This window comes from Hippichthys cyanospilos, chromosome 1 (genome assembly GCF_059441005.1).
Source record: "Hippichthys cyanospilos isolate Australia breed blue-spotted pipefish chromosome 1, RoL_Hcya_1.0, whole genome shotgun sequence".
NCBI lineage: Eukaryota > Metazoa > Chordata > Actinopteri > Syngnathiformes > Syngnathidae > Hippichthys > Hippichthys cyanospilos.
In genome coordinates this window covers 32990474-33112369 of record NC_142369.1, presented here as the reverse complement: position 1 = coordinate 33112369, position 121896 = coordinate 32990474, and the positions used below count along the sequence as shown (strand labels likewise).

The window sequence follows — 121896 nt, the reverse complement described above, 5'->3', positions numbered from 1 at the left end:
GGGAAAAAAACCCTAAACCCCAAACTTATCATTATACGTGCCAGAACTTAGAATAAGTAATAATAATTTCAAGTTATTTGTCCACGAAGTTTTATGAAGTTCACCAAGGGCAGGCAAGCTGTAACAAGGTTGTACACTACATTACAAATGGCAATTTAATATAAGTGTCACGTCTGGGTATGGGGAGTTGGGAAAAGGAAGGAAGGGGACCCAAAAAATGCAGGAAAACTGAGAAATATGTGGCTTCAAATAAGGAAGTTTTAACAGGGAAATGAGGCACGACCAAAACTGGACAAAATATCACCACACAGGTGGACCAAATCAAACTCACCAGAACGCAGACAATAAATGCAGACGGCAGTGGAAAAGAAACATGAACAAAACCCCGTAAACTCACAACAACTAAACCCTACCAAACATGACAATTGAATATAAATGTCACAAAATGGCAAAAACATATTAGCTCACCCAAAACGGCTGTCCCCAAGATATTTCAGTACAAAATCCATTCTTCTCGTTTTCCTCAGAAAGACTTTCATGACTTGCTTGTAGAGTTTGCCTTTGTGTTTCTTTTCCAAAAATAAATGCTTTTGTATTGACAAGGGCGCCAATGCTGAAAGTCACGGCGGTCCAGCTTCTGTTTTGCTCTTCTTCACCCGTTGTGGGTTTAAAAAAAGTACAATTACGTGAATCTGGCTGTGATGTATGTTAACGGTAACGTTGGCTGGTTGAGCAACATGTTTTTTTTCTTTTTTTTGCTTTATTTTAAATAACCTTAACTAATTCCACCATTAAACATAGTGGATCAATATAGCACTGCCTTCCTGCAGTGAGCGTCCACTTATATCATGTTCTACGTGAGGATTCTAGATGGCAATCCATGTATTTGTCAATCAGCAATATTTGGGGTATGCAACCTCATGCTGAAAAAATCAAATAATAATTTAATCTTTTAGGGTACATTTCTTAAAAATGTTTGAGATGTTCCACTGGCTACCTGATGTCTGTGTTGGCGCGTGCTGAAGACCGGTTGCACCCAATGGGAGAACAGGTGGGCGGAGCATAGCGGCATGGTAGTGTAGTACGGCTGCCAGGATTAGACGCATCTCCTGCTCGCTCTGTTGCCGTCCCGGCGGCTCTGTTTAATGGATTATATACTTTCCCTTCAAGTAAGACATCAGTTGGCGGTGTTCCCGACACATTTCTGCCAGAGTTACGACATAGACTTACAGGTAGAGTTTGCCCCGCTTTTTCTTCTATTTTGCCCTCTTTAAGCTTTAGTAGACGCGCATAGCTGTGAATGGGATTGACGGGTGATCATACCGCAGGGGAAACGCAAACATGACTCGTGCTGCATGCTTTTTTTTCTCTCACAGCGAGATACTTGGGAGCGTGTTGCGGAAGATTTAAGGGCAATTGTGCAGTGGCTGCATGCACGCTGCCGTAGTAACAGCACATGTTTGACAAAGTAAGAGGGCAACCTGATGGAGGTTGCCCTCAATCAGGACACAAACAGAACTGCATCCCCTCCTCTTACGTTCTTTTATTGCGCCCAGTATTTATTGTGCTCTCTAAGTTCTGGAATATTTCATTATTTATTTTTGATTTTCCAAGGCATTAAAATGCAAACAGCGGAGGAAAAAAAATATGAATCCCCTCATTCATTTGAAAGACAACACGACTGTCTCAAGGTGACATTTAAAAGGTTGATGACTGGGTGCAGTTCCCCTAGATCAAGATGCACCTCGCTCACCTTTGTTGGATAGCGTGCTGTGCATGGTTGCAGATAATATCTTTCAGCCGGTTACGTTACATTTATTTTTATGTGTATAATTTTAAGGAGCAAAATGCAGGGGAGATATTTGTGATATTGTTTCATTTGTATTTTTATTACTTTGTTGTTGTTGTTTTTTTGTTTTTTTTTACATTATCAGGCATCTACAGTTGATTATGCTGACCAGAAAAAAAGGTTGTGTTTTCAAAGAGATTATATCTTTGAGACCTTGAATTTCACTTTGCTGGTGATGTATAAACAAGCGTGTTGATCTATTTTGGTGGAAGATACACATTCTAAAAAATGAATTGATTGGTTTGACAAGTGATTAGTGCATGGTGCAACTCCACATCGCATTGTAATATATTGGCTTCCCTGTGACCTTAAATAGGGAAAGACGAGTAAAACACCAACAGCACCTTGAATTTTCGCCTCATGTAAAATACCTTTTACAGACCACAAGAGGGCTCTACCTTGGTTCAGTTGAGTTTTACTTGGTGGACTGCCCATGCAACTTCTGAAAGAAAGTAGTAAGAGTCATTTTTTTATTTTATTAATTTATTATTTTATTTTATTATATTTATTATTTTATTAATAATATCTCTCAACTCCATGACTAATCATTCTGTTAATTCCTACGCTTTGTTCACCCCCCTCCCCCCCAAAAGAAAATAAATAAAGAAAGACACACATCGTTATTTTTATTTCTTCTTATTCTTTCATTGTTCAACTGAGATGGATCACAGGATTTTTTAAAACAGCATAAATGATAAAAGGCTGTGATCAGAGCGGACAATGTGCATCACTTGTTTTGATAACAAATAAATGATGCAGATACAGATACAAAAATATTGTAAAGGACATGAATGTTTCACAGCACTTTTTTTCAACCAGTCAACCATAAATAGTTTGGGAATATACGGCACATTCGCTGTTAAGTGTAATTTGATGGTTTGGTGCCATCTTCACAAGTGGAAATATAATGAGCCGCATCAAACAAGTGGATGGTTTGTCCCAAAAGCATGCATGACAGGCTTGCTCAATTTATTGAACAAAAGGTGAACATAAATGTGAAACAAACAACTCACTTTGACATGAGTAACACATCATCTAATTGTAATGACAAATATTAAATGAAGATGGATGGAAGCTGTCACACTGTCTGGGTTTTTCCTGTTGTGGGTTTATTTCATGGCGTTTTAAGTTATTTCGCCCTTGGGTTCATGTTGTGTTTTTTCTTGTGCCTGTCTATTTTCAGTGTGATTAGTTCCACCTGTTGCCCTTGTGTTCGATCCCTGTTTTTCAGCCAATCAGCTTCCCCCACCTCTTGTTTCGTCCAGCTGTTTCAAATTTGCCTAATTATTGCCTTGTCTATTTAAGTCCTAGTTTAGTTGTAGTTAGCTGTCGGGTCATTACCTTATGACTAATGTCTATGTCGTTGTTTTGGCTGCGGTTGTTGTCAAGTGTTCTGGTCCCGAGGTTTCCATGCTTCCTTGTCACCGTTTCCCCATAAGTTTTGTTTTGTCATCGAGTTTTGTGGTTACTTTTGGATCCCTTGCTTTTCGCATCCTGTCCAGTCCAGTAAATAAATATTTTTTGTGTGCACATCTCATCCCGGCTTCCCTGCTTTTGGATCCACCTTTCCTGCTCACCTCTCCCACGTGCTGCACCAGCGTGACAGAAGCCACAGGTAGAAGGCACTGTACAAGCTAGACACAAAGTAGAGGAACAAAACAGTAAAGTAGAGGAACAAAACAGTAAAATACAGTAGAATTTGCATTTTTTCCCCCAAACTTCAGTGTTGATGTAAACGAACAAACATACTTGCAATTTGTACAGTGATACACTGACATAAAACATCAAATTCCATCATGACACATGACGTCTAAAAAGTTTTTTTTATTGTCTGCTTTATTATTTGCTCTATTTTGTGGAATTTAAGTCTGCAAAACAGCAACTTTACACCACATTCCAATGTACACAAATCAATGAATTGTTACTAACTTATATGAAATTCTATCGTCAAACATTTTTTCAGACATATCGCTCAGTCCTTCCCAAGCACACAATGTTGAAATGGTGTTTGCTTGATCTTTACATGGACCCATTTATTGAATATTTTCATTGTTGCGTTCACATTTTATGAAAGGTGACATGTTACCAGTAGTGGGCAGTCTGTCGGTCCCAATGGACAGCCCAGTTTTGAAAAAAAAAAAAAAAAAAAAAACAACACGGCTGTCTTGCTGATGAATGATGACATACCTAAGAAAACGTACCCCAAGCATTGATGGAAAGGGGATTTTTTTTTTTTTTTTTTTTTTGTCCATCGTCAGTGTTGGAGATGTCACTTCAAAACTGTAATGCATTACTTATTACTGTCATTTGAAATTAATTTGTTGTATCATAATTGCTGTATAGGAAATGAAAGGCATTACACTACTATTGCATTGCTTTTATATTATGGTCATCAACCTCACTGGAAACATGCAGTTGCCATTCTGAATAGAGCTCATTACACATCCAGTAAATGGTAGGCTTAAGCCTAAAACCAGTACAAATAATTTCATCTGTATTGTATCGAAAACCTTTAAAGCAGGGGTGGCCAAGTCCTGTCCTCTAGAGCCACAATCCAGCCTTTTTTCGATGTTTCCCTACAACCAATACACCTGATTCAAATAATGAGCTCATCGACCTGCTTCACTGAATTCTGATAACGATCCTGATTTGAGGCAGATGTGTCGGTTGCTAGTTGCGACAGAGATCTCGCTGACAAGGTTTCGAAATGCTGGTGAATCCACTGTGGAAAGCGGGAGCCTATATTCTACATACAATACACTCCGCCAGGAGTCTCCGAGGTGGAAGTGGCATCCCAAAGTGAGAGAACTTTGTTTTACAACCACTCGCAATCTTCTGCGTGTTTCATTTTGGCTAACGTCTAAAGGAAACTAGAAAAACTTCTAGTGTGAAACTTGTTCCTAGCGTGCTCGTTTCTGTTGAAAGATCGCACATACCACAACATAGTGAAACAACTGATTTAATCCAGACAGAGAGTGGAAAAGTATACAAGATATCTGGCACCTCTGTTACAACCACGTGTAGCTGCAACAGTGACAAATTTTCATCTTTTGCATCCAGTTATTATGCACTCTTGGGGATGGGGGTTCGATGAGGAATGCCCGTGTGTGTGTTTGTGCATGCGTGTGGGTCTGTTTACGTGGGGATGGTGTCTTCAAAAGTCTGTGTTCTACTGACCATTCTTTGGAAGAGGGAGGAAGTCTGGGCACCATAAATCCTGACTGATATCTTCTCTTGATGGCCACGACTGGCCTTTTGTTCATGATGGAATGTTGTGTCGGGGGATGCCATTTGTTCCTTTTGAAAGTGACGACTCGTCTCGATTTCTCCTGGACCAAGACTATATCTGCTTCATACTGATATTACGTCGTCTCAATCTTTGTTAAAATAACACAGCTCCATAAACACACTATTGTATTGATACATCGTATTTATAAAGACACATTTTCCATTACATCACGTTCCTCAAGCACATGTCCAAATGTGTGGACAACTCTTCAGGTGTCACTTGCAAAGTCTACCGAACTACTATATTCATCTTGTTTTTATGAACTTCATCTTGTTTTTATGAACTTCAAGTAATGGGCGCATGTTCATCGAGTGTGCGTATTGTCCATTTTCCACCTTTGGTCTGCTGCTTATTCTGCACTCATCCCTGCTGTAGTGGGTACTAATAACAGAAAGTAAACAGTTTGTCCTGGACTTTTTTCCGTCGATCTCGCAGTATTTTTGGCGAATTGGGTGGGGGAGACCACTTTCAGGCTACGTGTTACAGGAAAAAGTAAAGCATTACAGTAATTAAATTACTTTTGTCAAATACAGTGCATTACAGTAATTACATTACTTTTGTAATGCATTAGTCCCAACACTGATAATTTCTGGGTCCTTATTTTCAGTAATAAAGAATGTCACTGTGTATCTGTATCGATCATTATAAAATACTTATTTCGAGACATCAGCCATATTTCCCAGCCTTAAATGTATGAATACAAGACAATGAAATGAGTGCTCCATTAAAGTCATTATGTAAGTGAAAAGTCTCTAATGACATAGTTTGTTGTATCAATTCAATGCTGTGTTTTCCCTAAATAAGATTTCCAGCTTGTGCCCACAATGGCCATCATTAACCCCGCTAGGTTGACTTGTCATATTTCTAGTGTTGCACACTTTCAAAAATGACCCGAATAGACTCCATTGGCTCAAGACCAAGATAATTATTGTGCTATAGTGAAGACTGCTTGCAGAGTGTAAGTGTTTCATGTTTTCGCTCAGCAGATTTGTAGACAGTACATGGGTCACGCAGCATGGGAACAAGCCACAGGCCACAAGTAGAATAATAAAGAGCAAGTGAGTGATGAGTACACAATGCTCATTGAATGCCATTTTCATTAATGTGCTGTACAAAATTGCACTGCACACAAAGAAAAAAAAGCATACCAAGGGTCTTGAAAAAGTCCTGAACATCAAAATCAAAACAGCTGTCTATATTATGCTCAACTACAGTGAGTTCTTTCGATTTGCAGGGTATAATGAAAATATTGATTATACGTTTATAATTGACATCCAGTGAATTGCATTTGGGAAATGAATGAAAGATGAATACATGAAGTAAAAAATAAATGCCACCCCCCCAAGAAAAAAGAAACAAAAAAACCCCAAAAAACAAACTGATTAACCTCAAACTTATTCCATGCAAAATAGGAAGTGGTTCCTCAAAAAAAAAAAAAAAAGCCCGTCAAAAAAAAGGAAAAATACAGTGGGCCCTCGTGTTACGAGATTAATCCGATCAGCGGTTGGGCTCGTAAGACAAATTCATCGTATGGCGGGCAATCCAACCCTAAGGTAAATAGCTGATGCATTTGAGAACCCCAGGTAAAAACATCAAAATTGGGACCAAAATAGCATAGTAAGTGCTACATATACATACCATACATGTATACAATCAGAAAACATCATGAATAAAAGATATAGAAAAAGATATAGAAAGGATTTATTCACCTTTGAGTGCTGCTTATGTCCATATTCCCTAATAAGGTTATTTCCATCATCATTTCCATATAAATCATCTTCTTTACTTCTCTCTTTAACATCACTAGCAATCTTGGGACCCATGGCTAACCCTCTAAACTTTTAATTAAGCAGTAAAATGCACTATAAATAGGGTTTTGTAACCATTCACAATCGAACAAAGCTTTACCGTTCCGCCATTTTGAAACGAGTGAGGCCGACCAATAGCAGACCAGCATCTACGTGAGGAGACGCTGACCAAAAGCAAACCAGCATTGTAGTCATGCGTTGAATGAAAGCAGGATGACTGCAATAGTAATTAAGTGCAATTACATTAAAACACCAGCAGATGGAGGCAAAACAACAAATACAGCCAAGCCCCTAGGGTCATGACAGTTGTTTTTGTCGCAAAGCCGGGAAAATATGGTAAAGAGGGGACGAAAAAACTCAGTAATCCACGTTGCAACATGAAAATAACGTAAGCCAGAGACGCTGTAACACGGGGGTCCACTGTATTACAAAATTAAAACAATCTATATGAAAGTGAATGCACAGGTTCATTGTGTGCATCACTGTCTCCAGTTTTGTAGGCAGCACATTAACCAGTGGCGCCTAAACGTGGTGGATCCGGATTTTTGTATCTTGGCAAACTGATTTTTCGCTAAGCTTTCTGGCTTTGAACAGATGTCCTAGCTTGATGATTCACCTGGCCAAGTGATTATTTGGTGGCAGAATTTCACACATGTTCTGAAAGGAAAAAATCCAAATAGTTGCGTACTGAATACCGCTGGTTCTATTGCGGTATCTCGGAAGGGGGAGTGGTAGTGGTGGTTGGTGATGTCATGCTTGTCCCCGGACACATTGCATTAGCTAGCGTATGACACTGCACACTTGAGATGCTAAATTGCCAAAGTGGGATGCAAACAAAAGAACAAAATAAAAACATAATGACTGATTACTTTATTTACAACGTAGCAGTTAGCATGGTGCGCTTTCATGTTTGATGTGATGTCATGACTTCTTCGTGAGTTTTTAAACATCTTCTGTTGTGTATATCATTACGTAGGTGCCACCCAGTGTCCAAAATGAGACACTACAGTACCATTTTATTCTATTCAATTGGTTGCATTTTAGCACTTCTTGCAAAGTTGACCAACCACAGATGGTGATTGGGGCATTTTCCTTCCTCTGGATATGCAGTGTTTTATTGTATTTATTTATTTATTTATTTGTTTATTTATTCATGAAAGTTCGTAACAAATTTCCATGTATCTCATTCAGTTTAAGAGGAGATGCTATATTGGGATACATACGGGACTCTAAAGGAAGTTATTTTACTTTATCTTCACTTTATGAATGTACTTTTTAGCAATATATTAACAGTTGAACACTGATTCGCAGGGAATTGAGACCAGGCTGGCGCACATGGCAAAAATCGTCATATAATTGAATCTAACTTAGAAATAATCCTAAAATGGACAGGCAGCCAGTGGAGTGAAGCTAAAATCGGTGATTATGCGATATTTACTTGCTCATATTTACTAGGATTTAGAAAGCTACAGAAGCACTATGATGCAACATTCCAAATAAAGTTACATTTTAAGCTGAACAGCTGAATATTTAATACTGACGCAAGACACAACATTATCAAAGCACTTTTAATACCGTCAATATTGTGACATCGCTATCATTTTCTTCATTAACATCATCTGACAGACCAGACATAATTGGTGGCGGGCCAATTATCTCAATCATCACCACAACAGAACCACAACATTGTGAAGCCAATGAATTGAACTGAGAGTCAAAGAGACACCTCATACAAAAGGCTGGTCAAGCCTCCGTTTGTCTTGTTGAAGGAATTGCAAGTGATTGTTCATTGCTTCAACATCTGCTGGGCACTTGCTGCTACGACCTCTGCACCCTTCTACAGCCCCCGGCAACTCTTTGTTGTGTCGCATGCCTTGACTCATTTGCCTCAAGCTGATGAGCGTTCCAAGCTAAACATTGTTGACTAAGTGTGACATTCTAGCTGGCTTTCTGCTAATTTGATTGTCAACTTGAAGAGTGCTGCCCTGTTCCCTTGATTGGTCCACTGTCCTCCAGCAAAGTAAGGCCAGCTTCTGTAATGAGCTTTGCTAAATGTTCTGTGTTGAAGCTAGGTGACTTTAATGATGTCGGCAACTGCTGCTCTGATTAGATATTGATGATTAAATTCTCTTAAGATATCCCTGCTGGGTTTACAATTGCCTTGACTTCCAATATCCAATTACAATGGGTGAAAATTTATATTTCGCTTTGCATCTCATTTCCAAGAAATGCAACCCTTGTAGCTATGCATCAGGCAGCACAATCCATTAGCCTAAAGAACTGATCACCAAGGGCAGAGGCATTCTATTTACAGTCGATGTAGTTTTTACCTTTGCAGACCTGTACTTCATATTCTGCAGATCATTTTCCAGATTAAAGGACTCACCAGGCCTTTTATCATATTTGTGACTACTATGGTACAGAATAGAAGTGTTTGGATGTCAGAAGCTTCAAGGTTTCAAATACATCCATTTTGCACACATGGCTGGAATTTAATTATAATAGTGGGAACTCATTTAATATGTGTAATCATAAGGCCTCACTGAAGTCTTTATTCAATCAGTATAAGCATTAACTGGTGCTGGGGGCCATAGTCATGTGTAAACGTTGTGCAATATTTACCACTGAGCGAACTAATGCATGAAAACCCTAAATGTTACTGAAATGGTTTGCTCAGAAGGAGCAGCTAAGAGGTACAAAGGACCCCCGCTATACAAAAGGAATCTGTTCTGGGGTTGTTATCGTAAAGCAAAATTGTCATATGGCGGGGAATAGAAACCTATGGTATTTAGCTAATGCATATAAAATCCCAGGTAAAAACATAAAAATTGTATATACAGTACATATTAAAAAATGGAAACAAAATAGTATAGTAAGTGCTACTTATATATAATATAAGTGTATACAATTAAATAACATCGTAAATAAAATATATATAAAGGATTTATTTACCTTGGAGTGATGTGACTTGATCTTATGGCAGCCTAGCCTAGCCCTCTTCGTATTTCTTGATTATCTCTAGCTTCGTTTCCATCCTGATCATGTTCTTACTTCTCCCTTTAACATCATTGATGGGACCAAAAAAGAAGCGCAATTACCTAAAAACGCCTGAAGATGGAGGCAAAACAACATAATCACAGCCAACCCCTAAGGTCATGACAGTTGATAATGTTGTAAAGCGGGAAAAATGCCATAAAGAGGGGACGAAAAAACGCCGCAATCCACGCCGTAAAGTGAAAAAAACTTAAGGCAGGGACGTTGTAAACCGTGGGTCCAATGTATTCCAGTGAATTCAAAATTCATTTAGAAAAAAAGGGTGCTCAGCCTGGTGTCATGGAGTTTTTTTCTTGTATTCTTTCGGGGTTTTCTTGTAAATACTTTGGTTCATTTTTGCATTTGGTGAAATAAAACCACATTACACTGCGATCTTTTTAACTGTGCCATCATTTTTCAATTTTTTTTAAACAAACTCATGACACTGAGACCATGCTTCTCAAAATGGAGGAGTTCAAGTGTCTTGGGGTTTTATTCATGAGTGAGCGCAGAATGCCACGGGATATCAACAGGTGGATCATTGCACCATTTGCCGTGATGTGGACTGCGGAGTGGTGGAGGGTGTGTCTAATAAGGATTTGCTTTACTGGAGAGTGGGGATGGAAAGATTTTTGCTAATATGATCTACTGATTGAAAAAATAAGTGTTTTTCTTTTCATTATTTCCAACTTTTGAATTTTGAATTTATTTCACCTGCATCACTTAGCAAAAAAAAAGAATCTTTATTGTTTAATAAAAGGATTTTTTGTTTCATTATTTCCAATTCCAAAAATCATTTTAAAAATCAAATTGAATTTATTTCACCCTCATCACTTAGCAAGAAACAATCTTCATTGTTTTCCTTCAGATAAGGTAGCCTTTATAAGTCCAACAGTCAGTAGAATTGCAATTTAACCATAGGCCATTTAAAACTGACACATAAGGAATGCCTCCAAGCCTCTTTGCTTAAATAAACTATTCTGACGAAAGTCAAGAGGAAATGGCACAAAATGTATACAGTATTTACCTGAGCCAGAAAAGGCCTCTGACTTGGAATATCTCAATGAAAATGGCAAGAATGATTTATCAGATGAACAAAATGCTACGTTGAATTGGAGGGATGGGGCAGGTGGGAGATGGAGGCTGTTGATTGTATCAGATGCAAAAGACTGCTATTGAGTGCTTTTGTTGCCATCAACACCAATTTACAGTGGATAAAATCCAACAAAATGGACTAAAATTTTTGATGGCTGATTTGCCCACACAAACATCACTGGCTTGATCAAAAAGTACATGCATGTTGTTTCCGATCAGCTGTCTAACCGGTAACTTTTTCGACAGCTCAGAAGACTGTTCTTTCTTGTTGAAATATAACCCAGACATTGCCCTGCTATTTTGTAGTTTAAAGCTGGATAGTCTGCACTTATCATGGTTCCAGCCAGACTTGTGTCAAGTTAAATAGATTGCTGATCGCCTGAGCTCTTTTTTAACACGTTACCTAGTTATCTTATCATGGGGACTTTTCTCGTCTCCCCTTCTCAGTTTTGCTTTTCACAATGTATTAATTAGGTACATTGTCATTGTCAGGAGGAAGAACTTCTGGGAAGAAGTTCAAAATTAAAACTAATCAAGGCCGTTTTTGTCTTATACTACTTATACTACTATTTAAACTACTACTACTACTTATACTACTATTTAAAATGCCGTTTATGTTGAAGCATTGACTGGTCTTTTCAGAGCGTTTGCTTGATGTTTGGGTGCTTCATCATAATTGCATTTCTGTCGCAAAAAGCTTAAAAAAATATCTAAACACAACAAAATAACAGATCTCCTCCCATCCCTATTAGATACCGCCCAGTCTTAGATACCGCATGTCTTTCCCGCGTGGGTCATTTTACGGTTTTCACGGAGTGTCTGATAACCCAAACGATGCAGCTACAATTCTGTGATACGTTGACATCCTGTAATAATAGGTTTAGGCACTTAAAAGTAGTACTTATCTTTGTTTTTTCTCTATTTTGGGGGGCACCCATACACTTTGCATTGCACGTTCTATGCATTCATAGACTGGAATCCTGTGCAAGCTGGTGCTGCCTGCTACAGCTAATAGCATCCAGACGTGCCTATCAATGGCCCTTCGTCACAGCTAAGCCTCCAAGAGCAGATATGGCTGCAACTATGGTTTCTCCGACAGAAAGTTTCAGAAACTCTTATAAGCTTGCTCTAATAAAGCCTGTGCAAACAAAATACAATTTGATGCCATTTTTCCCGCTATACCATCGCTATTTTTCCTTAGAAGCTCCAGAGGTAAACCTCATTTATTTGCACATTTTCACAGGGTCACAGGGTATGATGGTGGGAAATCATCAATCATTTACAGCAATGGATTCTGTAGAATAATGTTCACAATATTCGAAAAGCTGCTCAGCATCTGTCACCAACTTAAATCTAGGAGCTGATGAATGATTAACAGTCAATTTACACTATAAAATTGAACCAAAGTCTCAGATGGTCAGTCATTAAATGTAATTCAAGTAATCAATATGTTTTGGCCATTCATTTTATACACATTTACTTGTCACAACGCATTTATAATTCCAGTAATTAACAGTTGGTTCTATTCAACAGATGAAGTCTACAGAAGTGGACCAAGGGCTATTCACAGATAGCTACTGCAAAGTGTGCAGTGCTCAGCTCATCTCAGAGTCTCAGAGGGTCGCTCATTATGAGGTGAGGAAAACTGCAATAAAACACACATTACACCACCATATTTTTCAGACGGTTATTGCAATGCATTACATGCATTGGCACAGTAAAAAGAAAAAATTAACATATATCACAGCATTTTAGTGAGGGTCCAAAGTGGTTCGTGCAAAGAGAGCTGATTGACCAATGTGTGTGTATATATATATATATATATATATATATATATATATATATATATATATATATATATATATATATATATGTGTGTGTGTGTGTGTATATATATATATATATATATGTGTGTGTGTATATATATATATATGTGTGTGTATATATATATATATGTGTGTGTGTGTATATATTTATATATGTGTGTGTATATATATATATATATATATATATATATATATATATATATATATATATATATACGTGTGTGTGTATATAATATATATATATATATATATATATATATATATATATATATATATATATATATATATATATATATACGATCGATTTCTTCTTTGGTCGGTTGACGGAATGACAATTTAGTAGCGGCTAAACTGTTCGCTAATGTTTATGTTTAAGGCTGTGCAAACGCCGCTAGCACTTTCCTGCTTTCCGCATCATCACTTGAGTGCTACTTATTCAAATGAATCAATAGGGTTGTGTTCTTGCCTTGTTTTTGACAACATGTCTTCAACAACAGCTTCATTTTTCCATGTCCCTCTTACGATATCGTCACACAAGCGATGGGAAGGAACTCTTTTCAAATGATGATGCCAAGTCATCATGGCTGACCATTAGCTACGCATTTATCTATACGTTCAGTTATGACCATTTTTACCATCACATTGTGGTTTCTGCTTCATCCTCCGTTTACTGGTGTATTCTTTTTGGTTAATCTTGCAAACAAAGTTAGTGGGGGGGTGGCATGGCTCAGTGGCAGAGTGGTCGTTTCCCAGTTGAGAAGCTGTGGGTTCAATCCCCCGACCATCAAGGCCATGCCAAAGTGTCCTTGAGCAAGGCACTAAACCCCCAGTTGCTCCTGATGCTGTGTCATCAGTAAGTAAAATGACTAGTTAGTGTAAAGCGCTTTGAGTACCTAAGGTAGAAAAGCGCTATATAAGAGAGAGTCCAGTTACCATTTAGAGGGAAAAGCTGGACTCTGATTGGCTATCACACACATTTCGGCCATGTTTCATGGAGTAAACATTATTAACTGCTTGTAGCCCTACCAATACTTCCCTTTTCCTCCTGTGCCATATACTTCAACGGGCAACAGCAAAGAGTAGCAGCAGGGAGCCTCCTCTCATAGTGACTCATACGTGAGTCCTCCTCGGCTGCAGCAGCCAATCACGTTACAGCTGCTGTTGTCCCTTTCCTGCTTTGCCGACTTCGGTATCAATACAAGTTTGCTACTGCGGCAAACGTGGTTAACATGTTATCGTTCTAGTGATCAGTCTAGCAAGCTGTCAGGTTCACCTGTTGTGAGAAATTCGTGAGAAACTATACACAAAGAAGGAGAAAAGGCAGTCTGTTTCAGCTCGTGCATGAGGAGAATGGAGAAGGACTTTACGAGTACGCTGGTCTACTTCTGCCTGCACTCAAAGGAGTTATTTTTTTCTGTTTTAGTATTTACATTAAAGATTAACACCATGTATGTGGTTCTAGAGTTACACTGCAATTCAAACACAACACAGTAATATAAACATAACATGAAAACAAAGCCAGCTAAGGTGTTTAGCTCTAGGATACCTTCATGTTTAATACAGGGGACACAAGTGCAGGTTGCAATCATGTCCACTAGATGGCATTATCAAAATTTACGTGACTCTCCAATAGTGGATGTTCTCATTTATAACTGCCTGCCATAAAACTATAATTTGTACTGTAATGATGCAGCAATACAGCATACTAACACCCAAGTCAATTGATCTATATTTCAACAGTGGGCAAAAGGGAGCGTGACGGGATGATGAATGTCTGATGAACATCTGGCATAAAGTCTATCCCAACAATTACAAGGATGGATGAAAATATGCCGACATTTTTAATTCACCGTTTCTTTTAGGCTTCCCGTCATTTGTCAATCTGTCGGCAAAACGGGCGTCCGTCAGCAATTAACTGACAGACCGTCCGTTAGTGCTGACAAAGTGCCCACCTCTGACGACTTTTGACGATTTTTTTTTTCAAGTCCACTGTTATTCCTTAATTCTAAAAAACTTGCACCTCCATTTTAACCTGATTGTAGTCAAGTGAATTGTTTTCCTTGACTGAGCGTTATCTGTTGTGCCTATGCTTGCTTTATAGTATTTATGCACTTCTTAAGGTTATCTCCACCTCCAGGAGATTCATAAGCACATTAATCACATCCAATCTGCAATGATGCCAAGTGTAATGTCTAAGTGGTTTCCTTCTTCTTGCGCTAGCCTTGTCAAGTTTCTGCGCAGCTGCTGCCGCTCACTCAGCTGTCAGCTTGACTCCAAAGAGTGAGTGGAAAGGCTGTGGGCTATTATACTGTCAGAGGACTTCAAATGGCTTATGTGACACACAGATGCTGTTATAACGCGCGGGCATGTACAAGAAAAAAAAAATCTAGTAAGTTAAACAATCATTACTATGGATGTCAACATGTAAGTTGTATTAGCAAGTAGCATTCTTACTGTAGAATTGATCATTGAGGTGGGCAAACAAAGTAATTCTTTCAGGCTGTGAACTTCCTGCTGTCTGTTTGCTGCATTCTGAGTCAACTTGGTTAAAGCATTTATTTTTTTATTTTTAAAACTTTGCTTCCTGCAGGGTTATGTGCTCATTGCTTTTTAAAGTAAGGTAGGCAAAAATGTCCATTGGTAACAGCTTTGTGCTTTTGGACTTTGCAGGAGACAGGAAGTGGCTGGCTGTGCCATAATTGCGAATAAAATATTAATTCTGTTATTGTGTGGTGAATGCTGAACACAAGACCTGGCCTTTTGCTTCCCAGAACAGAAGCATTTTTTTTTTTTTATTCAATTGTAATGCAGTTTGGGTCTAATGCATCATGACATGTTTAGGTCATGGTGGTGATGAGCTAAAATGGGGGGGGGGGGGGGGGGGGGGGGGCTTTAAATTTGTGTTTCTGATGTTTGCATTCAATTATGTTTATAGTGTAAAACTGCTACTAGGGCACAATTGGGGCATTTGAATTTGAACGATTCTTTTTCCAATGCTGGTTCTTCAATTCCAGTTCCCAAAGATTCAGATTCTTAAAAAAATAAAAATAAAACAAATTTTTACTTTTAAATCCTTTTATGTGAACTTAAACAGTTTTCAGTATTCAGATTTCATCATACCCGCCTTAATTTTATTAATAACGAACCTTTGGCGTAGTCTCCACTAGGGATTTCCTGATAAACTACATTCATATTTTTAATGGTTGTTTCAAATGTTAATCGTCCTTAATAATTGATTGTATACTGGTCTCCTCTTTGAATTCATTGAAATAGTGTTAAACATCATTAACATTGGCAGCCATCGAGATGAAGTAAGGCTTTAATGATATGTTAGCCGGTAGCATGAAAACAATATGGGTGCATTCACAAATACGCTGAGAGAGCACTGGTTGGGAAAATCAGTACATTTCAACTGTACTGTTTGGAAATGTGGTGTGCACCAAAAATGGAGCACACACTCATCTCTCCAACAGAGAACCCAGAGCGTCGGGCAATACAGTTGGAAACAATTCAAGCATTCAGTCAGCGACTGACAAGCTAATCTGCATTTTATGTGACCACTGTGTTCGACCTTTACAATTATTGATTTGTGTCGGAGGGGATTAGTGAAGCACAGGAGCTCACTCTAGTCGTTGGTCTTAGTTTATATCACATTCTAAGCACACACGGAGGAATATCTGCTGCAAAGTTCAGCTTGAATTAAGCAATTATATTGACTGGAATTGCACATTTGTATTCATTTAACCCTTGTACACATGATTTGATTTAACTACCAGCATCACCTTTTTGGCCACAATGACGAAAGGAGCTTTGAAGTGTGTCATGGCATTGTCATTTATTATATATTTTTTATTCTTTCAATCACTCAAAATATTCAGTGGCATTAGATCTATCCATACATGCATATGTAGGTTTTTACTTTTTTATCCCCCCACCCACACGGTCATCATAAGTACAAAAATGACAACAATGAAAACAATGAAAGGGGCTGTATCAAAAAAAAAGAATAAAGAAAAACAATGGATGAATGAAGCTATTAACTATTAAAAACTATGCACAAACAGCTGTGAGTCTTGTATTTTTACAGATTTTAAGCCGTTTAAGACAAGAAGAATATAAACGTCCAGTGCAGCTCCAAAAACCAAATCAAACCTTTGCGAACAAATTGCATTCCCTGCATAACTATTTGCCAGGGTTAGCGCCTCTGGTAGCCCAGCCAGCTAGCCAACCACAACAATAGCAAAGACGTGCTCACTTCTCTCGTAGTTGAGCAGAAAAATGTCCGCTCATCGTTCGTTGATTGGACGTGGCAGACAAAACAGACAAAAATTAAAATGGAATTGACTTCAATTACAGTTATTATAATCATATTTTATAATTATTTTAATTATGTCAGGTTATGTTAGGCAAGCAGAGAAGGCCTTGCTGGCCCTGACGGTCCACCACTGGCATTACCACAATGAAGCTAGATGTGAATGCTAACACAAACACTTGTAAAGTATTCCACATTCTGTCACAGAAACGATCCGCAAGCTATTTTCCTTAAGCGTGGCAATTTGTCACTTCTACTTGTATGTTGTAGTGGTGCTGCTCATCTGGGTATTGCTTGTAAAATCAAGATTTGTATATTGTAATGGTTGCTGTTTTCTAGTCTTCGAAGGAGAACTAAGAGAGTCTGTTTGTTGTTATCGAGATCAAGCATGAGTGATATGACTGACAGCAGTTGAGGAGAATATGCGTGCGTATTTGTTTTTCTTTCTTTCAAGAAAAAAAGCAGTCGGACAGACCCAGGACTCAGTAAATCCCTTAACAAACACATGAGCATGCCAGCGATATGGACAGCAGACTAACGGATTTGGACATTTTTTCAACGCGTCACAAAATAATCTTGCTGGCCGTATTAGTCCTCCTTGCCGGGCGGATCCTGCCTGCTGGCCATATGTTTGACACCCCTGGACTAGACTAGACTGAGAGAGGGAATGTCTTCAAAGTTTTGTTTACTAAGTGATTGAAAAGCTGTATCTAAAATATCCACACTGACTACGTATCTATTTGTAAGTAACTTTATAAGTGGCAATATTTTCAAAGCAACACACAAGGGCTTTCTTTTAGAAATGGTGTTTTCTCAAAAAAAGATATCAGTTATGCGAAACTCAACTTGGTCAAATAAGTATTATATCTCTGTGTCTCTGAGATGATCCAAATCTATTTATTCCAGTTTGATGTCAAAAAAGTAAAGTACAGTATATAAATAAAGCCTCCTTTCTTTTGCACTAGCCACATCTTTTCAATACACTAATTTTTGAGAGAACTCACCATGTGATTCAAAGAACAATAGCATTTAAATTTTTGAGAGATGCGGATGGGATATAAACATGTGAACTGTCAAAAAATAAATTCATTGCACCGAAAAGTCCTCAGGCTTTTCGGGGTGACATGAAGATAGGCTCACAGGAACATTGAAGGGACATTAATTTCTCAGTGTTTTCTTTGAAGTAGTCAGCAGTCTCTTGAAAAGAAAGATACTGTATAGAGTGGTATCTGTCAGTTCACATTGACTTTCCAGTTTTAACTTTTTCAGTTTTACGCAGGCAGAACAAGAACATGTCATGTAAATAGCCTTTTTTTGGACTACTTTAGAGAGTGTTAAAAGATGAATAAACTAAGCAAGTAATTGCCCACCTCTGCCTAAGAAAACACCTAAAAGTGCCCTTGCCTAAATCCTAACCCCAACCAATTGTAAGTGTATAGCCTAAGGCTTTAACCCATCTTCAGTTGTGACTCATCCACTCATCCATACCAACATTCGGAAATTATTTTTTTATTTCTAAAATATTGTAAGGTTAGTCACTTATCTTAATGTACCACTGTAATTCGTCACCTGACCCAGATTTATCTTGAGGGCATGTTTCAGAGTGTTTGGTTGAATGGGATCAGTAACGCAAGGCACAGTCTGGCCGATCAAAGTGATCTGAGTGTAAATGAGGACCAAAGAACAGCCAAAAGAGATTAGAGGCTGGTTTCAGTGAAAAATATTTACAATGTATGTCTACATGCACTTGATTCGACATATGCAAATTAATTCCATTGCATTCCCTCAATAGCTTATCCTCACGTGGGCCTTTTCCAGCTGTTGCACGGCACAAAAGCCAAATACCGTATTCCTCCATGTCCAAGTCGACCATTTTGCTTCAATTATGGTGAATTCTACAAAAACCCGAGCACAAGTCAACCCCTGACTTGAGTGGTTACACATATCATAGCTGTTGAATCAAAACACATGGTGCGTGTTATTAAAATGGAAAAATTACGGTGCTTTGACACATTTCTTCACAGTATATAAAGTAACATACAGTTGCGGTTATAGTGGCATAAGGTGGGGCGTACACGTGACAAGTGAGAGGCATTGTATGCGCGCGTGGACAGACGTAAATGTTGAAACTAATGTTGCAACAATAAAACATTAGAAGTTTAAATGCTTTTTTTTTTTTTGGACAGCTGAATATGATTTTGTCGAAAAACCATTACAAGACATCATCATAAACTGACACGTGAAATACACCTCCCCTTTCAATCCTGGACGTCCTTTCCTTCCTGCTCGTCATTTGCGCAAACATCCTCTTTACTCTTCTACAGGTACTCATCGTCCGTTTTTTTTTTAAAATGGAGGTCTCCAGAAATGCTTTGCTGAAGCCTTCTTTATCCACGCGAGCCATGCCACTGCTCTCGCATTATTGTCGTCAAGCCGTCTTTTTCTTTTTATAATTGGTCAAAGTCTGCCAAAAAATGTATTCATCCATACTTGACTTGTTGAAAACAAATAGGCAATAAAGCGGAGCTTGACGAAAGTGCATTTGAAAGTGCAAACGCTCTAAAACAGATGTGTATACATTAATTAGATGTATATATAATGAATTTAAGCCTTAAAAATGGCATGATATTTCTTATTTTAAATTGGAATTAATGTTATTCAAACACAGATAAGTGGAGAAAACTGGTCTGGTTTTGAGTTCTGCAGTTATAAATCGATCCCCAATAAGGGGATTGAAAATGAGGGGAAAAAAAACCTCAACTAGTACATAAAGAAATATGTGCAATTTCCCCCCAACATTTTATAGTATTTCCCAACATTTAATATGTTAAATATTTACCGATGTTATCTATCCCCCAATACCTCAATTTTTTCATTGAAAATGTTAAATGGTTAGCAGTTTTAAAGAATTTTGTTTTTAAATGCTCCAATGCATTTCAATTGGTGTCATTTATACACTGGTTTTTGCTATTCACTGGTATGGTCCCTATTCCCCTCAAATAGTGGGGGTGCACTGTATGAAGATAATGATTTGGTGGCAATGAGTATCAGATTTGTTCAGGGTTGGAACTCATGGAGTAGAGGCAAGAGCGTCTAACAGCATGAGAGAACTGGGACGAATGGATTCAATATCTCCTACTGTCACTGATACAAAAATGGTAGGTAGGGATGATGGATAAGTTAATTTCAAGTGCATCTCAGAAGGAATCACTTCAATTAGTCTTCTAGCACTTCTCATATATATAAATAGTTCTACAATAAATCATTGTATAGGGACTTAGTTACACATGGGATCTATGCTCTACCGTCTTATATTTTTATGGGATGTTGAGGTTTAGATTTGTTACACCAGTGGTGTCCACACTATGGCTCAGCACCACTTGGGGCCCTCCATCCATTTTTAAGCGGCACACTGTTTATCGGGGATGGCCAAGTTCGGTTCTCGAGAGCCACAATACAGCCTGTTTTCATCGTGTCCCTTCAACTAACACACCTGATTCAAATGATTAGTTCATCAGTATGCTTTCAAAATCCTGATAACGACGCTGATTTGAGTCAGGTGCGTTGGTTGAAGAGATACTTTCAAAACAGGCTGGGTTGTGGCTCTTGAGGACCGAACTTGGCCACCCCGCTGTATATTCTAAAAGCAAAGTTTGCTACTAACTAGTTTATTTTATTTTTATGAATATGAATATATGGAACAAAACTACTAAGAATGTTTCATTTTATAGTGCAATTCTGACCGAAGATAATTAGGTATGCAGTATATCTACATATGAAAGCAAAAATGATATAAGATATAGCATTACTACATAGTTCAGTATTTTTTTAAAAGGCCATTAATGTCACAATAACAACTTGTGAAATGTTAGTAATTTTTAAAGTGCGAATGACAATTGACAGAAACACTAAATTAATGGGTATGTAATATACATTTGTCATACCAGCAATGCCGTGAAGGCCTATTCAGAAAGCAGATAATTGAAGGCATTTCGCGTCACATTATCCCTGCCTGTATAATTCTTCAGGTTAGCCTCTATTTTCATTTTAATTGACAGTTTAATTAATCAAGTGAACTTTTGGTAAGAAGACATGTAAAAACAAGACATGTTTGGGGAATTTTGTAGGAATTTGCATAGTCTTGATGGAAGAGGAAGGGGCCAGCTTCAAACTTTTTGTACAAAGTTGGGAGCATGGAAATTTCCAAAATCTGCATATCAGGAGGTTTTTAGCCTGCCAAGAGAGGATGGACAATTTCATGCTCCTGTTTTTTTTAAGTACTGTTTGGAGATAGATAAGCCCAAGTTTCCCTCTACTCATGTTTTAGTTTCTCTGATTTCTCACACAATCTGCTTTCCGAAAATACCGCCCTGTCGAAAAGCATTGTCCTAGGACATGAAACCAAAGTTGACATTGCCTGCATCTCTAACAATAATATTGTTTTTTTGTTTTTAGTAATTAAAAGCCATCCATCCATCAATTTTCTATTGCCTATCCCAACTGGTTTCAGGCAGTTGGTTGAGGACACCGTGAACTGGTTGCCTGCCAATTGCAGGGCACAGGAATGACCAACCATTCACACACACACAATCACGTCCAATTTACTTGTCATGCATGTTTTTTGGAGTGAGGGAGGAAGCCAGAGTGCCCGAAGAGAACCCACACAGGCTCAGGGAGAACATGCAAACCCCACACAGGAAGCCCAGAGCGAGGTGGATTTGAACTCGTGTCCCTGAACTGTGAGGCGGACGCGCTAACCACTCTTACACCGAGCGCCTACCTAAAATTAGATTAAGTTGTTTTACTAAACATATTGCAGCATTAATTTATCCAAACTAATTGTGCCCCAACTCTTATTTGTGGAAGTGGAAATGGAAAATCAGTGTCATACATACTGTAGATGGAACAGTATTTAACTCCAAAAATGACATTTCAGTGGCACCAGCATCTCATTATAAGAGATGAGGATCTGTAAAAGCGTGATCCTATATCACACAACAGAGAGCTTTTATTTCAGCATATTTGGTTCAGATTTTATATCACTAAGTGCAACAGACTGTCAAATTGATCTCTGCAATCTTCCCCTTGTGTATTATGTCTTTGGGAAAAGAATTTGCAATCAAAACTTTAAGATCTCTCGACTGTGCTTTCTCCTTCACGGTCAAATAATATCACAGTGCTGAGTCAGTAAGTAAAAACTGCTTTCTAACTTTCATTTTACTTCTTGCTCTGTCTTCTGTGTCACATCTAGTGACAGCTAGTTTGTCCTGTTGTTATTTCCCCCAGCATGGCTCCAAGATCAGATCCTGCGCAATCAATTCAAAGCTTGTCAGAAGACATCTGCTACATTCTTATTGAACTGCATTTTAATCATCAATTCAACATTCTTTCAGGCGTCCAGTGGGAGCTAGTAGAGTTAATGGCATTGCCCCTTTTTTAATGAGGCTGCTTCAAATCAAAGAAACATGCACACGAGACAAAAATCTAAAGTATGTTTAATTGACAGGTCAAACGGTTAGTGCTAAATAAATATAACTTTCACTAATAAAGGCAATAAGTGTCAACACAATTCAATTTGTGTTCACTAATGAAAGATGGACTAAACCCAGTGGCGGGGCTCAGTGAGTGCGGCAACCTTCATGACAATATACTGTACCGCAATTTGTGGTAGTGCATATCACTGCTCTAACAGGGTGCTGATGTCTAGAAGCTTAAATTAGGCAAATAAGCAGCTTGGGGTCAGATGGTGAAGAGGATCAAATAAACCAACTGCTAAATAATGCTACTAAATAATGGCCTACTAAATATAAATGACTCAAACACAATGCGCTCCAGTACTGCTTGACCTCCGATATGATGGATTTAAAAACAGCTTCATGCGTCAGACATAAATAGAGACACGCATCAATAGGTACTTGATAGTGAAACAGCATCAAAACTGCCAATTTTAACTCAAAATCCAGTCCTCGAGGGTTGCGATCCTGTACGATTTTGATGCTTCTCTCTTAAACACCTGATTCAAATGATTGGGGTCATTTTTAGGAGCTTGGTGATGAGTTAATAATTTAAATCAGATGTGTTTAAGAGAGAAGAATTGAAAACATGCAGGACTGCCCGACTTGAGTTTGAGACCTATGTTCTTAAGTGTCATAGAATGGGTGCCGAATGTTTTCACAATGGGAACTTGTAGGTCTTTCTGCATCCTTGATGAAAGTTTTTAGCAAGTCAGTTTTGTGAAACATGCTACTGATTTATAAACGAGTATTTCATTCAAATGATTTTTATAGGTATACCATGATATGTATTTTGGCAGTAATGCCCAGGCCAATACCCTGATGTGTAAAACCACCGCAAATGGTTTGACACTTATGAGTGCCATTTTGTTTGACACTTATGAATGCCATTTTATTTAAGTACGCTTAAAGAGACTATAAAGCTTAGCGAGACAAAGCAAACAGCTGTTACTGTCACAAACAAAATATTGTCACAAAGCTACATAAGGTGATCCAACGATACTGATCTCTGATCTTTCCACAAAACATTGTTTTGTCGGAAAAATGTGCTACATATTTTAAATGACAGACCATCTACTTACTCATTGTTTACTTTTACCACCAATGAAACTTGAAAGTTAAGAAGCAGGTGGCAAGAAAACCCCATCTCAACACATCCAGTATTTGTGAGGTCTCTGATGTAATGCAGCTGGAAATGGCATAAAGAAATGAAAGGGTTTTGGTGAACATGACATCCATTGTATTTAAAACGTATGTAGCACGGGTCATACACTTTACAGTACTCTGTGTAAATCATTTAAAATGATTTGGTTTGAATTGGTTTATTCATAACACATTTCTTCATTTCAGAGTCGAAAACATGCCAATAAAGTGCGACTGTATTACATGTTACATCCTGTGGATGGAGGATGCCCTGCCAAGAAGCTCAGGACAGACAATGTAAGTTATTCATGACATATACATCACATCTCTCGTCTGAAGTCACTAAACATGTGTCTCATGTCAGATCTCATCTGCCAGATTCACATTAAGACTTTTATTTTTAATGGATTTTTACGATCCTCCTTTAGTGTCTGACAAGTTACAAGGTTGGGGGCCGCCATTTTTGTCCCATAAATCATGTGGTGGGGATTAGGCTGTGTTTGGACACCGGAGGATGTCAACCTGTCATCCTTCTGCTTTAATTGTCCAATGTGCATGCAGTGTCAGGGAGGCGTAGCAGTCATGATAAAAACATGGTTGATATAGTACGTCGATTTGGCAGCATTCAGATGTGCAGCCACAGTGCATTTAAAATACTAAATACTATCTATAAGTGACAGAAAAATGAAATTTTACATTTTGATCCAGTTTATTCAGGTGATGTGATTGAAGTTAATACATAGGGGAGCATTATATTGGCCTGTGTCTGCACTGTATTTGTACATAAACTAATGCTCACATGCTTTGTCGTTGATAGCACTTCATCTGCTAAAACCATAGGTGTCAAACTGCAGTCCCGGAGGTCTGCAATCCTGCATGTTTTCAATTCTTCTCTCTCAAGCACAACTGATTCAAATGCTTACCTCATCAGCAAGGTGTGTTTGAGGCAGAAAAATCAGGCCCTCGAGGATTGGAGTTAGAGACCTGTCTTCGACATTTACTTTCCAGGCAGGTGGCGTCGGAGCCATGTCAGTCATGCGGAAATGAATCCATGTAAACAGGGAAAACAACAGTTTGCTATCTTACTGTATGTTATGCTGTGCAAAATGAATGTTGAACTCTGTTTAGATGGTGATAGAGATGGCCGTTGCATGAATTGCGGGCACACTCTGTCTAGCAAGCTCCCCATCACTCGTGTCTCATAAAGCCATGATGGACAGGTAGACAGAAGTAAGCGCTGGTCTGAAAATGTAGTATTTTATTTGTCCTGTAACTGTTTTGTTTTACCACAATTGTATATATCATTTGTTAGGTTTGAAATTGTTACGTTTAAGTTTATATATTTGATGGCACTTTCTTTTGATCCATCTCGTGTTGTAAAAAAAAAAAGTGATACTAATGCACCACTAGTAATAAAGGTGAAAATATACAATAGGATTTAAAGGTGTTTTTAGGACTACTTTGAGGAGGGAACTGTTTGATTGACACATCAGTCTGACAATGTCATTCAAGAGAGGACGGAACCATTTTACTATTATTTTTTGGCTCGGCTTTTGTCTGTTCCGTGTCCAGCTTTAACTCCTATGCTCCCTTTAATGTTCTGTATATGTGGTTCCTTAGACTCAGCTGTTGTATTTTGCTACTTGAGTTACATTGTGTGCCCCTGAATTGAATTGATTCAACATTGATTTATTTAAGTACATTTACTGTTGCCTAAAAGAGTCACTGGTCAGAGAACATCAGTGGCCTTCATAGTGTGGGTGCGAAGAGAGGGTTAATACAAAATACAAGAATCCATTTAAACAAAATCTTTATTGAACCATAAACTTATATCCACAGCTTGAGAACACAGACTTTTATTTTTTTCCAACGTCCGATTGCAACACTTTGTCACAGCCCAGTAGTCCAAAGCATAGTCACCTTAACAATGATTTGTGTTCCTTCACTATATTCCTTCATTATAGTTGCTGATGCTGTCAGATTTATCAATAAAAGAGAATGGATACAGAGAACGGAATCAAACTCAAAAACATTTTTTGCAAAAGAGGGAGTTTCATTACAAAGAAGGCAGTTTCAGAGGTGCAGTGACACTTAGCATAACAAAATCAGGCGGTCTGGAGGGGCGAAATAGAAAACAAAGCATTTTCCCTTTAGTCGTCTGTGTCCATGGCATCATCTCCCCCCCCCCCCCCCCCGCCCCCCCCCCCACACACACACACACAAACCTACACTTTGTATAAAACCCTTATCTATTTTAACACTAATTTGAAACCTGAAGGTGAGTTTGAAAACCCAATTCCTTTTAAAACCCTAATTTGAAACCCTAACATGAGTTTGAAACCCTATTTTAAAACACTAACCTGAGTTTAAACCCTACTTTGAATCACTAACGTCATTTCAAAACCCTAACTTGAAACCCTAACCCAAGTTTGAAACCCTACTTTGACACCTAAACGTTGTACAAAACCCTTTTTGAAGCCCTAACTCCATTTTAAAACCCTAATTTGAAACCCGAACCTGAAGTTGAAACCCTATTTTGAAACCCTAACTCCATTTAAAAACCCTAATTGTAATCCTAATTCGAGTTTGAAACTTGAGTTTGAAAATCTAATTTCAAACCCTAACCTGAGTTTGAAACCCTTTTTTGAAACCCCAACTCTATTTTAGAACCCTAAATTGAAACCCTAAACTGAGTTTGAAACCCTAATTTGAATCTTCAACTTTGTATAAAACCCGATTTTGAAACTCTAACTCCATTTTAAAACCTTAACCTGAGTTTGAAACCCAATTTGAAACCCTAACATGAGTTTGAAACCCTATTTTAAAACACTAACCTGAGTTTAAACCCTACTTTGAATCACTAACGTCATTTCAAAACCCTAACTTGAAACCCTAACCCAAGTTTGAAACCCTACTTTGACACCTAAACGTTGTACAAAACCCTTTTTGAAGCCCTAACTCTATTTTAAAACCCTAATTTGAAACCCGAACCTGAAGTTGAAACCCTATTTTGAAACCCTAACTCCATTTAAAAACCCTAATTGTAATCCTAATTCGAGTTTGAAACTTGAGTTTGAAAATCTAATTTCAAACCCTAACCTGAGTTTGAAACCCTTTTTTGAAACCCCAACTCTATTTTAGAACCCTAAATTGAAACCCTAAACTGAGTTTGAAACCCTAATTTGAATCTTCAACTTTGTATAAAACCCGATTTTGAAACTCTAACTCCATTTTAAAACCTTAACCTGAGTTTGAAACCCAATTTGAAACCCTAACTCCATTTTAAAACCCTGATTTGAGATCCTAACCCGAGTTTGAAAGCTTATTTTGAAACCTAAACTTTCTATAAAACCCTATTTTGAAACCCTAACTCCCTTTTGAAACCATAATTTGAAACACTAACCTGAGTTTGAAACCCCTCTTTGAAAACTGAACTCCATTTTAAAACACTAATTTTATACCCTAACCTCAGTTTCAAACCCTAGTTTGAAACCCTAACCCGAGTTTTAAACCCTACTTTGAAACCTCGATTTTGGATAGTGTGAAATCTCATGGCCTTCTGATTTCATGAAATCTTTTTGTACAAACTCTTGTCCAACCTTACCTGTCAACTTTTCTGCAGAAAACTGCTTTACAACTTGAAAGGTTCTTGGTGCCAATGTAGTCCCAGATATTGTTATGAAAATATACCAGTAGCCGGATAAGAAATTTACATTATTTTACCCACTAAAAGTGTTTAAAATGAATGATTGTGAATTATCATCTCAGACAGTTATTCAGCCACTACAGGAAATCTTCAGAGCATCAGCAGTATTCAAATGCAATCAACTTTGGCCATTAGGTATTTGGAGTTGGATGGATGATTTGTCGGCTAATAAGGGAGCGTCAGAATGCTTTGCTCTGAGCTATGGTTGCATTTGTTTTTTTTTGTTTTCTTTGAGACTTTAATGCCCAACTAATGGTCTGTGTCATGTCTTTTATTATGTATTTGGCTCAACTGTCAGCATGATCCAAACTGTGTCGTTACTTCTTAGCACAAACATTAACACTCTCGGTCACTGTTGGGATTTTAAACTCAACACAGCTGTTTGATTAATGTAACTGATGCTTAGACCAGCAGCAGTTAAATCAGAACAGGATATGCATCAAAGCTTATTCATTATTAAAAAAAAAAAAAAAAAAAAAAAAAGTAACTGTTATGGATGTGCGGGAACAATAGAATAGAATAGAATGCCTTTATTGTCATTGTTTAGCAGTCATACAGCAAAACTGTCATTTTAAATTGAAATGAACATCAACTGGTTGAGCATGAGTCTCTTATTAATATTCATGATAATCCATCGATCCATAATGCATTTTCATAATTGCATCCAATTCAAGTAACTGACATTTAAAAAAATGTACTTTAATGAAAGTAAGTTTTGGAATGCCACACAACTATTTGCCAAGCGATCACCTATGATAACAGATGCCAAACCCTGCACACTGCATGAGAGTCGTCAGTATTATTTGCACATGCATCATTAGCTTTAAAGCAAGGGAAACCAGTTGTTTCTATGCCCTCTGGGTCAAACACATTTTCCACGTATTTACATGCAATTTGTTGTTGTAAATCATGTGTTACACTAAACGGAATATGAAATCAAAATACAAGAACCCCTTTTGAATTCATGTAAAAGTGTTTTATAAAAAAAAAAAAAAAAATACCAGTCACTAAATTAAATCACATAAGCACTGACTGCAGAGTTGTCTTTGGTAAATATAGAAAACAGGACTTCACTTACATAGCGCGTTTTGACTTTAAAAGATCCTCAAATTCTTTTGGGTTCCTCCTTCACATTCCGATGGCGCGGTATCTGGGCGTAGTACTTTGCAAAAATCTCATCTCATTCTCGTGGACGCGTTCTCATGAGACATCTTCTCTCGTGGGATTTGTGTCTTGTCCCTTCACTAGTACATACCCTTAGAGTAAGTATGAACAAAGCTGTATGTATATGTCGCTACAACAGTATGAGGGAAACATAAATAGTTTTAAAGCATCAGGAAAATTATATGAGACTTTTTTTCTTATTTACTTTTTACTGTTTAAAAGTTGTTGGACATGGTCATGTCGTGCTGTTCACATAAATTCCTGGAGTTCCGAGCTGCCTTGCATCATCAAAGCACGGGCCACGAATGAGCCCACTTTGGCTGGCTCAGTCCAGGTCCGCAGCTAGGCACTGGATATAGCCAGAGCCCTCCTCCAATGCACTTATACCTTTCAAGAGACGGAGCTGTGTTGTAGCCGTCAGCTATGTTTTATGAGTTCAGTGGGTAACCCAGTGGTTTTAAACCTTGTTGGAGGCACCAAACCCCACCAGTTTCATATGCTCATTCACCGAACCTATTTAGTAGAAGAAAAAAAAAATGATTTTTTTTTTTTTTTTTTTTTACTGGTGCACAAAATGAATTGTGCATTAATATCACCTAGTTCAAATAACAAAACCAACACAGTGCATGGTAGGAAATCTCAGAACAGGACGCTTTCAAATACTGTGCCCACTAACTGCAGACTAGACTGAGGGGTGGAACTCTGCGGCGGAGGCTCCACCGAACCCCTGAGACAGACTCACCAAACCCCTAGGGTTCGATCGAACCCAGGTTAAGAACCACTGGGTTAACCATAAAGTGTGCAGGTACCCAACTAATGAGCACTAAATCTAGACAATGACACCAAAATCAAATGTGCTCAATTTAGCTTGCCTTTGCTTTTCAAAGGCTATTGCGTGCATACAACAGCACCTCAAGATGTCAAATCTAAATCATGTCACCTATGTTATGCATAAAGCAGCAGAAAAAAAAAATGCATCTTAATGGCCTTTGAGTAACATTCTTAGATAACAGACAAAATTTAAGAAAAAGATTATCTTTAACACTGCTTTGTCATTCTTCATCTATGTTTGGTCTCCCGTCTGGCTGTGGTCCTTGCAAAAAGGGCAAATTTCTTGATGGGACGGGACCTCCCTTGTAAAATACACAGATGTGATGTGACCACGCTGTGCTTATAAGGTGGCACTGTCTAAAAATACACACAGCAGCATCGCCTCAAGAGAATGAGACAGTGCGCACATTCTGGCATGGCCCAGCATCTGGACCTTTTTGACTTGATGACATGTGACAGCTGTGCACGCTGCTGGTCATTCTCTTTGCTGTGATAACCTGCTTTCATTCGGGTGGGGTGGGAATGTCGGTCAACTTGTGTGTTTACAAGATTTTATTGGTTGGGCATAGCTGAATTGGTCTCAGTAGAAAAATATGCCTTGTGGTGCAGGAACAAAAATAGTTGCAAAACAAAAGTAACATTGGGGAAAATATGCCATTTTATACCAAAAGCCAAATGAAGTTTCTAAATACAAAACCACAGATGAACTGTGCAAACACACAAAAACAAACATTCCAAAAAATATGCTAATTAAGTTTGCAATCTTTTTTTTCTCAAGCTTCATCGTGAGTGTGAATGATTGTTTGTCTAGATGTGTCTCGCTATTGACTGGCGCTCAGTCAAGTGTGAGAGACACTGACAGATAAACTGCATCACTGATGCTATTTCTCTCTCAAACACATCTGATTCAAATGAGTATAAGCTTTTTCAAGTTCCTAAAGTGCTTGCTGTTCCTTTGAATCGGATGTGTTGGAGAGAGAAACTCCAAAAACATGCAGGAGACAGGCCCTCGATTGATTGATTGTGACACCATTGACAAGCAAAAAACAGTACCCAGGTGTGGTGTAGGGCTGAGTGATTTTTAGGAAAAATGTAATTGTGTTTTTTTTTGACGAAAAATGACATACCCTCATAACAGGTAAAAATCCATTTTTACTAGTTTATATGAAATCTTTGCTTTCATTGCTCGCTTTGGTAATTGTTTATACTTCATCAAGCGGTAATATCCACTGTAAATTTGTCATTTGACTGCTGTAATTATTTACCTGTGAGTTTATTCATTTGCCAGCCTCTGTTAAATCAAGCCCTCAGTGCAGTGTTGCCACTTGATCCTGGTGGGGAGACAGAGCAGTCATCGCAGAGATGACACAGGTGTCCGACACGGCCTTGATGAGATAAGAAGTGACTGGAATCTTATGCTTCATTGCCCTAACATTCCCTCGAGCAATTTCTAACAGATTGCGCACTTGGCATACCCACATATTCAAAAGGTGCTCCTATTTCATTTCTACATTGCAATAGATGATACATATTTTAGCTGATTAATAATAACATGAAGGGCCTATGTCCAGCAATATTATTTACCAAACATTTTTGCCACAAGCTCTACTATTCCCGCAGCTGACTTCCCGCGATTTGGGGGGGAGCATTGCTTTTTTTTTTTTTTTTTTTCCATGCAGGGAAGCGTAAAATGACCCTGGCGACATAGACACATTTGCTGGGCAGTAACTATGGGACGGGATTTTTTTCTTTGAGGTTGTTGGCCCATAAGTGCAATGAAACCTGCTGAGAATCCGCTGCCTGTCAAGCCACTGTATTTTCCTCAAACAGCCAACCAGCCCCCCGGCAATGCTTCAAAATAAAATGTGAGATATCAAGTAATGTATGAAGCAAACGTCCGTTGAAACACTTTTATTTTGAAGTTCCTCCCAGAAGCAAGGTCGTCACAGTAAACTACAGTTTTACCTCCGTGATGTAGCATTTGTTATGGTTATATACCATATTGTACCTCTTTTCTGTGGTATCCCAAAGTCATCTTTTATCAATTTTAAATGATTGGGTCCACCTCAACTTCTGTGCTCAGAAAAGATGCATATTGTAGCGCAATAAATGCATAGCTGATGTCATAGTGTCTGCAAGCATACGCTGCTGCATATCTCCATTTGTATGCAAAGAATTCCGTTAGATGCTAACTTATCTCCTAAGCAGCAAGCAGAAATTTACAAAAATCAAAAGGGGATGAGGATGCTGCAGCAAAGATTCTACCATTTTAGACACACTCTGCATGCTACTTGTTACAGTTCTGCAGTCCGCAGGTTTGGTCACCGCTTTTTACCTGTATTCTGATTTTTTTTTTTGGGGGGGGGGGGGGGGGGGGATTTTAGTGTAAAATTGTTAATGAGTCAAATACAGCATATTTCTTTTTCACAAATCCCACTTGTACATATTTCAATCATAAGCGATGTCCAATCTAAAAACATTCTGGACGCATTTACTGAAGAGAAAAGTAACCAATGGAAAACTCATTTGGCTGTAAACATGTTTTCATACTGTTCAATACAAGAGGTGAAGCAGGCAATTTTCACAGCTTTACATTTTGCTGAGTCGGTGTAAATGATCAGAATATTCCACAATTCCCTCTACTAGCTTATCCAGTGGAAGCATGGCAGTCACTACTATTTGTAAATCATAGATATTGCATAGGATATGGACATATGTAGGCTACTGTGTTAAGTGGATTGTCAGAAAATTGCCCAGATTAGATAATTTTGTTTGTTGGTTCAAGTATGTAGCAGAACCCCTTGCTATTATCACATTTTTATACTTGTCAGTTATTAAATGAGAAAATGGTATTGGTGTTTCATCATGTTTTTATGGTGGCATCAGTTTAAATCCAAAACATTGTTTTCTTGTGTGTTTGTGTGTGCATGAACGCACTCTCATGTGATTGTTTATCTGCATGCATGTGAGAGTGAGCACTGTAGTGGTCATTTTCAGCTTTACTCTGCCCTCCCCTGCATGCACGGAAATAGAGTACTTTGTCTGCACAGACTGTCTTTTTATCCTTTCTTTGCAGGGATACCCTTGTCCTTTGCTGTCCTATTTCTTGTGAAAGTGCCGCAGGGGAAATGCTCATGAGTAGTCGGTGTATCCTGGCTCCTGAATAAGGTTTCTTATATTCCATGCAAAAAGTCAGACTATAAACACATTTACAGGTTTCAGAACGCCCTGACCTCGCTATGCCCTGGCCTCGGTTGGCCTGGTTTGGCCTTTGTTACTTCTCCATTACAGCAGCCACCAATCAATTGGGGCAGATTCAGCTGAGGTGCAAACGTCTCCACTGTACATTGGAAATTTATTGTGCTCGATTTTGCCACAAGCTTTAACAAGCGATAAGTCTCGCCCACCAAGCACTAAGCCCAAAGAAATAGTATGTTTCGTTTGTCGTTTTAATCAGTCATTGTAATCATCACCACCTGTGTAACCTGTCACGGTTGGTAAAAGTTGGTCACTTCACCCTGTTAAATCTTCCAAGTTTCTGAGAAATGTTTAGACTGCCATTCACTAGGGAGCATGGAAATATAAACCCAGTCTAAATAGGTAGAGCAAGCGTACATACATCCATGAATCCACTAGCTGAGTGCTAGAGCATTAAATTGCAGCACCTACTATTAAGCGTGAAAGTGTCTTTAATGTATTGCACTGAGCAACACTTTCTCCTCATTGGAGTTCAATGTTTGTGTTGTGCTTCAGTTATTCATTAATCAAAATGCAAACTGTGAACACTCTGACACAACAAATTCAATGTGCAGGCCTAAAGTGAAAAACAATTCTGAAAATTAAGTGCCGTATATTCAAGGACATAAGACACATTTATAAGTCGCATTTTTTTTCTAAAATCGACGTTATGTGTGTTATGTATTATGTGTGCAATGAGTAAAAAGGAGTAAATGTTACTGAGTAACTTCGACGAGGTATCTGCTTGACTGACTGAAAGCATTTCCTGCTGACATGCTGCTTATATAAAGAAAAAGAGGACGTGACAGAGGACAACAAGTGAAAATTAAAAGAGGAATTGTGGGCATGAACGAGGATGCTAAAGGCACGTCTCCAGTAGGTATATAGTGCTGACGTGTATTGTGCAAAACATCAACTCGGCTAAAGAACAAAATCCAAGCACAGTTTAAACTGCAAACTATCGGCTACATGGATCAACGTGGGAATCAAACAGCTGTGAGAGAATAAATCCATGGTTTGCAAATTGAAAAAGCAGGAAAATTAGCTTTGCCAAGTCAAGAAGGCTTAGCTGGGTTTTCGTGGAAACAAGACAAGGTTTTATCCTTAAAGCCGGTAGAAATGTTTCTTCAGTCATCATTTGACTGAGGGCAAAAACGCTTGCCGAACAAATAAAATGCGAAGATTTTCAACGAGTTCTTTCTTGGGGCTTTCGTCTTATGAAACGGCACCATTTATCCATCTGGGCAAGGACTTGAGTGGAGCAGCAACCTCCGGTCGATTACAAAGAAATACTCGTCATTGTCCATTCCCACTGCAGCAAAAAGATTGCTGGCAATAACATCCTGCCCATGTACAAGGCGCCACTCACTTTCCACATCCCATTGCCATGCTAATGAACAAAATCTGCCACCTATGGTGATTTAAATAAAAGGAAGACCTAAAGAAAAGTTTCCAGCTGGAGTCATCATTATGGCTAATCTAAACAGTTGGATGAATGAGGACAAAATGAAAGTGGCTCAGTGAACTGTACCTGACAGTTTTTTTCAGGCTTCGCCACCCCTGTTGGTTTGTTTCTCTATGCACACATCTCACAGCCGCTGTGAAAAAACACGGACAGCACCTTTTTTTGTCTGATATCAATACAAGGATCGGTCAATACGAAAAAGTTGTTAATAGGTTGATGTACTTTGCTTGATAATGACATGTAAAACCCCCACGTTCCCTATATAACTATTTTGGTCTCCTCAAACGATGTTTCAAACATGGTAAATGTGGACACTGCAGGGGTTTGTGAGAACATTTAACTTCTTTGCCCACAAAAATTAATTGTGGCACAACCAATTTTTGTGTGTCAAATAAATAATAAAATGTTCTCAAGGGCTCCCTGAAATGTGCTGAAGTACAGGTTATTGCTGTGTGATGCATTGAGTGAGTGTCTCTAAAGATGTTTGAAATTCCCTGCTGTGTGCATAGTCATTGAACGCAACACACATCTCCTTCCAAAAGCAAGAACAGTACTTATTTTCCCTTTTTTTTTGTACACCACCCTTCCTTAATACACTAAAAAACATAAAACCCAAAAGTGTGTTCTTCATGTCTTTAACCCCTGGGGGAAATTTTGACCCAACTCTGGCTTTTTGATGTTTTTGATGTGTGATATGAACTGAAAATCATAAAAAAAATAAAAAAAAAAAACACTAGGATGCTAAACTATTGCACAGACTGTCAAAACATGATGACTAAAAAATCTCCAAACACCCAGGGGTTAAATGAAAACAATTAAGGAGCATCGCTGGCTTTGCGTTCACACAATGTATGCGCAGTCTAAGGCTACAAATATGTTCAGGTAGATAAACACATCGGTGCAGCACTAGACATCAGGCAGGCATCTCACTTGCTTTTGTTTGTTGTGCAACTACAAGGGTGTTGTTTCAAGGGGAGGCGGAGGGGCTCCGAGGGGAGGTAAAAATGTTTGATGTTACTTGCCATGATAGGATCAGGCTGGTTCTAAATAGCAATACAAAATCGCTCCCATTATTTTGGCCTTGCTCAGGGTCGATATGGAATTGACCCTTAGCATGGACAAAAAAACGTAATTCATATTCTACAAACACAAGAATAATCATAACACCATGGTACCACTATATAATGTTTCATATTCAGAAACTGTATACATATGAGGATGATAGTGCAAAACATTATGTATTTAGCAGCTTTCCTGCACTGTGCAGGATTTGTAAGGTGCACGTGTACAAAGGGACTGGTGATGAGGCCGATTAGTGCGTGAGGGATTTGTTCCAAATCCGGATGGCCTGTGGGTAGAAGCTGTTTACCAGCCTGGCAGTCATAGCCCTCAGGCTCCTGTAGCGTCTGCCTAATGGCAGCAGGTCAAACACGTTGTGTTGTGGGTAAGTACTTTGGAATGTACATCTGTAGAAGTTGTACACTCGTAGGAGTTGTTGAGAATCTTTGCGGGCATGCCAAATTTCTTCAGTCTCCTCAGAAAGTAGAGTCTCTGTTGGGACTTCTTGGTGATCTGTCGAGTGTTGTGGGACCAGGTGAGATCGTCGCTGATGTAAGTGCCGAGGAATTAGAAGACTTTCACCCTCTCTGCCTATGTCCCATTGATGAATCGTGGTGGTTTGTGCGGCTTTATCTACCGCCTTGGGTCAATGATCAGTTCTTTGGTCTTGTCTGTGTTGAGGTGGAGATTGTTGCTGTGACACCAGGCCACAAGGTCTGTCACCTCTTTCCCATACACTGTCGCGACCCCACCAGTGATCAGCCTGATGACTGTTTAGTAATCTGCATACTTAATTATGCTGGTGTTGTTTTGGGAGTGCTTACAGTTCTGATGCTGCATGTGCGGTTATGGAATCTTGACTATTTGGGGGTCTGCCTGTGAAAAAGTTCAGCACTGAGTTGCAGAGGCGGGGTGCCAGACCAAGTGTAAGGAGTTTATCTGTCAATTTGTCATGGATGACTGTGTTGAATGCTGAGCTGTAATCGATGAAGAACATTCTTACACTTCCTAGAAGTGACATGTGCACTATGTATTGCAAAGAAAATATGAATTAGTCATATGTACTAATGGATAAATGTTGAGTTAAAAAAAAAATCGCTATCACTCAAACTGCTCGCGGAATATTGTTCTACTGAAGAACGAGCCGGGAGTCCCACTGTTCCACCTCATCTACGGTTGAGGTCCCCACCACAGGGATTGTGGCTTTGGGAGGCCACCGGAAGGCTTTGGATGCCAGTGACAGAGATAAAAATTAAAAAAAAAAAAACATTTAAAAAAAAAATGCACCAACAGTTAAACGTGTTAAATGTGTATTCTGGGTGGGTAGCTGTATCTCGCTGGCTTAGACCCAAAAATAGATTTTTATACTGGGAAAGCTTCTGTGCATTTGATGTGTTATAAAGTATTTTGCAAGTCACTGCATCATGCAACAACAATTCATATTTTATAATCACTTTGAGAGGCTGACACAGTTTGGTTGATACCGCCCCCATCCTGTCCGGCGCCTCTTGGAATGGAAACACAAAGAATGTGGTGTGGTGCACGGCCAAGTAGCGTGGGGTGGTAGAGGCTGTTTGGAGCTAATGGAAAAGGTGGCAAGGGACAGTATATTCTTTTAAAAATCTAGACATGTTGTTCATCACAGTGTTTATAGATAATAGTCGCAAGTTTTCCTTAATCCCATCTTCTTTCTTTCTGTTAACATAATTAGTTTAATCATACCTCATTAATGAAGTGTCACCCCCTGCTGATTTTATTGGGTGACTAAACACTTGAAAACACTTGCTGTCTGTCGGAATCAGTTTATTGACTGGCTGATTAGAACTAGACCTCACCCTTGCTGCTACTACTTCTAATAATATATGAGTAGCAAATGTCATTTAGAATGAATAGATACTGTTTTGTAAACGGAGATGAAGTATGCACATCAAAACATTCCGTTATTATTGTAATTATTAACTTTTTAAAATATACAAATATGAATGCATATATTCCACCAGGTATAAGTATATTCCCTAAGCATAAGTATTTTGCTTTATGAACCATTCTTTTAACAACATTGTTCATGTTTTCTTAATAGTGTTCAGTGTTGGGCAAGTTACTTCAAAACTGTAATGCTTTTTTTTAATGTTATTTCAAAGTCATTTGTTACATTACAACATTACTATATTTGAAATGTAATGCATAACACTACTGTTGCATTACTTTTATTTTACTCTCACCAACATTACTTGAAATATGGATTTGCCATTCTAAAAGTTGCTAATGACGTCATTTACTCATCCATTGGAAAGTTGGCATAAGCCTAAAAACAGTACAAATCATTTAATCTGTATTGTATTTATTATTTATTACTTAGCTTCGCTACGTAGTGATGCATTGTTTATGCTTTAGGGAGAAACAGTTTGTGCATTCCACAATTTCAATGTAAATAGGCTAGGTTGGGGACAGACGTTTCAAAAATAGATGGTTTGGGTGGGGCTAATGTTAGCAGCTAGCATACTTCATTGTCACTGTGTTTAACATACTGTTTAACATGAGTTATTGTATGCTTTATCTTGATACGCGTTGAACAGAACTATCTATACACTTTTATTAACAGTAATTGTATAGTTAAAATTAGCATTAACTTAGCTTGTCGTTATTGCTAGTTGCGATAGGGATCTTGCTGAGGAGGTTTCAAAATGCTGGCTAATCCACTATGGAAAGTGGCAGCATATCCTCCTCGCACGACATACTCCACCACAAGCCTCCTCACCTCTTGAGGTCATAGAGCCATCTCTGAGATAAAGAACGGTCATTTTGTATGCTTTGTTTTATTTATTTACTATTGTCAAATTACTTGTGCTATTTGGGATCGAACAAAGTGCACTTATTATATTGTTATTGTCTTTATTGCCGATGAACTAAAAAAAAATGGGCATATGCCCATCTTGTGTACGTATTTTCCATACTTAACCTGTCGTCTGCTGCTGAGATACTCTAAAAAGCGCTTTACCCCAGACTTTACTCTCATTTATACTGACTAGAATATTACTTTTTTTTTTTGTGAGTAATGTGTTACTGTTACATTACTTTTTGCTGTAATTTTATTACTTTTGCAATGCGTTACTCCCAACACTGATAGTCTTTTCAGCATAAAGTAAGTTCTAATGGCTTGTGTTCTTACAATTCTCAATATATAGAGTACAAAGTAAATGGTTGAATGTAATTTCTCTAGCCTCATCTCACATAGTTAATCTTCAATTTTTTACATGGGTATGGGAATTAGATCATGTTTGTGTTGTGGCTCATTTCTCCCCGAATTTTTTTAAACACGAGAATGTATCTTTTACTGCATCAGAAATGATCTGTTTCTTCTGCGTTTGCGTTGAATAATAGCTGCACGATTATAATGACTTGGTGCTACTTGCACAGATGGAGGACTAGTGAGACGTCCACTGTTATCCTGGTGAACTCGACTTTCACAACATAACACTGCTTGTCAGCTCCATTTGCATCCCAGCAGGAACTGAATGATTATGGCAAGAAATTGGATAATGCTTGGTGCCTACGATAAAAACTTGAATGAAGGACAACTTTCAAGTAATACAGATGAAACATCTTACAATCAGTTTTCACTGTCCCTGAAGACATTAAAACAATTAAACCAACCCATTGTAACACATTTTATCTCTATTACAAAAAGTCAAAATTAACCTACATAATTTTTGTCAAATGCATGGTGTGTCAAAATCTGTGAATGACTTTGGGGAAAAAAAGAGGCCTAAACAATATTAGAGTTTGTTTCAAAGAAAGAAGTTACTTTGTGATAATTGCACATTTTGAATCTGATCGAATGGTTATGATGAGGAGTCCTTTAATGGTCATTCCATAGACCTTTTTATACAGTCTGTATATAGTATGTTATCCTACATTGTGTTGAGTGAGATGTTTGGACAGGATACAGATGACAAGCACACTAACAGTTATTTCTTGGCATATCAAGATTTTTTTTTTTTTTAATCTAACAGTTGGGTGGACAACAGACATTTGTAAAACATTCCCATTGTAAAAGGTCAAGTGTCTCAGGTGTTGTTTGAATCTTACTGATTATTACTCATTGATGTATGTGTTTAAACTTAAATTGCGTTGTCAGTCATGTATTTTGTTTCTTTTGACATTGATCCAGAGAAGGCTTGCTGTCTCAAAAATTACACTTGAATTTCCTATCCAATTATATTTATATATTTATATTACATATGTTTTTAATCGGATATTGCTGTATGTGTGTGTGTTTGTTGTTTTTTTTTTAGGGCAGTGATGAAGGTGACGTGGACAAGAATAAATGTTGCACGTTGTGTAACATGTCCTTCACATCAGCTGTAGTTGCACAGTCACACTACCAGGGTAAAATCCATGCAAAGAGGCTAAAACTGCTACTTGGGGATCAACCGGCCAACACAAACAAAGGTATTGTGGTTTTATGTCAATTATTGTGTATAATATATATATATATATATATATATATATATATATATATATATATATATATATATATATATATATATATATATATATATAAACAATTGAGAACATAGTAAAATGAGCGTCAGTGTAGTGGCATTGCTCATGTTTATGAATAGTTTACTGTCAGATGCTCCATTACACATGGAGTACTTGAAGAGCATTTATTTATTTTTGATAATACAATAACAATATTTTGATGTGCTTTCACTTGTAGCCTACCAAAAAAATACATCTTCAAATTGAATTTTCTAAATCAACGCACACTGAACCATGGATTTGATTAACTGTTCTTTTTATGTCGAGGCATAGTGGGGAGAGATGTGGGATATGGAGGAGTGTGGACCCAAAATGTAGGGAAGTTGGTAGGCAAGTTGCTCTCAAAAAAATTAACTTTTAATAAGCCTAGGATAGACTAAATAAAGAACAACAAACCTAACCAAATTAACAAATCAAAAACCAGGAATCATATATTTCAAAAAACTGTCAGGAAAACAACAAAAATAGGTGACGGAGACAGAAACAACAGGCTGCAGAAACAATATTTCAACAGCAACAACATTGATAATGACAAAAACAAGAAGTGAAAAGAAACAGGGAACTAAATACATTAAAAACTAATTAGGCAACAAGGAGCACCTGGATAAGAAACAATTGGAACAGGGAGCTGATTGGCCAACAGAAGAGAAGCAGGTTAACTCAGGCAGGTGGACGCAATCACACTGATGAGACATGAGAGGAACAAAACCTTGAACCTAAACACGAGAACAAAACCCCATAAAAACCCAGAACAAAAAATCCAACACCAACAAAAACACCACCAGAACATAACAGTCATAACCCGAAGGTTGTGCAAACACATGAAGTCACTTGGTTTTGTCCCTATTTTGCCCCTTCTCGACAATAATGACATATTTGTTATGTCTCATAATATTGCCATATAAGGTCACCCTATGTGTGAGTTGTGTTAAGAGTGGAATTGTCTCTATAATTTGGTTCAAAAAGTTCAACATTTACAACGCTAAATCCTCATGTGGGTAAGGAAAGTCCGGATATACTGAGTTATTTGAAACTGCAAACTGCCACAGGATGGAATAAAACCAACCAATGAAACCAGATAAATTCCTTTCCTGAACAATTTATCAGATTTTTATATATTTAATAATCCGTCAGAAACATTACGCCATTATTACAATTAAAATAATTAATATAATTGGCTTCCAAAAATGTCATTCACAACTTTTTTTTTAACTGTCAATTGTCATTCATATTAAACATATGCACATTGCGCACACATACATGCACACACATTAATTTAATTAAAGGCCACATTTTAATGTTATTGGCCATTCTCCTAAAGGCATTTTCAAGAACCAAAATAAAAAGAAACAATTAAAAAACATCACTAAACATAGCTGTACTTGAATAAACTGAAAGCAATTGTACTTCATCAAGGGTTATTTGTTATTAACAACACAGCGCGCTGTCTCAGCGTTTGTGTTCATCTATCTATGTCCAGAACCACTTATGCTGGGGTCGGTATATCAGGGTTGTGAGCGTGCAATTAAGTTGTCTCTTGTTGTCTGCACATTATTGAACATTATAAAATTCAATTTGTTCCGCTACCCATTATTCTCGCTGCTGATAGTGCTCTCTTATGACGAGCAGCAATTGCAGTTAGCACTGAGAATGCTAAACAAGCTGGCAGGTTGCTGTGATGAATAAAATGCACCAGTTCCAGACATAGGGATTTCCTTCTGTTTTGTGTATCATGAATTTGGCATTGGAGAGAGATTGGCATTAGAGAGATCATATGAGAGAGACCGCTAAAGTACATACATCAGATGATAATGATGGTTGCTGTTATGAATAAAATGCAGCAGTCCCAGACATAGGGATTCCCTTCCGTTTTGTGTGTCATGAATTTGGCATTAGAGAGGTTGTATTAGAGAGATCGCTAAAGTACATACTATCAGATGATAGTGATGTCATGGCTTGACATCACACTGGTTGGCCTGCGAGCCAGAACCGCCCAAGAGATGGTTGTGAAAACCGATTCCATTATAACTAGGCAACACTAAAAAAGTGTAATGGAAAATATATGCTGTAACGCTTCCAACTAGAGAAGTATGGAAAGAGTTAATCCCGAGCTATAAACATAACAAGGGACACCCATCCTGACAGTTGCTCTTCTTTAGCCCACGATACCTGTTCAAATTTTTTGTCAAAAAAAATTACACTTTTGCATCAGTATGATAAGTAAAATACAAATCCACCAACACAGGTGACAATAATGTTATTTTGCTTCTTGTTCTGAAATAAGTTGATTGATTGAAATAAGTTAATGTTTTTGTTAAAAAAAAATGCAATAATTCCGGATTCCGTAGGCCTTCCTGGGCCAAAATCAACCACGGAATGTGCGTCCTGAAGGTTTTCCGTACTGTAATTTGAATAGTGTCGTCTGTGGCTGATTAGACCAAGACAGGACAGTCAATCTCTACCTTACATAGAGCAGATGGCTGTTTGCAACAAGGTCTGTGTTAGTATTCTTTATGCTTGGTTCTCTATACCATTGCTTGGTTTATGATCTTTTCCTTGGCATCCTTGAGCCGGATGTAGAGAGGGCAACACCAGTTGGCACAATCAGTTGCGATGTTCTCCCAGTTTTTGGTGTCAAATGTCCAGAGTCATCATGTCATCCTTACAGACCTCTTTGTGTTCTAGTTGCGGGCGGCCCAGCACGCTTCAGGACCTCTTTGTTAGGCACATTATATCCAGCAGATTGTGAAGATGTAACAAAGTCACTGCAGGGGAAAACTGTTCAGCCTTCGTTCTTCTCTGGCATATGCTGTCCACGTTAAATCCCGTACAGGAGCGTGAGGATGACACATGCATTCTACACTGCAGTCTTGATTGTGTTGATTAGTTTGGGATTCTTCCAAACACGGGTGGCCGGTCAGCTCAGCATGGTTGCAGCCTTATCGACTCGTTTGTTTATTTCAGTGTCTAAGGACAGATTTTGGTTGCTAGTTGAGCCAAGGTATGTGAATTCATAATTCACTTCCAGCTGGTAGTTCTCAATGTTAATGACAAGTGTTCTGGCCATATCTTGGCCGAGCACATTGGTCTTTCCCACGATGATGATGGTTAGCCCAAACTCCAGGGAGGCTTGGGAGAACCTGTTGGTTGTGTTCAGATGGCGATAGCCACATCCTTTTCAAAGAGCATATCTCTTAAGGTGATTTTGCCGATCTTAGTTTTTGTTCTGAGTCTTGCAGTATTTTATAGGTTGCCATCTGATCTTGTGTGCATGTACACTCCTTCAGTCAATATTCCAAACGCATGTTTCAGTAGGAGGGAGAAAAAGGCGCAAAAAGTGGACGCAGCCTTGTTCACGCCACTTGTGATAGTTGCCTTCATGTTGCTGTGGAAGGATTTGATCATGTATTGCAATTAGATTTGGGATGCAATGATCTCTAGCAGGCGCTCTCCATTTTCATTCACCTTGCCAACTCCAAAGAGACCGAGGCAGGAGGACCAGGAGTTGTGGTCAGCACCTACTTTGCATTGAAATCACCCATGAGATATAGATGTTCATTGCCAGGGATGTTCTTGATAATGGGTTTTAGAACAGCATAGAATTTGTCTTTAGCCTCATGTGTAGAGGTCAAGATAGGAGTATAGGCACTGAGGAGAGTGACTCTGAGTGACCATCAGAGGTATGAAGCGAGAGTCTCAGATGTCTTTCACATCCCTTGTCCAACTTCAGCAATATTTAACTGGCTGTTCCTGAGGACAAAACTCCATGCTCTCCTTTGAACATTATGGTTTTTTTGTTGCCTCTTTAGCAGGACTCCCCTCTCCATGGAAATGGTTGAACCAAGCTGAATGGCGAGTCAGTACACTTTGGGACCCTTGACGTAGTTGTCAGAACGGGATTGCATGCAATCACAAACTGCCTATACAAGTCCACCTCAAGATTTTTCGCTGAGGTTAACTCCTGAAGCCTACTCTCTAAAGGCAAACCTGCATGTTTTCGATTCTGCTCTCTTAAACACACCTGATTCAAATTATTAGGTCATCAGCAAGCTCTGCAGGAGCTTGAAAATGATCGTAATCATTGAATCAGGTGTGTTTAAGAGAGCAGAATAAAAAACGTGCAGATTTACGGCCCCCGAGGACTGGAGTTTGAGACCTATTCTCTAAAGAGATGTTGCCGCAAGGAACCAGAGGGTTTTTTTTCTTTTTCTTTAAGACAGAGTTTTCCTTGGTTGCCATACAATTGCTAGGCACACTGGGACAAACAACCATTCACACACCCAATCACACCTAAGAACAATTTAATATGTCCAATACACCTGCCATGCATGTTTTTGGAAGACAAAATCCCCAGAGAGAACTCACGTGAGCTCATGGAAGAACAGGAAGGCACAAGCCAGCTGGATTCAAACTCAGTCCCCTAACTGTGAGGCGGACGTGCTAACCAGTGCCCCACCGAGCCGGCTGATGGCTAACTTGGTGCTAAAGCTCTAATCACTATTCTATAGATTTAGTCTGTTTCCATTTGTCTGGGATACTGTCAATGCAGTATTTATGAATGCAATCTATGGTGACATCTATAGCAGCATTTTATAGAAAAGCATTTGCAAAAACTCAGATACATCACAGAAAATGCTTTTGTTGGTGATGTTGTCTCCAACAAAACATCATTTTCCCAGAATTTCTCAGGTAAACAAGCTGAAAATAGCCTCATCACTGGCATACTCTTTCCTCCAAAACTAGTGGCAGAGCAGGAATGCCAATTATTTTATATTTGTGCAGTTGCTAAGTGAAAATATGCAACCCAGTCATTAGTAAGATTAGTAGGGAGACAATGATGGGTTTGTCCAAAAGGCAAAAAAGTAAGTTCAATGTGACAGGACGGTGCTGCACAAAAGCTTAAAAAAGAAATAGAATATAGGAAGTGCAGAGTCATAACTGAGTGATGGTGGAATTTGGTAAACTGTGACATAAGATGTTAGCTTTGTTTACATTGAGTCATGAGTGTGGCAGTATAATTTCTTTGTCTAATCTTCTAACAGCATGAACAACATTATTTTTCTAGTAAACTAGCTTATCCCTTGATTATCCACAATACCAAATTAACCGCCATATTACTAATATGCTGCGATCGATTGGCAAGCAGTTCACAATAGACCCCCCTCAGGATTTTGATTTCTACACAAGTCAAGCCAGCAGACCATCAGATTTTTCTTTGTGTTGATGTGTCTTTTTGGGACTCTGTAGTCCTATTCTAACAACAGTGCATAGCCAAAAATGTTTTCCTTCTCATTCACAGCTAAAAATTATGAAACTTGCTGTTAATGCCTCAATTAACCTTAGAGACAATCCAATCTTTCTTTTGGTATTGAAAAGCCTCGAAAGGTTATCGTTTAAGACTGTATTCCTCAGGGACTAAAGGTGCACACCATAGTCCCCATTAAAACTTAATGACATAGATTTCAGAAATCAGTATGAAAGTGAAAGGGCGAAAAATTAATGTCAGTTGAATTGCGTTTTTACAAGCATTAGAATCTACTTGATGATTGCTCACAGCTTGGTGACCTCAAAGATAGGTCCATTGCCCTATTATTCAGGCATTCTGAAAGTGACGATGTTCACTGACCCATACTGAAAAAAAAATGATCAGCATTATTATCATTATTATTATTAAATCAAATCCAGGTAGTGTAAGCTTTGCTTCATAATTGGTTCAGATGTTAGAGTCTGGGCTAGGAATATTGATAATAATTTCGTGTAATTTCGGGTTCCATCAAATTGTATCCATGTGCATTTTGATTCCTTCTCTGCGGAGTGTAATTACCGTATTCTGGCCAGATTCCAAATTTTAAGGCTGGAGGCACAGCGGCTTTCGTGAATGTCACTTCTTTTAACATCTACAACTTAGCTTTAGGATGTGTTTCCCTCACATACATGTAGAGAGGAGTGATTCAGCAAATTGGATTCTGAAATGTTTTTTAAAGCTTTTTTCAACATATTTTCAAAGTGGAATGTATGACTCAACATCTCATCATGGTAAATGGACAGTCAAACAGCTCACATTTTCACAATCAATCAAGGAGCTGACTGCAACTCCAATGTGTTTTATATGTTTATACATTATGATGATAAAATTTATTTTTCTGGGATTCATACTGATTGATTTACTGATCATATTAACACAAATTTTCTTAAAATAAGCAACATTAGAAAAAAATATCACCAATACATATAGTTCAGTACTATTTATATGTTCAAGAGGAATAAGAAGAATTCCAAAACTTAGCGCCTGACACCTTGTTCTTTATAAATGATTAAAAACCATGTCCTGGCAATGGAGGTTATTTATATTGTATACAGTGTTCCCCCACTACTTCTTAATTGTTCTTGCCCTCAGTGCGTTGCTTTTTTTGTCCATTAAAAAACAAAAAAGCTATATTGCGGAGAGACGTGCTGTGAAGGTTTCCTGCATGCCAAACAGTTGAGTTGACTGTAAAGGCATATGCACTCCTCCTACGTAGACCTAGAGTGGAGCACCTAACTGACCAAACATGATAACAGGGAAGCAGAGTTTACACTGGAAATTTATAACAACAGTGCTCTGTTTTGCCCTCACCACATTGCTCCCCACCGTACGTTCTCACTTGTGTGAGGTGAAGATTGCTTCTTGCTTGGACAAAACTGGTGCGACACAAGAAACATGAATGGCTCCCAGCATTCCTGGCAACCAATGAGGGCAGGAGTAGATTAAAACTCCATACCAGGAGTGGATTACAAATTATAATAGTCAAGCAACCAATGGGCCCATTTCATTTTGATTGGATCTTCACCTGGAAATGTATGTTCGAAATTATAAAATAACACTTAAAAAAGCATTATCTAGTGAATTAAGCTCAGTGCTTTTTACTTGTAGTGTATGTGACAGATGACATGTGGTCAAATGGGATTCATTTAATGGAACCATTTCTAAGCATTTCATCTTTCAAATAATGACTCCAGAGGTTGAAAGATATCTGAAGCACTATAATATTTCTTAGTGGACATGTCACTTATTTTGCATTCAAGCTAATGTTATTGAAACAGACATGGGGAAAAAAATTGGTCGGTTTTGAGTTATGCCAGGATAAGTTGACCGCCCCCAATATGGGTGTTGAAAATGAGGGAAACACACTCAACAGAAATATGGTAAGTAGTCGTGCCATGTTGAACGTTGACATGCTGTCACCTTCTGGGTGAAATTTCCGCTTCAGAATGTAGTCATTGCTTTCCCTTTGATATGAAATGCCGATGATGTAAAGGATTGTACAAAATACCTCACAAAGGTTAATCGATTGTCGCAGGTGATTAGTGCAGCCTTACCACAAATACTTCAGTAATATACTTTATACCTTACCCCTGGCCTCCTAACTAAATTAATGAATGAACACACTTATATTATCACATATTAAATAATAATAATACAAAAAATAGATACATAAATTAAAAAAAAAAAAAGTTCGGCCAATTATGTGTATATGATTGCTGGTGTTTTTGCCATGTCCCCAAAACACTTTTCAATTTCTGTGAATAAAGTTTTGAACTCAAAATCTTGTCTGTTTTGAAAAATCATGTCTGTTTTGACATATAGTTGATTTGAGTTAGGCTTCGCTCCCTTGAATGTCTCCTCTCTTTTGAACAGGCTTTCAACAAATAGGGCATCAGGCTTAATAACGCAAGCTTTGATCCCTCTCTGCATGGGTTCAATTAAATAATTTCTGACATCTCACTGTGACCCAGCAGTCAAAGAAGTCAGTCTGTTGCCAAAGTGTGTGATTCAAATCGTACATAATAGCATGCCATTTAAACTGTCAACAGCTCTGACTCACTTAGGGCACAACTGAAAGGGAAAAAAAAAGATGCAGTGCATTGATTTGGGGTCCTCATTCTCAATCACTTGGACTGCAAATACCAGACAACAGTAATAGATTCTGGTCGGCTGCACATTCACTCACACAAAGTTACAGGAATTGAGCTAATAGCAATGTTGGGCACTGTAGACCTCTCATTGCAAAACAGTATGTGTTCAGTTTAACCGTGGTAAGCATACATTAAGACACAAGTGGGCAGCAACCGGAAGAGCAGGCCTTTTATTCCAATTGTCAAGTAGAATTTTGGATTTCCTCCTCTGGCATTAAATGAAAGCGAAGCTTGTTTTTCACCTGACTGCATGAGCAGGGCCATGGACATTATTATTTGCAGCTGATCAGGACTTAAAGCTCTTAAATATCACTTTCTCTTGCATACTGCTGGCTCGCTTAAAAATTAAAAAAATGACAGTATATGCAGTCTGATGTTTTGCTGTTGGTCTATGATTTGGTTACATTTAGTTTGTTTTACTTTGGTCAGCTTTAAATTTCATTCATTCATTGCTGTATTTCTTTATTTATTAGTGAAAATAAAACACCGTTGTGACTTAAAGGCCTAAATACATTAATTCGACATGAGCCGGATTTGGCCTCGTCACATTTACATTGGCACACTGCGCTGAAAAAATGATGAAGACAGACAACAACAGAACTAATTCTAATTAAGTAGGTGAGAAGTAATACAGCAGTTGTCACTATTCCTCATTGTTAGGAAAAGCCAACTGCTACATTTTTTACGCACGATGGACTCTCACGCAAAGTAAACCCTCGCACACTTGAGACAGTGTTATGCAATGCTGACTCAGGCCTTGCCTATATGTAATATGAGTTACTTAAACCCTCCTATTCTCCCCACCTTTGTGTGTAAAAAAAATCCCATCCATATGGCTTTATTTATTGGGGGAAAAACAAAACAAAACACTGTTACATGAACCCGCATAGTGTTATTTTATTCATTTGCAAGCATGCCAAGCTGCTAGGCAGCAATCGTGTCGTCAAATTCTGCCCAATCAGAAAGAACCTCCGTCTTATATTTGTTCTCAGGACACGTAAATTTATTCAGAACCCGCACGTTTTTAGTATTTTTCTGGTCATCCGGGAGGGGGTCAGATTTGCTTTGAGAGGAGCCAGCTGAGGTTGCTCGGACATCTGATTAGGATGCCTCCTGGACGCCACCCTGGTGAGGTTTTCTAGACATGTCTCACAGAGAGAAGGCCCCGGAGCTGACCGATGACATGCTGTTTTTGTTGTTGCTGTTATTATTTCTTATTTTAACAATTTAGCTTTGCTTCAAAATAAGAAAAAAAAATACTGCTAAATACTGCTGTATGCTGCTATAGTGTAAAAAATGTCAAATATACAAACATTTTGTTGCTTCAAGAACTTGGGGTTAAAAAAATGCTAAAATGCTCAACAAAATTAGAAATGTCCTTCAAAAATTAAGACAAGGATTTAAAAAACTGCTCTGCATAAAAAAAAGCCATGCAAACCACCTATTTTCTTCTTGCACACTGACCAAGAATCCTAAGTGTTTATCTACGTAAAAGGTGGCAGCATGGCCAATCAGTTAATTAACTTTTAACAGGGAAAAAAAAGTGACCTAAATTAAAACCAATGGAGTAATTGATAGAGTAATTGATTCTTTTTCTCCAACTTTCTGGGTACAGATGGGGGAAGGCCCTTCCTTACTGCCAGCCTGCCTGCCTCATGACCTAACCCTTTTAACATTCAAAGAGCCATTTTGACCCGCTTTTCACAGATAAGACAAAACTGGGAGACGCAAGCACTTCATTACATCTGAAATGAATATAGTAATTATGGTAATGGAGCGAGGAATTGCTTACAGCAGCTTTTGTTAACCAAAGTTGGACCACATGACCGAACCAATGTCTGAATCCATCAATGTTCACAAACAGGGGCATTAAGATGAGATTCAAGCGCTCCAATTTGTAGTGTTTACTCACCTGTGTTATCTTATTTTGAAATATTTGCTTTTAATCTGGAAGGCCAAACTATTTCCTGTTTATGTTCTCCATTTGTCATTGAACTCTTAACGGTGCTAACAAAGGTTGTTACCTTCTTGTAAGAAAAGAACTAGCAGACTGACACAACGTTTGAATCCATCTTTGCTCACACACACAAGAAACATTAGGATGACATTTATTTTGTGTTAGGAGTTCTTGAAGCGGTCTAGTTTTTTATGTTCAGTTTTATCTTACTCTGAAAATGTGTGCTATTAATCTGGAAGGGCATTTCCTGCTTTTACCTTCCTGAAACGCGTTGCGCTTCGTGTCCCGTGGCACCAAACACATAGACGCATACATGCCGCCCCATCGGGGAAACGTCATTGACTGCAATTCAAATGTGTCATTTGTAATGTTGTCTACGTAGTGGATTTGAACCAAGCATTATTTAGTTTCCCAAACCAAGCAGAAAGCCACAACATAAGGATGAAAGAGCCGCAGGTTGCAGATCCCTGACCCAACCCATTCAATTTTCTGTTGTTTAAACCAAGCAGTGTAAAACTTCACTTAATTCATGACAAAATTAAGTCTACAAGGATTGCAAACAATGAAAACAATTCTGACACCAATTGAATATGCTATTCTTAATTTTCTACAAAGCTAAGTACAAAGCATAATGCAATGTTATGTCTTGTTTTTCCTCAGAGGCATCTCCCAGTCCTGTAAAGAGCTCTCCAGACACATCTCCCATGACCTCCCCACGACACCGTCGCGACTCTGATCGCTACTGCCAATTATGCAATGCTTGGTTCAACAATCCAGGCATGGCACAACAGCATTATGATGGTAAAAAGCACAAGAAGAATGCTGCTCGAGCAGACCTACTGGAGCAGCTGGGCAAGACTTTGGACATGGGGGATATGAAAGGTATGAAAGCCAAGCCAATATTATTGGCTGATATTTTGAAAAGAGCTTTAAACTATTAGTCTTGGTTTACTCGCCTCCAGTGATCAGCTTACTGTATATAGACCTCTCGTCGTTGAATTTCTTCAAACATTTGCGTTACATCCCCGGCATGGGCTTAGATAACAACGACGTACATGCAAACTATTAATACATGCGCATGAAATGTAATAGTGATTCATTGAGGGCCATGGTCTCAGACTAAGAAGTCATAGACTCTGAGTTGCTGATGATTCTCATCACGGCCTTTTTGATTCATTTGCAAATTAATCGCATGGGTGGTTAACTGTTGAAAATAATGCATTACAAAAGGAATGTCATTATTGTAATGCAATACTTTTTGCTGTAACGTGGTGTGTAATGCATTAGACACAAAAAAATAGTAATATGTTACTCTGTACAAATGAGAGTAATGCAAGGCATTATATGCATTTTTAACCTGAAAGTGGTGGTGGAAGTTTTTACTTCCTGTTATTAGTATCTACTACAGTATTATGAGACCTTGTCAACAACAATCACTGTTGCAACTAGCAATAATGACAAGGTAAGGTAGGGCTAATTTTCACTGTAAAATAATTGCTATAAATAATAGCCTATAAATAGTTGTGGTCAATGAGTATCAAGATGAAGCATACAAAAACTCTTGTTAAACAGTTCGTTAAACACAATAACGGTGATGCAGGCTAGCTGCTAACATTAGCCCCACCGAAACCATCTATTTTTGAAACGTCTGTTTCTAACCTGGCTGACTGAACTTGAATTTGAATATTAACATTGAAATTGTGGAATGCAGTAAATGTTTCTGCCTGAAGCATAAACAATGTATCACTGGGCTGTGAAGCTAGAGTTTATAAGTTTCTTCATCTCAAACACAAAAATTAATTATAATCACGATTAAATGACGAATGGCGATGACTCTGAAAAGCAAGTTTTTCCTCAATTGTCTTGAGTGTTTGTTTGTTTGTTTGTTTTTTTTAACGGTTATAGTGACATAGTCTTCACCCAGTTAAATACCGTTATGGTTCCATATCCACATAGCTTTAATGTCTTATTTCAAAGCCATTGGTCATATCTGTAAAATAAGTCACATCACGGCCAACCACAAAATTAACAAAATGGCAAAATATTGATTGATTCATTTTAGATGATCTACTTGGTGGTGATTCGTTTTAGATGATCTACTTGGTGGAAAGTCACATTTTTACAAAAATGAAAAGTGTGCTTGCAAGGAGACTTGTTCGTCCTTGTGTTTGCCTTTTTAATGCAGATGTCAGGGTAAGAAATGAGGCAGATTTATCTCTGAACATAACATCATGCCCAGTTCTAACGAATGAGATCAGTACTTCAGTCCGCCTCAACTGGCTGGTGCTTGGTTTGGTATCAATATGTACCTTTGTGTCCCTACCAAAATATATAAAGTACATACTGTACTGCAGGTCTGTCTGATTAGATTCTTTCTTTGTAAAGATAATGAGAATATATTAAGCATGAAGGCACCAACTGAAAATTAATTGGTGGATATATTAGCTACAGAAATATTATTCACCTCATATGCTTATTTTGTCCCAGTGTTGTCGTCCTATTTAGGGGTCGAAGGTGGCAGACCTCGATGCAGCATGTCTCTCTCATATTTCTTAGTCTCGGGGCTGGAAGTTTTCGCCTTCCTGTTTGGGGTTCAGTCATGTATATTAATGCGTACTTTTCAAACACAGATCAACTGAAGCTTTAGTCACTCTAAAATGGACTAATATGTCACAGGCATTTAATCACTCGTGTGTCAATAACACATATACAATATTTTTCCAACCGGATGTCAGGGACTCTAGAGGTGTTAAAACGCATTCAGATGTGACCATATTAAATGAGAATTGACACCTTAGTACAGATCAGTGGACATGGTCATGTCAAGCCTTATTAATTCTTTGTCTTCATATTTGGGCATAAGCACCTGCAGCTGTTTGGGGTTTAATGAGTTTATTCTTTTCTAATTATTTAAAAATGTATTTGAGGAATGAGTTAGTTCCAATGTATGAATTGCATGATATTGTTCTTTCAATGAGTTAAGACCTTATGGAAGAATGTTTTGTATGTCAAATGTCCTGTATTAATGATGGACAAATATCGATTTTACTTGCTGCACTATTCATGAATGCAATAAAATCATTCCATCAGACCCAAGCCAGCATTATGTATTGAAGAATAAAAATGAAGGCGACACCATTGAAGATGGTAGCCCTCCGCGGCAAACAAAGCGAGGTTTGGGTTGAGGAAGTGGTGGTAAAGTAGGCTGCTGCTGCCAAAGCACTTTTCTCTACAAATTCTGTTCATCTTTGTACTCTTTGCCACTTTTATCTTTTTTTCTGTTTTATCTGATGCGACTCTTACCTCCTATCTGACCCCCAGCATCATCCTCTCAATCTGTTATGAATCCTGATGAAATGTGCATCCTGACTCTGTAGATGTCCATGTGATGAAATATTCACTAGCTCCTATGAAAAAAGTTCCATCACCCTGGAAAGAGATGTATTGTTGTTGAAATGAATGATCATTTCTACAACAATGCGTGAAATGCTGTTGAGGTGAAATGAAAAATGTGAGACGCAAAATGGTTGTAATGGTTCTAGGGTTTTTTTTCTCCTGTGTGGATTGGAACAGAAGTCATCTCTCACCAAAGAGCTGTTTTTCAGAACATAACTAAAGAAGTGACATAAATCTATAAATAGTCAAGATAATGGACCTTTGCTTTGCTCGTGGATTGTCTTCGTAGCACGATTCAAGAAAATGATCCTCCCACACTACAGAATTCCTGACAAATGGGAATGTTTTCACCTCAGTTATGATTTCTAATAAAGGAGCTCTTGATTTTCTTACCCAACTACTCAGAGGAAACTACATGTTAACAAAGAAGAACTTTGCTTTTGCTTCTGTTGTTGGGCTTTTCAAAATTGGGTTATTTATGGCTCACTGATGAATGAAAGCAAAATCCAATAGAAGTATGTACAATATGGAATTCAAAAGCCACTCTAAATGTTTTCCCACATAAACAATGTATGGCTGATTGAGAGAGAAAATAGCAATGAAAGATGTCTAACCCCAGCTGGTGATCCCACTCCCATCCATTACCTTGGCAGAGAGAGGAACGGTACATTACTTCATGGCTGTTGTCTGAAGCATCTTTTTTGTAGGAGTGTCCCAGAGGATGATTACGGCCCGAGTAGCACCACAAAATGTTCCTTTCACAGCTTCAACAGTTCTGAAGAAAGACAGAAAAAGAAAAAAAAACAAAAACAACTCGTTCCTAAGCAAGTAAACAAGTAAACTGTGAACACAATATTACAAAATAACACGTGCTTCATGCAGATTATCCCCTGACAATTTACAATAATGTTAAAATACCTCAATGCAATATTTCTGTTGTACCATAATCATCCCAGAATAAAAAATAGATATTTTCCAATAACTTTAAATATACTTTATTGTATAATTGTGTGATTTTGTTTAATGTATGTAGTACTATTTGCAAATATCAAAAAACTGCTCTGGATGCCAGAAATATGTTGAAAAAAAAAATCTTGGACATTTTTAGTAGTCCAAGTACAAGACAAGCAACACAATTTCTACTGTATATCCTCTCTGACTTTGGGTAAAAGATGCCGTATACACTCTTACTCTTTCAGCACATAGCCAAAACATATATCATCAGTCATTCCCATTCACACCTGTGGTCAAAGTAAAATCTTCAGCTAATCAAGCATGCATGTTCTTGGGATGTAAGAGGAGCTTGGTGCATCCAAGGAAATGCTCCACACAGCAAAGCCCTCCCAACACCAAGTGGTGTCCTGATTCTCCTACATTATCAAAACATGCGTTATAGGTCGAGAGTGCACTCTAAGGTTCTGTAAATTTGAAAATGAGTAGGAATGGTTGTTTGCGTATTTGTGCCCTGCCATTGGCTGGTCACAAGGGAGGCACCCCCACAACCCTTGCAAAGAGAAACAGTTCAGAGAATGGATGTAGTGCCAAACAGATATAATACAATACTAATTCTGCAGATTTGCAAGCCAAGCATGACACTGCCACCAGTTTTTCAATTGATAGCAAAATCAGATTTTTAAACTAGGATAGGAACAGACGTTTCAAAAATAGATGGTTTCGGTGGGGCTATCGCTAGCCTAAATCCTCATTATTGTGTTTAACGTACTATTTAACGTGAGTTTTTGTATGCTCCATCTTGATACACACTCACCAGATTTATTTAGAGACTGTTAGTAGCAATTGTACAGTGAAAATTTGCATTGGTTTACCTTGTCATTATTACTAGTTGTGACAGGGATCTTGCTGACAAGGTTTCAAAATGTTTCCTAACCTCTTGAGGTTGAAGAGGCATCCCTGAGCAAGAGAACAATCATTTTGGCTGCTTTGTTTTATCTCGACTCTCAATCCGCGTTTTTTTTCTGCTAATTTCACATTAGTATGGCTCCGCTCTAAATGGTTTGTCATATTTCTGGTGGCATTTGGCGAAGTGCACAAACTGAAAGTAATGGGCATGTGCCCATCTTGTGTACATATTGAAATGTGCTCTACTATATGAAGATGGGAAAAAGTCAAGACAACCGGAGGTGGAACACTGCTAAGGCCAGAATCCTTGCGGGGTAAGACAATGCGGGAAGTTGCATTTGGCTGGAAGTGATTGATATTCTGCCTGCTGTGTAATCTTATATCTTTCAAGAACAGTTTGAGAAGTAAGCCGTCAAGGGCCGCTGCACAACAGAGCGTCACTGCTTGCTGCATAACTTATGATATAACAGCTGGGCTGTGCCTGTTGAGGTGCACGCAAAACTGAAAACTTAGAATATAAAGGTTGAAAGGAAACACTTAGATCATTTTATGCAGCATACACGAATGTGCTCCATTACCACTTTTATTTGTTGATTAAGAATAAATGGTGTCATTTAAATGTAGTTGCATTTGTTACAGCAACGCAACGACAGGGGTTAACAGGACATTCTGGTATTATCTTTTTTATTCAATGTTTTCTTCACAGCACCATAACTCTCTGGGAAGTCCAGACGTTTAATGAAACTCGATTTTCTCCTCAAAATACTTTGTATTTATACAGCACGACCACTAAGGGGCATTTTACTGGATTGTTCAGTGGAAATAAAAAATCTACACACACATGATGAAATGCCAGGTTTTTGTGATGGTAAAAAAAACTTTTTTTTTTTTTTTTTTAAATGTTTTTACACTTTGTTCCACCATTTTAAGTGGCTCTGACTTGTCTGCAAAGACAAATGTCACATTTTTCCCAATGACATTTCAAAAATGTTTCCGCTACTTTTCATTATGTCTGCGTCACACTGGAATTTTATTGCATGCTCTTTCATTCCAGTCTTTCATACGCAGAACTTAAAGCAAATTGGCTATTGCATTATGATAGATCATATGTGTGTCCTGCTGCAATGTGCAAAATCAACTGACAAGTTTGTGCATTTAACAGTTGTAATGCCGGTTGCACTCTGTTCTCAACCTATTTGCTTACGCAGACATCTACTAAATCCGGCACTCAAAGTTGCCTCCCCAGGGATTGATTTCACATGCACACTAAACCTGAAGTGGAGAAAAAGTCTTAAAAGGATCCTCTGAAATGGATGTACTGTGTTTTTGTACTTCCAGGTCTGAAACGGAGCTATACCTGTGAAGTATGCAGCATGACATTGAATTCGGTGGCACAGTACCATGCACATCTGCAAGGCTCAAAGCACCAAAACAAGTGAGTTGATCACGCTACTGTGGGGTCCAGAAGTAAAGCTCATTTGCAGGTTTTAAGTATTGATGTTGACGTACGTAATCCTAAATGCTACTTTTCATTTTGGCTTGAAAAATGTTTTGGTTGCTTTCATCTATGTCCTTGAAATCCCCTGCTCCTCAGAAGGCCTGTGCGTTTTAGACACAGTGCATTTCACATTGCATGCATAAATTATGTGAATACTGTGGAATGAGGGGATGCTGAGGCTGAAATTTTAGATGGTCTGAATTTGCTGGAGGCACCCTGGTAGAGATCACTCCCATTATGGATTATCTTCTTCCACCCAGAATTGTGAACCAAGTCATTCCCTGCTGGATAACAATCCAGTCAACAATCTATGATATTTATAATTTTGCAAAAGCTCATAATTTTATGAATATGAATAATAAACAGTAATATACTGGATCCTGTCTGTTTATTAATACAATAAATGAAAGCCTGCAGCTTTTAGGCCATTGAGCAAGTAAGGGATCCATACAAATATGCCCTTCTAATGTACAGTACTGGTGTTACTGAGCACTTTATTTGTGTGCTAAGGCAATTGGGGCTGTGTTTACTGGGCTAATTAATTCATTAAATTGTTCCCAGAAATATGTCCAAACTCCGGCCTGAGGGCCAAATGCGGCCAGTGTTCACATCTTTATCAGCCCGCAGCCTCTGGTATAAAATTAGTAATACGCGGCAAGCACACTCTGCATCTCCACACATTACACCACTCTCAAATTTGTAATGGGTGTCAGAGTAACTCCCTAGCTGCATGACCCTTGTGTGGCCCTTTCCAGCCCATTTCGAAAGTGGAGACTGAAATGAAGAAAAAGAAAGTTGAGACAAAGGCCATCATTTGCAAGACAAGTGGCAACTGGCATATATTTTCACTGAAATATGAAAATGAACCTGTCTGCCTGGTTTACAAAGAGACTTAGCTTGTTAACAAGGAATTCACTTTGAAAAAAGTACGACCAGATATGGATGTAACACTTGCCAAATATAACCATCATGGTCTGTCTTTCACAAAAAAAAAAAAAAACACTTGACTCAAACAGAAACATGTCCCTCAACACAGTAAATTTTAAAACATACAAACACCTAAATCACGTTTCTTTTGATCTATAGAATCTGTGATATATCGACAACATTGATGGGAGTGAAATGATTTTTCAATATTAATCACAATTAAGTCCATCCACTGATGTTACAATGCCAATCAAATCACTTGGCCTCCATCCTTCATTCTTGTAGTTGGGATGTCAAGCTTCAAATATTCAGTGAGGTTTTATAATACCTCAAAGGCTTTAATAATAATATCGCTTTTAAAAGTGTAAATATTGCTGAATACTGTTCATTTTCAATTGTGCGATTGTGTTTTTAAAATATTCAAAATGTTTTTAAATCTCATCAAAATGATTCTTAGTATCCTTGCAATATTTTGTTTAAGAAATGCAAAAAAAAAAAAGTTCAGCTGTCATATTATGTTACTGTTTTTTAAATGATGACATATATATTGTTGTATTTAGTACAGACTGTTGTATTAACTCAGGATAAAGCCAGTGTTTGACATTAGCAATTAGGTCCACTGCTTATACTCTTTTGTTTTGTTTTTTTAACTTGTAAAGGTAAAAAAGCCAGCACCATCTCCATAGTTTGTATTATTTGATAGATGTTACATGACTTGCTTCTCCAGGAAATAATGTGTTCTGTGAGGCAGTTCCTTGTTGCACATGTCCAGGAGGATGCTGGCATCAGAAGACGTGACATACCGTTTAACAGCTCCATGCTTTAGTCACGCCTGCCTGCACTGTTTGTTGGAGCCATGGGGTTTCCATGCACATCTGCTGTTACAGTCTCTGTCACACACAAACACACGTACACACGGATGCATGAAAGTACCTTACACTGAACAGGTTCCCACAGGAAATTCATACCTCACGCGAAACCCTGAGGCCACCACTTCCTGCACAACCAGCCTGCTCTATCCTCATGTCATCTCCAACTAGGTGTCTTTTGCTGGCCATTTGCTTAATGTTATCTTATTATATACCAGGCAATTAAAACATCATTATATGTGCCGAAACTTAAAAAAAAATACAAGAAAACTGAGAAATACATGGCTCAAAAAGGAACTTTTGAAAAGGAAATGAGGCAGGACCGAACTGGGAACAAAACTGGACAAAGTATCATTTGGGCGGGCAGGTAACCAAACAAGTGGACGAAATCAAATTATTGAGAACGCAGACAATAGAAGTAGACGTGAGTCGAACAGAAACATGAACAAAACCCGCAACACAAAAAACAAAACCCACAACACAAAAAACAAAACCCAATCAAACATGACAACAATGACATTGTTTTATTTCTTTACCATTAATTGAACATGAATGACATAAAATGATAAAAACATTTTCACTCATCAAAACAGCTGTCCCCCACTTATTTCAATACAAAATTCATTCTTCTTTCTTTCCTCAGAAAGCAATTTATTTTATTTTTCTGCTAAATGTCTGCGGGTTTGAGTTTGCTGTATGCTACGCCTTTAGTGCTGATCAGCCAAAGCAACATGGTTAGCTTGGTTAAGTAACAAGTTTTTTTTTTAGTTGTTTTTAAAAAACAACTTTATTTAACGACTTCCAACATTAAACACGGTTGATCAACATAGCACTGCACTGCCTCCCTGCAGTGTACATCCAATCACGTCATGTTTAACGTGAGGCTTCTAGATGGCCACCTTATGGCCACCTTATGACTCGATTGGTTATTGCAACCATCTATAAACTGTATGGGCCCGTTGACATATGTCTTTGCACATTGCAGGTATGTCTGTGCACAGCCTCAAATGGGTTTGTTTGCTAGCAGATTTCTTACAGCCTGGAGACACAAGTTAGCTAAATTCTAATAGGCTAAAACCTCTAACCTAAAGCTACAACACTAGAAGGAACATAACCAAATGAATATAATATGACACAAAAAGAACAGAATATTATTGTGATTTGCTGGTGCTGAGCCCATCTGTCTTTGGGTAGTAGGCAGGGTATACCCTTAACTGGTTGCCAGTCAGTGTACACACAGACAAACAACCATTCACTTCACAAACAGACCAAAGTACAATTCAGAGTGTCCAATATGCTTACCATGCATATCATTGGGAACGTGGGAGGAAACCGGAGTACCCATAGAAAACCCAAGGCCAGAGCCAGAAGCTAATCCACACTGCATGGGAGGTGGATATTCTAACTAGTCTGCCACCAAGCCACCCTCTGCAAAAAATAGTGAAAGATTTAAGTTGGACATGTGGATTCAAAAGTATAAAGAGGGTCAAATAAATTACCCCTGTAAAGGCAATGGAGTGCAAAGAACAGTGGATGCCCAAGGCGAGCGCATGAGTATGACAGTCCCTCAGGCTGTCTGCGCCTTTTGTGCAGCACACATTCCCCACAGAATACATGTGTCTGGTGTATGGACCGGCCAAAGTCATTTTTCTGCCCATTCAAAAAAAAAAATTAATCAAAGGGAGGCGGGGATACTGGAAGTCTCCACTGAGGTGAATGCCTAAGGGTATGCCACTGCTAAATGACAGATGGACCTAAAATAGTTTTTTCTTGAAATTTCACCTGAAAGCCATATATTCCTAACTCGTGATCCCTCCTCAGTAGTCCATCCTAGTTTTTATAACTGTTTGCCTTGAGCAACTTATCACCACTGTAAAATGTGACACACATACTAATATACTGACACAGGTTTGCAAGCTAATTTATATAGCTAGAAGAACCAAACTGAGAAGCAGCTACTGTATGTTGAAGTGGAAACACATAGGAAGATTAATCATCTTCTTTTGGTTATCTAAATGCAGAAACGGCATTCAGCATATTTCCCATATATTAAGAGTATTGCTACAAACAAAGAAAAAAAGAAAATCCTATAGGAACAGCTAATATATAATTACGGGGGGTGCTCAGATGCACATTAAATGGTGGCAGGTTGACTTTCATTGACCATAAGTTTGTGATTGGCTATTTCTGAACAAGACTACATACTGTTTATTAGTGTTACCCACCTCTGACTTTATCCAGCAAAATTAAATTAGAATATTTATTAATATTCCTGTGAAGGAGGTTAAAATAAATCAACCTTTGAGAAAAGCAGCGTATTTGAGCCCCCCTTTCAATTTGTTGTCGCTTGTAACATGGTCATGCAACTTTAGTCACTGATTCTTGTTGTGACGCAGTACAATGTTTGCATCACTGACCAACAAAAAACAGGTCCACACACCAAGGTGCAGTGTTTCTATAGCGAGTCTGAATTATTCAGAGGTCGTGGAGGCTAAACAATGATTCACGCTACTCGCCATTGCAGCAAACTTTAAATGATCATTTAGATCTCTAACATGCGATGATGTACATTCATTGCTGAAAGAGCCATATGAACTTTAGCTATAGAGTTATATGGCATTTATTTTAATTAACTAACTTAATGTCTGGCATGATGTTATTGCTTGAGATTTGAGACAATGTATTCATAGCTAAAATAATAGAGTAAATTAATTTGTCCCTATAAGTTTTTTTTTTTATATTTGATTTGCTATATTTTATAGTCATGTATTTAAGAGCAAAGCTGTCAGCTATAAAATATGAGGAAGCTATTCACAGAAAGGACAGTCAAGTTTTTACTGAGACTCACTCACACCTAAATTGACACTTTTGTGCAATAATTTATGAGTACAATATTATTAAGTGGAAGGGTAAAAAACCCGTATGACCCTAGCCAGTATAATATATAAGCCATAATAGCCTAGCCATAATATATATATATATATATATATATATATATATATATATATATATATATATATATATATATTTTTTTTTTTAATAAAATGCATTTAAAAAAAAATTATATACTTGAATATGATATGTACAGTTAATGTGTATAGTTTTATATTTGTCAAATGAACGTAAGGTCCAATCTATCTTCAGATTTTTGATAAACACAAATGTTTCTCATCCCAAGTCACAATGGAATCACTTTTACAGTCAAACTAATTTTCATTTTAAAGTTTTATTTAGGAAGTAATGATTGCATTAAAAGAATTAGCCTTTACATTTTCAATTGCCTATTTGCATATTAATACAGATGTCAATCAAAAAAGCAGATTTGTCCCATCAACTTTCACATTTTTAAAATACATTGACAAGTACATATGATGATATGGGGAAATGTGGTCTTCCACTAACAGACTGCAGCCTTCACATTGTCATTGGCAGACCTCGAGTGTATCTGCAACCTTTGTTTCACGTCCTCTCAGGCATGGCAGTCGATGCGAGCTGATTGGGAGCAATCAACCACTCCATCCTGCTGCTGCAAAGAGATACCACCTTCCTAATGTTTGTCTTCCGGTCAGACAAAGCCATTAAACTATCCTCTTTTGTGATACATTGCCCCTTATAACTGCTGTGCAGTTTGATTAGAAAAGAGGTATTCATCAATACTCAATAATAGTCTTGGAGACATCAAGCATATTTTACCGCAATTTGAAGCAGATCGGAGGTTTCTTAAGTGACTGTGATATGTTTTAAAAACGATCGAGTATTATCGAGCATTTTACACTTCATTTTGTCCTGCTGAAATTATCCCATTTAGAGTTTATGCAAGTTGTTGACTGCAGATCCCAGGGATAAACAGTGTTTGTGTGTCGTGCGTAAGTGGATAAAATGTTTATGTCTTCGATTCTTGGCCAGCCTGTCTGTACATGGAGTCTTATATTCCACTTAGAATGAAATTGAATGACCAATACAATGCAAATGTGCCATATAAACACCTCAGAATTAAAAAGCCAAATCCCAATTAATTCAATTATTTACTTTTTGCCAATATGGACAAACATCATGTAAACTGTTCAATCAGAAATTAGGCTGAATCGTATGCTCATGCTCTATCTTGACATGAACATGCAGAGAACCAACCTACTCGCAGATTGATTTTATGATTGTTCTTTTTTTAAATTCGAAACATTAAATCCATGTACTAAGATGGCTGGAATAGGCACCAGCAAGCCAGGGAACCTAGTGAGAAGTGTCTATAGAAAATGGATGGATGAAGGCACGCATTGAAACAATGACAATTGCTGAATAGACAAGTGAACTATCTTGACAAATCACAGAATGTTTGCTCGCTTCATGCGGCTGCAAATCTGATTAATGTAGTGATGCATGTAAAGGACGGATCTGAATAGTTCACATCAAATGTAAACAGTTGACCAGAGATCTTGTTTTGGGATCATTTCCATTGGAATGACAAAAATGTCTGCATGTGGTGGTTATATAATTTAATCAAATTGTGACAACATTATTAAAAATGTCTTAAACAGATACATTTTGGTGAATGGATTGTTAATTTGAGATTAATTTTGTAGTCTGACTTCACACCTGATGAGCGGGGATGCACTGAAGGTGAATAATCTTTTTTTTTTCAATTCTCTCTATTTTTAAAAAGACAAAACATGTCACAACAATTAAAAAATGATTACAAAGGTTTGAAGATACAATATGTACTTGTCGTATTCAAAAATCTCAGTGGACTAAGGAAGGCATGGTGACTAAAAAACAGTGTGTGGATTTTGCTGTGCACTGAAGGAGAAAAGAGCTGAGTCCAAGGCAGAGTCATTTTCTGAGGTAATATTGTTCCAGCGCTCATCTCACGTTTAATCACTATGATTTACAGCATCACACAGCTGGAGCTCTGCAAAGCACAAGGCCGTTTTCACACCTCGGAACCATTAGTTGCTCAAAGAGGGGAGACAAATTTCCATGACATGATCATCTCCTAGGCATTGGCAGTCACTGATTAGCTTGGACAAATGACAAGGGCGACGTCACCACACACATTTCACTATGATGCACCCTTATTTCCCTGATTACCAAGTCTCAAAATAAAAGGCCACTATTGTATGTACTGCGTTTCAGAGCTGTTTGTACAGCCCAGGATATCGTAAATCTCCAGGGTGCTTCTCCCTTTTCATCCATCGCCACATGGTAAGAAAATGCAGGCTATGAAAGTGGCAAATAAAATGTATCAATTAAAAGCAGTTTTGAGTTTGTCTCAGGCTATTTCTAAAAAAAAAAAAAATAGTTAAAAATTGCAACCAATAGAGCATAAACAAAGAGCTTGCTACTCTGTCATTTTCAGCCAGATATCCTATTGCCCTTTATCTGGCAAAGATTTGAAATGTATTGTTGTAGCATTTAGGGGTTAAGGTTAGGCTTAACATTGTAAAGTTTAAAGACAATGAACAGAAACCCTAAAATGGGGACAATCTGACTAATATCAAAGCAACCTGGACACCAATAAGACTTGAACTAAGCCAAAGGCTGATGACTTCCATGCCATGCTTCCTTCATCCTGAAACTAATTCAAATTGCATCCCAATTAAGTATTACTTTTAGACATTCTTGAAGTTTCAATGATTTAGTTTTTTGACACAGCTGTATTTGTATTAGTCAAAAAGCCCTAAATGTCATCAGCACTAACTAACACCGTATAGCGCCTCCCATTTAAGTCCCGGACATGCTTTTCTTCCTCCTTTAGTTCAATTAGTCAAGTATACATATATACAATTAAAAAACATCATAAATAAAGAATAAGAATTTCTTTACTTTTATGTGACAAGCTTGTTAGGCCATATTCCCGGGTCAGGGTAGGCTAGGCTAGCTTAGCCTTCTTGTATTTCTTGATTATATCCAGTTTCGTTTCCGTAAAAATCATCTTCTTACTTCTCGGGTGAACACTAGCAATCTTGGGATCCATGGCTCACCCATTCAAGTTTGAATTAAGCAGTAAAATGCACAATAGTTATTTTGAGCCCTCAGACCCAATCCAGTCGGTAGCATGCCGCCATTTTGACAGAGGCGCAGACCAATAGCAGACCAGCATTTGAGTGATGCGTTGCAGCACAGGCAGTTTGACGGGACTAGAAAATAGGAGCAATTACCTAAAAACGCCTGAAGATAGAGACAAAACAACACAAATACAGCCAACCCCTACGATCACGACAGTTGTTGTAAGGCGGGAAAAATACCGTAAAGAGGGGACGAGAAAACATCGCAGATCACGTCGTAAGATGAAAAAACATAAGGCAGGGATGTGGTACCCTGGGGGTCCACTGTACTTCAAAGTGGAATGATTAGGTTTGATTCGATGCACTCACATCTTATAAATCAATTTTTTTTTTAGTTCAAACCTTTTTGTATTATACCCCTACTATTAGACAAGTGCTGTGATGTTGTACTAAGCTCACTAAAATCAAGGCATTATGATTGCACGAATCAAGGTTAGGGTTTGATGCATTTGTCAACAGGAGACAAGGGGAGAAGTACGCCACATTTGTGGTAGGAGTGGGAAACAACTGTTTTAATAAACACAGAAGGCAGAGATGGAGAGCACTTGAATCTGGCTTCCACTGACAGACTAAGCCAAGCCTGGGCAGAGAGTCCGATCAGGGGCAGGTAGAATCGTAGTCAGGGAGGCACCAGGGCCCTTCTTACCATGGCAGCAAGCATTAGGTAGTGATGGGCTGGCATCATTGGTGAGCTTGGTTGTTTAAACTTTGTACTTCCATCAATTGGATGAGGCAATTACTAAACTCAGATAAAAATACAAAATACAAAATAGTCAAAAATAAAAAATAGTAAACTCCTGCTCAAGCTCCGGCTGGCTGTCATGCAACTTATGCTCATTATATAAAATGATCTTCTCTGACTCTTCAATACTTAATTTTAATTGAAGGGAAAGTGCCAAAATATTTTGCCTTTAAATGTGTTTGATGTAAAATGACAGTTTTGCTGGGAAAACAAATAGCAACAATCAACGCATGTCACAGCAACAAAAGCAATAATAATATTAACAACAATAATAATAAGCAATGTCCATCTAATTTAACGAAGCAACTGCTTGAACTATCTTGGAACCGATGCCGGTACCGCATGTTGTTTTTCCATTGTTCTTTTCTCCCTGCCACCTGATCCTGTCCAAAGTCTCTTGGTTCCACTCATTCTGTTGCTCATCACCCACTTGTCTCAGTGTCTCATTAGCCTTTCTTTTCTCTATGCCACTTGATTAGCGGGTGGACGTATGGGTGAGCAAGTGATTGATTAAAAAAGAATCCAGGATGGTGACTGCAGCCATTCAGAACCTGGAATTGTACCTCCAAATGAAACATTTATCCTTGTAGACCATGTAGATAATATAATGAGTTTAAGACACGGGTAAAATAAATTGAAAGGGCCCGATCATAAAAAGTCAACTTTTCTAAGCTTATAACGGTGTAGGACTGGTGATTTCTCACCTTAAAACCCCCAAAATGTTGTTTTCCTTCATTGATTAATTTCTTTGTTCTCAAAAAAGCCTACCCAAGCAAAAAAAACTTGACTTGAGAAAAACTTGAAGACAGAAGAAATTCGTATCCCGCCCCCAGTACCGCCCGTGCAACCTTATCCACGTATTTTTAGTTTCATTTTGCTAGTGATGTCGAGGAATCTAGATTTTGCACCGAGTCGGCCAAGTAAAATGCAGCATTAGTTTCGACTTACTATACAAAATACTGAAGTGACAAAAATGTGTGTTTGTTTGGGAGTACACAGTCGGACATTCAACAACGGTCACTCGTGGGTGGAACTGCTATGAATACTGGGTTCCCACGGTAACCAATTTGATAGGAGGAATGTGTGTCAAGGAGTGTGCCCGAAAGACACTCTTTTGAATTTTAATGTCTGTAAAACGCCTGTTTTTGATTCCTTCGTTGACTCCACATGGCTCGGTGGTAGAGTGGTCGTCTCCCAGCTGAGAGGCTGTGGGTTCGATCCCTCGACCATCAAGACCATGTCGAAGTTTCCTTGAGCAAGACATGAACCACCAGTTGCTCCTGATGCTGCATCATCAGTATGTAAATGACTAGTTAGTGTAAAGCGCTTTGAGTACTAAAGGTAGAAATGCGCTCGATAAGTGAAAATCCATTTACCATTTACTCCACGACCCTTGAGGGTCAGCAGTCAAGATGGTGGCTAAATGGATGTTTCATGGCCAGGGGCATTGAATAGCATCATAAAGGGGGTGTGGCAGCCACCCGGCGATGAGCATGGCTCGCTTTTAAAGTAAAGATTTTTTACTTCCTGGTTTGAAATGACACTGTCATTATGACAGTACCATGAAATTAAATCAGCATTGTGCCAAATGTAATTTAGATGCTAATATTTAACTGTGGAAAGTGTAAAAATATAATGATGTAAGTCATTTAGAATGAACTTGCATTTAAAGAACTAACAATATGTTTTCTTGGGTTTGAAAGATAAATTATTCAAGCATGAACTACAAGTGAATGCATGTTATGGTTTATTAGATGCCCTTCATGATTAACTGCGTCGCAGTTCTGGACTCAGCTGTTTTATTTTATCTGGTGGAGACTTCTGGCTGTTGTATTTTGTATGGTACAACATTCATTCACACTATTGCTTTGTGAATTAGATGCAATCTGTTGGCTCAATTTTTACCGGTTTGTGGGACGCAAAAGCCACGTAATTCTTTAGCGCCGGGGTGCTCTAGTCCGGTCCTGAGAGCTCATTAGCATGTTTGCAAAATCTTGATAAGGAGCTTGATCATTTGAATCAGGTGTGTTTGTTGAAGGGAAAAATCAAAAACAGGCTAGATTGTGACTCTAGAAGACCGGACTAGAGCATTTCAATCAATCAATCAATCAATCAATCAAATTGTATTTGTATAGCCCTAAATCACCGAAGTGTCAAAGGGCTTCACAAATGAAAAGAGCATCTCTGCTTTAGTAAATCAGACACTTTGTTTTTGTTGTTTGTTTTTCTCGCTTCTATTTTAGTTTTCATCCAGAGGGAATTTTAGCCAATAGTTACTTACAGTAAATATGTTTTGACCATTAATGACCAAAAATAAAAAATATGTACCAGTACTGTACATGAAAAAAAGGCTCACTGCGTTGCTACAAAGAAAGCCGAGCTCATTATTTAAAATGAATAAATGAGTAACTCTGGAAGGAGCATAACCAAATGGACAAAATATCTCACATAACACAAAGACAAAAGACTATGGAAGATAATTATACATATATATTTAGGAAAAACACATTTAAAATAAAAACTGACTTTTATTATAATTATGATAATGACGTCAGGTTATGTTAGGCCAGCAGAGAAGGCCTTGCTGGCTCTAACGGCCCACCATTGGATTCAAGTATAACAAGTCCTGAATGGATGATGACCCTTGACTGAAATGTTTTATAGTCGTGTCCGTATAGATTTGCCAATGATTCCTAGACAGTCTGCATTACAAATTGCTTTATTTTGTGAAATCCTTTATACTTATATCCTGTTGTTTGGCAAACGTTAACTACTTGGTACTACCCATTCCAGCAGGGATGCATTACGTTCTTGAAAAATGCCCAACATTCATGTTCTTTACCACCAACATTCATGTTCTTTATACCCTAAAGGTCGCAAAAGGATGAATTGAAAGATAAGCCTGCTGCAACCCTTTTACGTTGCCATAAATCTCATGCAAATCAGGTTAGGAAACCATGTACTGGATTTCTTGTAAATTAGGACGTTCTCTATTGGATTAAGTGGAACGGATTAGATAACGAAACACGGCAAGGGACATTTGAAGGGCAAACTGAATAGATTTATGATTTTATTCAAGAGAAAAATTATAATTGACATGTACAGTCCACATATTTTCTGGTCATGTCATATTTCCAATTCAGCCTATTGCATAATTTACAAGTGAAGCAAGGTGTTTTTGACGATGTTTCTCTTCTACTTAGAATGTTTTTTTTTTCGTTTTTGACCGAAAAAAAAAACCTCTTCTAACCCTTTTATTCACAATTGCATATTCAACAACACAAATTTACATCATACCCATTCAAATTTCTACATGGTCAACTGATTCAATTCACCTTGGGGAAACTTCTTTCAAAATTTCATTCAGAAAATTTCCTACATGACAAAAAATATTCTTTTTTATTTTATTCTCATATTCTATATTTTCCACCAATTTAATTATTACAAAATGTCACAACCCAATGGCATATTTAACTAAACAGTCACAATCTCCTTCCACATTAACAAGTTTGTTAAATGCTATTCACCTTGTGGACAATAATCAACAAAAATGTAGTGCTTTTGACATCCATCATTGTGCTTTTTCATCCAATTCCTTCATTTATTCCCAATGAAAAATTTGAAATATTTGAAATCCCAAATGTTTGGCTCAGTGAATTTATCATTGTGACAATTCCCAACATTCAACATTAAATGCAAGTTATCCAGTCAGAATGATTCCCTCCACCCGGTAATCATTAGTACCGGTAAATCATGATGGTATATAATACATGAGTGAATGTTTTATCATCGAATATATCAATAATGGGTTTTTTTTCACCCTTTCTCTCTGTTCCTCTGACAGTCTGAAGAATCAAATATGTGTCCAGTGAAAGTGAGACAAACCAACTTCACTGAATTGATGTCAGACAAGCTGTGGCCAGCTTGCCATGCTTTATTTTTGCGCCTCCACTCTGCAACTGTCTTCATTCCATCTTTCTTTCACTGTCAGTTTGGCCTGGCCTGGAAAATGAAGATACTTTTTTTTTCCCTACTGCAGCACTGCATCACCTATCTCACCTGAGAGATGGGGTGGAAGAGGAGTGTGCTACATAATACAGAACAGTGAAAAGATTACCTTTTGAGTTGATGATCACTTGTACTGTTGTAATCACTCCTCAGTTTTAAATGTTTAAACATTGTTTAATGGCAGTGTTTCTACATTAAATGAATTACATTTTCCTGTTTGCATTGCAAAAAATGTTGTGGTACATTTACATTCTGGGTATAAATGTGACAGTTTTTTTAGTGACTAGATGTATATTATTTATTGAGCTGTTAATTTATTCCTTTGTTCATTACTTTATTGTTAGGATAGTAATTGTGATTTTCAAGTTTTTGCAATAAATGGCAATAATAATTTTGAACTTATTGTGTAATTGTGGTTGCATATTAATGCAACGCAAGAAGTTGTAAAATTGTCTAGAAATTAACAAAAACATTTATACATCTGTTTTGTTTAAACTTAAACTACTAAATCAAAAAACAGTGACATACCTCAACAACAACAGCAGAGAGTGTATAACTTGTGTAAATTGTTAAACCTATTTCATTCCCTTGCTCTTAATCAGTTTTTGTAAGTGCATATCCACTGTGGTCATACTAGACACAATTACTATGTCTGAATTGGTTGCGCTCATCCATCCATCCCCCATTATCCAAGCTGCTTATCCTCATAAGAGTCACAGGCATGCTGGAGCTGTCTTCTGGCAGAAGGCGAGGTACACTCCAAACTGGTTGCCTGCCAGCCAATCACATTCACAAGCACACGTAGGGAAAATGTTGTTTCTCATTTACCTACCCTGCATGTTTTTGGAATGTGTGACAAAATCATAGTGTCTGAAGAAAAGCCATGCGGGCACGAGGGGAACATGCAATTTTCACACAGGAAGACCGGAGCCGGAATCAAGACCACAGCCTCCGCATGTGAGGCGTATCTGTTCACCACACCGTGCTGTCCTGGTTGCGTTCATACCAGCATTTTTTTTTTCTGTTAGCTTGAATGAGCACTGCATTCCAAGAGTGCAATGAAGATATACGATGAAGAAATGCATCTAAAACTACCGTAATTTAATCATATTAATAACACACAACATGTGTTTTAAATGGACAGCCATGATCTGTATAACATCTAAAGTCAGGGGTAGACTTATACTCGCGTTTTTGTAAAATTCATGCAAATTAAAGTACGGGGGGGGGGGGGGGGTGTTGACTTATATGTGAGGTCGACTTGTATATGGAGAAATACAGTATTCAGGATGAAGTATCCTTTCCAAAATCATCCAGAATAAGCTCCAGCTCACCCATTAACCACTTCAGGATAAGCAGCATATTCCATGGACTGTTTAATCGCTGTTAGGGAAACCTATTGTATCCTTATTTGAAATTGTATCTGATCATGAATTTGAAATATGTATGAAGTATGTTATTGATGATGATGAGTACACGAACATCGATGTCTGCAGGTTATCCATTACAGCAAATGCACATTGTGTGCAGCACCCACTGCAGCAGGGGGCATCTTAAGTACCCAGTGAGCCGTTTAAGGGAGTTGGTGTCTCACGCAATGGTCTTGGTGGCACTGGCATGTGGCAACCCAACCACTTGGCCACAGGTGCCTCATTGGTTTCGATATTGCACCACTGCACTGACCAATGTCGCCATTAAAAAATGAACAAAGAAGCAGCAACTAAAGAGATTCGGTAACATTTCACACACACTTTTTTTTTTAAGATGATGTTGATTTTTATTGCGTTACAGTATTTTCTGTTTCATTTGAAAGTCACTTTCCATCCCCTATTACAGAGATCGGTGTGACATTTTGCCAGTCCATCATTGCCTAGTGGCCGTTCATCATCATCCATATTATTTCTTGCCAAAGCAAAACTGTAAACGTCACTTCATCATTACTCTAACTGCACTTCAGTCATAATTAAATTACAGTTTGTCACTGCTTTTGTATAAGTGTCAGCCAGGCTGTTATTGTCTTCCCTCCATCATTATGTTGAGATCAAACTACACAACTTTTTTTGTATGTCGTGACAGTGACTCTGCCAGGTTACTAAATGAATAGGTTCTTTGTCTTGGACCGGCTGGGATTGTGGCCCCACTCCTACATGTGCAATGAACAAAGGTTTAAAACCTTACTGATGTACTGTTGTGTGTTTTTTTTAATTCTTTTTTTAAAGAATAAATTATACCTTGCAGGGCCATGCTAAGTGGCCTAGGCTTGCGACCCAGAGTCTCCACTATCTATTGTAAATGAGGTCAAATGAAACTACAAACATTCCTTTTGCAGCATATGACTTGAAAAAAACTGTAAATATCAGTGACATCTGATCCCCATGAAAAAAGTTAGCAAATAACAATACGTATCAACGTATTGACTCCCTCTCTTGTAGTTACCATAATTTACTTTGTAGATAGCATTCGTAACATGTCACATTGATAGGCCAATCAGTGCAGCCAATAAATATATATATATATATATATATATATATATATATATATATATATATATATATATATATATATATACAGTGGTACCTCGGTACTCGACCATAATCCGTTCCGAGGTGGTGGTTGAGCACCGATTTGTTCGAACACCGAAACAATTTTTCCCATAAGAAATAATGGAAACTATTTTAATCCGTTTTTACCATTAAGAAAAATACCTAAAATATTATAAGAACATGTATCTAAACAACAATGAGGACGTAAATGTGCACAAGCGGTACATGATAAAGATATATAAAGCATTATTAAGCATTTTGTATAATTTACTTACGTTTTGGAGAGTGGCTGATGGCATACGGGAATGGATGCGGCGAGGACGGGAGGGAGGGTTAATCCTTGGAAGGGGAATCCCCTTTCATTGCCTTTGCTTACTAATTGCTGTCACTCCCATTGCAACATCAGCTTTCTTTAACACTTCCTTATGCTTCAAGATAGTGGAAATGGTTGACTTTGCCATTTCGTACTTCGATGCGAGGTCGGACACCCGTAGACCACTTTCATATTCTGCTATTATTTCTTTCTTCCGTTCGATAGTGGTCCTCACTGTTTTTCTCTTTGCCTTCCCCTTATCACTATCTCTCTTAGGACCCATCACTAAGGGCTAGCGCAACAGAAAAAAGTTGAAAATTGGGAAGAAATACGTACTCAAACAAACTGCGTAAGCCTTACTCCGTTGGCGGTCTGAGTTGAACTGGCGCTTGAACTGGCCGAAAAGAGCCGAGGAGCGCGTTCGGGTCGGCCGAAAAGAGCCGAGGAGCGCGTTCGGCTCGGCTCGGCTCGGCTCGGCTAGGCTAGGCTCGGCTAGGCTCGGCTAGTCGAGCACCGAAAATCTGATCGACGTCCGATGCATTACCTACTTGATTTTTTTGGTCGAGCACCGATTTGGTCGAGTAAAGAGGCGTTCAAAGACCGAGGTACCACTGTATATATATATATTTTTTTTTTATATATTTTTTTTATATATATTTTTTATATTTTATATTTTTTATTTTTTTTTATATTTTTTTTTTTATTCTAGAACATCACTGTTTTTCAACATAGTTTCATTGCATTTGTAGTCTAACATTTGAATCTAATGGCCCCTATCATCAAGTGCGAGAGTTGCACTACTAGTTTAGGTGTGTCCCAATGAGCATATAATAACCTTTTTCTTTTTTTTAAATTGCTATCTTTTTCAGATGCTAAAGTGGACTCTTGCAAGATAGATTGAAAAGGACCATCAATACAGATCGAATTAGTGATCATTATGGCGACAGACAGTCCATCACTGGCAAATTTGTCTGTACTGATAGAAGTTCTACTGTTGCTCTTTTAAATTTATTCAAATTTATGATTTACAGTATGTATTTATTTAATTATTAAAAGAATATGTCTTTTTTCATGCATTACTTTGTACATGTATATGTGGCTCAACATTGACCTTGAATGGATTTGTCTGGTCAGGACAACTTCACCTTAACGTTGTCCCCATCTCAAGGAGATGTGCTGTCATGTAAGTGACTGAGAGAAATATTTGTTGGATTTTAAAATATCTCAATCCAGAGTCTTGCAAAATATGCTGAATAAAGTGTTTAGTGAATTATATAAAATCTTAAGCACTAAATATAGAAGTCTGAAGTATATATAAATATATATGTATATATATATATATATATATATATATATATATATATATATATATATATATATATATATATATATATATATATATACTTCAGACTTCTCTATTTAGTGCTTATGATTTTATATTATATATATATATATATATATATATATATATATATATATATATATATATATATATATATATATATATATATATATATATATATATATATATATATATATTATAGCAGAGAGACAGAGCTGTGAAAGTTTCCTGCATGCCAAACAGACGAGTTGACTGTAAACGCACATGCACTCCAAGACGTGATTGGCTCCTGGTGCAACATCAACCAATGAGGGGAGGAGTTGATTACAACTCCTGATTGATTGTTTGTCCCACCAGTTTTGTCCAAGCTGTTGTTGTAACTCAAGCAGCAGTCTCTGGGTGAATCTCACACATACACGCACACACACGTGAGAACATGAGGCGGAAGAAGTACAATGAGGACAACAGAGAGACAAAGAGTGCTCTTTTAATAAATTGGAATTTCGAGGTTAAAATCTGCTTCCATTTTATCCTGTTTGATCTACTAAAGACTCCACTCTAGGTCATCGTCCGAGGGCTGTTGCTCCGAGGGCAACCCCGCCCCTCTGTGTTCCCCAACTACGGCCAAGAGATGGAAATTGGAAGGGATTCCTGGGGGATGGTTTCCTGTCCCTAAAAACTGAAAAATGAGGGAAAACTGTAAATATATATTTTGTTGCTGACAAACTTCTGTTTCACAATACATCAGTAACACATGAGTTAAATTAGACAGACCAGACCCAAACCTAGTCGGGACCAATATTTGCTGAATCAAGAAATTACCAACATAGAATTGTTTGACAAAGTGAGGTAGGCTGCAAAATGCCAAGAACATATGCATCATGCCACCATCCAAAGAAATTCCGGAAGAAATGAGAAAAAAAGTGATTAAATCTTTCAATATGGAAAAGGTTCCAATGCGATTTCCAAAGCTATGAGGCTGAAACATCCAAAAAAGTCAGTGCTCTACATTATAAAACCACTAGCCAAAAACAGCATCCACGGGAGGCTTCCAAGGTGAAAATCAGAAGAAAGGGTCAATGCACACAAAGCCTCATCTCACATTTGTCAAAAAGTATCTTGATGATCCTTAAGACTTTTTAAGAAACATTCTGTGTGCTGCTGAATCAAAAATGTAACATTCTGGAAGGTGCACAGTCTATTCCATCTGATCGTTAAAAATAGCACAGCATTTGATAAAAAGAATATGATGCCAACAGTAAAGCCTGGTATTAGGAGTGTGATGGCCTGGAACTGCTTTGTTTCCTCAGGACCAAGGCAACTTGCTGTGATCGGTAGACAAATTAGTTCTTCCGTTTACCAGATGATCCTGGAGAACATGTGGCCATCAGAAAGTCTATCCACCTCAATGATCTAGAAAGAACAAATTCAAGCTTTTGGAGTGGCCAAGTTAGTCCAGATTTTAATTAAATTGAGATGCAGTGGTGTGCTGTGCCTCTAAAGCATAGGTGTCAAACTCAAGGTCTGAGGGCCAATTCCGACCCACAACATCATTTTATGCGGCCTGCCAAATGCTAATTATGACTTCAAGGTTCTGACTAAAACATCAAATTTGCATGGTTTCTTCAACTCTAAAACGTTTGGGGGGGAAACAAGCACCTTTTTTTTAACTAATTCCTTTTGAAACAGTTTTTACTGGCCTCTGATCTCAAAGGTAGGTAAATATGTGACAAATTTAAAATTGATTTGACTTCACAGTCGGAGACTAGTGGTACAATTTGGCCCACAATTCAACTGAGTTTGACACCCCTGTCTTTATGGGACAGTTCAGGTGAGAAACCTCTCCAGTAGGGTAGAGTTGAAACAAGAATGGTCCAAAATTTATCTCCAGCCATGTGACAGACTCGTAACCAATTACTGTGTTGCAAATGTTTAAATGTAGTTATTGCTGCCAAAGGTGGCACAAGTCACATGAAATCATCATTTAGAAACTGAATTTTATACAGTCTATATTGGGGTTGTCTCAGTTTGATATTATTACTGGTTTCATGAAAAGACACATTTGTTGGTGATAAATATGCTAAAATGTGTATGTACAGTATGTATGTATACATACATTTGCACACATTATGGCTGTTTACAAATCAATGTTAATTCAATTAAAATAAAAATGTAGCTTTGACTCATTTGTACAAGTATTTAGTTTTCCCATTTACAAACACACACACGCACACACAACAAAACATGGCCTGAACCCTTGTGTGTGTGTGTGCGTGGGTGTGTGTGTGTGTGCGTGCGTGTGTGTGTCTGTGTGAATGTACGCTTTTATTTTGGGACATACATGTTCTATTAATTTACCTTATGGGCTGTGCTGCAAATCTAGTGATTTATTCTTTTGACGTCTGAATTACAGTGCATCTAGCACACACTGTAGGTATTCCTTTGATATTGAGAAATGTGCTATACAAGATGGTATCATCTTAAATATACTGACTGAGTAAGATAAGACCTAAGAAGAATTGGAGCCTGCTGGCTTGAGAACATCTAAGCGAAGGAAAAGCTGTAGGGGTTGCTGCATTTGTGACTGCCTTTGAAGAAGAATAACAAGTCCTATGAAATGAATGTTTATTTTTCACCCCCCCCCCCCCCCCCCCACACACACACACACACTTCTCAACTCACTTTGGTGATGGTAAGAAATATCAACCACCAATAAATATATAATGAACTCATACCACAAGTCCCATGAGTCTAATGCATAAAAAAAAAAAAAATCTGTGATTCCTCTTTCCCAGTGAAGACTAGATTTGGATAAAAGCTTTTGCAGAACATAGTGTCTATGTAAAGGAATTCACAATTTGTGAGAAAACATGCAGTTTTTTTAATCTTCAAATACCATCAAGAATATTGAGTTCAGGTTTCAAATAACAAAACACATCTTTCTTTCTATGCAATACCAACTCTCAAAACCATTGCAGGACCAAATAAGGCATCTTTTTTCCCAGATTTTCAAAATGAGATATGATTAAGTATTTTGTGGAAAAGTGTGTAAAAAAATTGCAGCCCACTTAAGAAGAAAAATAGAAAGCATCCTATCCAAAATTTTGTCTGACTGCAAAATAACTTTAATAACATGCGAGTGCTCTTCTTTACCTGAGGAAGCACTGGACAGATTTGCCATTCTAATTTCTGACACATGTCTTCTACACCCTATCCCAAGATTAGTTTTTAAAACATTCATGGGCTGTTTTGAGAACCGTTTAAGAGGAGCATTTAAGATGTACTTTCGAACAACACAAAATTGCTCTCTTCATAAAGGCATCTTACCATGCCTTTAAGGCAGCAGTAGGAAGGCCTCCTCTAAAGGAGGTGCAATTTGGATTTTGACAAATCTTGACAGCTAACAACTATTACCAAACATGACATTTTTAAGCATATATTAGCAAACAATAGTGTTATGTTGTCTTTTATACAAAGTGTAACAAATGTAAAATGAGTGATTTTAGTATGAACCATAGCACAGACAGTCCTTAATGTCACTTTATTTTACAATAAAGTAAAAATATGCAGGAAACTGAAGTTCATGGCACAAAAAATTATAGTTTAATAAACTGGCAGGGGCAATGGGAACAAAATACAAAGTCACAACCAAAACAAACTCATAGAGCACAGCAGGGAAGCAGCGACAGGTAGGCATGGGGAACGCAGACAGAGGGCACATGCAACATCAACCAGGGGGACCGTAAGACAACAATCTCAGACAATGACCAGACAAATAGCTGGACAAAAACTGGGGCTTAAATACGTGAAAATATAATACGTAAAAGCAGTCATGTATTTTGGTCAATGGAGTTCGCGCGACAGGGCACAATGGCGCATATGGAGCAACGTGAGATAATTTAATTTTTATGCATTTATTGTGTTTTAAATGTGCTTTCATGGCATTTTTGTGACAGCATTTTTCAGTATTTTTAATGCACTTGCTTTTTTATGCAGCTATTTTAATAGATGTAGGTTTTTTGCATTTGTTTTGTTGTAAGTTTGCTTCTATTTTAATTTTGCTGTCTTCTTAATGTTTTTGCAATTTTTTGTTTCTTTATTTTGTTTCTTTGCATCATTCTTGTGTTTGTAGCATTCTGCCGTTTGCAGTGTGTTTGACCCACCAGCCACCATTAAAAATTGACTCGTTGGTCCGTGCATGAGATTGCTTGCAACCATACAAATAAACTTTTGGATCTTATTTGTGCATGATAGTGTTGCCATCGACCATGTGTGTGATTTCTCCCCACATCTCTTCCCCCATCGCACGCAAACCACAAGAGATAGAAAAAAACTGTAAGCATGAACCATGTGAGGTGTAAATACAAATGTAAAGGTAAAGTACAACTATCTAAATTAAGCTACAGATTCATATAATCAACTATTTAATGTTTCTTGTCGTACACACACATGAAATGTGCTAACTTTTGAGTCAAACAATTGGCCCGCCGTGCGTGTCATAAACCCAATGGTATTTTTACTGAAATTTTTACAGAAATCGTATGCAAGAGCATTTTTTTGTGAAAATGAGACCTAATATCATTAAATATGAGATTTTCAGTTTGGTACAGTACTGGAGGTTTCCACAAAGTCAATGGATTATTTACAGAGGAGATGTTTCATTTTAAGATTAGTCAGTGCTCCAGATCAAGTCTATCAAACAGGGACTAAAGTAATTAGCATATGAACAAAATTAATTTAATGGCATACGCAAAACAAATTACATGCTACTGCTGCTTATCTATGGAGAAATCAGCAGAATGAGTTGCCTCAAATTAGCAATTCATATTAGGTGCCATTGATAATTAGATCAGTTTGATATTGACTTCATTCCAGCATACTGTTAATTCTGCCCTGAAGAACTTTTTTTTTTTTTTCAGTTTTCACTTTTGTATTTGTATGTATATTTCCTGATGCTTCATTTTAGAATGTATAGAATAAGGTTTTTTGTTCTACTGCAGTTTTAAAGTTAAAGAAATGCTTTGATTATAGATTCTGGGTCTTTTAAGTGCTAGTCAAGAGCAACACAAAATTCATACTCCTTAAGTTGAAGTTATGCACAGCGGTGCAATTGTGTAATTTTCCCTCCACATTTTTAAATACGCTTCAGTGAGAAGTCACCATTCTGAGTTACTCTCTTTTTCTCAGTCTCTGTTCCGCAAGCTCTAACCTAATTTGTAACTATATAATAAACACGAAATCAGTTGATCCCTCAACAAATCAAGTTGGTGCTGGTATGCTCTTTGATTTGATTATTTTCCTCAGGCTATTTTATTTAAAGATCAATAAACCTGCATCAGCAATTAAAACATCACTACATGTGATACTGTCAAAGCTTAAAAATAAAAGGGAATTTTGAATTATGTCTACAAACTTTTATTAGGTCCAAGAGCAGACAAGCTTTAACAACATTGTAAGCTGAATTACAAGTCACAGTTTAATATAAGAAGAACAAAACCAACTATTTATTAAAAATAAAAGTAAACAAATCTTTTTCATTTGCTCTTTCGAATAGACCCACACAGTGGCAGTTTTTCATTTTTTTGTATATTTGTCTTTTTTTTTAGTTACCATTAATTGAATGTGAGGGAGATAAAAATGCTAAAACATTAAAAATGAAAAATTATTCAAATGCTTGCACTCACAAAATAAGGCTGTCCCCCAAACAATTATTTCAACACAAAATCCATTCTTCTTTCTTTCCTCTCAAGAAGACTTCAATGACTTAGTTGTACAGTGTCTGTACGTTTCAATTCCAACAAGAAATCCTTTTCTATCGACGGATGGAGGCTGCATCTAGTTGTGTTTCTGGCGTATGTTTTAGTTCGCTTTAAGACCGAGAATGACCACTCAACAGAAACAGTGGACACAGGTATTGTCACAGCCAAACAGTCATGCTTGGTTGATGTGCATACCGCTGCCTCCCATGTTCAGTATCCAATCACAGAGTGCAATCACATATGTCACGTTCATCATGAAGCCCTCCAGCTGGCCTTACAGTTCCCAACTCATGCTCTGAATTGTTTTCACAATTATCTATTAACTATGTGCCCACTCACAGTGCACAGACGCCCACAACTGTTGATCAAGAAGGCCTTGCACAGATTTCATACAGCCTGGCGACACAAGTTAGCTGAATTCTGATTGGATAAAAACTGTAAACTAAAATTATTACATTAGAAGGAGCGTAACCCAATGGATCGAATATGACATGAACAGAACAGAATATGGTGAATAATTATATATAAATATTAAGGAAAAATATAAAATGAAGTTGACCTTTAATTACGATAATGATGTTAGGTTATGTTAGGGTACCATTGAAGGCCGTGCTTGCTCTGATGACCCACCACTGATCTTTAGCAGCCCTACACCGCTTAGTTTCACAAGGAAAAATGTGAAGAACTTTTTTTTTTCTGCATGTTTCATGAATCCATATGGTTTGGTGCAGTGGAAGAAGTTTCACTCACGTATCTGGTGGAGATGCAGACCAGAATGTTGGTGTATCTTAGCTAGTGCATATTTTGTATTCTGAATCCATTGATTTGTGTGGCATATGCAGTATATGCCAATCAAATTTAGCCAGAGGCTTATCTTCACAACATCCCTCAAAACTTTCTTCATACGGTAGCTTCAATTATAGTTGTTTCAAAAATGCTGTTTTCTTTAACAAAACTTGGTTTAACAAAGATGCTTAACAACATGCTGAGTTTCTGAATAGTCTGAGTGAAGCAAGAGATTGGGGAGTTTTCCGAACACACCCACAATGCGGAGAAGGTATTGGAGTACTCTAATATTCATGGTCTTGGTTTTTGTGAAACAAATTTCACCTCCAAAATGTCATATGTTGTTACCCTCATTACAACATACTTTGTCAAACGAGAAGATTAAAATAACAAAATTGCACTATTGCTTCAAAACTGATGAACTTGTTGTATAACGTCATGCAATCATATTTTGTGTCAAGTTTTAATGCCACATTCACCGCCAAGGGCTAGTACATTTGTAACAGGTGGTCATTGTGAGTTAGAGAATGGTTGGAAATATGTACATGAAAATCAACCCATCCAAGTGACTTTGCCCACAGGTACACTATATCATCATAGCACAATGTCATCCTTGGTCATTTCAAAAATGCCAACAAACCCTGCGGTTTTCTGCAGCATCAAAATATCCAATAGCTTATTTCTGTGACAAAGAAGGTCATTTTGTTGATTTATTCACCAGGTTTGAGTATAATTCAACATAGAATTTCAGTGATTAAAAGTAGCAATGTTTGCCCAAGCATATTGTCACACACTAGTTGTACTAAGAAACTGTATCGTCCTTACCACTGTGCATTTGAATGTAAGTCAGCTTGAGCACAAAATTATTTTTGATAAACGTATCATGTTGAAAGTGACAAATTGGGTACATATTATTGATTGTATAGCAATTAAACTCTCATACCTTAAAAATACTGTATAATCATTGTAATAAGTGATTTGGTATTTAGGATATAAATTCTGAAAGTAAGTTTCTCAAATCACAACTTATCACAGAGTCACATGGCAAGTGAAGGCATGAAGGGTAGTGGACCAAAACACAAAGAAGCCATAAGGCAGTTTTAAAAAAACAAGCTTAGAAGCAAAACAAACTTGAACAAAACAGTAAAAAGTATCAAATAAAATTCAAAACTAAAACAACCAAAGTCACAGGGCAACAGCAGGGCGGCAGCAAAAGAAACGCTGGAACACTCAAGGCTTGCCATAAAGAGTCATTGGACAATGACCTGACAACTAACTGAAAACTACTGGGAACTAAAATACACTCACACTAATTAGGGAACACAAAACAGCTGAACAGGAAAGAAAGGCAGGGGAAACTGAATAACAAATGGAGGACAGGCACACACAAACAGGTGGAAACAAATCAAGCTAACAAGTACAGGCGCAAGGGAAATCAAACAGGAACTTACTGTAGAACCTCAAAACAGAAATGAGCAAAAAAAAAAAAAAATGTAAACACATAACCAAAAAAGCCAACAAAACTTCAACAGAATGTGACACAAATCCATAAAATGGAAAAACATCTTCCTAGTTTGTTACAATTAATATTCATTGCAACAACTCACTGCCTCTTGATTAGAAATTATTTTAGTCCAAACAAGCAAAAACTGCCTTTATGAGGCACATGTTTTTGTATTTTTAAGCCCTAAATGGGCAAGAATTTTCAGGAGTTCAGACAAATTTTGGGATACATTAGAATTTTTTGCAATGGCTGTTATGGATGCTTTCGGCCATTTTGACTTTTTAGACCGTTGGCCGAAAAAGGCCGCCGTGCCTAGTAAAGAGTTAATCTCTGTCAAAGATATTGTAGAGACTTTGGACTGATCATTTTTTTGTAGGTTATTTTTCATTGTGGTTTATGCTGGGGCGGCATGACTCGGTGGCAGAGTGGTCGTCTCCCAGCTGAGAGGCTGTGGGTTTGATCAACCGACCATCAAGACCATGTCGAAGTGTTTTTGAGCAAGACAATGAGCCCCCAATTGGTCCTGATGCTGCGTCATCAGTAGGTCAATGACTAGTTAGTGTAAAGCGCTTTGAGTACCCAAGGTAGAAAAGCGCTATATACAGTAAGTCAAAGTCCATTTACCATGTAAAAACGAGCTTTTAATTTAGATGTTTAATGAACCTGCGTGTTTTTGAAGTGAAAATGAATCACCCGCCACCAACCCCCCCCAAAAGAAATAATGAAAAACTATCGAACCCACTGAAGGTGTTTAGAATGCGGGAGGAAGCTGGAGTGATAAAGACAATTTCAAAATAAATAATATTCATAATTAATGTTTAAACAGTTCTCAAAATGGTCCTTGCTTATCTCCTGACCTTTTGTCCGGAAAGTAGCCTGCGGGCACACGATTTTGCAATTCTTCAAATTTTGCATTTCCCCTGACTGGAGCTTCAGAGATTACCCTGTGTGAAGCTATGATGAAATGAAAAGAAAGAAGGCTGGCACTGATCACACAAAATAGATAGCCGCTTTTATTGTAAGAATATTCTAAAGCAATATTTCCCCGAGGTGGTTTGAACACAGATAACCCTGAGAAAAGGCAGATAGATTATCATCCTTTTGGGAGGACTGAGACCTTACACAGTTTCAACTAAAATAGCTTACTATGTCCATTCTGTAGCTTAATTGGTTCATGTGAAATCAAAATGCTTATTGTGCTGCTGCTGTCACTGGACAGAAAAATAATATGCAAAGATCAGTAAGACATTTTAATCAATTATCCTAACCTCTTTGGAAAAATACACACCCACCAAAAGCTGTTTTGTTTCTATGTAGTAAAGCATTGGTTCTCAAAATGGGGTCCTTGGCCTGACTGCATTGGGCCGGCGAAATAATTTGGGTTGTTGGTAAAAAATAAACTGTATATTTTGTAAAATAATGCAATTTGCAATTTTTATTTTCCAAATCAGTATAGCTCAAAAGTATCAAATACACTAGTTGTCAGATTTAATCTTTTGAACACTTATGTTTGTCTTAAACTATTTTTTGTTTGTTATTTTTTCGCAAACATTTGCAATGAAGGTCCTTGGAAAATATGCTTTCTAAAAGGGGCCCCTGACACCCAAAAGTTTGAGAACCTCTGTAGTAAAGAATATTATACACACACGTCAAGCCAGTAGTTGATAATGGCATTTTGTGGGGAAAAAAAACAAAAAACACATTGGAGTTATTGCATGAAATGGAAGGGGCAACATTTTGCGACAAGCTGTCGTAATAATTAAAAAAAAAACACTTTTCATTCTTTTCTTGTCCCTTTTATTTTTCAAAGCCTTTAAACATATTTAGCATTTTATATCCAATGATTCATACAAATTGGATCTAAAAATGTTACATACATCCTGTTTATTCAAGATTATCAATGTAAATATATTAGTTTTATATAAAAAAAAATGTAATTAGATGGTAACATAACCCTAACCCTTTTTCAAAGGCAAGCAGCAAACTCTGCATTCTACACAAGGACTCAGCGTTCTATCCACCTTCTGATCAGTGGCAAGGTTTTATTTTTTTTGTAGTCAAAAATGATTAAGAGTGATTGGTATGGGATGTGTTACATGACAACCAATATTACCATTCTGGATGCAGCATACAGTTACAGTCTTTGTCTAAGACTTCAATGAGAATTTTAAAGTTGTCCTTGTCTCCTTGAGCAGGCCGGCTCTTTCATCCCACGAGTGAATTCACAGGCTCAGCACCCTGCCAAGTGAGGAACTACTCTTTTCGCAGACTTGTTTGTGATTCTTGGAGCGGTGCAAACTCCATCAGAAAAAAGTAGTCGGTAAGCATCGTTTATCATTTTAGAATATATATTACATTTTTTTATGGAGGCAACTTAGTGGAGCAGTTCAGAGACCCGAGTTTAAATCTACCTTGCTCCGGCCTTCCTCTGTGGAGTTTGCATGTTCTCCCCGAGCCTGTGTGTCTGGTGTATTGGACAAACTAAATTGTCCTAGAGTGTGAGTGATTGTTCGTCTCTGTGGGCCCTGCAATTGGCTGGCAGCCAGTTGAGGGTGTCCCCCACCTACTGTCCAAAGGCACCCGGGATAGGCACCAGCAAGCCTTCAACTCTTGTGAGGATAAGCGGCTATAGAAAATGGATGGATGTATATTATTTAAGAATATCCACAGTGCATGATTTCTGTTGTGCGTTTTTCACCCACACTAAGCCACATTTTTGTCAGGCCATGCCTTTGGGAAAAATTGCAATCATAAATAATAACAAACAAAAACAACAAATGCTCTTAATTCTTTACGCACATTTGATTTGTGATGACTATTGACGAGTAAAAAATTATAGTTGTAGGTGGATGGATGGATGGACGTATGGAAGAGTGGATGTGCCAATAACTTCCAATAAAACGTTGGGGCAGACGTCTCATAAAAATCACATAAAAATCCAATTACCTGGATATAAGACGCACCTGTCTATAGGATGCACCCTTGAGTTTGGGGTAAAATTCTGGAATCTTCTATGTTGCTGTGTGTATAAGTCACACCAACACTTTGGCAACAATGTAAAAAGTACAACAAAACAGAATAAATGTTTGTTTTATATTTGATTGTGTTCACATCTGTAAGTTATATATTGTTTATTATAGTATTATTATTCATGAAGTTCAGTGTGTTTCAGATTTCCTACATTGTGAGCGATCTGTGAACAGCACACTATAGCTAATTCCAGTATTTTGACAAATCTTTTTTGAGCCACTTCAAACACCTTTGGGATGGATCCAGGGGAGCAGCTGTGTTGAGTCGAAACCTGGTTGACAGCTGGGTTATATGGAACACTATCCTCACTTTGTAATCAGACCCTAAAGAAATACTCCATGAGGCATTTGTTTCCCTTGGTGCTGCAGGGCATTTGAGAGCTTTTCACTGGGTCTTTTGTGTGAAGCCATGCCGGTTGATTGACACACCAACCATGATGCTCTATCAATATTAAGAGGCATCGGCTTTTGCCCCAACACTTTGTGAAATATGGTTGAGGTGACGGAAAGATGTACATTGAATATTTTAAAGCATGTACACAGTAGTATGCAACATTATAAAATGCCATTCACTCAAAAAATATTGATTGGCATATGGTGCATTGCTGGAGGCATTTAATTTCATTCAGTTTTTTGGTTTTTTATGTTTTTTTACTTCCCGTTGTCATAATTACATTGTAGATAATAATGTGAATTTTTGCAGGGATTTTAATGTTTAACTGTTAAACGCAGATGTCCACTAAAAAACAACTGATTTCATTTGTTCAACTTCACAAAATGGTTTGACGTTTCTATGTTTTTTGTTTTTTTTTTTTACACAGCTGAATATCAATTTATCAAAAAGCCCTAAAAGTTCTCATGACTATCTGACACGCCAAAAAACTCTGGGACATCCTCTCCTATCTCCTTGTCAATTGTTCAAACATCCTCATTACTCTTCCACGGATCGTCATCTTCGGATTTGTCCAATTTGTTTGAAATGGAGGTCTTTGGAGATGATTTGGTAATCGTTTTACTTGGGATATTATCCCAATCTTTCTTTACCCGTGAATACCATTGTGAGATCAGAGCGTGGAACGTTGCCCTTCGCAAATGCCCACAAAAAAATACCCATGACCATACCAACCATATGACCCACTTGATTACTTAAAGACAAAAAGATTTGATAGCGACAACACTAATATACTATCTGTCCAATCATACTACACTAACACTCACTGGCTGATATGTAAACTGAGTTTTCAATCAGAGAGGAGGGGAGGCCTAATTCCACTATGAGATTATCAGATTCCTTGCATTATACCTCTGATTTCACCGCCATTTCCAAACTGAATTAATGAGTCACGTGCAGGCAAATGTGTGTGTTTTAAAACAGGTCATTAAATATTAAGCATTCACGGAAGCTCACTGGATCCATCATGCCTGCATGAGTCCTCGGTGCCCCTGGTTGTTGTCATTTCAAGAGGCCCCGATGGGAATTTGCCACTCGCCGCTATGCGCTTCCGCTCCCATCTGAGTCACTCAGGGGCCCCATCAAAGGAAAGGACGATGAGTGACGAGGAGATTGTGTGCCGCCTGAAGGTATCTCAACAGTCTCGGTCCACATCTCCCAATCTAATTCTCATTCAGTTTGCTGTGAACACCAAGGACACCAATTATTCATGTGAAACAATGTTGTACACAGGCCAACATGACTCACATGCATGTCAAATTTCCTACTCATGCCCAGCATGACTGAGTTCTACAAGAATGTTCACATGTTTAGAGAGCCATTAATGCATTTATTTCATTGACCACCTACATTGACCACCTAATACATGGGAAATTATTTGAAACTCCTTGTTTGGACCTGACGCGATGCCCTCTTTCAATGTGTGTTTTCTGTGACTTCGAGCTACATCTTGTTCACCCTAATAGGGTTGGACAGCACCACCGCTGGAGGTCAGTGAACGTAATGTCCTTTCAATAAAGCCAGAGGGCAAATGAGACTAGATGTTTGCTCATCTCCTCTGAGTTGACAGTTCCTTGGATGTATATACAGTGATCCCTAGCGACTTTGCGCCTCCCCTATTGCGCCCTCATACATCACACGTTTTTTTTCATGAAAGAAAATGCTATATTGCGGAGAGACGTGCTGTGAAGGTTACATGCATGCCAGACAAACGAGTTGACTATGAATGCACATGCCACGGGCACTCCTTTGAGATTGAAATACTGCAGTACATATATTTACTGAAATCTTAATTAATAAACCTTATGCAGTAACTCTACTGTCATCCCTTCTGGTTTCCAAGTCTTGGGTATACATAGTCAGGATCACGGTGAGAAGCAGTTGCCCTACGTGTAGGCGCTCAGACGTCTAACTGGAATTAAGCAAGCAAGGGTCACTCCTTGGGAGTGGATTCCAACTCCTGTCCTCCTGCCAAAGCATGTGTCTTGTAGGAGAGCCCGCATCTTGTAGGAGTACCATTGAGCTGTTATTTGAGAACAGTACTACTTTTTTTTTTGGTCATCGTGGAGGAAGTTCTCTAAGTCAATCACACACAAGCAGCTAAAAGAGACCGGCAAGGAGGAAAGAGGAAAGAAAGCTTTGGGATCCTCTTGCATTTTAGAATAAATTATCATTTCAAGTGTTAGGGTTAGGGTATTATTAGGGTAGCATATTTGGTCAGCTACGTGCCTCACTCTAGTTAGACAACGCCTACTCATAGGACAACTGCGGCTCACTGTGATCCCTAGTACGTTCAGCCAAGACATGGAAACGGGAAGAGATAACTGTACAGTTACTGTATAAGGTTTAATAATTTAAGATTTAAGAAAATATTTAGCATTTAAAAAATTCAGGTAACAGATATGGCGACCTCTGGAGGAGTGCCACCCCACATATAATATAATTTCATGATAACTAACCCTACAATTATATTTAAAACGTATCGTTGGTCATTAAGAACACATTTATTTGCAAGTGCTTGAAATGTATGATTTAATTTGTTCATTTTTGATGAAAAGCGGTCTAAATCTTACAGAGTGTCACTGTAACAGCAGTGGCTTTTCACACTGGAAATATGCACAGTATGTTACAACATGGTATTGCATTTTATGAAGTAATATTTGGCCAAGCTGATAAAAGATGGCATTGCTATGACATTAGCCATCTTGACCAAAATAAATTTAGGGATTTCATCATCTATGGTCCCTGACATCATCAGACGATTTAGAGAATGTGGAGAACTTACTATGAGTAAGCGCCAAGGCTGAAAACCAACATTGAATGCCAATGATCTTCGCTCCCTCAGACGGCAAAAATTGACACCCCTGTTTAAAGGATATTACTGCATGGGCTCGGGAACACTTTAAAAAAATTGTCAGTTCACACAGTTTGTTGCTACAGCTACAATTCTACATTACAACTCAACCATGCTACGCGAAAGCCATAGATCAACAACATTTAGAAACACTGGCGTTCTCTGGGACTGAATTAAAATTAAAATGGACAGAGCCAAAAAATGCACGATGACACAATGAGTCCACATTTCAAATTATTTTAGGAAATTATAGATCGGGTGAAAGTGGAAAAGACCATCCACTGGCGCAAAGTTCAAAGGCTAGCATCTGTGATGGTATGAGGGCGTGTTAGAGCCCATGGCGTGGACGACTTACACATCTGTGATAGCACCATCAATGCTGAAAGGTACGTTGAGGTTTTGGAGCAACACGTGCTGCCATCCAAGCAACATCTTTTCCAGGCATGTCCTTGTTTATTTCAGCAAGATAATTACAAGCAACATTGTGCACATGTTACAACAGCATGGCTATGTAGTAAACAAGTGTGGGTACTAGCCTACTGGAGTTCAGACCTTTCTCCCATTGCAAATGTGCTTTATGAAGCGCAAAATCCGACAATGGAGACCCCGCTCTGTTGAACATTTGAAATTGTTCATCAAGCATGAATGGGAAAGTATTCTAATTACAAAGCTTCAACAATTGGTGTCCTCAGTTCCCAAACACATATTTAGTGAACATGCCTGTGTCCCAACTTCATTGAAATGTGCTGAAGTGGATATTTGCAAAAAACAATGAAGTTCGCCAAACATCCATACATTTTCTATAGCCGCTTATTAGCTCTGGGGTCGTTAGCTTGTTAGTCCCTTTTCCAGCTGCCTGCGGACATTAGGCAGAGCACGCCCTGAACTGGACACCAGCCAGGCAAACAAGGATGAACATTATTCACGTACCCAATCACACATAAGGACAATGAAGAGTGTGCAATACACCTACCATGCATGTGTTTGGAATCTGGGAGGTAGCCGGACTGCTCAAGGAGAACCCACGCAAGCACAGGGTTAGAACATGCAAACTCCACATAGGTTGGCCAGAGCGAGTTGGAATTAAACTTGAGACTCGGAACTGTGAGGCGGACATGCTAACCACTCTTCCACTTTGCCACCAGTAATTATTTTTTAAAATGAAAGGCCATGTAACATAGTGATAAACATGACTGTCGCAACATTTTCCGGACATGTTGTAGGCATTAAACTCAAAATTAGTGACCACTAACAATAATCCATCCATCATTCTACATCTGCTTATCCTCACAGGCGTCACAAGCTTACTGGTGCCTATCCCAGCTGTCTATGGGGGATACCCTGAACTGGTTGCAAGCCAATTGCAGGGCACACAGAGACATCCACTCACCCAATCATAGCTTAAGGACAATTGAGTGTGTCCAACTCACCTGCCATGCATGTTGTTCTATGTGAACTTGGGGAGAACATACAAAGTCCACACAGCAAGGCTGGAGCCAGCTGGTTTTGAACTCAGGTTCCTTAACTGTGAGGGGGACGTGCTAACCAGTGCACCACCATCAATAAATTGTATGAGTCCTTGCCGAACCGCATGGATACAGTCCTTCAAGCCCATGGAAGTCATACAAAATATTAAATTCGCACCACACAGCACCACTATTTAATTAGCTTCAATTTAATAGGTTTAATAGGTTATTATTAATTAGGTTATTATCAATTGTGTCTACAAAATGGATAAACGACAAGACTTTTGTCAAGGACTGTATATATATATATATATATATATATATATATATATATATATATATATATATATATATATATATATATATATATATATATATATATATAGAGAGAGAGAGAGAGAGAGAGAGAGAGAGAGAGAGAGCGAAAGAGAGAGAGAGAGAGAAAGAAAGAGAGAGAGAGAGAGAGAGAGAGAGAGAGAAGGCCTTGCCTAGCAGAGAAAGTCTTGCTGACCCTGAGCGTCCACCACAGGTTCTAGAAAAATTAAGATGGGATTGCCACAAACTCACATGACACACAGTTTAAATGGCTCCGAAAATGAGTGGAACAATGGATGGCTGGATGGACTTGTCCTAAGGCATCATAGCAAAATCTTTCGATCTTCTGATACATGATGCCACGGTCTAATTTTGCCTTTGTTGTGTTTCCTTAAAGTCTGTGTTTATGTGTCACCGCAGAAGTTTCAGCTCATCCTCATGCTGAGAGCTTTGATTGTCCCACGCACATACTGTAGAGCAGCTCTCTCTACCCCACAATTACCGGACTGCCAAAGGTGTCGCTGGCATCCAAATAACAATTGGAGGGGGAAATAGCAGTGTCAAATGCAACTGCCGCAACAATTTCCCTTTGTCAAGATAATTACAAACATCTTGATGGCGACACTCAGCTCAAGCAGAGAAGTTACAGTGGGTAGTGGGGGAAAGCATTGTTAAATATTGTGCCAGAATAGACTGCTATCTTCCGTTCAACAAAATAGTTTTAAAACGTTTTGCTGCAGCATTTAGCAGTCTTCCTAACTTCCAATGCGATATTTTCCAGCCATTAAAATATTCAAAAACTGAAAGCACAATGCTGAAACGCCAAATTAAAAATGAGTGCAAGTCCTCAAGATGCTGAAGGGCTTACGATTGCTGCTGAGGAGAAACGTGAAATACAATGTAGGTCAATTCACAGAGGGATAAACCGAATGTCTTTCACCAGAACTGTGAGACTCTTTGATTCATATACTGTAGCATGTTTTTTACATAGCAGCCATTTTGGCATACAGTCAAAACAGAAAATAATAAGACAAAGACAATTATTTGCATTACAATAGTACATCATTGCATACATAATGGTGCTTGTGGTCTGTTGGTTCGGCGTTTATGATAACTTTGACACAGCTTTTGACAGATATAGCAACTGAATCAGGGGTGTCAAACATACGGCCCACGTCCTGGCCCGAAAATGGCTTTGAACCAGCCCACGAAATAATTTTGTGAAGTTCAATAATGAGCCAAAGTTTTTCAATAATCGAAATCTTGAAATGTTTTTTGATGAAAAGTGATGTATATTTTACACACACACACACACACACACACACACACACACACACACACACACACACGCACACACACACACACACACACATACACACACTATATATATATATATATATATATATATATATATATATATATATATATATATATATATATATATATATATATATATTTTTTTTTTTTTTTTTTTTTTTTTTTTTTTTTTTAATATATTCATAGTGATGTTGTACTTGCTTTATTTGGGCAGCATTAAAACTGAATAATACATTTGAAGTTTTCATTTTGTTGTATGCCATGATTTTATTGGTCCAACCCACTTGGGAATAGGTTTACCTTCATGCCGCCCGCAAGTTTAAACAAGTTTGACATTCCTGCTCTGGATGGTGCAGTGATTCTCATAAGATCTACCCTCAGGAGGAAAAAAAATTACCCCATCATCAAGTTGTGGGCCGTATACAGTACATACTGTATATTCACTTTAACATGTGTTAATATCTGTTGTTGGTTTTTGCTCACGTCTTGTAAATGCAGTTTGAATCTTGGATTTAATTTGTCCTTTTTACTGCGCAGTTTTTGGGACTCCAAACATTTCTGTCAGGTCCCAAAGTTTTTTTGTCTTTCGATTCCTGAGGAACCAACAGTTTTCAGAGGTAAAATGAGCACTGATTATTGCTCCTGTGGACTTGTAAATGATTCTTGGATCACTGGAAATGTAAAAGAAGAATGTCCAAATTAAATATCCAAAAAAGGTGTCTCTCTGCACTACTCACCAACACACTAGCACCATCTCAAGGCAAACAAGTGAACTGCATTCATATTGTCAACCGCTACAATTAATATGTTTAATGTAAAGGGTTTAGGAGCATTTTTTTATTATTCTTTACATAATATATTTTTGATTATTATACACCAATGTAATTCTAATATGTATATGTTAGTTATCGTTTCGATGCATTTTTATAATTTCAGAATTAAATGGTTTGGGAGCATTTTGGGCAGCATGAATTAGGCTATTTACATGTAAAAAGCGGCTCCACTTATGAAAGATTCACGTTAGAAAATTACTTCCGGAGTGAATTAACTTTACTTAAGTAGAAGTACCACTGTAGTTGTGGCAACAATGCCATGTCATATTTTCACCTCCCTGCTGGCCCGGCATGGGGGTCTGCATGTTTTCTGGGCAATATGATTTCACCAGCTTTTAAAAAAATGGCTTTAAAGATTGTTGTCCCTGACAACACACCATTGACAGGTACGCTTTAACATGAACTCTTTTAAACGATTGTTCCTAAAAGGACAAGCTGACTGGCAGTCTTCAGGTTACACCCTCACCTGGTTGTCAGCCAACTGTGGGGCATACAAAGACGAACCATTCGCGCTCACAATTTGTCCGGATGGAGCATGGTGGGGCGAAGTGGTGGATGCAATCAAACAAATAACTGACACAAGGGAACCAGAAACATGAACTACAGAACGTGATAAGACAACGCATAAGCCCAGAACAGAAAACCCTGATACCAGTCCAAACACAACAAATACCACCCAGAAGATAATACAATCACACCTAAAGACAATTTAGAATATTCAATAACATGTAGTTGGAAAGTAGGAGGAAAATGAGGATGATGCAAAGACATCTACTATTTGTTGTCATTCATTTATGGCTCTACTGGAATTTCAGATTCTAAGAACTACTTTCAAGTTCAGTAGTGGGTGACTTTAATATTCATATAGATGATGAGACGTGCTTTTACGCTTCTCAATGTACAGAATCAAGTTGCAAATTTCAAAGATATTTCCAAACCTAGCTGGGTTCTGATAAAGTACTGGATAAACAAATTGGATCCTCATTATCAATGATTCAAAATTTTCAGTTCTTCAACATAAGAGCTTAATCAGTCCCACCCATTCTCCATATCTCATATATCCTATTCTGTTGAGGATCTCTTTTTTTTTCTTTGGTGGAATGCCCCAAGAGTCAAGCAATGATTCATAAGCTTCATTCTTGTTTGGGGCTTTCCCCCTGTCTCTCTTGAGCTCACCCATGCCAATTGTGGAATTAAGTTGGAAAAACAATAAGCTTTGGCATCTCAACAAAGAACAATGTAAATAAGATGCATTCCGTTGAATAGAAAATAGCTCTGGCTTCTGGACACAAAGAACCGGCATTCCTTGCTGCCTGGTCCTGTTTTTTGTTGTTGTTGTTTTTTGTTTGTTTTGGGTTTTTTTGACAAAGAAAGAAGGTAATGCCTTCTTGTATTGTGACCGCATTTCAGTTGCAGTGATTTACGACTTTCTCCCCATAGGCATATAAGTTGCAGCCAGGATCCATATTTAGCCACTTTAAACTGGGACTTCGAAGTACACGCATTAAAATGTACAGTTGTAAGCATTGGTTTTACAGAACAAGCTGAAACGTGTATGTATCGGTAATGACCACTAGATGGTAGTATTTTCCATTGATACGCAAGTGAGTCCTCGCGCTCGTTCTGGATTAAATATCAAAATGGCATGTTTGTCTGTATATTCAATCTAAACTCAACAAAACGATCAGTTGCAATGCCTTCATTTTGTTTGAAACATCAGGACTTGTAATACGCGTGCTTTAAAACGCCTTTTCATTTTTCTTCATAATAAGATTTGTCATAATATGTGCATGCATTGTAATCAGACAGTAAGGCCCTCAATGTCAAGGTGGTATTGTAGCATATTTAATCATTTGTTTAATATATCATAAGTCGCTACACAATCCCGAACATACATTTTATTCAATACAAACAATATATTTATCCAATTTTGGGACAAAACCTCTCACGTTAATTGTAATCTACATTAATACTGAGTTGTGTAAAAAGGCTATTTTTTTTAACCGTTTCAATCCAACAAGAGTCATGTTACTGTACTTGTTTTGTTTGCAAGGCTTTATTGATTTGTTTTAAACGACAAAAATGTCTTGTCTTTACTTTTTATACAAAGTATTCTGTGTTGCACAAGCGTAATAATATGCTGTACACATAAAGTTGATTTAGTGTAACGCATTGAATGGAAATCCTACAGAATATGAACAAGGCTGTAAAATTGTTCTAACAGCAGATGGCAGCCTTTCTTTGGCAACTTGCTTAGGCCGCTTTAGCTGGGCCAACATTAACCAATCCTGCCAAATTCCACTTAGGCTAAGAAGTAAGCACTAACCCCAAGACGTCACCTACTAGCATTATATTTTTATTTAAGATGAAATGCTGATGCAAAAAAAACAAAGATTAACTGTACACTATTGATGAATGATTCTTTGTTGCGTGATGTGACCTCTCTGAGAGGAAAAAGCTGTCATTGCAAAAGTTTAACATGTTTATTTTATTTATTTTTTAATCAGACACAATATGATGATAATGGAAGAAAATGCAGGTCCTCAATACTTAATATATTTTGCTTGCAAAATCAAAAAGTAAAGTGAAATGATTAAGCTTTTTGCAGGTAATAGTGGTAGACCTGGTTATCTCTGAAATCAGTGAAATATTATGCTCATTATGCATATCAAATTAAAGAAAAAAAAAGGATTTTGTGTCTTTATGTACATTACTGCACATAATTTATTTCAGAATGGCTTTCTTTAATCAGCACATTTGTACGAATACGCTAAATAGAAACATTTTCTGTCTGACTTTTGTGTATACACAGCCAGTGTGTTCTGCTCCAGTGCTGCATTGACGAAACCAAAACGGGTAAAAAAAACTCTTTGTGTGTTACTTAATTGCCATAAAGAAGATCTTGACTTGATTCAAAGGCAGTTGGGTCAGAAAAATTGATACATTTTCCCAGAAAAGGCATTACTCAGTGGCCCACCACAGTAGTGAAGCTGGTCATTGTGACATAGCCGCAGCCTGGGTAAATAGATTGTCTCAAGGGGTTACTTTCATTATAATTTTCAACTACAGTATAGCTACTCCAGTCTGATCCCATTGTTTTTGTGTGAATGTACATAGTTACTCTATTTGCAGGCGACAATAGTACACATTAGTGTTTTCTTCCTACATTTTCATCACCTATGAGGGAGTCTGAAAAAAATGTATTAGATAGATAAGAGACTTTGTATCACTCCAACACAATTCTGTCAATTATATGGATGTTGTTCGAGAGTGTACTATGCAATGGGTCATCTGTTGTGGCCGCCTGACTGATGATCTGCTTATAGGCTTTACTGTAAGGTGCCAGGCCGCCTGGATAAAAATGTGGTGCGCTCTTCTACTCTCTCCAGCTCTCTCCATCTGACTCTAAAGGTTAATCTGACCTGGTTCCAAACAAGTTGAGGGGGCATGTAGAATAGTCCACATACATGCATATATACAGTGATCCCTTGCTACTTCACGCCTAACCAAGTGCTGGCTGATTTCTTTTTTTTTCTTTATTTCTTATAGAAAAATTAAAATAACTATATTCCAGAGAGACGTACTGTGAAGGTTTCCTGCATGCAAGATAAATGAGTTAACTATGAATGCACATGCCACCGGCATTCCTGAGACGACGAACTATTGTAGTACACATATTTACTTTAATCTTAATTATTAAACCTTATACAGTAATTGTACTGTTATCCCTTCCCTCCCCATCCCTTTGGCTGTCGTCTCAGGAAGAGCCGCGATTATATTAGCGGCTCCCAGAAGTCTAATTAGAGTGAAGCCTGTAGCTGACCAAACATGATAACAGTCAGAGTATATACCTGAAATTCCAATTTATTACAAAACAAGTCTAGGTAAGAGATTTACAACGCTCCAGTGCAGTGCTGCTCTACCTTCGTGTGTAGCTATCAGCGTGTTTGAGTTTGATGAGGGAGACAGGCACTCCTACAAGACACGTGATTGGCTACCAGCGCAACCATCAACCAATGAGGGCAGGAGTTGTAATGTACTCCTGGCCCACCGCCTGGGAAACGAGAGATTACTATATCTGACTTTATGATCCTTACGGTCACCTTTATTAGTTTTGATTCAGCCGGTTCCATTGGGCCATAGCTTGCAATGCTGCAAAAGCCATGTTCCAACCAATTCTATCATGAGCAAAGTCTGGATAAATATCACTCATGCACACATTTCGACTGCGCTTTGAGCCATACTTGCACTCTGCATGTTTTTTCAGCATCTGTGCAAAACCAAACATCACACCTATAAAAGACTTGATGCATGAACAGATGGATTGATGGATTGACGGGCAGAGTAGAGACAGATGGATGTTATCTGAAGAAAAGTTCCTTTAGACAATGAACCAGTAAAGGGAACATCTGTAAATCATATTTACCGCTAATGTGGATTGTATAAATGAAGCAGGATCTGGGCCTGCCTGTAGCAGACGGACTTCACATCCCACCGCCCTTTCAATAGTGTTTGCCTGACGTTGGCCAACTCAGATATGAATCAGCTGCAGAGCAATTGAGCCTTATCAGCTTCCTTTTTCTTTATCAGTTTCCTTTCTCAGCTGATGAGTGATGGACAGGTTTATGTTTTCGTAGGCCTTTGTTTTAAGCATATCAATTTGCTGCGGAATAACATCTTCAGGGTTCTTATGTGTAAACAAAGAGCGCTTTTTTGTTTTTTGTGAAATATTAAGGGGGAAGGTATTACAATGTGAAACGCGTTGGTGTTCTGTGTCGTAAGGTTAGCTGCAGTCAAAGTTGTTGTTTTTCATCTTTATGCATTTGAATATAAAAGCATTTTAGGAAAGTATTGGAATTTGGCCTTCACTTCTCAACCCTAAACAGTAATTAGTGATAAGGTATTCCTCTCGAGAGTTTAGGGAATACTTGGGCTTTCGCTCTTGGGTCTATGTAATTTTGGGTGGGCACTTCCTCAGCACTCATTGACTGTCCATCAGTCTGTCACCGACGAACAACCATTGTTCACACAGCCAGATGTGTTTCCACTGCAAGGCGGTCACTCTTTCAAGTAACCAATGGGTGGCAGAAGAAATTTGCATTCTTTTTGTCTTTTTTCGTTACCTAATTAAAGACATTATAAGTAAATTCAACCTCAGCAATACTTTGTTATACTTGTAGTGTATGTGACAGATGAAATTTAGGTGCATTTAGACACATTTTAATGAAAGGTTTTGAAAACTTTCATTTAAAAATGTTAGGCAAGCAGTTATAAATGACATCCAACATCCACCATCTGAGTATCATGTAATGCATGATAATGCCATTCAGTGGACATGATGGTTAATTGCACTCTCATCCCACCTGCATTTTCTCAGTTGCGGATTAATAGACATAATGGTGTGTTATAGCCGAGAGTTAAACCCCTTACCTGGCTTTGATTTCGTGTTACACTTACATTTACATTTTGTGTTACATTTACATTACTGGGTATTATTTCAATTGCAGTCTAAGTGTAGAATTACAGATACAGTGTTAACTTGAGGTGTATGTACAAAACAAAATAATTAGTTTGAGTGCAGTGTGTCATAAGTGCAGAGAGAAGTAGACTAGCGCCTGATGAATGACGGACCGGAAAAAAAAAAAAAATCAAATCTCGCCCTCAAGTGGTGGCGGAAGGTTGGGCAAAAATTGTGTCTGGCTTGAAAAAAATGACAGACCAATGATGACGGTGCGAGACTCTGACAAATGACCAATGTCACACCAGCAAAAAAATGTAAGTTACCCACCTCTGTTTAATACATTAGCAAGTCCTTCAATGGCAAGAGTTTCATACGTTTTAGTGTTAAGCATAATGACCTAAATATCCCCTTTAAAAGATTGTGTTTCTGTTTTCAAAACTCATCACATACACTGTATGTAGGTGTCGGACTCCAGTCCTCAAGGGCCGGTATCCTCCATGTTTTCCGTTTTTCTCTGCCCAACACACCTGATTCAAATAATTAGCTTGTCATTATCTCTGCATGAATTTGAAAACGATCCTCTTCATCTGAATCTGGTGTGTTTGAAAGAGGAGCTTCAAAAACATGCAGGATACCGGTCCTCGAGGACTGGAGTTCGACACCTGTGACATACAGGGTTACGGGTTAAATTTGAATTTCATTTGAGCTCATTACCAGTTATGATACTTGAGGAGATAGTTACTTCCCAAACACAATTCCATTCTTTTCCGTTCTCTTCTCTAATGTAAGCATACTACGACAAAAAACAAAAATCACTTCTTCGGAATTCCCATAAGCAAATCATTCACTAACCCTATTCCAGGAATGACCCAAAAAAGCTGTTGACTGGAAATGAAGACAAGACATTTATATGTAAATATAAATACTGTAGACCTACTGTAAATCTTATGTAAAGTCTATGCTGTAAGGATAAGGATAACTGACTTGTTTTTCTTCAAATCGATAACAATAACTCTCTGTAAAGTCCATAGTCCATGCAGTATTTCTCAGTATCTATCTGACATGAACTCATTACCATTCAACACAATGTCAGTCCCGAACAGTTTACAAAGTGAACACTTTGGCCATTATAAGTCTTACGTTCACCTACTTTATCTTTATACACAGTGCTTAGGAGTCACTTGAAACCATGTTATCAACAACATACTGCACTTCGCCTGCAGATAAAGACCATCGATGACACGGCCAATATCTGCTCATTACATCATAGACTTTATCCGTCCTTCCTTGTTGAACTGGAAGTGATGTTGTTGTGTAGTTTATTGTCGCTGTGATCAAACATCACACATAGTTTAATCACTTGAGATCAGTTTTACAGAAAGATATTAGATCAAATCTTATAAATGGTTCCAACTCTTTCAGAATCTTTGAAATATTTACACTCAGATAATAAATGAAAACAAAACTCGACTGGCAATAAGTACAGTTGAGCATAGAACTCTAAAACAGGGGTTCTCAAACTTATTGGAGTCAGGGACCCCTTTCAGAAAGCACATTAGCAATTGCAAATGTTTGCAGAAACAAAACAACAACAAAAATCCTTTAAGTCAAACATAAGTGCCCTTTTTATTCAACAACATATTCAATTTGACAAGTATTTTTGTTACTTTTCAGCTATACTGAAGTTTAGAAAATAAAAATTGCAAATTGCAATGCCTTCTTATAACAAACCGGCTCAATTTACCCCAAGAGTTTGCTGCCAATTATTTAGTCAAAAACAGCATTATAAAATGGCACTTTTACTTTTTAAAAATAAATTAAACTGGTTAAATTGATTGCTTTATTGAAGAGGCATGAATACTTTTGTATAAAATGAAATGAATTAAAATATATTTTTTGATGAATAACCCAATGTTCTGTCCTTCCTAGGTCTTTCAGTGGCTTTTATCTAGGTAGACAGAGAGCGAACAGCAAATGAGTGTAACTTCTTTAATTTAGCTCTGTCAGCAGTACAGTGCTCAATCATTTATATTGTAAAACTGTAAAAAAAAAAAAATACACCAAACATAACTAAAAAGTTATATAGGTTACTAATGTACACATTTAGATTAAATCAATCATATAACTGAATTACGAATTATATTCCTTTCCATATAAAACATTCATTAGATGCAACAAGTATGATTATCACTGCAAAATATTTGCATACGCTAACATTTACCAAAAGGAATTATATTGCATTTTTACAAGTATGATTATCAATGCAAAACATTTGCATGTGCTAACATTTGCCAAAAGGAAATACCGTGCACAAACAAAAATGCTAATGAGCCAAACACATAAGAGGTAAAACTATAGAACATACAGTACTTAAGATAAAAACTAACATTAGCTAGCATGTTATCTAGAGTCACAAGCTGGACCAACAAACGATTAATTTTCGGGCATACGAGCGTAAATGACTACATTCGAACAAGGAAAACACATCTCGCATACACTCGTGGGCCAGATCTCACAAAGAGAAGGAACAACGTATGCGCACCGACAGCGAGTGCTCCACACCGTCCTTCCCCATCACATAATGCACTATCAACAGCGACCAGAGGTGGCGCCAAAAAACAGAGACTAAGCCAAACAAGGCACAACTCTGTAACTGTTAAAAGATAAACTAAATCAGATCTAAAACACCCAAATTATTTCACGGACCCCCTGCAGTCAGGCCACGGTCCTCACTTTGAGAACCACTGCTCTAAGACATATCAAACGATATCCGTTTTTAATTAAGGGCAATTCTAATGGTTGTAAAATTAAAAAATAGAGCTATAGAAACGTGTGATCGGTATCCAGCTCCATAATAAAGCTGAATATGTTTTTCCTCGACTTCATACGGTACCAGACCTGTAAAAATAGATCACTGAAAAGCCGGTCAAAGGTTTTTGCATATCTCAGACTAACAGTCAACGTCAGTGTAATCTCTTTGGCAACGTAAGCATCACTAGACTTGTCAACAATCACCAGTATGTATTTCCATGCTGACACAATAGTCTTCTTACACTATTATGACTAACAGTTTTAATAATTACAAAATAATGGACTGGAATTCAAAATAGTTGAGGTCTGTACTTCTAGTTAAACTACCTCATTCCCGAATGATCTGCACCTGTGTGTGTATGTGCATGTTTGTGTGTGTATGTCTGTGGGCAATTTGGCCAGGACAAAGGGAGTGAACGATGCAGAACAATGGCAAGACCTTGTGGTGGAACTGGGGCGAGACAGTATGTCTGCAGGCCTGTCGGTCACTGAGCCTCAGGAGGAACCTCCAGCGCCACACAGGAAAGGTCTTTCTCCAGAGCTGCCTAAAACACACATTCAGATACACACTCGCACGCACACTTACACAACATTACAAACACACGTTGATAAAGACAATAGTGAATAACAGAGGCCCCCATCCTGACCAAGCCCTGGACATGTCTCTCCTGTAACTCAAGGGACTCATCTCGCATAAACTCAGAACACACCGTCCCAGCAGACACACACACACACACACATGCGTAATAAGCAGTCAGAACATTTATGGAAGGTTTGACAGATTCAGACTTACTCATTGTCTGCTTACACAGACAGCACTTATTGTCAAGATTGCACCCCAGAAAGGAGCAGCTTCTGTCATTTATCGACGCTTCTAGTTTGCAGGGGAAATCAGATGTAGCGCGGCCACTTTTTCAATCACAGCAACTCGCTTTCTCGTTGTCATGGCTCCATTTTCCGTACGTGGGTCTTCAAGGCTTCAAATGCTATGTTTATTTAAGTACCTTAGGTTAAGATTAAGTATGGGAGGAGTTGATACGCCAACTTTAATTACAGCAACAATTCAGTTTCATTTGTTTCAAAATTCATAGATGTTTGTATGTTCATTTTAAATTACGAAAATGTCACCATTTAAATATAATTAAATAGTATACATAAAAAAAATGAAAATAAAATACACAAATGTCATATGCATCACACTGGTCGTTATTTAATCAGAGGGCAAATTCAGTTGGTCATTTCCACACACACACAACATCTAACTGCCACTGAGGGGTAACCGAGCTGCCTGGACGGAAAACGAGCAGGACCGTTAGTGATGTATTTGGTTCATTGGAGAGCTGAAGCTTATTTGAAATGAGCACTAGATGTGGGGTACAGCAGCCCATCTCACTCTAAAGTGAATCAAAAAACATTCACGCCAACAGTACCAGTCAAAATGGTTCAAATGGTCTCATTCACATTAAGAAATTCAAGCTTATTACGTAACTTGAAAATGCACTGCTGTGACCTAAAAGTCACTTAGGCTGCCTACTTTAAATCATCTAAATTATGCAAGATATTTGCATCATTTCCATCATTTTTTTAATGATGTTGATTGATTAAGTATTGATCTGCAATTTAGGATTTTTTCAGACGATGCAAAAACAGTGAATTAGAGGGTGTTTCAAGCGTTTGATTCATGCTGCATGATATTGTAGCATGCATGTCTTTGGAATATGGAAGGAGAAAGTACCCGAGAAAAACTCACAGATGCAAAAACGGAATGTGCGAATGTTAAAACATAACTACCATACATCGTCAAAACAGGTAGTGGTTCGTGCATTCACTTCTGAATGCTTGCGAATGGGAAAAACAATTTTATGGTAGGGACCTTTACAGCAATGGAGACCGGTGGGTTAAGATTGATCACCTCTATTTTGTAGCCATTCTGCAATAAGTAAATGCAGTATAAATGGTACAGCTCCCTCAATAAAAACCATTAGACATGCAGGTTTTGGTTGTCCCTAAGATTGATTCTTTGTACATTTTGTCACCAGCTATATATGTACTGTGACATTTGTCAACAGCCGTACTCGCAGGCTGTATCATTGTTTTTTTGGTACAGTATGATCCAGAATGCAGAAATTGCAACATCTTTGTCAGGATGTGGGGAAAGTGGCATGGTTCCACCGTGACTGATATCCAGGTGCCAGAGGTTAGATCCAACGCATACCACTGACGCAACACCATGAGCAAGTGCACATACACACGCATACAAATCAGATTCCAGAGCACATTGCATACGCCAGCAAGGGCATACACAATACACTGAACCACCCAAAAAAATAATACAGCTGACTTTCAGTGCTGCTCCTGCGGGAAGATCATCTGCATAAAAACATTTGAAGACAACAACCACGCTGAATGCCAGGAATCCATCTTTTGACGCTGCACAATCGTATTCCCGTCATGAGAGAATCCGGATGTGTGGAATAAAAAAACAATGAGTCAGACAGGCTGGCGCGTTAGTACGACAAGTGCCTTTTCTTTTCCTGCACTCCTCTTTGCAAACATTTCATCTGTTTCCTGTATGTATATAATTACATCACTATAGTCCTCTGACCTCTGCTCCGGATTGTCCAGTCAGCGTGCCGACGGCGAGTGACACGTGCAGGAGAAAATAGGGCATCGTTTTGGCTTGAATGATCTGACGCTCTCCAGTGGAGACGATTTTGTCAGTCGGGGTTAAGTAGGAGGGGGCCTAAGGATTACATGGTTCCAGACTGTGACACAGCAAGCTCGCTTGTCGGGCTAAGTTCGAATCCTTGATGTCGAATGAAGGCTGTGGTTAATTATTTGAAACGGATCAGAATTTAAAACCAGATTAAAATATTCTCTTTTAAAGGTAAACCTATAGGGCGCCAAATTTGCGCTCAGCACAAGAGCGATGTGTGAAATGGTCAGACTGTTCAAGTGGCCTTGGTATTTTTGCAGATGTATGCAGATTGATGCAGTTAGAAACAGGAAGTTTGCGCCATTGTGGGCGTGAAGACAGCCAACTTGCTTAGCTGCCAATAAAAGGGTCTGCTCTCGTTTCCTTTAAAGTTGATGTGTGAGAGTTGGATAGCAGAAGCACATTCATATTTGATACACACACACAAAGTATGTTTTACGACAACTGCCAGCAAATCTACACAGGCAGATGACGTAAAAAGTGTGCCAAAGGAATCACAGATCATATGGAGACCACTCTCTACCCTAATTGTACGAGTCTTTGTGAAACCTCACCCACCCTACCCTACTCCTGCCCCTTCCATAGCTGTCCCGCAACAAAAGTTTTTAAAGATTTTAATAATCTACTCTAATCAAAGAGAAATGATTCTTTGTATGCCTTCTATGCAATGCCCTCGGTTTGCCGGATGGTTTGTCACATTCCCAACCTGGCCAAATGAATGAACTAACAAATATCAGGATGAACCAGTTTTGACTCACGAGCCACACTCGCGCTGTCTAATAAAATACAAGCCTGAGCTTTTAATCACTAAACTATGTTGAATGTGTTATGTTTACGGGAGCGTTGCACAAAAATCTGGGCCCCCATAAACAGTCATAAAGAGCCCCCTGAAAATATTCATTGACCAATGAGAGCTGGGCTTCTCATGCACATTTTCCCCAGTGACTAATCTAGTCATTTGTGGCCAGGTAGAAACCCACTCACAGCCTTAAAGATTCTTTATACTCCCGCTGGTAGGAACAGCGGGTAGGTTACATAATGTCTGCATTTGTCCTAACGCTACCGCGGACTCCAAATGCGCTGTTTTCAAAATGTGTTGTAGTTCCACTTCTACTCGGGAGGGGGTGTCACTACAGTTAGCATTGGCTAGACCAGGGGTTCTCAAATGTTTTCAAGTCAGGGACCCCTTTGACAAAGCAAATTTTCCAAGGACCCCCAATGCAAATGTTTGTGGAAACAAAACAAAAACATTATTACATTTTAAAAAAAAATAGTCTAAACCGATTGAATTGATTGCCTCATTAAAGTCATAAATACTTTTGCAATTTAATATAAAAAAAAAATGAACACATTCGATTTTTTTTTTTCTCGATAACCCAAATTTGTCCCGATCCCCTGCAATCAGGCCATGGACCCCCAGTGGTCTGCGGATCCCACTTTGAGAAGCACTGGGCTAGGGAATCATAGGGTAAAGTTTGCTCTGCTAATCATGGCCTATTCCAGAAGCCACCTTCTATTTTTTCAAACTTTGTTTTTACTTTATATATATCGACATGGTTGCACAGCACCACCTAGCTTCTCTTTAACATGAGCCGTTGTTTTAATTTCATTTAATGGTGATAGTGTGTAGTTGGCTGTCATTTGTGTATCTTTGCAGTTGCATGAGTTGCAATCATAAAATAGACATATTTGTGCACCTCTTCGCATACTCTCTTCTGTTACTGTTATCATTTTATTTTGTTTTAATTTTAACAGTGATATTGTAGAACCTAATTGGGGCACCTATGTACATCATCATTTGGAATTTGCATAGTTTTGACTTGATATCTGTGGAGGTTTTTTTTTTCTATTTTATGTGCAATATCAATTAACCAATATGTTACAGTGTGGTAGCAAATTTGCTAGGCAAACCATCATAACCCTCTTTTTTATTTTTTTAGATCGTGAGGGGATCAGTGCTTGAGTAACCATAGGCACAAATCTAACCCACCCAAGAGTTTACCGGTAAGTCATATTGACACCCAAAAAAGCTAAAAGTCACACTTCAAAAACTCGCATGTCTTTTAAACATTTAGATTCAAGCTAAAACACACAACAATGCAGTCGGCGGTCCACAAAGTTCAAACAAAATCCTCTGCTACCATTCCAGTCTGGGGGCCACACACCAGGGAAACCTGTTGGGGGACAAGAAACAAAAAAAATCACGCATGTGACTAAACGGCCCAATCATGAAAAATGGTTGATGCAACAATATTCGCGGAGCAACAATGTTTGACGTGAGCGCTTCACATGGAGCAGACTTGACACCGACATGTCACATGACACAATGTGTTGGTCATTACGCGGTCTTTGTTGAAGTAGGCGGCCTGACATCATTCACAGATGACATTTTGTTGAGGGTTAGCATTCAGAATATTAGCTAATAACATGCGCAGGTGAAGTTATAAACTGTAAACTTATTTGAAAAAGAAATCGTTTTAGAATAATATATAGCGCTTTTCAAAAGCCCACATTCACCTGTTCACACAACAATGGAGGCTGCCACCATGCAAGGTACTTTCAGGTCCACTGGGAGCAAATTAGAGTTCAGTGTATTGCTCAAGGACATTTGACATGGTTGCCAGTAGTGCTGGGCGATAATATCGATATATATAGCGGTACAAAGTGACACAATATGTGTATTGCAATACGACGTTCAGTTTCCAATATATTCTGTATCGGTTTTGAAACACCTTATTTTTGTAATATTTCTTTCTTTTTTAATCAATCCACTGCGGAGTGGCTTTCATATCATGATTTTTGTCATATTATGAATCGTGTTTTACATGTAAATCATTGGAAGCGCTTCAAAAACACCACATGAAATGTTACAATGCATTATCTTTTGAGTGAGGCCATGTTCCAAAGCAAAAGTGGCAGCAGAGGAGGGAAAACAGCAAAAAAAAAAGTCTACTTTGTTTTTGCTGTTGTAGTCATATCTCGGGTTTCCACACAGTGGTCAAGTCATCCATAGTAAGCTCCTGTATGTAATCCCGAGAAACGCAATCATATCTAAGCAGCCATGTGTTTAACTCAAATGGGAATTTTGAGATTTCAAGTTTTGTTTTACAGTGGACCCCCATGTTAAAGCGTCCCTGGCTTATGTTTTTATTTTTTCATGTTGCAATGTGGAATACAGTGAACCCCCTCACTACAGTGTCCCCGGCTTATGTTTTTTTCATGTTGCGATGTGGAATACTGAGTTTTTTTCATCCCCTCTTTATGAAATTTTCCCGGTTATGTGACCATTATGTAACATTATGTAACATTATGTAACCTTGAGGATACTGTTGGAAATGTGAATTTCCCTACGGGGATGAATAAAGTATCTATCTATCTATCTATCTATCTATCTATCTATCTATCTATCTATCTATCTATCTATCTATCTATCTATCTATCTATCTATCTGTCATGACCCTAGGGGCTTGGCTGTGTTTGTGTTGTTTTGTCTCCATATGCAGGCGTTTTTAGGTAATTGCACTTATTTTCCGTTGCCGTCAATGCATCCATGCAACGCGTCACTACAATGCTGGTCTGCTATCGGTCGGCATCTCTTCACGGAGATGCTGGTCTGCTGTTGGTCAGCCTCACTCGTTTCAAAATGGCGGAACGCTAAAGCTTTGTTCCATCACGAGCAGCTACAAAACCGTATTTATAGTGCATTTTACTGCTTAATTCAAACTTAAATGGGTTAGCCATGAGTCCCAAGATTGCTAGTGATGTTAAAGAGAGACGTAAGAAGATGATTTATATGAAAACGAAGCTGGAGATCATTAAGAAATACGAAGCTAGCCTAGCCTAGGCTACCCTTACTAGGGAATATGGCAATAACAAGCACCACACAAAGGTAAGTAAATCCTTTTATTTTTTTATTTATGATGTTTTCTGATTGTATACATGTAAATTACCGGTACATAACACTTACTATACTTTTGTGGTACCAGATTTAATATGTATGGACAATTTTGATGTTTTTACCTGGGGTTCTAAACGCATTAGCTATTTGACATAGGTTTGAATTGCCCGCCATACGGTGAATTTTTCTTACGAGCCTAACAGCGGAGCGGATTAATCTCATAACACGAGGGCCCACTGTATTTCATTTTCTTTTATACGGTAAGTCATTTTCTTAAATGAAGAAACAATCCTGAACAGAAGCCTCCTAATCGCAAGGTTTCACTATATTTGATCAATTATAACAATACAGTAGCTTGGCAAAATGGCAGAAAATGGAAGTGTATGAAGTGGTGCGCAATAAGAGCCACATGTGGCAAAGTGCTATCTGTTTATTCCTGCCACATGAGTGCCATCTGAAAGAGTGTTCTCAACTGCTGGGGACATATTAACACAGTCCAGGGACATGCTGTTTTTTTTTTACAATGAATGTTTAATGTATGCTCATAGATGTCAATGATGTGTAGCTTCTGAAAAAGAATAATTTCTTTTCTAATAAGTTCGTTGTGCTTTTTCAGTCATTGTTAATATATATGCCATAGATTTTTTTTTTTTTTTTTAATTTTACAAACATTGCCCAATAAATCGGAATGCGCATCGCCTTTGCTGTATCGCAATTTATCGCAATACACTTTTAAGACAATACCCTGCACTAGTTGCCGGGGTCAGGGATTGAACCCAAAACCTGGGCACTGTACTGCTGAACCATAATGCCCTGACAATGTATATCATTGTTATAATTTTGTGAAATATAATTATTTTGTGGCGGGTAGCTAATGTTGACACTTCCTGAATGATTAACAACAATCATTATACAATTATTTTCTTTTTCAGAGAACACATCATTCAAAAGTTTTTTCATAAGGTTCTTTTTATGACGAGGTCTTCCACTGATAATGCTGACTAATCCGAAACTAGCGCACACCTCATAGTTAGTTCCTCATGTAAGACATTGGTTTGAACCGGTCTGCACTGGAAACAAGCCGACTACCACTCCCTGCACTGTAATCGCTGATCTAAAGAAAGGGTGACGCAGAGAGGCACTGCGGCACCCTCTTCTTTAACAACGCGCACACACACATACAAAGAATGCAAACGGGTCTTGCGGTAATTGTTCGAACATGGAATGCTTCAATTTGTCAAAGATAAAAAATCCTGACCTAGATTCATTTGTGGCACTGGTTTGTTGAAATGGATGTCTCTCTATTTTTAATCAAGTCTTTAACCCCAGGACAAGAAGCAGTACAAGAAGGAACTTAAACCTGCCTAGCCCAACAAGAAATAGACAAAGTATGTACTACTGGACACGTATTCGCCATTTATGTTTATTTATTTTTTTATAATAAAGCACATATTTCATGCCACTTTGTTTTATGATTTATTTCAATTTAAATGTTGTATAACCAAAACAGTTTAAATATTGTATGACTAAAATGTTATTTATAAACCTTTGTTTTGGTTGGCATTTCACATTGCCATAGTTCCGCTGTAGCCTTTCCCTCCCCCGCCTTACACCTTTACCCTCGCTCTTCCTCTAACGGTCGGTGAGGTCCGAAGGCTGTCTGCCACAGTGTCTGTTGACATGAAAGCGTTTGCCGTTTCTAAGGCTGATGAAAGGCAGGAAAAGGGTGGGAGCAGCACGGCACACCGCAGCCAACGCCGCTTAGACAATTGCCTTCAATATTTTGCTTTCTTTTCCTGAACAGTTGGATGCTAATAAAAGGGTATGGGGGGGGGGGGGGGGGGGGGGGGGCACAAAAAGACATTGGGTTGGGGATACAATAGCCCCCAAAAATGAGACAGCAGAGAGCTTAGAGTGCAAAAACTGTTGACAGGGCCGATATAAAAGCATTTAAGGTGAGTGACCTCAACTGGTGACTTAGAACAAGCGTTTGCGCACAGCCTTCATCTCAACACTTTTAGAGAAATTGTACAAATATATTTGAGAGAAATATTTTGGTCACACAGCCACAACCACCTGTATGCAAATAGGGCAGTAGCCTAGGAAAGCTCCAAAGAAAAAGTGGACACAGCCCAGGATTGAAAGAAATAAAACCAAACTAAAACTGAAAAAAAAAAAACTAATAAGAGACTGTTTTAAAAACCCTAACAAATTGAAATTCTGATCTCTGTGTATAAAATTTACTAAAACTATAATTATGAAGATTGTAGAGAAAGAATCATTGGTTCCAATTCATTTAATGCAAGACCTTTTGGGTTTATTTGAGCTCTTTTAGTGCCAAGCGTTATCGGAAAAGGAAATGGAGAGCCAGTATATTTAGCATTTTCACTCATCTTTCAAGGCCGACAGAATATTGTACACTATGTCTATGTAAATATGAGTGCTATAATATGCAAGGTTGACTTCCATTCCTTTATCTGAATTGCATGTAGGCAATAACTATGTTGTATATGCGGAAACACTGCCATTGAATGGTCACAGTTATCACTACAGTGTTCAATTGGCTTATAATAAGCATTAGTCAAGGGTGCCAGGTACCCTCCATGAAAAAACGTATTTGATGAGAGTTGTATTGTTTATTATTATTATTATTACTATTTCAAACCACGAGAATTCTCACCCATAGCAAGAAAGAGTTAAAAATACAATATTTATTGCTGTAAAACTGTTAGGCTGTACAGAGGAAGGTAGGTCACACAGTTGTTTGGGAATTTACTGAATGTTTATAGTACATAAATGTATATATAAACCCAACAAGGTAAATCCAGGGTTTTAATATTTTAGGATTTTACCTCATAGTTTTTTTTTAAGTTATTTTTTTTAATGTGTTGAGCGCAGGAGAAAATTTTAAAAAGTTCACTAAGTATTGTGTAATAAAATCAATTGATTTTGACTAAGTACTGTATTGTGTAATAAAATCAATTGATTTTATTACACAATACTTAGTGATCTTTTTTTAATTTTCTCCTGCGCTCAACACATTCCAAAAAAAAAAAAAATTAAAAAAAAAAACTTTAAGGAAAAATCCTAAAATATTATAACCCTGGATTTAACTTGTTGGGTTTATATTTACAGTACATTTATACATTTATGTACTATAAACATTCAGTTAGTCAGGTGTGACAGTTATATTTATGTGTCATGTCAGAGATAAGGCTGTCACAGAAGAGTTTACCCCCTAAGGGTAAGCTGTATTCTAGATTGTATGTCATCAGCACGTGAGGGCCACACCAGCGCAGTAGCGTCTTGCGTATCAGCCCAAGGAACTGGTTTGAGCCGGCGGAGGGACTATCATTGCAAGATTAGGAGGCAGCCTCTCACACCATCTTTGTGTCGCAGCAAAAACCTACCATAGACGCCACTACAGATTGATGTAAAGCTATAAAACCTAAACCAGCGCAGTAGCGTCTTGCGTATCATCCCAAGGAACTGGTTTGAGCCGGCGGAGGGACTACCATAGCAAGATTGGGAGGCAGCCACTCACACCATCTTTGTGTTGCAAAGACGCCACTACAGATTGATGTAAAGCTATAAAACCTATCATAATGATATTAGGTACCAGTAAATGTACTGTTTGCTTGTGGCAGAGAAAAGCAATTTCTGATTCTGTAGGGATGAATCAGAAGGTGAAGAAGCAAAGCCTGGACATGTCTAAAGCCTGTAATGCGACTTGGAACAGGTTCTTATCTCGAGCAGAGGGATGATTAAATAGACTCCAACACAAACACACAGCGGAGAGGACTCGCTCCCACCCTCCCCAGCCTGATCTGAACTGGTTCTCGCCGGTCTGATGTAGCACGTGGCTGTTTGAGGGAAACCCAGGCAGGCTTAATGACATCCTTCCCTGAGTAATATTCACCCTCCAATGGGCTTGTCTCGTCAGAACAAAGAAGCGCACGCTAACAAGAACCGTGCTAAATGCAATTTATGGAGAAAGACGTTTTGGTTTGGTTACATGACTCAACATTAAACATAGACTAAAATGAGCACCAACCTTTTGAGTCCTGCCTCCAGGCGATTACCTGACTTTCACGTTTATATGGTGGCTAGATGAGCAATGTGAATTTGGTTGGTTGGATTAGAGCATATATGAACGTCAATTGAATTCTATTTTGATTTGTAATGTTGACCTTTACGTATAAATAACAGCCAATTTTGCCTCGTACCAGTGATTATCACAATGTTGACTGATCCCCCATCTTATTTGAACCCAGAGCTATAATTATTCTCAACTATTACGGTGACTATCGGGGTATAATAGCATATCACCTGAGTCCCTTTGTTTCCCGACCATGTTTACAGTTTGAGAATACAGGGTTAAATGCAACCTTTACGGCCATTGGAGTTGTTTTGAAGCTCAGCAGTTGTTTTCATCATTCTCGTGTCTCAAACGACGTGAGGTGTACTCTTGATGCAAGTCGAGAATGCGGGTTCATGTCGACACAAAGATAAGGGTGCATTGATGAAAACACAAGACGAGGGAGAGCTTAAATTTTGCAAACAAAGCAATTTATTAAAAAGGACAAAGAATGGGGCACTTCATTCGTGAAAGACATTGTGCTATTTGACATCGTTGAGAGTGACACAAAGGAGCCACTACAGTGACAGTGTTCAAGTTGAAAGAAGGCATGTGTTCAGGACAGGCATCCACGAAGGTTCTTCTTCTGGCACTAAATGTCTCATTTTGTTGCAGCTTTGCACCAACACCTCCTTTGTTTGTGTGCTGCTGCTTCACAGCGGCAGAGCATCCGCATGACTGCGTTCAAGTCTCAGGGAAGTGGTTTCAAGTCCATCACTGCTCCCTTCATCTTCATTTCTTCCATCCGCTCGTGGCGGGACTTTCCGTCACCTCCGGCGCTCCGACGAGACCTCGCAGGTGGCCTTTTGCACGACCGACATCGGCCCAGGTGATCAGCCGTAGTCGCTCTTCGAGTCCCATCGGGAGCGTTGTCGCGCGCGGTCCGGGCTCCGAGCCGAGCCGAGTGAGAAAGACACAGGCGGCCGCAGCAAAGCCATCAGCGGAGTTTGAGCATGTGCCGGAGCATGCCCGCGATCTGGAGGAACTTGTCCTTCTTCCTCTGCTTCAAAGCCATCAGCGCCCGGGCCGTCTCCTCCGGGTCGTGAGAATAGGAGAAGATGCTCCTCACCCGCTCCTCCGCTTTCATGTCGCCCGTCTTCTGGAAGAGTCTGGTCAGGGCGTCCTGGCTGACGTTGTCAAAAATGTTGGCCACGGCTTTCTTGCGGTGAGCCGTGTCAAACTTGTTGCCGTGGACCGAAGGGCTGACACGGCGGCAGTCTGAAGACACGTACGCGGCCATCTTATCTCTCGGGTGGCGTGGCTCGGAGGCTGACAGAGCGGCAGAGAGAGTGGCTGAGCGCTCTTGCGCGGCGGCTTTTGAGGTTGAGTGAGCGCAGGGGAGCGAACCTATGAGTATTTATACGGCTGCTGTGGGAGGATCACTCCGCCAGTCAGTGACGTCAGCAGTCGTGCAGCAGGAAAAGGACGCTTCCACTCCAAGATGAGCGGAGTCTGCTTGTCTGCCTATGATTTGAATCATAAAAACTAAGGTAAATTCACAGATATGATACAACATCAAAAAATACAATTAAATTTTAAGCAAATGACTCCTGATGAAACCGAGCAGACGTTGCTATCATGCATTCAGAAAAAAAAAATACTAAATAGGATGGGAAATTGTCAAGGTGTTAGGAAACCATAATAAATATGAACAACTTTGCTCCAAGAGTTGCACTTTATTTTGATACGTTGTTGTGTCCGAATACACCCCCATCACCACCCCCACCAAGTCCACCATCACCAACCGCACCAAACTGTTAACTTTCTCCTGATGGGGTCCGCCAGGCTGTCGGGTCCTAAGCAGGTACTTAGTTGGCATGTATGCATTATGATACATTCTAATGGAAGCCAAAACGACACTTTGCCTTGCATTTCTCAAGGGGCTCATTTCTCAAGATCGCAGCAAATGTAGCTACTTCATTCTTCCCTCCTCTGACAGAAAAGAAATGTATTAAAATTGATCATCTGTGAACTGGTGTTTCTACTAAAACGTTGGCTAACGCTAAATGCTATTGCCATCTTAGTTCTCAGTTGAACACCTATAAACATGTACAGATCTGCCAACTTCTTTGCTGCTTCAATCCTGTTCATTTTTCGGCTTGGTTCTTGTATTGCAAGCTGGATGTGTTGTAATTCCACAGGAGCTCACAGGCTATATAAAACACTTTTAGGCCATAAGTATAACACAATCAAAAGAACCGTGTGATGGTAGGTGAGCATTCCCTCTCACTTCTGGGGTAAAATGTCAATAAAGACGTATGTGAGTTTAACCATTCGCATCCAGTGTTGGGCAAGTTACTTCAAAGCTGTTATGCCTTATTTATTACTTATTACCGGCATTCCAAAGTAATTAGTTATATTATAGTATTACTGTATTTAAAATGATCTTAAACTAAACGTAAAGTAAACTTACATGCTCAAAATTATCCCAAAATGAAAATTATTGCTTTTATGGACTTTTATGGATGCCTAAATTGCTGGAAATGTAAAATAAAAACATATAAATGAAACAACCTAAACAAAGTTCTCTCAATACCAACAATACACCAGCGCCATGTCGGGGCAACTAAATGAACTGCATTCATGTTATCAGCCGCATCAATTAATGTGATGAATTTAAAATGAATTTAAAGGGTTTAGGAGTATTTTTGGGGATGGGTAGTCGATGTGCATGTCATCCGCCGGCCATGCATCAAGCAGCGAAATAAGATGGCGGATGCCAATGACATGGAATACTGCGCTTTCAAAAACCCACCACACTTCAATGTTAAGTATAATTTATACTTATTTTTTGTGCTGAGCAAATGAAGCTTTTGTGGGCCGTTTGGGGCCAACTGCTTTGAAAATGGCTTCATTTTCTGAAGCTTCTGCAACAGCTTGAGTGCTGTGTAGAAATGCAATGGATCATACTCAGAGCTGTTTGGAATATCTTCAGGCTTTCACATATCTCAAATAGCTCACTCTAAAATATTATCAACAGGCATTAGTATGATGCAGTTTTAAATCACTGAAACCAAAACTATTATGCTGGTGTGATTGTGAAGGCATTGTTAAAAAAAATACTGTCATAGAAGAAAAAATAATGTAAAAATAGTAAGATGTTGCAGTGTGTTTAAAAAAACAATTAAAATATGACATATAATGAAAGGGACAGCTAAAAAATAAAGATTTGGCTATAGAATATTGAACTTTGTTTTTCTTACTGAAAGTTGTAGCTTTTGTTTGTTTTGCATAGACTATAATTTACTTTACATTTACATTTCACAAAATACCAAATGACCTGCTCCAGAAAAAATAATATAAAAATAGTAAGCTGTTGCAGTGTGTTTAAAAAAAACTATTAAAATATGACATATAATGAAAGGGACAGCTAAAAAATAAAGATGTTGCTATAGAATATTGAACTTTTTTTTTCTTACTGAAAGTTGTAGCTTTTGTTTGTTTTGCATAGACTATATTTTACTTTGCGTTTACATTTCACGAAATACCAAATGACCGGTTGGTTGTTTTTTAAGTAATGTGATGTTCATAAGTTAGGCCGTGATTAGTCATCAACCGAGTCCTCAGCAACCCTGATGTCATTTTCAATGCTAAATCAGCCGCCCCCTATTATGAATGAATGAGTAGAATTTGCTTCTTAATTCGTGCCAAATACACGCTATTGCCCATAATTTACTGGCAGATGTTACTAAAAGTGTGTTTATTTGTTTAGTTTCCCAAAATTGACACATCGGTTGAATCAGCATTTCTGGAATTTTTCGGAGAGGGGGGGTATTTGGATTGCTTCTTATTTACTTCAAATTGGAGGCTTTTGGGTCATATTTACAACCAAAGTGGAAGTGAGGCCATGTGGGGCTGCCTGATCTTATCTGGTAAGTAACAGAGGCCCTGTTCAGTTGCAATTCTGGTAATAAACAGTGGCGTATAAGTTTAAATAGAAAAAAAAAAAAACTGTTACACTTGGCTTTACCGCCTCACATCCTGAGTGCCTTATAAGGAAAAAGAAAGTCCTCCACGCCATAGTGATAAGTAACTCAGGAAGTATATTTTTTCCTGTGAATGCAACACATTGAAGGTCATACGCAGTATGCCCGGCATGTGGCATTGACTGCTCGGTGAAACAATGAGCCAGGAATCCTTGCTGGGTTTGAAGTGAACTAGGGTCCAGCTCTTCCCGACAAGCATTATTTGCAGATCTGTGCGAACAATGCGTCGCCACAGGATATCTGACAGGCCACAGGTGACATGGCTGGGGACGTAAAATGTCTGCACTTAAAAAAATAAAATAAAAGCTGCATATTTATGTTCCCAAAGGCACAAGGCAAAAGCAGCGTACAATGAGATTTCAGCGAGTTGACGGAAGGCAGAGCCTTGAGCCGCTGACCCTCTTCTCCTGTAAACGCCAAGTATTCGCACTTTATCTTAACAAAAGCGCAAGTAAACTTAAACAAGGACTGAGGCTGTGTCTTTTTGACCCCTGGGAGGGAAATTCACAGGAGACAATAGGTTGACTCCTTTGTGCAACGATCAAATATTTTACACAGTGGTTTAAATTTGGCTGATATTGCATAACCAACGCTGGCAGATGTCCCTAAAGGTGACTGAGAAAAGTCTAATGTCCAAGTTTCAATAATAAAGAGTTCAACATGTATTAATGTGATCGTTTCCTCTTTAATTACTTTGGGTTTTCTTGTGGTTTTATATGTGCATTTTGGACACAGCATTGCCATCCCATAATTTTAAGTCTAGTGGGATCTATCATTTTTTGATACTTCGTGTATCTTAACTTTGATATAAACTGTAGGTTTTAATGTTCTAAATCCGCAGTATCAAACTCATTTGAGCTCAGGTAAAGTGTATTCTCAAGAGGGCCTGACTGGTAAAATCAACTAATTCAAAAACAATGATTATAAGTAGATTTTTGTCATGTGTGACAGCCTGGTCCCAAATGCCAATTCCCTGCAAATAGTGACAGTCAATTGTAAATACGGTATACAGTGATCCCCCCCCTACTTCGCGGTTAATGGGGGCTGTCAACCCCCCGCGAAGTCTGAAACCCGCGAAGTAGGGTATCAGTTCCTAGATTTCTATGTACGCCCCAATATAGCCACAGTAACCATAAACAATCCTTTTGTTTTGGTATTTTTTGCCTATTTTATGTTCTTCCTCCTATTATTTAACATTACATTATCCTTATTACCATTATTAACAGTATTGTATATTCATTAAATAACTAATATTGCTTAGTTTGTTGAAAATTTGTTCTCAGGACTGGTTATCTGCACCAAGACTCTAGTGAAAGAGTATGCAAGTCATCACGTTGAACTTCACATTTATTTTGGCTCATGTATGGTGTATCATGTAGTATCTGTTGAATAATAAATCAACAACCATCTTAAAGTCAGTCAACTAACATATATACACTTAATCTATGAATTTACTGTATTTTTAGCCGACATTAGCGGGTTAGCAACAACTAACAACTACCACTAACTATAAAGTGCAACCTCTCCACAAACGAACAGCTAAACAGAATAAACACTCATCGCTTACTAAACATAGGCAGTAGCGTGCGTTATCAACGTAAATGATAATAAACTATAAATATGAGCTTACGTTGTCATTCACTACGTCACCGTAACGAGCCAAATGACGCACAGAGAACGTAAAACAGGAAACGGAAATGCAACGCGACCCAACAAATTAAAAGCATTCATTTCAAAATAAGATAAAAACGTCACGAACTCCAACGCTTCAAGAATTCTTAACATAGTTCTTAACTAATATTACTTTGTTATTTGATCAATACAGTACTGTATAATATACATTTTTGCTTTTTTTCAATTTTTGTACATTTTTGCACATTTTTAAAATGATTTTTTATTTTGAAATATTTTTTATTTTTCCTGGAAAAAAAGACTCGAAGTACTGAGACCGAGATATCTGAGACCGCGAAGTAGGAGGGATCACAGTATTGTTAATATCTGTCTTTATCAGACAGAAAAAGCTGAAAACACACAAAGAAAATGTCAGGACGTCATGTCAAATACGGAAGCGCTCTGTGCTAACTGCTGAGCCATAAAATAAAAATAAAAATCCCACCCACCGTGAATCTCTTTGAAACTATTGAAGGATTTTACCTGCTCCAAGCAGTAGCACAACAAAGCTAGACGCAAATGCTGGTTTGAATGCTAGTGTAATGTTCCACTTTCAGTCACTGAGCAGCAAGCTATTTTGTGCAAGTGTGCCAACTGGTCAATTCCCCTGTTCATCAAGGGCATTGCTTGTAAACAGACGCATGTCGACTATGGACAACTCTTCTTCGGGCACTCCGATCTGCTCCCACATTCCAAAAACCTGCATGCTGCCAATCCCACATTCCGAAAACATGCATGCTGCTAAGTATATGGGACACTTCAAATTGCCCTTAAGTGTGTTTGTGAGCGTGAATGTTTATTTGTCTGATGGCAATCAGTCCAGGGTGCCTCCTACTGCTCAAAGACGGTTGCGATCGGCACCAGCAAGCCAGTGACACTAGTGAAGCTAAGTGGCTATAGAAAACAGATGGATTATGGGCAACAGACGACTAATTGGTTTGGTCTTGTTTATTATTTTTAATGCTTCTCAAAATAATTTTGCGAGCTGGATTAAACCTTCTTGCAGGCTGTGTGCCGTACTGTACGTTTGACACCCATGCTCTCAATGGACTATGACACATATGACCCTGCAGTCCGAGAATCAGCAGAAATCTTATGCAACGCAGCAATTAAAACATTTTTATAGGTTAGGTTCTTTTTTTTTTTTTTTAAAGACATGCAGTTCATTCAACCCAGCGTTGCAAAGGAGAGAGATGGACCGACTGATGAAAATAATCTTGGTTGTGATGTTTGACAGAAGCACGGGTCTATGCATCTGAATATAAAAAAAATATATATATACTCTAATAATGAATACAAAATAATAATAATAATTTTCCATGACGTATAATATATTTCCAAATATGGAGCCCAAGCTCATGGCTTGTGTGGCAACAGACAACATAAGTGAGTATGGGTGTTATTTTTACAAATTATTGACCAATCCAAAGAAAATTGCTTTCTAGCCTTCACGATGCAAGCAGTTGATATCGGGGGTCTCCTATAAAGTGATTTGAAATGCAAGGATTCTGCCTTCCAGCTTAAGGACTTTGAACAAAGTAACATAACATTAAAAAAAAAACGCTGATGCCTAAATTGACTCTGCTGTCTAAAGGGTTAAAATGGAGAAATCAGTGAAACACTAACTACTCCCAAAACATCCCAATGGAGGAACAAAACACAATTGGTCCATGTAAAGACAGCTATGAAAAAAAACTGCAAAAAACAAAAATCAATATATACATAAACCCACTTCAACCGCTGAAAAGATTAATTTTTTTCTTTCCTAATGAAAGAAAGAATTAACATCAAAAGTTAATCAGTACCCATTTTTTTTTAACTGAATAAGTACTTACTTATTTTAAAGTACCGTAATTATCTGGAGGACAATATTTTTACTTTGAATTCATTTTAAATTTCTTAACTCAACACCTAAGAGAAAACAATTTGACCTACAATACACACCTCTGGTCTCTACAGGCTGAAGGAAAATAATATTTAGCCTGTGGTTATACAGTAACTGTCATCAGGGCCTTACCAAGAATGTGTTACAGTCCCTGCAACAACCTCCCAGCGTGTCTGTTTGACCAGTGACTGCTTATGTAACTGTGTGACAGGAAATAAAGGGCAGGTAGGTGCAGGACTCAGTATTTTTATTTTTTTTGCATGACATGCAAAAAAACTAAAAATGCCATGTGTACTTTGGGACTTAGTCAGTCTACTTGTTGCTTTTACATCACAAAATTACTTTATATACTGATGAATTTTGCATGACAGTCATAGCCAGTGGTCATAGCCAGCAATAAATCATACAACTATTATTAGTAGTTCACAGATTATATATGAATTTTGAGAGAAGCGGTACACTGCAGTACACATACTTATTCAAATCTTACATTATTGAACCTTCTACAATAACTGTACTGTTGTGCTTCCCCTTCTCATCTCTTTGGCTATTGTCTCACGGAAAACCGTGGTTATATCAGTGGCGATCGGAAGTCTAATTAGAGTGAACCCTGTAGCTGACCAAACATGATAAAAATCATAGTTTACACTTGAAATTCCAATTTATTACAAATGAAATCTAGGTAAGAAATTTACAATGCTCCAGTGGAACCATTGGCCAATGAAGCAGGTGTTGGGGCAGGAGTAGATTACAACTCCTTCACTCTAATTAGACTTCCGGACACGGTTAATATAGCCGCGGCTCTCCGTGAGACAATAGCCAAAGAGATGGGAAGGGATAACAGAACAGTTACTGTTAAGGTTTAATAATTTAAGATTTAGTTTCATAATTTAAGATTTAGGTAAATATGTGTACTGCACTAATATTTGTCTTAAATATGTAATGTATAACTACTGTTCCAGATTTTAAAAAATTCAGGTACCCACATACTAATGCATGAAAATTCCATGGAGGGGAGGGGGAGGGGTGACGCTACTTCGCGGTTTTACTTATCGGGTGGGGATTTCGGTCCCCACCATTAACCGCGACAAACAAGGGTTTACTGTAATTGATATAGCACCCTTCCGAAAGGAGTATTTTTTCCTAATCGTGCCTGTAACCTCCACTAGACTCAGCGGCAAATATAGATTGGATATACTGTAGCTCAGCGGTCCGGTACCACTCCGTGGATCAACTGGTACCGGGCCTTTTGGGAATGAATTAGTTTCACAGTTTATATGTTTGTGCTTGACCTTTGTTTTTTGGCGCCGCTTCTGTCCGCTGTTGATATTACATACATACTGTACATACATTACTTATAATGACAAGTATGTGATGTATCCATTGCCATCCACTGGTCAGCAGTTATCACTATAGTGCTCAATTGGCCTATTCAGTTATCACCATAGTGCTCAATTGGCCTATTAGATAAGCACTAGTCATGGGTGTCAGCTACCCTCCATAAAATACATATTTGATGAGAATGATTATTTTCATTACTATTTTAAAAGATGAGAATTGTCATCCATGGCACTGAAAGTGCATATTTTGTGGAGCGTCTTAAAAGAGGAGTCTACAATTCCATCCTGCCTTCATTGTTTGTTTGTTCAATTTCCTTTATTCAACTTTCAAACCAATGTGTTGATGTATGAATGCAAAAACCACTCACCTGTGTCTGTCCAAACACATCTGGACTAAACTGTACAACCTTATTTGGATTGCCAACCATTTTTGTCTGCAATAAACTGGAATACTTTGAGGTCAAATCTCATCAAATCTGAAGGAGATATTTTTCTGTTCCAATCGAGTTCAAACTCACCATGCATTTCTTCATTAAATTCACAATATTTGAAATAGACTTTCCCACAGTCCTTATTGTAACTTGCACGCAAAGCAGAGTTCATGTTTCCACTGTTCTCAAATTATCCCCCGTTCACCCTATCCACCACCACCCTGGGAGGACTGACCTGTGCATGTAGATTAAATGACTGAGCACATAGCCCACATAGACTACCAGGCAATGTCGGGCGTTATCACGCTGAACCGGCTCAATCCGGCTACCACTCGCTTCACAGCTGGCTGCACTGCAGGGGCCTGAGGCCAAACGTAATGTTCGTCTGTCCACGCAATGGTTCCTGCACCGTGCCAGACACGGAGGGCCTCTGTGAATCAGGTGGATCATATTAAGGTCACTGTTGGACAAGATGATATTGAGGACCCATTGCAGGCCCCTAGTTGATAGTATAAATATTGTATCGTGACCAGCGCTCTTCTTAATTATATGCCAAACGAGCACTGTTGCAACTGTTATTTGGCCATCACAAAACACATTTTCAGCTTTTGTTCATGTTTTATCAAAGGAAAGGACTGTTGAAATGTTTCATATGCTACTAAAAAAATATTTGTGTCAAAGTGTATATGTGCGAGGATTTTTCTTTTGTCCAAAATAGCTTGGTGTCACTTTCAAAAAGTGATTACTAAAGAATGGAAAAAGGGAGAATGTTAGTCTTTTTCTGGGTAAAGTATGGAATCCAATCCTTCAAAATGTGGGGCGGACCACCCTGGGGGAGTGTGAGGTGATGCAAAGGGGGGGGCGTGGATGACCCCAGGAAAAAGGCTCTGTAAACTTTTTTTTTTGTATTAACTATATTTATCTTTAAGTTTCAGGCACTTTGATGCGCTTGGTTATTTTTTTTGTTCTGTTTCAGACAAAGCTGTAACATGTACAAACTCTGTAAAAAATGAACTAACAGTTGTTGAAAGTTGATTTCTATTGCTTTTTTCTTTTGTTCATTCAATAAGGATACAGGTTTAGATATACGTTTACAATTTTTAAAGATAATATTCTTATTTATAGTCAGCGCTTTGAGTGGAGGTGGGGAAGGGGTTCTTTTTCCTAGGGGGGGTTTGGCAAAATATAATTGAGAAGCACTGACATAGTCATACAATACAATATTCTGTGAGCCTGTAAAGATGTCTCAAAATGCTTGAAATCGGCTGTCACTGTGGGGGGTTGACTTTTCAGATAATGCTTGGCACTGAAAGACTTAAATAGCATTTGGCAAAGTTTATTTTATTACTTTCTCGAAAGTTTGAATGATTTGGATTGGATTGGTTTGGTTGTTTTTTTATTGTAGTGGGAACAGTCCCTGAGTGGAGTTTGAAACTGGGCTACGTCTGCAAAAATGGATGTGCGCAAGTACCATACAAAGACAACACAGAACAAAGAATCATGAAGCGATGAATCCTGGTCAGGCGCCAAGCCGAGGAAAGTGCTGGAGCCGGTCGTAAGCGGCCCCATTGTTCATGGTGGCGGGAGGGCCAGGTCACGCAAGGATGGGGATGATCAGGAAAAAGTCATCAGTGGCAGTTTCGTGGATATGAAAGCAATACGGTACACACCTCACGAGCTATAGCTGCTTTGTTTGCTTTGATTATAAAAATGAGAAACGGCCTTCTGTGTCCAAACTTAACACAATCTTTTGGTGACAAGGTTCTTGAGTGAAAAGAACAAAATAAACGCTCCTCAAATGACTATCATCCCCAGGCAGAAAAAAAAATAAATACATGTTCGTTTTCAGCTAATAGATTACAAAGGAATGTTAGGGCCACAATGGGGTAAAAAGAAA

General features: G+C 38.2%; 2 protein-coding genes across 2 annotated transcripts in view; one reads left to right on the top strand and one right to left on the bottom strand.

Moving 5' to 3' along the window:
- The first annotated feature begins 1089 nt into the window (after positions 1-1089).
- Positions 1090-70349, top strand: zmat4a (zinc finger, matrin-type 4a). Its single transcript, XM_088421965.1, has 7 exons — positions 1090-1232; positions 12608-12709; positions 24076-24165; positions 39626-39782; positions 50449-50670; positions 56383-56479; positions 68987-70349. The coding sequence occupies exons 1-7, from the start codon at positions 1146-1148 to the stop codon at positions 69012-69014; spliced, it is 783 nt and encodes a 260-aa protein (XP_088278091.1). The 5' UTR covers positions 1090-1145; the 3' UTR covers positions 69015-70349.
- Positions 70350-111095: 40746 nt separating this feature from the next.
- tcima (transcriptional and immune response regulator a) overlaps positions 111096-121896 on the bottom strand; it is a 16335-nt gene continuing 5534 nt past the window's right edge. The window contains exons 2-3 of the mRNA XM_088413157.1: positions 112034-112150; positions 111096-111955 (exon numbers count right to left, since the gene is read on the bottom strand). Coding sequence (XP_088269283.1) covers positions 111624-111926 — 303 coding nt within the window. The 5' untranslated portion in view covers positions 111927-111955; positions 112034-112150 and the 3' untranslated portion in view covers positions 111096-111623. The remainder of the gene's footprint in view (positions 111956-112033; positions 112151-121896) is intronic.

Coding starts and splice junctions, on each gene's coding strand:
- zmat4a (XM_088421965.1), top strand. CDS start 1,146: ATGGATTATATACTTTCCCTTCAAGTAAGACATCAGTTGGCGGTGTTC. Junction 24,166..39,625: donor AGAAGCTCAGGACAGACAAT/GTAAGTTATTCA, acceptor TTTTTTTTTTAG/GGCAGTGATGAAGGTGACGT. Junction 50,671..56,382: donor GGACATGGGGGATATGAAAG/GTATGAAAGCCA, acceptor TTGTACTTCCAG/GTCTGAAACGGAGCTATACC.